The 144179-nt window shown below is 44.7% G+C and overlaps 2 protein-coding genes across 7 annotated transcripts; one reads left to right on the plus strand and one right to left on the minus strand.

Annotated features, from left to right (window-relative positions):
• Positions 1 to 7428: 7428 nt before the first annotated feature.
• On the plus strand, positions 7429 to 29301 carry KIF7 (kinesin family member 7). Of its 5 annotated transcripts, none has more exons than XM_007990356.3 (19): positions 7429 to 7750; positions 9849 to 10200; positions 13186 to 13386; positions 13759 to 14152; positions 14352 to 14871; positions 15409 to 15525; positions 16083 to 16310; positions 17121 to 17254; positions 17698 to 17813; positions 17983 to 18135; positions 20744 to 20946; positions 23315 to 23512; positions 23925 to 24050; positions 24195 to 24371; positions 25492 to 25707; positions 26719 to 26925; positions 27636 to 27834; positions 28115 to 28261; positions 28477 to 29301. In XM_007990356.3, the coding sequence occupies exons 2-19, from the start codon at positions 9873 to 9875 to the stop codon at positions 28842 to 28844; spliced, it is 4032 nt and encodes a 1343-aa protein (XP_007988547.3). In that variant the 5' UTR covers positions 7429 to 7750; positions 9849 to 9872; the 3' UTR covers positions 28845 to 29301. The 5 variants fall into 5 exon arrangements, with proteins under 5 accessions (XP_007988547.3, XP_007988549.3, XP_007988551.3 ...); XM_007990358.3 differs by having other exon boundaries at positions 17986 to 18135; XM_007990360.3 differs by having other exon boundaries at positions 17124 to 17254.
• Positions 29248 to 83540, minus strand: TICRR (TOPBP1 interacting checkpoint and replication regulator). Of its 2 annotated transcripts, none has more exons than XM_037987699.2 (22): positions 82750 to 83540; positions 76039 to 76318; positions 74460 to 74698; positions 73040 to 73274; positions 66502 to 66631; positions 64104 to 64243; positions 63057 to 63275; positions 58267 to 58418; positions 57016 to 57116; positions 56311 to 56404; positions 56134 to 56213; positions 55726 to 55965; positions 54824 to 54920; positions 50871 to 50928; positions 48737 to 48883; positions 41184 to 41274; positions 39327 to 39385; positions 37374 to 37508; positions 35707 to 35864; positions 31446 to 33609; positions 31171 to 31296; positions 29248 to 30275 (listed from the first exon to the last, which is right to left on the minus strand). In XM_037987699.2, the coding sequence occupies exons 1-22, from the start codon at positions 83401 to 83403 to the stop codon at positions 30145 to 30147; spliced, it is 5730 nt and encodes a 1909-aa protein (XP_037843627.2). In that variant the 5' UTR covers positions 83404 to 83540; the 3' UTR covers positions 29248 to 30144. The 2 variants fall into 2 exon arrangements, with proteins under 2 accessions (XP_037843627.2, XP_037843626.2); XM_037987698.2 differs by having other exon boundaries at positions 74460 to 74701; positions 82750 to 83539.
• Positions 83541 to 144179: the final 60639 nt, after the last annotated feature.

Here is a 144179-nt window from a genome sequence, read left to right on the forward strand (position 1 = left end):
ACTGTATCGCTCTGTCGTCCAGGCTGGAGTGCAGTGGCAGGATTTCAGCTCACTGCAACCTCCGCGCCCCCAGGCTCAAGTGATTGTCTTGCCTCAGCCTCCTGAATAGCTAAGATTACAGGCATGTGCCACCATGCCCAGTTAATTCTCATATTTTTAGTAGAGACAGGGTTTCACCATGTTGTCCAGGCTGGTCTCAAATTCCTGACCTCAAGTGATCTGCCCACCTCGGCCTCCCAAAGTGCTGGGATTACAGGTGTGAACCACCATGCCCAGCCTTCCTCCCAATAACGATCTGGGATCTTAATAGCCAAGGGACTTCTGGGCATGGAGAGAGAGATACCACTATGACTTGTGCTTCAAAGCTCATTGTCTTAAGCATAACTTTCCTAACCATTTAAATACTTCACACTTAATCAAAATTTATAAAATGCATACATCAAATTATTTTAAATATTTAAATGTTGATTAGGTGGCTCATGCCTGTAATTCCCAGCACTTTGGGAGGCCGAGGCTGGCAGATCATGAGGTCAGGAGTTCGAGACCAGCCTGGCCAACAAGGTGAAACCCTGTCTCTATTAAAAATACAAAAATTAGCCGGGTGTGGTGGTACGCACCTGTAATAATTGTAATAATTGCCAGCTACTCAGAAGGCTGAGGCAGGAGAATCTCTTGAAACTGGAAGGCAGAGGTTGCAGTGAGCCGAGACCACGCCATTGCACTGCAGCCTGGGCAACAAGAGCAAAACTCCATCTCGAAAAAGAAAAAAAATGTTGATTACAAGCTAAAAAGTCAAATTCTTCTAAGCTTTTCTGTAAACTGAGTCAATGGAAACTTCTGCATACCTTGTTAGTATGTCATTAGAGCTAGTGGGGTCATCCAGAGGTTCCTCTGTGCGCAGAGAGGGGACCAAGCCTGCGTGGTCAGCTCCCCATCCAGGATGTACTATTGGACCCTTCTACTCACTGCTCTACATCCAGAACACAAGCACTACCTTTAAAACATCCTGCGTGACATCCACAATCCCTCCCCATCCCCAGCCCCAACCTGCTATAACCACAGTCCTGAATTTTGTTGTTTCGCATTCCCTTGCTTTTCTTTATAGATTTACTTCCTATATATACACTCCAATACAATATGATTGAGTTTTGCATGCCTTGAGCTTTATTTAAGTGTGATTATGTGTATTCTTGAGATTTGCTTCTTTTCACTCAAAATTATGTTTCTGAGCTTCATTCATTTTCACTAGAGATTTTAATTCTAAAACTCTATATTTAATGAGTATATATAAATATGCCCTAATTTATTCAGTCATTTGTATTAGAATGGATTCAGTTTTAAAAGACAGAAGGCTCCCAATAACAACGTGTACTAGTCAGCCTTTGCCGTGATACTGTTGCATAACAAACTGTCCTAAAACTGTGGCTTACAACAACATGCATTTATTTTTATGTTCATAGGTCAACTATGGTTTGGCTCATCACAGTGACACTCCCAATGGCTCTGCAGATCAGCTGAACTTGGCTCCAGGCTGTGCATGGGTTCAGTTCTGCACCAGGGGTGCTATTTCAGGGCTCTAGGATAAGGGGTCAGTGGCAGTGGCTATCTGGGGCATACTCTTCTCACAACAGATCACTGGAGCACAGAACCAAGTCTCATCTCAAGTCCTCTCCTTGTATCATATCTACTTACATTCCATTGGCCAAAGCAAGTCATACAGCCAAGTCCGCATCAACGGGACAGGGAAGTAGACTTCTCCCCTAGTGGAAGGGGAAGGGAGCAAATATTTGCTGAACAATAGTACAGTCTAGCACACAGTGATTTAAACAAGCGAGGAGTTTATTTCTGTCTCCTGTGAAAGCCCAGAGCTGAGTAGTCCAGACTGGAATGACACTCAGCAGTGCCAGGGATTGAGGTTCTTTCTATCTTAAGGACAGAACCTTACTATTCTGTCATGAATGATTTCTTTCCCTAAAGTCACCTCATGAATCAAGATAGCTGCTCCAGCTCCAGCCATCAACTCCATATTCCAGCCACAGAAAAGAGCAAGGAGAAAGGAGAATGGCATGCCTCCACACCAGAAATTACACACTACTGCTTATAACCCAATGGACAGAACTTAGTCACATGACCACTCCTGGTTTAAAAGGGGGATGGGAAATATAGTTTTCATTTGGAGTGGCTATGCATCTAATTAAAAATCAGAAGTCCTAAATGGAGGGGAAGTAGATCCCAGGGATGGGGGTAACTTGTAATCTCTGCCACATCACTCTCGTGTCAATAGACATTTGGCTTGTTTCTGTTTTTTTTTTTTTTGAGACTGTTTCATTTTTGTCCCACAGGCTGAAGTGCAATGGTACGATCCTGGCTGACTTCAACCTCCACCTCCCATGTTCAAGCGATTTTCCTGCCACAGCCTCCCAAGTAGCTGTGACTACAGGCGCCAGCCACCACGCCAGGCTAAATTTTTGTATTTTCAGTAGAGATGGAGTTTCAGCATGTTGGCCAGGCTAGTCTCGAACTCCTGACCACAAGTGGTCCGCCCACCTCGGTCCCCCAAAGCACTGGGATTACAGGCATGAGCTACCATGCCCGACCTGTTTCTGTATTTTTACTGTTACATACTTTGTGACAATGAACATTCTTATAAGAGTTTCTTAGGGAATACGACTAAGAGGGGAATTCCTAAATGATAAAGTATGTGTATCATTAACTAGATACTGACAAATTGCCATTCAAAGTGTTTGCTCTGATTTACATTCTCACCAGAAGTATAAGAGTCCTCTTACTCAGCATCCTCATCAGCACTTGATATTGTCTAATTTAATCACTTTTCCTAAATCTGAAGGGAGGAAAATGGAATCTTGTCATGGACTTAATTCCCTGATTAGCAATGATATTGAACTTTGTTTATGATGTTTATTTAATATTTGCATTTCCTCTTTTGTGAAGTATTTGCCGTTTCTTTTTCTCTTTTCTTTCTTTCCTTCCTTCCTCCCTCCCTCCCTCCCTCCCTCCATCCTTCCTTCCCTCCCTCCCTCCCTTTCTTTTCTTTTCTCTTTTTTTCTTTTCTTTTGTCTTCTCTTCTCTTCTTTCTTTCTCTCTTTCTTTCTTTTTCTTTCTTTCTTTCTTTTGACAGGGTCTTGCTCTGCCACCCATGCTAGAATGAGTGGTTTAATCAAAGCTCACTGCAGCCTTGAACTCTTGGGCTCAAGCGATCCTCCTTCCTCAGCCTCCAAAAGTGCTGGTATTACAGGTGTGAGTCATCATGCCAGACCTAGTTTTTCTCAATGATTTTTAGAAGTTCTTTATATTTTCTGAATACTAATTCTTATCAAGGATAAATATCACAAATATCTTCTTTCAGCTTGTTGCTTGCATTTTCATTCTCTTTCTGGTTTCTTTGTTCATCCTTTCAATGAACAAAAGTTCTTAATTTTGATTTGGTCACAGTTACCACCTTTTCCCTTTGTGGTTTGCAATTTTGAGTTGTGATTTTTGTTTGTTTCTAACCTTTCCTATGATGCTGAGAGTTATGTTTTAAAAGCTCTTCCCGCCGGGCGCGGTGGCTCACGCCTGTAATCCCAGCACTTTGGGAGGCCGAGGCGGGCGGATCACGAGGTCAGGAGATCGAGACCATCCTGGCTAACACGGTGAAACCCCGTCTCTACTGAAAATGCAAAAAATTAGCCGGGCGAGGTGGCGGGCGCCTGTAGTCCCGGCTACCCGGGAGGCTGAGGCAGGAGAATGGCATGAACCCGGGAGGCGGAGCTTGCAGTGAGCCGAGATCGCGCCACTGCACTCCAGCCTGGGCGACTGAGCCAGACTCCGTCTCAAAAAAAAAAAAAAAAAAAAAAAAAAAAAAAAAAAAAAAAAAAAAAAAAAAAAAAAAAAGCTCTTCCCTACCATGAAGTTATGACGATGCTTCCCTAATATTTGCCATGATGATTTTCTTCTAATGCTTTTATAGTTTTGCATTTACATTTCATTAATTATTATTTTTTTTGAGACAGGGTCTCACTCTGTCGCCCAGACTGGAGTGCAGTGGCGCTATCACGACTCACTGCATCCTTGACCTCTCAGGCTCAAGTAATCTTATCACCTCAGCCTCCAGGGTGGCTGGGACTACAGGTGCATACCACCATGCCCACCTAATTTTTGCATTTTTTTTGTAGAGATGGGGTTTCGCTGTGTTGCCCAGGCTGGTCTGCCACCCTTCAGCTCAAGTTATCTGTCTGCCTTAGCCTCCCAAAGTGCTGGGATTACAGGCATGTACCACTGCGCCTGGCCCAGCCCTACATTTAATTAATTTTTATAAGTATGGTTTAAGTAGGAATCCAATTTTTTCTTCCACGTGGATAACTGTCTTACACATTTCCTAATTGAATTTTCAGTTGTGCTTTCTCTCTCTCTCTCTTTGAAGATGGGGTCTCTGTCATCCAGGCTGGAGTGTTGTGGTGTAATCACAGCTTACTGTAGCCTTGACCTCCCAGGCTTAAGCAATCCTCCCTTCTCAGCCTCCAGAGTAGTTGGGACCACAGGTGCACACCACCATGCCTGGCTAATTTTTTTTTTATTTGTAGAGACAAGGTCTCGCTATGTTGCCCAGGCTGGTGTTGAATTCCTGGGCTCAAGCTATCCTCCCGCTTCAGCCTCCCAAAGTGCTGGGATTACAGGCATGAGCCACCATACTCAGCCTTGAGTTTCTCTCTAAATGAATTGTATACTGCAGGAAGTTTAAGAGTTCTCTCGAGGCCGGGCGTGGTGGCTCATGCCTGTAATTCCAGCACTTTGGGAGGCTGAGGCGGGTGGATCACGAGGTCAGGAGATCAAGACCATCCTGGCTAACACAGTGAAACCCCATCTCTACTAAAAATACAAAAAATTAGCCGGGCATGGTGGTGGGCGCCTGTAGTCCCAGCTACTTGGGCGGTTGAGGTAGAAGAATGGCATGAACCTGGGAGGTGGAGCTTACAGTGAGCCAAGATCCCGCCGCTGCACTCCAGCCTGGGCGACAGAGTGAGACTCTGTCTAAAAAAAAAATTAAAAAATAAAATAAAATAAAAAAGAGTGCTCTCGAATGTCAGCTGAAAACTTCTGATTTACTGATGTCTGATGAACAATGGACCAGGTTCGGCTTGATGGATTGAATAGCTTTCCCCCACTGATCTGCACTCTCTACTTTGTCACAGATCTGGTTTCCAAATTTGTTCTATTTGTTATTCCTGTAGCATGAACACATTGTCTGAATTACAATAGTTTCAAATATGTTTTCACATCTTCTCGGGCAAGTCCACCCATACTGCCCTTGTGCAAGTGTCTTTTGCAACTTCCGGCACTTTGCTTTTCCATGTAAGTAGTAAAATCAGCTTGTCAAATTCCACAAAAGGAATTTTTACAGACTCAATTTGTTTCAAGTAACTATAATTATTCTTTGCTCTTCTGAAGCTCATGATGTCACAAGTTGGCCGGTAAGAACCCCTTTAAGTTGGGGCTTTTGTCATTTCAGGCCTACAACATACATTTTAAAAGCATCTGAATTTTTTGACCACAAAATAATTATTCCAGTTCTTACCCTAATACATGGCATCAACTACTTTTAATGGAAAATAGTGATAAAGGTCACAATTTTGACACTAGGGTACACAAACCAGATTGTCGCATATGAGTACTACTGGTACACAGAAAAACACTGCACATCCACCAGAAAGAGCAAGAAAAAAGGTACATCTTTCTAATTCTTTAAAAATGTATTGTAATATAAAAGTTTTATTTTCTCTACAATTTAATTACTGTAATTGTAATTAGAATTGTACCTCTCTCTCTCTTTTTTTTTTTTTTTGAGACAGGGTCTCGCTGTCTCACGCAGGTTGGAGTGCAGTGGCACCATCTTGGCTCACTGCAACCTCTACCTCCCAGGCTTAAGCCAATGTATCTTCCTGCCTTAACCTCCGGAGTAGCTGGGACTATAGGCCCATGCCACCATGCCTGCCTAGTTTTTGCATTTTTTGTGGAAACAGCTTTGCCCTATTGCCCAGGCTGGTCTCAAACTCTTGGGCTGAAGGGATCTGCCTGCCTCAGCCTCCCAGAGTGATGGGTTTACAGGCGTGAGCCATCTTGCCTGGCCCAGAATTGTACCTCTTAAAACATGATGTTTCATTAATCATCATCACCTTTTATTACATTTTACACACATGAAGATCCAAGTTCAGTTTTCAGCTTCTTCACATTTTCAGGGTCTAAAATGATTCTCTTTGGGTATCACAGCGGCAGGCTGCTCTGTGTTGTTCTTGTTCAGGACCCCAACTGATTTAGAATATTTGGGACCAACGGTGTCATTCTACAGCATGTCAGAGAACACTGGGGTTTCATGTGCTCTTTCCAATTGCTTGAGGTTTTAGTTTCTCCTTAATTGAATTATCTATTGGAGGAAATGGCACAGCTCCTGGCATCTGACAGATAGATGCTTGGTACCTGAATCATGGTCCTTTGTGATACATGAATCAGCTGGCCAGTCTCTCCTCTATGAAGCTTCGAGGATGTGGTTGTGGAGATTGTGGATGACTTCCCTATATCCACGCTGTCTCACACGGGTATTGCAAGCCAATCACGGTAGTTCCATCCCCTTGACAGCGATTAGTTTGCCAGTGAACAGGCCTAAGCTGTGTGGTACATGGAATGGGAAGGAAATCAGCTCGGAGGGCTCTTGATCCAAAGGGCATGCCTCGCCACACACTGCTGTCTTCTTCCTCTGGACATTTTCTGTCTGAAGGTGATGCCAAAAAAAAAAAAAGTTAAAAAGGCCAGCTCCTTGGTAATGTTGCCACTGACTCAACCTGCCCAGGAGCCCTCATCCCTCTGGGTTTCACTGTTCCCCAAGATAACAAATGACCTTATCGTTCAAGCCACTTCAAATTGTGGTTTCTGTTACTGGAGGCTGAGGGTTTCCTAATATAGATTTATCTGAAGAGCCTGGCAATTTCTATAGCCTTTAATTATGTTGCCTGTCTATGCCAGGTAATCTTCTATATACATAATAAAATATCACTAGAAACGACACTGGAGTTTACTTTTTCTAATGGCATTTTAAGTGACAAATATGTTTTCAGATTTTAAAATTCACCCATTCACGGTGCTTCCAGTGCAAACAATGGATCAGAGGTGAAGACAACAACCATCTCTTTGAGGCTGCCGGCTGCCGTGGACACCGCCAGATCACCTCTCCTGCCCCTCCTGGTGCCAAATTTCCCTTGACAATGAGTGTAAGATGGAACTCAATTTTAGAAATACTAAAATGTGAGAAAACGACAGTCTCAGAACTGAGAAAACTTTTTGAAACGTGGGGAGATGGAGGTTTCTGCTGGCTTTGTGAGTGGCGTGCAGGGGGCGTGGTTTGGGACTGGGAGTGGAAAACAGAGACGGGGGACGAAGGTGACTCGGGGCTGAGGACAGGATGGTCTGGAGTTCAGTTTGGAGACACATTCTAGAAAATAAGTCGATGCCATCATGAGGATGCTTCACACTCTCCAGGCCTGGGCCCTCCGCATGGGCCCCGCCCGCCCTGTCTGCGGGCCGACTCCGCGACGCCACCCGGCTCGCGCCTCCGCCCCCGAGAGCCCCGGCGGGCGGAGTTGCGGGTGAGCGGAGGGCTGGTTTGGGGGGCGGGGGTCCCGATGACGGCATCGGAGCGCGCCGCAGTGGGGATCGAAGCCTGACTGCCTGGCCCGGGACGGCGCTCGCACCCAGGCAGGTGAGTGTGGGCCCGAGAGCGGGTTAGAGGCGAGGACCGGGTGGGTGGAGGGAGGCGCGCGCTCCCTCCTCGCGCAGGCCTAGGCCTGGTGGCCCTGGGATCCGGCACGCCTGGGAGACCTGAGCCGGCATGAGGAGCCCAGCACCCTGGCTCCCCAGCCTCCTGGAAGCTCTTCCTTGGACTGGCCGGCGCCCTCTTCCCGACATCTGGGGGCTGACGCCGGCATCCCGGGCCTGCAAGGGGGTGCGAGGGCCGAGGCCGCGTGAGTCGGGTCCCCATTTGTAATCACTTCTTCCAACTTTCCGGGAGCTCGGTCCCGCGCCCCGCCGCCTCCAGCCCCGGCTGCCCTACCCTAGCTCCGGATTGCGCCTGCGGGGATGTCAGAGCGCCTTCGGAGCGGTAGCGCTGTGCGGAGAGCAGGGGCGCGCGGTAGCCGGGACTGCACCGGGCTCGGAATGCTCACGCGGAGGAGGGGTGCGCGAAGGCCCCCACGGTGTTGCGAGGCAGAGTTTACCGCTGTGTGCCCAGGATCGGGCGCCCAATAGGGGCCGGGTGATTGAATTAATGAGAGGTTACTGTGCTGAGAGAGAGGTTAAAGGGTAAAGAATGAAGTGCCGGGGTGGCGGTGGGGGTGAAGAACGCTGTAGGAGGAGGGAGGGCGGGGAAAATTCCTTGGATGAAGATTATCCATCACTATTTATTGGGCAGCGTGGGACCTTGTGCTGGGCGCTGGTGATGAAGTGCAAAGTGGACCCAGAGGGTCCCCGCCTTCCAGCTCCTGGTCTGGGAGGTGGGGGAGAGAAGCGGGTAGTAACCTGCAGTTGCACTAGAGTGGTCATGGGCGGGTGGAACAGCACTGGGGGTTGTGTGCGTGTCGTGGTGGGGTCACAGAGAAGGGGAGCTTCCGTGGCTGCTTGAAGAAGAAGGTGCCTGCAGCCTTAGCTGGGAGGGATGAGGAGGCTTGGGTAACACCTAGCCGTTGCAGGCAGAGAGAGGCGGCAAGGAAAGGCCTGGGGTGTGGGAGGTGAGTAATCCAGGGAGGCAGGGCCTGATTTAAGCCTTGTCTTTTTTTTTTTTTTTTTTTTTTTCCCTTAATATTTTGAATCCCAAGGCAGTGGAGAGCCTTTTTTTTGGAGAGTTGAGGTTAGGCAGGGAGTGAAATAATTGCATTTGCATTTTGAGAGATGCCCCTGAGGTGCAGTGGCTGATGCCTGTAATCACCGCACTTTGGGAGGATCCCTTGAGCCCAGGAGTTCAAGACCAGCCTGGACAACATAGCTAGACTGTCTCTACAAAATAATAATAATAATAATAATAAAAATTAGCCAGGTACGTGTCTGTGGTCCCAGCTACTTTGAAGGCTGAGGTGGGAGGATCACTTGAACCTGGGAAGTCTTGGCTGCAGTAAGCAGTCATCATGCCACTGTACTCCAGTCTGGGTGAAAGAGAGAGACCCTGTCTCAAGAAGAAAAAGAAAGCTGTCCCTGGCTACCCTGCGGGAGGGGACAGGGAGACTGAGACCAGGGGAAGGCTGCTCAAAGTCATCCTGGCACAGTGTCAGTGGCCAGGACTAGGGCTTTGGCAACAGAATGGGAAGGAGCAGGTGAACCTGCGAGATATTTAGGAGATGTATTTGGCAGGATTTGGTGGTGAGAGCTTGGTCTTGAAGGATCTGTTGACTTTTTTGAAGAAGGCGGGGCAGGGGATGTGGGTGACTTGACAAAGACAGAGATTGTGGTAAACCCAGTGGGTGTTAGGGACAGGAGTTCCCTGGTGCGGTGTGGTGCCGTGTGTGTGCGTTATTCTAGGAGATTGGGCCATAGGGAAGAACGCAGCTGAAACACTGGAGTGCAGGAGTTAGGGCCTCATTTCGCCAGTGCTGGGAGCCATGACGTGTTACTTAGGGGGATTATATACGTCATGACCCTTGCAATTTTTGAGCACCAGGTTGGACACGGGGATGTTCTGAACTTTGACCACCCTCCCCCCAATCCCTCCAAGGTCAGGAGCTGCAGGGTCTGGCTCAAGTCCCCTGCAGGGTGAGTCTAGCTCCTGGAGTACAAGTGCTGATGGCCAGGGCTTCTTTCTCTCTCCACAGGGCCGAGAGCAGTCCTCCCTCAGCATGGGGCTGGAGGCCCAGAGGCTGCCAGGGCCTGAGGAGGCCCCAGTGCGGGTTGCCCTGCGAGTTCGACCACTGCTGCCCAAGGAACTGCTGCACGGGCATCAGAGCTGCCTGCAGGTGGAGCCAGGGCTTGGCCGCATCACCCTGGGCCGTGACCGACACTTTGGCTTCCACGTGGTGCTGGCCGAGGATGCCGGGCAGGAGGCCGTGTACCAGGCCTGTGTTCAGCCCCTCCTTGAGGCCTTCTTCGAGGGCTTCAATGCCACCGTCTTTGCCTATGGTCAGACGGGCTCAGGGAAGACATACACCATGGGGGAGGCCAGTGTGGGTGAGTGACCCTGCTCGGGGCCTTTGCCCACTTTAAGGAGCCTTAGTTCCTTCCTGGATTTCTGCCCCTGTCCTCTTGCTGCCTGTCCCTGTGAAAGGTGGGGATGCTGGGGGAGGAAGAGTTGATTTCCTAGACAGAGATCTGTGGCCCAGGCTGGGACCAGCCATGTGTGTGGGGTAGGCAGGGCAGGAAGGAAGAGTCATTGGAGGTGAGTGGCCTTCTCACCTCCATAGAGATGGCGCCATGCTGCCTGGCTCTGGGGACCTCAGCAGAGGAAGGGTACAGGAAGGTGGCATGTCTCTGGAGGTTGTCAGGCTGGCTAGGGAAGGTCAGGAATCTGTGTTCTAGCTGGAGCAGTTGGGAACGGGGGCCGTGTGTCCTGGAAGAGGCATGCTTTGGATGCTGCACAGCAGGGCTGCAAGGTGCTTCAGCCAGGCTCTGGAGCAGTTTCGAGAAAGATCCTTTGGGCCAACTGAAGGAAGTGTCCCGTTTTAAGTAACACAAGCTGCTTTCTCTCAGGTTACTGCCTTGCTCTGCTCCCTTCACTATAACAGAATACCATAGACTGGGTGGCTCCTCAACAGAAATGTATTCCTCACAGTTCTGGAGGCTGGAAAGTTTAAGATGAAGGCACCAGCAGATTGAAGGGCCGTCTTCCTCACAGACAGCCACCTTCTTTCTCTAAACTCACATGGTAGAACACAGAAGGGGTCACTCTCAGCTCTCTTTTACAAGGGAACTAATCCCATTTATGAGGGCTCTCCCCACCCACTTCCCAAAGGCCCCACCTCCATCATATTGGGGGTGAGGATTTCTACATGAGAATTTTGGGGAGCATAAACAAATCCAGACCATAGCAGTTACAGAAACATACTTTGTCGTAAAAAAAATTAGGAAAATACAGCAAAACACATGCACGAAATAAAAGGTACTTGATAATTGCCTTTCAGAAATCCCCTGCCCTGTTAGCATTCCAGTTTGTCTGGGAAAATTATTTTACTTTTCAAAAATGGGATTATATTATACACATTCTTTTGTGTCCTGTTTGATTTTCTTAACAATGTATCATTGGCCAGGCGTGGTGGCTCGCACCTGTAATCCCAGCACTTTGGGAGGTAGAGGCGGGTGGATCACCGGAGGTCAGGAGTTTGAGACCAGCCTAGCCAACATGGCAAAACCCCGTCTCTACTAAAAATACAAAAACTGAGCAGGGCATGGTGGCTCATGCCTGTAATCCTAGCACTTTGGGAGGCTGAAGCGGGTGGATCATGAGGTCAGGAGATCGAGACCATCCTGGCCAACATGGTGAAACCCCGTCTCTACTAAAATACAAAAAATTAGCTGGGCGTGGTGGTGCATGCCTATAGTCCCAGCTACTCAGGAGGCTGAGGCAGGAGAATCGCTTGAACCTGGGAGGCGGAGGTTGCAGTGAGCCGAGATCTCGCCACTGCACTCCAGCCTGGTGACAGAGCAAGACTCCGTCGCAAAAACAAAAAAACAAAAAACAAAACTGGCCAGGCATGGTGGTGGGGGTCTGTAATCCCAGCTACTCAGGAGGCTGAGGCAGGAGAATTGCTTGAACCCAGGAGATAGAACTTGCAGTGAGCCAAGTTTGCTTCACTGCATTCCAGCCTGGGCGACAGAGCGAGACTCCATTTCAAAAACGCAACAACAAAAAAATAATGTATCATGAACATTTCTCTGTATTATTAAATATTCTTCAATCTAAATTTTTAGGCCAGGCACACAGGCTCACACTTGTAATCCCAGCACTTTGGGAGGCTGAGGTGGGAGGATTGCTTGGGCACAGGAGTTGGGAGACCAGCCTGGGCAACACAGCAAGACCCTGTTTCTTTTTTTTTTTTTTTTTTTTTTTTTTTTTGAGATGGAGTCTGGCTCTGTCACCCAGGCTGGAGTGCAGTGGCCGGATCTCTGCTCACCGCAAGCTCCGCCTCCCGGGTTTACGCCATTCTCCTGCCTCAGCCTCCCGAGTAGCTGGGACTACAGGTGCCGCCACCTCGCCCGGCTAGTTTTTTGTACTTTTTAGTAGAGACGGGGTTTCACCGTATTAGCCAGGATGGTCTCGATCTCCTGACCTCGTGATCCGCCCGTCTCGGCCTCCCAAAGTGCTGGGATTACAGGCTTGAGCCACCGCGCCCGGCTCTGTTTCTTAAAAAAAAAAAAAAATCCAACTTTTTAATGGGCTACCTGGCATTCCATTGTGAATATAAAATAGTTGGTTGGGTACGGTGGCTCATGCCTGTAATCCCAGCACTTTGGGAGGCCGAGGCCAGCAGATCACAAGGTCAGGAGTTCGAGACCAGCCTGGCCAACATGGTGAAACACTGTCTCTACTAAAAATATAAAAATTAGCTGGGCATGGTGGCAGATGCCTGTAATCCCAGCTACTCAGGAGACTAAGGCAGGAGAATCTCTTGAAACCGGAAGGTGGAGGTTGCAGTAAGCTGAGATCACGCCACTGCACTCCAACTTGGGCAACAAGAGCAAAACTCTGTCTCAAAAAAAAAAGATGATTTGGCCAGATCTCCTGTTTGATCTTCAAATGGACACTTAGGATGTTTGCATTTTTTGAAGTCATGAGGAAGAGTGCTGTTCTGAACTTCCTCTGATTATTTCCTTGGGATAAATTTAGGAGGCCCTTTAGATAACGGCATGGATTAGGAGTAATCAAGGCAAGGTTATTTGATAATCTGTTGAGGATGCAGTGAAGGGGATGCTTACATCATGAAAGGGGTTGATTGAATCAGGAGAGGTTGCTTCCAACTCTTAAATTTTATATTTCTGCCTGACCACACTGGAGCATGGCCTAGCTCAGGCCACCTGTCCCATCCTGGCCTTGGCCACTGTCTTCTCCATCCGAGAGCACCATCCTCCAGCTCTGGCAGGGGCCTATGAGCTTGCGGGCCTGGGGGACTTGGGCCATGTCCGGCTGAAGTGGCAGGAGGCCCTGCGGTGTCTCCCCAGCCTCCCTCCTCGAGGATGAGCAGGGCATTGTCCCGAGGGCCATGGCCGAGGCCTTCAAGCTCATCGATGAGAATGACCTGCTTGACTGTCTGGTGCATGTGTCCTATCTGGAAGTGTACAAGGAGGAGTTCCGGGACCTGCTCGAGGTGGGCACTGCCAGCCGTGACATCCAGCTCCGGGAAGATGAGCATGGGAATGTTGGTGAGGAACTCCTGGGTCCTGCACTGATGGAGAGGGGTTTAGGGAGGCTTCACCTGCTTGGAGTGGGGTGCTTACCTGTCTGGGAATGGCAACTCCTCATGGAAAACCCAAGCCCTGGGAGGTTTTGCTCTAGCTTCCTGTCTCCAATGAGTTCAGTACTGCTTCTATACCCAGAGTGAGAGGCACTGAGGTGGGCCAGTGGGAAGCCAGAGCCCCTCAAGCCCGAACTAGGAAGGGCAGTACCCTGTGGGCGTGGGGAGGGAGTGGTGGGTCAGGAAGGGCAAGTTTGGGGCTAGTTCTGCTCTGCCTGCCCTCCTGGCTGGTCAGTCTGGCGGCCCCTGCCCTGGGGCTCACGGCCTTCTGTGCCCGCAGTGCTGTGCGGGGTGAAGGAGGTGGACGTGGAGGGCCTGGACGAGGTGCTGAGCCTCCTGGAGATGGGCAACGCGGCGCGGCACACGGGAGCCACGCACCTCAACCGCCTGTCTAGCCGCTCACACACTGTCTTCACTGTGACCCTGGAGCAGCGTGGGCGCATCCCCAGCCGCCTGCCCCGCCCCGCCCAGGGCCAGCTGCTCGTCTCCAAGTTCCACTTCGTGGACCTGGCGGGCTCAGAGAGGGTGCTCAAGACGGGCAGCACCGGCGAGCGGCTCAAGGAGAGCATCCAGATCAACAGCAGCCTCCTGGCGCTGGGCAACGTCATCAGCGCCCTGGGGGACCCTCAGCGCCGGGGCAGCCACATCCCCTACCGGGACTCCAAGATCACCCGGTGAGCTGCCCCCTGGCTCCTGTGTGGCCTGGGGGCCGGGGAGGCGGGGAGTGTCACGCCACTGGGGGTGGAAGCCCAGGTATTCCCAGGTCTCCTCCCACGGGGAGCCGTGCCAGGAGCCAGCCGGTCCTGGGTCTGGCCCGCGGGCCCTGGGCCTGGCGTGTCAGGGCCTCTGAGAGCCTCCCCCTCGCGCCCTCAGAATCCTCAAAGACTCGCTGGGTGGGAATGCCAAGACGGTGATGATCGCTTGCGTCAGCCCTTCCTCCTCCGACTTCGACGAGACCCTCAACACCCTCAACTACGCCAGCCGCGCCCAGAACATCCGCAACCGCGCCACGGTCAACTGGCGGCCCGAGGCCGAGCGGCCACCTGAAGAGGCGGTGAGCGGCGCGCGGGGGCCGCCACGGCACCGCTCCGAAACCCGCATCATCCACCGCGGCCGGCGCGCCCCGGGCCCAGCCACCGCCTCCGCTGGGGCCGCCATGCGCCTGGACGCCGAGTGCGCGCGCTACCGAGCCTGCACCGACGCCGCCTACAACCTCCTGCGTGAGCTGCAGGCCGAGCCCGGGCTGCCCGGCGCCACCGCCCGCAAGGTGCGCGACTGGCTGTGCGTGGTCGAGGGTGAGCGCAGCGCCCTGAGCTCTGCCTCCGGGCCCGACAGCGGCATCGAGAGCGCCTCCGTCGAGGGCCAGGCGGCGCAGGGGGCCGGCGGGCGAAAGGTGACCAAGGGACAGGTTGTGGTTGTGGGCAGGGGGGAGTGGTGGAGAGGAAGGAAGAGGGTCTTCAGACAGCAGCTGTGCTCCTGCCTCCTGCCCGTTGGCAGGGCACATTAGGGATTCGGTCACTTCTGCTGATTACCGTGTTCACTTCCTTAACTTTACAGTGCCTCAGGTCTCCAGCTGTAAAATAGGGACAACCGTAGGACTTCCTCTGTCTCTTAGTGGGGATGTTGTAAGGGCTGAGGGTGTCACATGTGGCTAGCATGCTGGTGAAGACGCAGTAAATTGTTCCTAATAATAGTGGTGATATTATTAATACAAATACGATGGATAATTACAAGAGATGACCCAAATGGCTTGCAGAGGGCACCCAGGCCAGCTGGCGTCTGGGGTGCCCTCCCCACCAGTGGGTCTGGAGTTCCCACTGCAGGCAGGGCTTGGAAGAGTAGGTTGGAAGCAGGGCTAGATAAGAAGAGGCCGGGTGTCCAGCTCGCCCTGTCAATCCCCGCCTCTGAAGCCCCTCTCCTTGCCCTATAGGAGGATGAGGGGGCGCAGCAGCTGCTGACCCTGCAGAACCAGGTGGCGCGGCTGGAGGAGGAGAACCGAGACTTTCTGGCTGCGCTGGAGGACGCCATGGAGCAGTACAAACTGCAGGTGCGGCGCCCGCTTCACAGTGCAGGGAAGGCTCCCCAGAGGAGGGTGGAGGGAAGGCAGAGCTGAGTTTCTCAGGATGGGAGGGAGTTAGGGTGGGATACTGCGGGGTAGGGGTGTAGAGTTAGGAGGTGCACATGAGCGAAAGTGTGGAGGTGAGCATCACAACAGCGCAGGTGGGTGTGCAGGACTGCCAGGCAGGGCAACTTTGCTGGGTAGTGTGAGCTTGCACGAAAGAGGGGACTGCAGGGGCAACAGCGGGGGACCTTGGAACCTGGCGTAACCAGGTCAGCATTGCTCCTCGCGCCCTCTGGTGGCGGCGGTTGGAGGTGGCGGTCTGGCAGGATAGGAGTGTGATGGGACCTGAGGGGTGAGTTTGAGTCTGAACTCCTACAGAGTTGTTGGGGTCGGGGGAGGAGGAAAGGAAGGAGAGGAGTATTTGACCCTCCTCAGTTTTAGCCCAGAGGTGGTAGAGTGGCCTCAGACCTGTTCCTCAGTTTCCTACACTCCTGCCTGTTGGGGCATTCATGCCCCCTCGGCACCTGGACTATGTCTTGCAGAGCGACCGGCTGCGTGAGCAGCAAGAGGAGATGGTGGAACTGCGGCTGCGGTTAGAGCTAGTGCGGCCTGGCTGGGGGTGCCCGGGGCTCCTGAATGGCCTGCCTCCCAGGTCCTTTGTGCCTCGACCTCATACAGCCCCCCTGGGGGGTGCCCACGACCATGTGCTGGGCATGGTGCCCCCTGCATGCTTCCCTGGAGATGAAGTTGGCTCTGAGCAGAGGGGAGAGGTGAGAAGAGGGCGAGGCTGGGTGTCAGTGGGCCCAGCTGGACTGGTCAAGCTCGGGGCAGAGGAAGGGGGCACTGGGGCATGTGTCCACCACTCATGTTTTCATGGGACTGGCTGTGAGATGTGAGAGGCTGCTTTCAGATGTCCCCAGAGGAAGAGCCAAGATTTGAATGACTCTGGGCCTCTCAGAAGGGTCCAGTGGCATCGGGCATCCCTGGGGTAGCTGAAGGTCACTTGGAATGAGGAGGGGTGACAGAGGGGGTTCTGGCTTCCGGCACCAGGTGGAAACCTTGCACACTTCTGCAGACAGAGAGCTCATCACCTTTCAGACCACTTGCTCTGTCTTTGGATGGCTCTCTTTGCAAGTTCACTTTTCCACGTGGCGAGCCTTATTTGGACAAAGGTTACTCCTGCTCTGCCTGAAAGTTCTGGGTCTTCTGGGGCTTTTAGGCCTGGATCATCTCAGCTCTCAAAGCTGGGGGTTGGCAGAAGTCTCGTGTTCACCCATCACTCTGGCAGGGAATTGTTGGTGAGATAGGACTTGGGTGCAGATGACCTGTACACAAGGTAGAAAGGGCAGATTGTCACCTGAGGAGTACCAGGTATCATGGGAGCCAAAGCAGGCGGGAGGGGAGGGGAGGGAGGAAGCTTTCACCCCAACTTGAGATTCAGAAGGCTGTCAGAGGGGTCATTTGGGCTGGATCATGAAGGTAAGGCAGGGCTTGAGGAGGCAGAGATGTGAGGAGGGCAGGCAAGGCGGGGTATACCGCAGGGACGATGACTTGGAATGGGAAATGGCTCACTCCCCTAGCAGGTGACAAATGGCAGGGAGGCTGGAGTTGAGTTGCTGACTGAGGTGAACAGGCTGGGAAGTGGCTCTTCAGCTGCTTCGGAGGAGGAAGAGGAGGAGGAGGAGCTGCCCAGGCGGACCTTACACCTACGCAGGTGAGTGGGACCCATTGCCCCCACCTGACAAGGGGCTGATCAGGGCCCAGGGCTAGGCAGGCTGGGGGTCCCACCATCTCCTCTCCTGACAGCAGTGGGAAAGCCTCTGGGTCCTAGGGTGCCCTCATGTTGCCCTGGCCAGCCCTTGGGGGAGAGCTGTGGGCTCTGAGCCTAAAGGTCTCACCGGAGTGAGTGTGATACAGGGTGGGCCCAGGCCTCCTGACTTCAGCCTCCAGGATGGCCTTCTGTGCCCCCCAGCTGCCCTGTACCTCCTAAAACTCTGCCCCTAGACTCCTGATTCTGCCAGACTCACATCCTGGGTTTATATCGACCCTGGGAGATGCTTCCATCCTGGTGGCCTCTCTTCCTCCCTCCAGGCCTGGGGGTGGCTAGGCTGGGGCAGGGGTTGGGGAGGAGCACGGCCTTCTTCTTCTGTCCTCCAGAAATGGGATCAGCAACTGCAGCCAGAGGGCGGGGGCCCGCCCAGGGACTCTGCCAGAGAGGAAGGGCCCAGAGCTTTGCCTTGAAGAGTTGGATGCAGCCATCCCAGGGTCCAGAGGTAAGCTGGGTGGGGTGCACAGAGGGCCTCCTCCCCATTGCCCCTCCACAGTCCTGGGCCAGCCACCTTGGGACAGTCCACCCACCCTCCCTGGCAGCCCCTGCCCTCCACTCCTCTGTCTCCCCCACTGTCAGTTGGGGCAGCGACCTTGACAGGCTGCCTGTTGCAGCAGTTGGTGGGAGCAAGGCCCGGGTTCAGGCCTGCCAGGTCCCCTCTGCCACGGCCTCAGAGTGGCGGCTGGCCCAGGCCCAGCAGAAGATCCGGGAGCTGGCTATCAACATCCGCATGAAGGAGGAGCTCATTGGCGAGCTGGTCCGCACAGGTGAGGGGTGGGCCTCAGGTGGGCCTCCCACCCGAGGGGGACTTCTCATCGTTACTTCTGCACTGTTCTAGAGGGATTTCAACAATGAGGTGGTTAGGAGCGGGGGCCGGATGGCCTAGGTTTGATACTCAGCCCAGCCTCTTCCAGCTGTGTGACCCTGAACAAGTAGCATAACCCCTCCGTGCCTCAGTTTTTTTATCTCTAAAATGGGGATAGTCATTGTACCTATTGAATAGGGGTGTTGTGAGGGTGAAGGGAGTTAATTCAGGTGAAGTGCTTAGAATAGCTCTTAGTAAGCAGTACTTCTTTTTTTCTTTTTCTTTTTCTTTTCTTGTTTTGAGACAGAGTTTCGCTCTGGTCGCCCAGGCTGGAGTGCAATGGTGTGATCCCAGCTCACTGCAACCTCTGCCTCCCAGGTTCAAGCCATTCTCCTGCCTCAGCCTCCCGAGTAGCTGGGATTACAGGCGCCCACCGCCACGCCCAGCTAATTTTTAAATTTTTAACTTATTTTTAGTTGAGATGGGGTTTTACCATGGTGGCCAGGCTGGTCTCGAACTCCTGACCTCCCAAAGTGCTGGGATTACAGGCATGAGCCACTACACCCAGCACTTCTTCTTTATCAAGTGGCTGCAATGTTTCAGCCATTGTGCTGGGCAAAGTATCTCTCAGTCCTGGGGAGCACACAGTGAGTGTCATGGAGGACTGAGTGTCTCCAAATTGTGTTATGTCTATTACTGGTGATATGAGTGAAGGAGGGGACAGGGGGTAATTTTAGGCGGTGGCCAGTTGAGCGTTTTTATTTTAATAGTTAATGAATTTGTTACCAAATTCATCATAAATATTTTCAACCAGACATGAGACGAGTACTGTGGGTCCCATATACCCATCCTCCAGATTTAGTAGTTACTAAGATTTTTCCACATTTGTTTTACCTCTCCCTTTTTTCTTTGCTGAATATTTTGAAGGACATGCCAGACTTCATGTCCTTTCTTCCCTATACCTCCCAGTGTGCTGCTTTAAAAATATGAACTTTTTTTTTTTAACCTAACTGTAATACCATCAGCACACCTAATGAAACTAATGTCCCCCCTTTTTTTTTTTTCTGAGACGGAGTCTCACTCTGTCGCCAAGCTGGAGTGCAGTGGCATGTCTTGGCTCACTTGCAACCTCTGCCTCCCGAGTTCAAGTGATTCTCCTGCCTCAGCCTCCCGAGTAGCTGGGACTACAGGTGTGCGCCAACACAACCAGCTAATTTTTGTATTTTTAGTAGAGATGGGGTTTCATCATGTTGGCCAGGATGGTCTCGATCTCTTGACCTCGTGATCCGCCCACCTCAGCCTCCCAAAGTGCTGGGATTACAGGCATGAACCACCGCGCCTGGCACTAATGTCCTCTTAATGACCAGAACATAAGCACATTCTCTCCATTATCAGCAGTGTCTGTTTATAGCTGGATTGCTTGAATCAGGCTCCAAACTTGTTCCACATACACATCATACAGTCATCACTTGGTGTCTATGTGGGACTGGTTCCAGGACCCCGTGAATGCCAAAATCTGTGGATGCTCAAAAAGGGTTTAGTAAATAATATGGTATAGTATTTACAGTAACTGACCCACATCTTCCTTTAAATCACTTTAAAGGAAGTGATTTAAATCATCTCTAGATTTTGTATAATACCTAATACAATGTAAAAGCTGTGTAAATAGTTGTTATACTGTATTGTTTAGGGAATGATGACAAGAAAAATCTATACATGGTCAGTACAGATGCAGCCATTTATTTAGAAAAATATAATTTCCAACCATGGTTGGTTGAACCCATGGATGTGGAACCCACAGATGCAGAGGGCCAACTATATTTGTTTCTGAGGTCTCTGACGTCTCCCTTCTCTCAGTCATCCTGTGAAATGTCCCAAATCCCACGTTTGGGGTTTGTCTGTTCGCTTTTTTTGTGCTGTAATTTAGCTCATTCTTTTGTCCTCCAGATTTCCTGGAAATGAAAGTTAGTTCTAGAGGCTCAATTATATACAGGTTCAGGTTATATATTTATTTTAGAATGCATTTGGTAAAAATAAAACTAATTAATGTGTAATTTCCTTGGGTCGCTGCAGTGGATGAGGCTCATTTAAAAGGTGAGTTGAGGCTGGGCGCGGTGGCTCACGCCTGTAATCCCAGGACTTTGGGAGGCCAAGGCGGGTGGATCACCTGCGGTCAGGAGTTCGAGACCAGCCTGGCCAACGTGGTGAAACCCCATCTCTACTAAGAATACAAAATTAGTCAGGTGTGGTGGCGTGTGCCTGTAATCCCACCTACTTGGGAGACTGAGGCAGCAGAATCACTTGAATCCAGGAGGTGGAGGTTACAGTGAGCCGAGATTACACCGTTGCACTCCAGCCTGGGCAAAAAGAGCAAAACTCTGTCTCAATAAATAAATAAATCAGAGTTGATTTGAAGAAAAATATTAAGTAAGCCGTGGTACTGGTGGTACAAAGGCTTGGTGAAACCCACGCAGATGTCCAAGGGCTGGGAAACCTCCCAGGGGGACAAACAGCTTGCCCTCTTGGTGGAGCAGGGCTGCCTGTGCTGACACAGTCCTGCTTTCTTCCAGGAAAGGCAGCTCAGGCCCTGAACCGCCAGCACAGCCAGCGTATCCGGGAGCTGGAGCAGGAGGCAGAGCGGGTGCGGGCTGAGCTGAGCGAAGGCCAGAGGCAGCTGCAGGAGCTCGAGGGCAAGGAGCCCCAGGATGCTGGCGAGCGGTCTCGGCTCCAGGAGTTCCGCAGGAGGGTCGCTGCAGCCCAGAGCCAGGTGCAGGTCAGTCTCAGGGCCTCAGGGTGGGGTGCTGGGGTGACTCCTGCCTCCTAGGCTGCGATCCTTGGGACCAGGACATGTGGGCTCCGAGGTCCAAGTTCACTGTGGAACCTTGTGCTCCAGCCCTGGCCCCCCAGGGTGAGTCTGGTATTGTGTAGAAGCCGGAGGTCCACCCGGCTTTACACATAGTAGAGGCAGGGGGGCAGGTCCTGCCTGAAGACTCCCTGGGAGACCAACCAGAGGGTGAAAGGTGGACATCTAAAGAAACCTACCCTGTAGCATGCAGTTCTGTGTCCCCCAGTCCCCCTTCCAGCTCTCCATTCGCTTACCCCTCCATCCCATACTGCCTTGTCTGTCTACCCGTTGGTCCATGTGTCCGTCAAACCCATGCATCGGTTTAGTCTTTCTCTGAGACAGAGTCTCACTCTGTTGTCCAGGCTGGAATACAGGGCCACCATCCTGGCTCACGGCAACCTCCGCCTCCTGGGTTCAAGTGATTCTCCTGTCTCAGCCTCCTGAGTAGCTGGGATTACAGGCATATGACACCGTGCCCAGCTGATGTTGTATTTTTAGTAGAGACGGGGTTTCACCATGTTAGCCAGACTGGTCTTGAACTCCTGACGTCAGGTGATCTGCCCACCTGGGCCTCCCAAAGTGCTGGGATTATAGGTATGAGCCACCGAGTCTAGCTGATTTAGCCTTTTATCAGTGGATCGACCACCTGTCCATTTATCCGCAGGTATATTTCCATCCCCTTTTGTTAATTCATGCATTCTCTGTCTGTTTTAGTTTGCTACAGCTGCCATAGCAAAATTCTATAGACTAGGGGGATTTAGACAACAGAAGTTTACTTTCTCCCAGCTCTGGAGGCTGTCAGTCCGAGGTCAAGGTGTCCACAGGTCTGGTTTCCCCTGAGGCCTCACTCCTTGGCGTGCAGACGGCCACCTCCTGGCTGTGTCTTTACATGGCCTTTCCCCTGTCTGCTTGCAGCCCTGGTATCTCTTCCTCTTCTCATGAGGACCCTGGTCATATTGGATTAGGGCCCACTCTAATTAATCCACTCTAATTAATTAGTCTAATGTCCTCATTTAAACTAATCGCCTCTCTAAAGACCTTCTTTCCAAACATAGTCATTTTCTGAGGTGCTGGGGGTTAGGGCTTTCATATAGGAATTTTGGGGAAACACAATGCAGCCCATAATGGTCTCCATCCTATTTTTTTTATTTTTTATTTTTTGAGACCAAGTCTCACTCTGTTGCCCAGGCTGGGAGTACAGTGGTGCAATCTCAGCTTACTGCAACCTCCGCCTCCTGGATTCAAGTGATCTTTGTGCCTCAGACTCCTGAGTAGCTGAGACTACAGGCGGGTGCCACCACACCTGGCTAATTTTTGTATTTTCTTTTTTTTAGTAGAGACAGTGTTTCGCCATGTTGGCCAGGCTCGTCTTGAACTCCTGACCTCAGGTGATCCACTTGTCTTGGCCTCCCAAAAGTTCTGGGATTACAGGCATGAGCCACTGTGCCTGGTCTATCCTATTTTTTTACCTTCATATGATCTTGCCCACCTAGCCATCTGTCCCTCCCACCCTTCCATCCATCCATCCTTGCAGGTGCCCACCCATCATTCATTCCTTATTTTCTCAGTTCAAATGTCCAAGAGACAGTATCATGGAGTGGTTGAGAGCGTGGGCTTTGAATCCCAGTTATACCACTTCCTAGCTATGTGTCCTTGGTCAAGTTTCCTAACTTCTCTGCCTCAGTTTTCTAATCTGTAAAATAGGGATAATTATAATTACACTTTTTGTAGGCTCGTTAGGATCATTTAACATACACAGAGCTCTTAGTATGGTGCCTGGTGCATGGTGAATGTCATAGTATTTACCATTATTAGTATTCTGTTATTATTATTATTTTTTGAGGCAGAGTCTCGCTGTGTCGCCCAGGCTGGAGTGCAGTGGCACGATCTCAGCTCACTGCAACCTCTGCCTCCTGGGTTCAAGTGATTCTCCTGTCTGAGCCTCCTGAGTAGCTGGGATTAGAGGCTCCCACCACCACGCCCAGCTAATTTTTGTATTTTTAGTAGAGATAGGGTTTCACTATGTTGGCCAGGTTGGTCTCAAACTCCTGACCTTAAGTAATCCACCCGCCTCAGCCTCCCAAAGTGCTGGGATACAGACATGAGCCACCACACCCGGCCTTTGTTGTTATTATTGGTCTATCACCCACCTATCCGTTTGCCCTCTATCTGTCCCTCTGTCCATTTATGAGTCCTTTGGTCCTGCCTGCCCTTGTTGAGTGCCCAGCTCAACAAGCACTATGGCAGGCTTGCAGTAGCCCTGTGCATGGCCCAGTGAAGACTGTGTGGGTCCCAGGTGCTGAAGGAGAAGAAGCAGGCTACGGAGCGGCTGGTGTCACTGTCGGCCCAGAGTGAGAAGCGACTGCAGGAGCTCGAGCGGAACGTGCAGCTCATGCGGCAGCAGCAGGGACAACTGCAGAGGCGGCTTCGCGAGGAGACAGAGCAGAAGCGGCGCCTGGAGGCAGAGATGAGCAAGCGGCAGCACCGCGTCAAGGTCAGGCTCACGGCAGGGCAGGGACCCTCTGTCCAGGCCAGTAGGCTGAGCTGGTGGCCCAGCCAGGGGAGCCCAGGTAGGGTTTGCCACCCACAGCTACGTGACCTTAGAAAGCAGGTCACTTAGCCTGAGTCTGTTTTTTCATCTGAAAATGCGGAGTGTTACAGGAAACTCAAGGCCAGGGTGAGACTTCAGTGAGATGAGGTATATGAAGTGACTGGCACAGGCTTATTTCTAAGTGTTTGTGTCTATTTGCCAGTCTCCAGGGAGACTTGTGTGGGATGGGTCTGGGGGACGCTCCACAGGGCCGTCTTGGGAGTGGGCAGGCCTCCTGGGGGCTTTGGGATCGGTGGCAGGCTCTGGTAAGATGCTGGCACCATAAACAGCCCTGCCCACTGAGCTCCTCACCCAGGAGCTGGAGCTGAAGCATGAGCAGCAGCAGAAGATCCTGAAGATTAAGACGGAAGAGATCGCGGCCTTTCAGAGGAAGAGGCGCAGTGGCAGCAACGGCTCTGTGGTCAGCCTGGAGCAGCAGCAGGTGGGGCCAGGCTTCGTCCGCACCCAGGGCTCCCCTGGGGGCTGGCTGGTGGGTGCACCTTTCTCCCCAGTGAACCTTGAGTGGCAGCTGACAAAGCCAGAGGTGGGCCCTGAGTTCCCTCCCTCCCTCGCTACTTTTCCTTAGAAGATTGAGGAGCAGAAGAAATGGCTGGACCAGGAGATGGAGAAGGTGCTACAGCAGCGGCGGGCACTGGAGGAGCTTGGGGAGGAGCTCCACAAGCGGGAGGCCATCCTGGCCAAGAAGGAGGCCCTGATGCAGGAGAAGACAGGGCTGGAAAGCAAGCGCCTGAGGTCCAGCCAGGTGAGGCCCTGCCAGTAGAGATCCTGCCAGGTGAGGTCCAGTGAAGTGAGGTCCAGCCAGGACAGATCTTGCCAGGTGAGTTCCTGCCAAGTAAGTTTCTGCCAGGTGAGGTCTAGCAAAGTGAGGTCCCTCCAAGTGATAAACCTGCCAGGTGAAGTCCTGCCAGGTGATGTCCCTGCCAGGTGAGGTCTAGACAGGCGAGGTTCTTCTAGGTGGTATCTCTGCCAGGTAAGTTCCAGACAGAGAAAGCTCTGTCCTGCTGGGTTGTCCTGTGCCTCCCCATGAGCCGTAGGGCTTCAGGATATTTATGACATGGTTACAGATGTATGCGTAGAAGAACCTCTTTTAAGTGTCCCTCCCCCAGTTCATTTCACTCATTAACCCCCTACTCAGGGCCTGTGCAGGAAGAATGAGGAGGTACAGGTATTGGAAGGTGGTAGAACCAAGTAGAAAGAGACTTCTTCGCCTGGCATCATTACTCCATCTAGAACAGGAAGGTCAGCTTCTGAACCACAGCATCCTCTTCTGTCAGATGGGATCATAACGTCACCATGACGGCTGCAGGGGGATGGCAGTCACTGATGCAGGGCCTGTTCCAGTACAGGGGCTTGGGCCAGACGCCCGGTGTCCCAGGCCTGCAGAGGCCAGGAGCCTTGCTCCTGCCAGCACGCATCTCTCTGATGTCCAGGAGGATCCAGGGTGCTACTGGATGATCCATAACTTCCCTCGGCCAGGAGAGCCCTCACTTCCTCCTGCATCTGGCTCCCAGAAAAGCCTTTGGGGCTTGGCCAATTCCTATCACTGTCCAGTCCGGTCATCTCAGTGACAGGTCATTCCTCCCACCCTTACCCATTGCCCCTTCTTGCCAGGAGGGCCACGTCCCTCTGGTCCTTATCCTCCTCTCACCATCTCTGAGTGCCCCTCTGGGAATGCTCTGGTCCCGTTAGCCCCACCTCCTGGAGCTTCTGTGAACTAAGTCTGGTCTCCCTGCTGAGCAGAACATTTGGAGTGTTGGTTTCTTGAGGGAAGGACCCAGCTCCTCCTTAGCATCTGGCCCTTTCTGTCACCCTGTGAGGACAGTGCCTGTTCCTTCTCTAATCCCTGGCAATTCTGCCCCCAGGCCCTCAATGAGGATATCGTGCGAGTGTCCAGCCGGCTGGAGCACCTGGAGAAGGAACTGTCCGAGAAGAGCGGGCAGCTGCGGCAGGGCAGCGCACAGAGCCAGCAGCAGATCCGCAGGGAGATCGACAGCCTGCGCCAGGAGAAGGACTCGCTGCTTAAGCAGCGCCTGGAGATCGACAGCAAGCTGAGGCAGGGGAGCCTGCTGTCCCCCGAGGTACCCTGCGGCCCCCTGGCTCAGCCCCTCAGCCTCTGCCTCTGGCTACCATCATCTGCCTGTCTGCTCTCCTCAGTCCCTGCTCCAGCCCTCTGCGGGTGCTGGGCCTTGCTGTGAGCGGACCCAAGTTTGCACTGTTAGGTGGAGGTGGGGGCTGGGGAGGGCTGGCCTGGCCCTTCTGCCCCTGCTTTGGCCTCATTGGCTGGAACACAGGGGCCAGGCCGTGATGATCCCTCAGCTCCCTTCTGGCTGGAGCCCCGACTCTTGTGCTGCATTCGAGTACCTGCCCGCACGTCTTGGCTTTGTGTGTGGATAGAGTGTCAGGAGCATACTCAGTGTACCTCATGCCCACACATCTGTGTTCCCTGAGCAGAGAGAAGGCCTATGTGACTACAGTCATGTGCTGTGTGACATTTTGGTGAATAACAGACAGCTAATACACTGGTGCTCCCAGAAAATTATAATACTGCATTTTTACTGTGCATTTTCTATGTTTAGATACACAAATACTCACCACGGTTAACAACTGCCTACAGTATTCAGTACAGTCACATGCTCTCTAGGCTTGTGGCCTAGGTGTGTGGTGGGCTATACCATCTAGGTTTGTGTGAGTACATTCTGATGTTTGCATGATGTCGAAAACACCTAATGATGCATTTCTTAGAATGTATCCCCATCTGTAGAAGCTTACCCAGCAGACACCGTGGTGCCTCCATGGCTGTCCCAACCATGCCTTTTGTTTGGTTAGGGTGCTCTGAGCTTCCTGAATGTAGATCATTCACAGGGGCTTGCAGTTGAGCAGGCTGCCTCTGAGCAGTGGCCCCAGCTGACCCTGGGGTCAGGGCTGTGACAGTGAGCAGGGGGCACCTCTCGATGCGCTGACTCTGCCCTTGGGACGAGGGGACCCTTAAGGCCCAGTTGTGGCTACGTGTTGGCTGTTGCGTGTCTGCCCAGGACTTCAGCGTTCAGGCAGTGGGTGCTGTTCCTCCATGCATGCCCCTGTCCCTGCAGGAGGAGCGGACGCTGTTCCAGTTGGATGAGGCCATCGAGGCCCTGGATGCCGCCATTGAGTATAAGAATGAGGCCATCACATGCCGCCAGCGGGTGCTTCGGGCCTCAGCCTCGTTGCTGTCCCAGTGCGAGATGAACCTCATGGCCAAGCTCAGCTACCTCTCATCCTCAGAGACCAGAGCCCTCCTCTGCAAGTATTTTGACAAGGTGGGCCACCAGCCTATGGCCCCCACCTCCTCCTCCTGCGGCACGGTGGGGAGCTGTCTCATGGCAGCTGCTCCAGCGGATATCCTGTTTCCTCCCAGACTGGGGGACAGAATCAGGACCAACTCATCTCCAGGGCCGCCTGACTTTAAAGCCTATTTTACTTGTGAAACAGACCCAGTTTCCTACCCTGCCACTTCTGCTTTGATTGGCTCACCTCAGGGTAGTCCATGGCCACAATAGTGGCTCTCAGTAGGGGATGTTTTTGCCCTTTGGTGACATTTGGCCATGGCTGGAGATACTTTTGGTTGTCATAGTGGTGGGGGTGGAGGCCAGGGATGTTACTGAACATCCTGTAACACACAGGACAGGCCCCCACAACCAAGAATTATCTGGTCCCAGATGTCCATAGTGCTGAGGTTGGTCTAGATGAAATCCCACAGCTTGAGGCTCTGCCAGCTCCGTGGTGTGTGGTTAGGAAAGGGTTGGTGGCAAGAGACAGCAGATAAGGTGAGAGCCAGCTCTGATCGTTGGAAGATAACTAGAGCACTGTTGAGAAGGTGTCTGAGGCTAAGTCTTGGTTCAGCAGGGAAGACCCTGGTGATTTCTTAGTGCTGTGGTGGCAAGTGTGCCAACACTGTGTCTGTGGTTGAGGATTAGCCAGATGAAGAGGGGTCATGGTGAGGGCTGAGCCTGGCTGGGTCTTGGGACAGGTGGTGACGCTCCGAGAGGAGCAGCACCAGCAGCAGATTGCCTTCTCGGAACTGGAGATGCAGCTGGAGGAGCAGCAGAGGCTGGTGTACTGGCTGGAGGTGGCCCTGGAGCGGCAGCGCCTGGAGATGGACCGCCAGCTGACCCTGCAGCAGAAGGAGCACGAGCAGAACATGCAGCTGCTCCTGCAGCAGAGTCGAGGTGAGCAGCCCCAGCCTACCGCTCACAGCCCCGGCCCAAGGCTCACAACCCCGCCCCCTCCATCCCCACCTCTCCCCCTGGCCCCCGTCCTCCTGCGCCCCCCCCCGCCCCCTCCTCCCCTTCCCCTCGCCTCGTCTCCCCCCAGCCTCTGGGGCTCACAGCCACCCCCACAGCCCTGGTGGCCAGGCCCCCACCCCACGCACAGCCCCCGCCCCCACAGCCCTGGCCGCCTACCCACCTGCAGGCCCTCAGCACCCTCTCCTCCGCCCTTCCACTCTAGACCACCTCAGTGAAGGGTTAGCAGACAGCAGGAGGCAGTATGAGGCCCGGATTCAAGCTCTGGAGAAGGATCTGGGCCGCTACATGTGGATAAACCAGGAACTGAAACAGAAACTCGGCGGTGTGAACACTGTAGGCCACAGCAGGGGTAACTCCTCGTCGCCATCACTGAGCCCTGCCCCACCGCACTCTGAAGTCAGGCCTGTCCCCTTTCTTTGGGGAAAGCTTAGAGACCACTCTCCCTTGAGCCTTTATTGGCTCAATTCACAGGTTGCTTATTGTGCTGGGGCACTTGGGAGCTAGGGCTTCGGGAAGGTGCTGCCACCTCTGTTTCTGATGAGGACATGTTATTCTCCATGACAGGCGGGGAGAAGAGGAGCCTGTGCTCGGAGGGCAGACAGGCTCCTGGAAATGAAGATGAGCTCCACCCGGCACCCGAGCTTCTCTGGCTGTACCCCCTCACTGAGGGGGCCCCCCGCACCCGGGAGGAGACGCGGGACTTGGTCCACGCTCCCTTACCCTTGACCTGGAAACGCTCGAGCCTGTGTGGCGAGGAGCAGGGATCCCCCGAGGAACTGAGGCAGCGGGAGGGGGCCGAGCCCCTGGTGGGGCGGGTGCTTCCTGTGGGTGAGGCAGGCCTGCCCTGGAACTTTGGGCCTTTGTCCAAGCCTCGGCGGGAACTGCGACGAGCCAGCCCGGGGATGATTGATGTCCGGAAAAACCCCCTGTAAGCCCTCGGGGCAGACCCTGCCTTGGAGGGAGACCTGATCCTGCTGAAAGGGGCAGCTGCCTGTTTTGCTTCTGTGAAGGACAGTCCTTACTGCGCACCCTAAATCCAGGCCCTCATCTCGACACTCATTGGGATCAACAAATTTGGGTCATGGCCCAAAAGAACTGGACCCTCATTATAAAAAATATGCAAATTCCCACCACTTACTTCCTTAAAGCTGTGGTACCCAATTGCTGCCTGCCTTGTGTCTTGCTCGAGTCTCAGGACAATTCTGGTTTCAGGCGTAAATGGATGTGCTTGTAGTTCTGTGGTTTGGCCAAGAATCATCATGAAAGGGTTGGTGGCAACCAGGTTGTGGTTTAAATGGTCTTATGTATATAGGGGAAACTGGGAGACGTAGCACATTTTTAGGATCTTAAAAAAACATTTAATAAAATCTCTGAAGGGAGAAATGGGAAGTTTTCACTTAGAGTTTGATTTACAAGACAATAGAAGGAATCAGATTTGGGAACACAATAGGCTTGAATGCTTTCTGGAGATAGAGTTCAGAGTCAGCCGGACCCCTGGCCAGGACCCGGCAGCAGGCTGGTCCAGCGGGTCTGTGGGGCACTCTCGGTGGAAATGGCGAGCCAGGTGATGGTCTCCCCAGGAGTGGGCAATGGGCGAGGCCTGTGCCATGAACTGGCTGACTCTTGGACAGTCCTTGAAATGTGGCTGCTCCAGAAGCCACTCGAGCTGGACCAAGGTCACAGTTAACCTCAGGCCCAACATTAAACATAAACGTACTGAGTGCTCAATCACTAGAGATGATTTTATTGTTACACAGGGAAGGCAAAAAACAGCTTCTGCTACCCAATACACTCTTCAGTTTCACATATATGGCTTCACAGTTTACAATGCGCTGCCTGTGTTGCAGCAGCTCGGCCTTATAGCAGCTCAAGGGACCCCAGGGAGGGCTCCTTTCTCCATTTGCATAAATGAGGCAGAGTGGCCCCCTGACTTGCCAAGGCCATGATTGGGGTGGAGCTGGAATGAGATTCCTTGTCTGGCTTCCTGACTCCCAGGCTGCCTGAGTTATAGCACCAACTACATTGCCATCCACCTCCTGCAACTTCCCCAACAAGGGGCAGGGCCAGGAGATGGATTGGATCCATGAGGGGAATTAGAAAACCCTAAGGCATTCTAATGGCAATCTGAACACTGACCATGGCAAAAGAGGCTTGGGACCAGGCCTCCAACTTCTTTATACCCATAGGGTCCTGGCTGACTCCTTCATCTTTTGGGCTCAGTAGTGTTTGTGGCTATAAGTCCTCCAGCCAGGTTCCCAAGAGCTTCTTCCGTGTGTAAGTTCTGCTGATGGGGCGCCTCCTGAAGAATGCGCGACTGAAAGGAGAGTCTTCTACAGTGGAGGGAAGTACATCCACATCCTCATCTAGAAGAAGGTAGAAAGGCTTAGCAGGCAGGAGTCACTGAGGACCGAATCAAAAAAATGGGCTTAAATTGCAGAGGGTTCACACAAAAACAGACTTTAAGAAAATCAGCACTGCTTGGAGGTTCACTCGTCCTGCAGAAATGGTACCTACACTTTTTAGAAGGCTCCTGCCTTTAATAGCTATGCACTGTGCTGGCAGCAAGAAGCAGCTCTGAAAATGCAAAGTACCTGTGGTTTGAATTCCCTCAGGTTAATATTCTGTACATTCTTTCTAGGTCTCAGATCTCTGGGGTTATGCTGTTTTGCATGATTTATACCATGGTCTTGAGGGAACTGAACCACGGAAGGTCCCCTCCTCCTGCACTCCCCCTTTGATTCTAGCAGCAGAAAGCAACATTGCTAACCAGGGCAGTTAACAGGCCAAATCCTGTTCTTTTGGGAATAGGATTTGGAAGGGGAAGGGGAATCCTAGAGTCTGAAGGCTGATTATAACTACAGTCAGTACTGTGTCCCACCGAATGTACAGAACATGGGGATAAACCCGCTGTGGGGAACTAGCTCTAAACAGGCCTATCACTCATGCTGCTCAGAACACCTTCCCGTTCAGATTCTTAGACTACAGATGAGCAGTATGTTGCGGCAAGCCCACAACTATCACCATCTTCAAGAGGACCAAGGAATTTTAGTAGGATTTTGAGGGGGCTTCTGTTCACATGCACACAAGTTCTAATGTGGAGTTTCTCTGGAAAGGGCACACATGACACTGTAGGCACGAAGTCACCTATCCCACACTTTGCACTCTCCAGAGCTCCTCTAGAATCAAGCTGCCTGGCAACCCTGATGAATTCAGAGAGTCTCCCACAAGAAAGGGTCCTAGACTTTCAATAAATATTACCTCTGGAGTCTTTGCTCTGAGAAGAAGGTGTTTTCCCCTGGAACAGCAGTGGAGACTGAGTCAGAGCTTGAAGGGCACTGGCAGAGAGGCAGCTCTGTACGGCACAGCTGGGAGGTGGGGTGGAGCCTAAAGAGAACCCACATGGTAAGAGCAGCATCCCCAGACCCCCAACCCAGAAGACCAGGCCTCCCAAGAAGCAACTCCCAAGTGCCTCCTTGTCAAGCACTCTGACCAAAAGAAACCACGAGGTAAGTGGGTTTCAAAAACAAACTCACCGGAAACAAACACCTCATCGTCTCCGGTGGAGGGGAGCTGCCATGCACTCCAACTTGGAGACCTCTCTTTACTCTTATTAACTTCTGAATCTTCTCTCAGGTCACAGATCCTTTTGGCTCCACAGTCAGCTTCTTCCTTGGCCAACAGGACTCTCTTCCTGGAACTCAACCCAAACTGTCCCCAGGAGGAGGCTTCCTCAGCCTTAGGCATGCCGTTCCTGGGAGGTGACTGGTCTGGGAGCTGGCACACTCCCTCGAGCTCAAAATCCTCCAAGATGGGCGTCTTGTGGATGCTGAGTTCGAGGCCGTGGTCCTTGCCCTCTGACTCCAGCAGTGACAGGCTCCCAGGAAGGTCTGCACTGACCTCACCCCTCCCAGAAGAGGAGCTGGCGCCACAGCCCACCGCCCTCTTCCTCCTGGGCCAGTCTTTAATTATGTCTGGAGTTGTCTTCCCACTGTGCTTGGGGGATGGTGTCCAAGGAACCCCATCTGTCTGAAATGGAGAGGGGGTACTAGAAGGGCCGTGGGTGGGGGTGCAGGCCTGGCAGATGTAGGTTTGTCCCCCACTCTTGCCAGGCGTGCTGTGGGAGAGGCGAGGGCAGGGGGGTGACACATAGGTGGGTTCAGGTTTGCTTAAGGACCTGCTGGCCCTGGGCATGATGAGGGCAGGGAGGAAGCTCTCCTCTCCCAGAGAGCTCTCCTCCTTGCTGAGGGGCTCAGCCTCCAACGAAGAGCTGGGGTCTATCTTTTTAATTCGAAGTTTGGGAAGACCAGAAGCTTGCATCTCCAGCTCAACCTCATAGGTCTGTGGGCTGGCAGAGTCTGTGGAATGCCAAGCTGATGCCGACAGGTTGTCTAGTTGTGCTGAAGCCTGGCACTGTCTCCCGTCTGTGGTACAGTGCATGTCACAGGAAGGCATCAGAGGAGAGCCGGGCCCACAGGAAGGAGGAGATGGGGGAATCCCAGGGTGAGACAGAGAAGACTTCTCTTCAGCATCTGCTGTCCTTAGCCCCTCACCCTCTTCCACTGATGAGACATTACTTTTCAAGTTACCAATGCCACGGTGTTTGGCTTCACTGAGGAGAGTGAGATGCTCTGTGTCACTTGTAATGAGCAAAGGAGAGGATGCATGCCAGTCACTCCTGAGACCAGGGCCTGGGTAGCTCTGTCTTTCAGGAGGAGACTGAGAGAGGCTCAGTCCCTTCTGGTCATCTCTAGAGTCTGTGGGGGCAGCTGGACTGTCAGTTGTGCCAACCCCAGGAGTAGCGGAGGCATCAGGCTGACACTCCAGGATGCTCCTTCTGGGATCAGAGGTCTTTCTACACCGTTTCCCAACTTTAGAAGGAGGCGGAGGAGGGACAGTGTCCAATGTAGCTCTCTGTGAGAGTTTAGGGGGAGTTGAGGGAACAGGGCAGGAGAGAGCTGCAGTTACACTGGGTGACATCTGGGGCTCTTTCCAATCCAGTTCTCCTGGTGAAGGAGACTCTATTTTAGATTTCCTAAATGGACTCTTCTTGGAAACATCACATAAAGGAGAGGTAAATAGTTTCTTTAGCATAACAGGTGGGGAAGAAGTCACAGTTGAATTCCCTAGTCTTTTTGGGGTTTTGATAGCTTTATCCTGTAGTTTCTGGGCTGGTTCCTCTGCCTGAGCAGCTCTGAGGACATGGGGCTGTTGGTGTGTTTGATTCTGAGGCATGCCCATGACGGCTGCTGCTCTCGGAGGTGTTCTGAGAGGGTCTCTGATGGGAGTCAGACACTCTCTCCTGGGCTGGGCAGTCGATGAAGTTGGTGGGGCTGGACAGGAGGGGCTTTCTGGACTGGAACTCATCGAATGTGGCCAAGTAGAATTTGGCAAAAACCCAGGCGGCTGAGTACCTTGCCTCTTAGGAGTTCTTGGTGTCTTCGTTTCAAGAGAGGTACCTTCTCCTGCCTGGGTGCGTCGTTTTTGAGGAGTAATTTTTGAATCCAATGGTGAGTCATGGCCAGGTGAGGAGGAGTCTTTTAAGTACTCCTTAAAAGCTGCCTGCTTTGTAGGGGTCATTTTTGCAGGGGATTTCTGCAGCCTTTCTGGAGTATACAGTGGAGTTTGTGGTGTATGAGAGAACCTTCTTGGTGTAGTTTTAGAAAAGCTCAGAGATTTCTGGTGACTCTTCTTGGGAGTCTGAAAAGAGAAATGCTTATTTCAGTCCTTGAATATATTATAACTCATGATCTCTGAAGTGTTTTAGTAATCTCTAAGACCAAACGGGAGATTTGTAGTCAGCCAAAGGAATGGTCTAAAGATGGAAATCTCAAACAGTGACCCGTTTCCCCCTCCAAAACATGACTCAGATTTTACTTGCCCACTTTTTCTAGGACCAAACACTATCCAAGTTTAGTTTGTCCTAAGAATGATTTTAATAATCTACATATTGCTAAACCATGCTTTTTGCCTCTAATGGAATCATTCTACCACTGCAGCTACTCTCTAGCTCTTCCTTCTTTTCAGATGAGGCAGCTATTTCTGATCTTTGCCTAAAGCAGCCTCTAGAAGCCACCTCATCTGATACTCACCCTCATTCAACATGTGCTTACTGATCACCTGCTATGTGCCAGGCACTGTGTGTTGGGGGCATGGAATACACAGATATATAAGGTGCAGCAGCAAAGATAATGTCTCAGAAAAGACACTCCCCAGTAAAAAATTTCCCTGCCTTCTTGCAAAAATATGTAGTAAAAAGCTCCAACAGGTAAGGAGATCAATGCTTATCTTTCCTACAACCTTTCTTCATCCTGTCAGGAGACTCCCAATCTAGTTGGCATTTCCTGTTCAGTGGGGCATACACAGGTGAAAATACAGTGTGGCTGGCGCAGTGACAGGGACATGCAAGGGGCATCATAGAGCACAAAGAAGGGCTGCCTAACCTAGCCTGGATCAGATGTTCAAGCATGTGTGTCAGCAGGGGAAGGCAAACACAGGAGAAGTGGGTGGGGTGGTGGGGGCCTTTAGGCAATACCAGTGAAGAAAACAATACCCGCGAAGGCCTGGAAGTGAAAAGCAGCGGCTGTGTGGGCTGGCACCCAGCCTGATGTTGCTGGGAAGGTGGAGCGGGGAGGGGTGAGGCCAGAGGGAACAGACCACGGAAGACCCTGTCTGCCTGGCGGAGGAGACTGATCTTGGTTGTGTAGATCTGTGGTTTTCAAACCCTTCTCCAGAGCTCTATGTCTTTCCCAACCTCCAAGCAATTTATTGAGTTTCCAAACAAAGGTGATTATTTTTGAACCTAAGAGTTCCATTTAGGAAAACTTAAAACCTTGCTTTAGCGGACGGGGAGTCTATAGAGCTTTAAGCAAAGTGAACATTTTAAGCAAACTGAGAGGAAAGTTTCAGAAAGATCACTCTGACCTTTGGGTGGAGGATTTCCCTTTGAGAGGGAAAAGCCTGTTGAAGTGTTCCAGGAAGACCTGAATTAGGGTAGGAATTGCAGGCAGGGAGAAGAGGGGGTGGGTACAAGAGTCAGTTTGTAGGCTGGGCGTGGTGGCTCACGCCTGTAATCCCAGCACTTTGGGAGGCCGAGGTGGATGGATCACTTGAGGTCAGGAGTTCAAGACCAGCCTGGCCAACATGGTGAAACCCCATCTCTACTAAAAGTACAAAAATTAGCTGGGCATTGTGGTGGGCGCCTGTAATCCCAGCTACTTAGGAGGCTAAGGCAGGAAAATCACTTGAACTGGGAGGCAGAGGTTGCAGTGAGCCGAGATCATGCCATTGCATTCCAGCCCGTGCAAAAGAGACTCTATCTCAAAAAAAAAAAAAAAAAAAAAAAAAAAAAAAAAAAAAAAAAAAAAAGTAAGTTTGTAAATAAAATGGGCAGGACTCGACTGATTGGCTATGCCTGGGGAGAGGGAAAAGGATGACTCCAGGTTTCTAATGTTGGTGACTGGATGGAGTGGGCAATCAAATGGAAAAGATGAGTGTCACACACTCCAGAAAGATATCTGTGTAGTATATAATATAAATAGTAGACGAAGCCAAGAGAACAAATGAGATGCTCTCTATCTCCTCCTCCACCGTCCCCACCGTGGCTTCAGTCAAACCTGCTGCTTGAAGTTCCCACATATCTAATAATCATTCATGTGGCTCCACCCAATCACCTCCAATCTCTAGCATTATCTAGAGATCACCCGCTTTCTTTTCCCTAATGGATTCTGAATTCCTTGGCCATGTCTCTGTGTTTCAGGAGATTATATTATTTCAAACATTACAGAAACATTATACCTGGTAAGCTGCAGGTACCTCCGAATCCAAAGTATTTCTTGAACGCTTTTTCATTCGAGCTGAACCCTTTTCTGAGGGGCTGATCATCTCAGACATTGCCCCAAAAAGAAGACTCTTGGGAGACCGAATACTTTGGACTGGAGAATTTTCTCTTTGGTCTGCAAGTCAAAAACAGCAACATTTAATTCTTTCTCAATTCCTGTTCTTCCAATACTATTAAAACAGCCAGCTAGACGCGGTGGCTCATGCCTGTAATCCCAGCACTTTGGGAGGCTGAGGCAGGTGGATGGCCTGAGGTCTGGAGTTCGAGACCAGCCTGGCCAACATAGCAAAACCCATGTCTACTAAAAATACAAAAAATTAGCCAGGCATGGTGGCAGGGGCCTGTAATCCCAGCTACTCAGGAGGCTGAGGCAGGAGAACTGCTTGAACCCAGGAGGTGGAGGTTGCAGTGAGACGAGATTGCGCCATTGCACTCCAGCCTAGGCAACAAGAGTGAAACTCCATCTCAAAAACAAACAAGGCCAGGTGCGGTGGCTCACGCCTGTAATCCCAGCACTTTGGGAGGCTAAGGCAGGCAGATCACTAGGTCAGGAGATTGAGACCATCCTGGATAACACACTGAAACCCTGTCTCTACTAAAAATATAAAAAAATTAGCTGAGAGTGGTGATGGGCACCTGTAGTCCCAGCTACTCAGGAGGCTGAGGCAGGTGAATGGCATGAACCTGGGAGGCAGAGTTTGAAGTGAGCCAAGATCGCGCCACTGCACTTCAGCCTGGGCGACAGAGTGAGACTCCATCTCAACAAACAAACAAACAAACAAACAAAACAGAAGAAAAACCCAGTCAGTTCATAAAAGAAAGATGGCAACAATTTTTGAGAGCAACTCAGGGGAAAATCCCACCTAATTATGTCAGCAACTGCAATAACTGCTGCCTTTTTGAATTTTAGTAAGACTACATATTAACCCCAGTTCCTATGTTAGAAAATGTAGACAACTGAAATAATTTAATATGTAAATATAAAAATACATATCTTGTTGGCCGAGGCAAATGGATAACTTAACCCCAGCAGTTCAAGACCAGCCTGGGCAACATGGTAAAACCCAGTCTTTACTAAAAACACAAAAAATTAGCTGGGCGTGGTGGTGCACAGCTGTAGTCCCAGCTCCCTGGGAGGCTAAGGTGGGAGGATCACCTGAGCCTGGGCGGCTGAGGCTACAGTGAGCTGTGTTCGTGCCACTGCACTCCAGCCTGGGTGACAGAGTGAGACCTTGTCTCAAAAAAAGATAAAATAAGAAACACAAATCTATTAGCAAGCTAACCATGGATAGAAGAATGAAGAACATAAATAGAGATACCACCTTTCACTTAAGATACTGATGTGTAGGATCTGTCCATATGGGAAATTATGGGTAGGTTCCTTTTGAATAAACGAACTACCTCTAACGATAGCATGGATGACCAGCTATAGGAGTCCAAGGGATGACTGATTACAAAGGTCGTGGACTGTTCACCTAGTCATCACCCTGAACCTCAACTAGACATACCTATTCTACTTCTCCAATGTCAAGAAAGAAAATGCCAAATTTCACGCTTCTTTTCCCAAAAACACTTCCCACCAAGTTAGCACGGACTTGTGAAGGCAGAGGGGCCTGTATGTTACCTGACTTATCTTGCTGGAAAGAGTGGACTCTTTGCACACTTCGAGACTTCGGCTGAGATACAGAATAGAAGGAGGCAGAATGTGTCCTGCTAAATGACAACTGCTTGATTCGAGGACTTCGTCTCAAACTTATTTCTGTAAAATCAGAACTACAGTAAGTAACCAAAGAGAACTATAAGCTTGACATTTTCTCATGTTGTCCAAAAACGGGCAAAATTTATATAGTACCACATATAAGATGGAAATTCAACAAGCTATTAGCTTTAAGAGACTTGTGAAGTGTCTCTTAAAAAACTAAGAGGGGTTTGATACACGGTCCCAACAAGGTATTAAAAAAACCCTGACCCACTAGACTATCACCTTCAGAAGTCTTATTTACTTCCACCTTAAGAATGGTGTAGCCACCCTGACCAACATGGTGAAACCCTGTCTCTACCAAAAATACACAAATTAGCCAGGTATGGTGGTGGGCACCTGTAACCCCAGCTACTTGGGAGGCTGTGGCAGGAGAATCACTTGAACCTGGGAGGTGGAGGTTGCAGTGAGCAGAGATCATGCCACTGCACTCCAGCCTGGGCAACAGAGCCAGAGTCCATCTCATCGAAAAAAAAAAAAAGAATGGTGTAGGGTGAAAACAAGTATTTATATTAGGTTTCATATGTATATGTTACATGCATTTGTATAGAAATAATAGCAGTAAGAGTATATGCTAAAATGTTAGAGTATTTCTGAGTTGTGGAATTACCAAGTGATTTAAAATTTTTGGCTTCTCTGTATTTCCTGATTTTTCCACAATAAATGTGAATTACTTGAGCAACTTAGAAGTTAGTTTTTTTTTAAAACCCCTCCTTCATCAGGTATATTTTTATTATTTTATTTTTTAGAGACATAGTCTTGCTCTGTTGCTAGGCTGGAATGCAGAGGCACGATCATAGCTCACTGCAGCCTTGAACTCCTGGGCTCAAGAGATCCTCTCACCTCAGTCTCCCAAGAAGCTGGGACCACAGGAGTATGCCAACACGCCCAGCTGATTTTTAAAATTTTTTTTATAGAGACAGCATCTCGCTGTGTTGCCTAAGATGGTCTCAAACTCCTGGCCAGTGATTCTCCCCACTTGGCTTCCCAAAGTGCTGGGATTACAGGCACGAACCACCACACCTGCTGCTCACCCTCATTCAACATGTGCTTACTGATCACCTGCTATGTGCCAGGCACTGTGTGTTGGGGGCATAGAATACACAGATATATAAGGTGCAGCAGCAAAGATAATGCCTCAGAAAAGACACTCCCCAGTAAAGAATTTCCCTGTCTTCTTGCAAAAATATGTAGTGAAAAGCTCCAAAAAAGCTATATATACTTTTAAGTATATATAGTCACCAGGCACAGTGGCTCAAGCCCGAAATCCCAGCACTTTGGGAGGCCGAGGCGGGCAGATCACGAGGTCAGGAGATGGAGACCATGGTGAAACCCCATATCTACTAAAAATACAAAAAATTAGCCGGGTGCAGTGGCGGGGGCCTGTAGTCCCAGCTACTCTGGAGGTTGAGGCAGGAGAATGGCATGAACCTGGGAGGCGAATCTTGCAGCAAGCCGAGATCGCGCCACTGCACTCCAGCCTGGGCGACAGAGCGAGACTCCGTCTCAAAAAAATAATAATAATAAAAAAAATAAATTAAATAAAATAAGTCATAGTACTTTGTATAACACAGTTTAGCCCTCATTCTGAATTTCATATCTATTGTGTAAAAAAAATATTTCTTTTCCAGGAATTCTCTCACTACCTTCTATGTAAAAGAACATTCACTTATAAATATTTACTGAGCTGCATTGTGGACTCAGAGCCATCACAATTTCTGTAAAATATCTTAGGATATGCCAAGTAACAATACATGCAAAAAGGTTTTCATAGAAGCTGGGTAGATTGCATTAAAAACAAAAAGAGATAACACTTACCATCTCCTTTTTCAGGGGACTCTTCAACAACACCAATATCAGGACCAGGATCAGAGGACCTCAAGGAACCACATGCACAAGGATTATTCCCTACCACTTGTAATTAACACTTATTAAGGAGAGAGGCAGCTTCTCACTTAACAAGATCACAAAGATCAAGGGGTCTGATAACACCAGTGCTGGAAACACCAGTGCTCTCATACGTGATTATTGCCAAGCAGGAGGCTGGCCACAGTGTCTCACGCCTGTAATCCCAGCACCTTGGGAGGCTCAGATGGGCAGATCACTTGAGGTCAGGAGTTCGAGACCAGCCTGGCCAACATGGTGAAACCCCATCTCTACATACAAAAATTAGCTGGGCGTGGTGGCGTGCACCTGTAGTCCCAGCTACTTGGGAGGCTGAGGCAGAAGAATCACTTGAACGGGCAGATCACTTGAGGTCAGGAGTTTGAGACTAGACTGGCCAACATGGTGAAACCCCATCTTTACATACAAAAATTAGCTGGGCATGGTGGTGTGCACCTGTAGTCCTAGCTACTTGGGAGGCTGAGGCAGAAGAATCACTTGAACCTGGGAGGCAGAGGTTGCAGTGAGCCAGAATCGTGCCACTGCACTCCAGCCTGGTGACAGAGCAAGACTCAGTCTCAAAAAAGAAAAAAAAAGAAAATCAGCTGGGTGCGGTGGCTCACACTTGTAGTTCCAGCTACTCTGGAGGCTGAGGTAGGTGAATCGCTTGAACCCGGGAGGCAGAGGTTGCAGTGAGCTGGGATTGTGCCACTGCACTCCAGCCTGAGTGACAGAGCGAGACTCTGACTCAAAAAAAGAGTGAGATGGTAGAATGTGGCTTTGTTTTGCTTTTGTTTTTTTTTTTGGAAAGCAATTTTACAACATCAGAACTATAAACCCCATTAATGTATTAAAAACTTATACTAAACTATCAGACTATCACAGTAATGAGCACCAACATTCAAGTTTCTGTTTAAGAGCCTTAATTTCTGCCAATGTGTCAAGGACTTTATAAAAAATTTAATTAAAAATATATATGCCTCTGACCCACCAATTTCACTTTTTGCAATTTAACCTATAAACTTCACAAGTGTGTAAAATCCATATACAAATAACGTCAAGATGGGTTCCTGACAAAATGAAGTAGGTGTGCTTCTATTATCCTTGAAATCAAGCTAAAAACCCATGACATTATCTATACAATGAGCAGAAGACAATTCTGAAAGGCAGAGAGAAGGCAGCCTGGCTGGGGACTTTGGGACTGAGGAGGGCAGTGAACTCCCTGGGTTTTTCTGTTTGCTGCCTACACCCCTAGACTGGGTGCCAGAGAAGCTGACAACTCAGGTATACCAGGAGCAGGCTACAGATGCCCCAAGGAAGGAGAGCTCTCAAGCCAAAGAACTAGGAAAGGGTCAGCCAAGCAAGACAGAAAACTTTGAGACAGTAATTGCCCTACTCCAACCAATCGCTGCAGAAAAAACTGCAGCCCCACCTACACCTCTGTCAGCAAAGGCCGATTTGGGATCCCAGACTTCCACCTTCCCCATGTTCACAGAGGAATGGATTTAAAAACCGTGGAGTATCTATTCCATGAAATACTTCTCAGCAATAAAACAGGATGAACTATTGCATGCAGCAACATGGATAAATCTCAGAATAATTGAGGCCAGACAAGTGTACATTTTATATGGTTCTCCTGCTCCCATGGAGAGCTTATAGACTGCTCTTTGGTTTTAAGCAGCATAGTTAAGATTTAAATCATGAAGGTCAAGAGAAGCCAAGTAGTGGCCCACAAGGTCGTTTTGAGGTGGTGTGGGTGTATGAAGAAGCCTGGATGGGGATGTCACTCACCTGCCCTTGATTTGTCTATGCAACAGCCTTTTGGAGATCTGCTTATGCACTGGAGTCTCGGCCACACTCTTAGTCAGCAGTTTGTGATAACCTAAAATGTAAAAACAGCTTAAATCATAAATTTCATTTAACCTCATCAAGAAGCAGCAGTAAGGCCAAGGGAGCAGTTTGAACTTCTGTATAGCTTATTACCTAGCTGGAGAGGATCTTAATGGTCTTTGGGCTAAGTTCTGTGGTTACAGGACTCAACACGATAGAAGTTTGTCAGCACTATTAGAGATTAAAATATGACATAAGGGCTGGGCGTGGTGGCTCACGCCTGTAATCCCAGCACTTTGGGAGGCCGAGGCAGGTGGATCATGAGGTCAGGAGATCGAGATCATCATGGCTAACATGGTGAAACCCCATCTCTACTAAAAATACAAAAATATTAGCCGGACATGGTGGCGGGCACCTGTAGTCCCAGCTGCTGGGGAGGCTGAGGCAGGAGAATGGCGTGAACCCAGGAGGTGGAACTTGCGGTGAGCCAAGATCACGCCACTGCACTCCAGCCTGGGTGATAGAGCCAGACTCCATCTCCAAAAAAAAAGACATAAGAATCTAAATATAGGTTGGGCACAATGGCTCATGCCTGTAACCTCAGCACTTTGGGAGGCTAACAAGGGCGGATCACTTGAGGTCAGGAGTTCAAGACCAGCCTGGCCAACATGGTGAAAGCCTGTCTCTACTAAACATACAAAAATTAACTGGGCGAGGTGGCACGTGCCTATAAGCCCAGTTACTTGGGAGGTTGAGGCAGGAGAATCACTTGAATCCAGGAGGCAGAGGTTGTAGTGTGCCAAGATCATGCCACTGCACTCCAGCCTGGGCAACAGAGGGAGACTCCATCTCAAAAAAAAAAAAGGACAATATAAATATAAAATTTTATCTCATAAGCAATACTGAAAAAATGAAAACTGCTCACTTGTTAAGACTAACACCTAATTGGTGGTTCTAGTATTTATGATTAAATGAAATATGTGAAAATGCTGATATGCCAAATAAATGTTAATTATTAAGATAAACCTAGGTGGCACAACATTTCTCAGTAGAGTAGGCAGCCAAGCTACTTACGAGAGGACTGATTTTAAAGTGAGCTTAAAATGACTTGTAAAGAAGAGTGATGCCAGTAAGAATGGTGAGGTAAGGACCTCTGAACACTCTCCTCCACAAAGGAACAGAGATCACTGGGAAAAATGGTCAAAAATCAACTTTTCCAGAACTCTGAACATTAACTAAAGGTTTGCAACAATCTAGGGTGTATTTGTTCAAGAAAAATGGTTGAATCTCAGGAAGCTTTAACTTGCCTTAGTCCCCACCCCTTCCCCCTAGCCCTAGGGTAGCTTTAAAAATCAACTGCCCATAATCACAGTGAAAACCAACAGCCCAGCAGCCTCTGGACAGGGCAGAATGGGGCTGGAGCTCCTCCAAAACTCCATTCTCAGATAACTGTCATCCATTAACCTGTCAGGCAGTTCCCTGTAGAATCCTACTCAAATCGAGGCTTGTCTTGATTTGACCTGAATCAGAACAGGTCAACCACCTTTTTCCCTGACAGCATTTACTGAAAACAATCAGCAGCAACTGTTAAATGTCACAGCTGCCTGGGGTGGTGGTAACATTTGGTGCAATAACAAGCTGGCCAAAAGTTTAACTGGGAAAATTGGGGAATGAGACATCACAGGGGACTTTGCAAACCTCTGACGACATTCTTAGGCATCCAAAAGTCCACACACATGTGTAGCACTGTTGCCAAGGATACACTTGAGAAGCCTGTAAGCTGCCACCTATGGCTAACCTTGAGGCTCTGGCAAAACAGAAAGTGAAGTGGAATTCTAAACTGCCTGGCTGAGTGTTGAAGGCATGACCCAACACACAAAGAACCCCTCAGCAGGGGCTGTGAAACTTGTGGGTTCCAGGCATTTAAGGAAATCTCTGTCCAATCATTAGCTGACCACTAAGACAACTGAGCAGAGGCTTTAGTGGCCACACATGACAAAGAATACAAAATTTAAACAAATAGTTCAGAAAAGTCACTAAGCAAAAACAACAACAAATCCTGGCAGGGGTGGGGTGGGTCTGATTCTTAGAGGTGCCTCATTATATTGTTTAAAATATCCATGCTGGGTGCAGTGGCTCATGCCTGTAATCCCAGAACTTTGAGAGGCGAAGGCAGGCGGATTGCTTGAGTTCAGGAGTTCAAGACAAGCCTGGCCAACGTGGTGAAACCTACATCTTTACAAAAAAATACAAAAATTAGCCAAGAGTGGTGGTGTATGCCTTAGTCCAGCTAGCTACTTGGAAGGCCGAGGGGGGTGGGAGGATTGCTTAAGCCAGGAAGCCAGGGAGGTTGAGGCTACAGTGAGCTGAGATCATACCGCTGCACTCCAGCCTGAGTGACAGAGCAAGACTCCATCTCAAAAAATAAATAAAATAAAATAAAATAATATAAAATAAATCCAGTTGTCAACAAAATTATGAGTCATGCAAAGAAACAAAACACAAAAGTATGGCCCATTCACAGGGGGAAAAAAAATCAGCAATAGAATCTGTCCCTGAGAAAAGTCCAGACATTGAACTTATTAGAACAAGACTTTAAATCAGCTGTTTTAAATATGTTCAAATAACTAAAGAAAATCATATCTAAAGATCTAAAACATGAGTCCAATGACTTGCCAAATAGAATATCAACAGACGGAAATCGTTAAAAAAAAAAAAAAAAAAAAAAAAAAAAGCAAATAGAAATTCTAGAGTTAAAAAGTATAACAAAAATGAAAAGTAGATTTGAGGTGGCAGAAGAAAGAGTCAACAAATTTGAAGACAGGTTAATTGAGATAATCCAGTCTAAGGAAAATAAAGACAAAAGAATGAAGAAAAATGAACAGAGCTTCAGACACTTGTGACATCATCAAGCACAACAACACACACATACCGGAAGTCCAGAAGGAAAGGATACAAAGGAAGAGGTAGAAAGAATATCTGAATAAATATTCGCTAAAAATGACCCAAATCTGATGAAAGACACTACACATTTAAGAAACTCAATATAAGTAGAATAAAGTGAAAGAGACCCAAACCCAGACAAATCATAATCAAACTATCAAAAGTGAAAAAGAGAAGATCTTGAAAGGAGTCAGAGAGCAGCTAGCTATTCATTGTGTATAGATCCTTGATGAGATTAGCAGCTGCTTTCTCATCAGAAACAAAGGACAAAAGGCAGTGTAATGACATACTCAAAGTACTGAGAGAAAAAAAGACTGTCAACCAGGAATTCTATACCCAATAAAAATATTCTTCAAAAATGAAGAAGAAATCAGCACATTCTCAGATTGAAACAAAATAAAACAGAATTTGTCATTAGCAGACCTACCCTATAAAGAATACTAAAAGGAGTCCTATGGGCTGAAAGGAAAGGGCACTAGGGTAACTCAAATCCACATAAAGAGTTAAACAGCACTGGTAAAGGTAACTATACAAGAAAAACATTATAAAAGTGTTTTTTATTTGTAACTGTTCCCACCTGTTATTTAAAAGACAGAGTAATGATTATAAATCAGTGTGGATGGGCATACAATGTATAGATGTAATTTGCATGACAATATAGAACTAAGAAGGGATAGTCAGAACTACACAATAGCAAAGTTTTTATAAACTATCAAAGTTAAATTGGTATCAATGAGAACTAGGCTGTTATAAGTTAATATCATAATTGTAATTTCCAGGGGGAGTGAGGTTGATGGAGAAGAAAGCTCTAGGGGTCAGTCCCTCAACCAAAATAACTAGTAAACTAGAAAAAAAGATCAGAATTCACTATTTTGGAACCTGTGAACTTGATTGAATACTTGTTAATAACCTGGGAAGTGCTTGATGATGGGAGAGGCTGCTGATCTTTAGGAAGGGAATGATGTGCATGTGCGTGAACTAGCTACCATTTCCCTTTTCTCAGCCCTGCTGTAGCTATTGGGATAGCAGCCCACATTCCAGGAGCAGCTGGTTGGTGCTAGGGCAGACAGTGAGGACCTGGTCCTCCAAAAATTGGGGGTTACATGCTTTGGTCAATCAGGCAGATTCCTGTAGGAGCAGTGCACACACTGCCTTGGTTTTAGCTGTCTTAGGCTACAGTGGGTTTCTCCCAATTATCAGAAGATTAAGGGACAGACACACCTTCCCCCCACTCCTTGTTTGAATCAGACCTTTAAGGAAATCCTTCTTAGGTCATTGGCTGACCACAGAGATAAAAGACAGAAACTTCAGTGACCACACATAACAAGGTATACATACTTTACACAAATAGTTCGGAAAAGGCACAAATGAATAGCTGAAGTCCTTAATAAGCAAAGAATAGGAATCCCTGAGGGGTGACAGAATCTGACCTCCACGCAGTTACCACATTATAATATCCCTAATAACTAGTCCTCAACAAAAAATTACAAAGTATACAAAGAAGCAGGAAAGTATGGCCTATTTACCAGAAAAGAGAATTTGGCAGAAACCGTCACTAAGGAAGCCAAGACATTGGAATTACTAATCAAGGATGTTAAATCAACCTCTCTAAATACACACAATGAGCTCACTTAAACCATATATTAAGAAACTAATGGAAATCAGGAAAATAATGTATGAACAAAATGAGAATATCAATAAAGCAATAGAAATGATAAAAAAGAATCCAGTAGAAATTCTGGAGCTGAAATGAAAAAATTAACTAGATGGGTCAACCACAGATTTGAGCTGGCAGAAGAATCAGTGAACTTGAAGATAAGGTAATTGAAATTATCCAGCCTAAGCAGAAAGAAAAAACAATTAAAAAAAAAAGAACAAAGTCTGAGGGACCTGTAGGACACTGTCAAGTGTACCAACACATACATCATGTGAGTCCAATGAGGAAATGAGACCAAAAGCAGCAGAAAATTTTTTGAAGAAATAATGGTTAAAAGCTTCCAAAATCTGATGAAAGACATGAACATATACATCCAAGAAGTTCCATGAACTCCAAGCAGAATAAACTCAAAGAGATTCACACTGAGACACATTGTAGTTGAAGTGTTGAAACCCAAGGACAAAGAGAGAATCTGGAAAGCAGCAATAGAGAAGCAGCTTAATAAGATTAATAGTTGATTTCTCATCAGAAATTTGGGAGACCAGAAGGCAGTGGATGTCACATTTGAAGTTCTGGAGGGGGGAAAAAAAAACTGTCAACCAAAAATTCTACGTCCTTCAGGAATAAAGTCGAAAGTAAGACATTTCCAAACAGATAAAAGCTGAGGGAGTTCATAATCAGTAGACTCACCCTATAAGAAAAACTAAAATGAAAGGTACTAGACAATAACTCAAAGCCACAAGAAGAAATAAAAAGCAATGGTAAAGGTAACTACATAAATACAAAAGCCAACATTATGGTAATTTTGTTTTTTTTTTAAATCCTACATAATTTAAGTCTGTATTAACAGGTACACAATGTATAAAGATGCAGTCTACAACAATATAAAGAAGGAGAGACAGAAATATATAGTAGCAGAGTATATATTATTGAAAAGAGGTTGGCTTTATTCATAAAGCCAGGTTCATTTAAGCTTAAGATGCTAATTGTGATCTCCAAGGTAACCACTGAGAAAACAACTTAAAAATATACAGAAAAAGAAAGAAGGGAATTAAACTAGTACACTACAAAAAATCAGCTAAATACAAAAAACAGGAATTGAGGAATTGAGAAACAAAAAGGCATAAAACATAGAAAATGGCAGTTGTTCCTTATTAGTAATTACATTCATAGAAGTGGATTAAGCACTGCAATTGAAAAGCAGAGATAGGCGGAATGGATTAAAAAAACATGATCCAACTCTATGAGGTCTATAAGATATTTAATTTAGATACAAAGACACTAAGGTTGAAAGTAAAAGGACAATGAAAGATATCCTATGCAAAAGAGCTGGTGAGTGGGGAGCTGTATTATTGTCAGACAAAACAGACTGTAAGCTAAGAAAGGTTACAAAAGACAAAGTACATTACCTACTGGTAAGAAGTTTAATTGATCAAGAAGACATAATAATTATTAACATATATACCTAAGAACAGAGTCTCAAAATACAAGAAGCAGAAATTGACAGAACTGAAGGGAGAAATAAACAATTCAACAGTAATAGCTGGAGACTTTAATATGCCACTTTGAATAATGAATAAACAATAAAATAGAAGCTCAACAAGGAAACAGAAGACTTGAATAATACCATAAATCAACTAGACCAAACACACATCTACAGAATCTTTCATATTCTTCTCAAGCACACATTAAACATTCTCTAGAGTAGACCAAATGTTAAGCCATAAAATAAGTCTCAAGTTTCAAAAGACTGAAATCATACAAAGTATGTTTTACAATAGAATGAAACTAGAATAGAGAAGAGAATTTAGGAAATATATGTACGTGGAAATGAATGCACTCCGAAATAACCAATGGATCAAAGAAGAAATCACAAGGGAAATTTGAAAATATCTTGAGATGATGAAAACAAAAACAAATCATATCAAAATTTATAGGATATGCCTAAAGCAGTGCTTTATTAAAAAAGATCTCAAATCAATAGCTTAAACTTCACCTTAAAAAAGTAGAAAAATAGCAAACAAAAACCAAAGCCAATAGAGGGGGAAAAAAAATGAAACTGAAATTAGAAAACCAACAGAGGCTAGATGTGGTAGCTCACACCTGTCTCAGCACTTTGGGAGGCTGAGGTGGGCAGATCACTTGAGGTCAGGAGTTGGAGACCAGCCTGCTCAACATGGTGAAACCCCGTCTCTACTAAAAATACAATAAAAATACAAAAATTAGCCAGGCGTGGTGGCACATGCCTATAATCCCAGCTACTGGAGAGGCTGAGGCAGGAGAAGCGCTTGAACCTGGGAGGCAGAGGTTGCAGTAAGGCGAGATCACGCCACTGCACTCCAGCCCAGGAGACAGAGTGAGAGAGATTCTGTCTCAAAAAAAAAGACAAAGAAAACCAATAGAGAAGAATCAATAAACCAAAGTAAATTCTTTGAAAAGATTAACAAAATTGACTGGGTGTGGTGGCTCATGCCTATAATCCCAGCAACTGTGGGAGGCCGAGGAGGGCAGATCATTTGAGCTTGGAGTTTGAGACTAGCCTGGGCAACATGATGAGACTCCATCTCTACAAAAAAATACAAAAAATTAGCTGGGTGTGGTGGTGTACACCTGTAGTCCCAGCTACTTAGGAGCTGAGGTGGGAGAATCACTTGAGCCTGGGAGGTGGAGGCTGCAGTGAGCCGAGATTGTGCCACTGCACTCCAACCTGGGTGATAGAGGAAGACCCTGTCTCCAAAAAAAAAAAAAAAAAAAAAAAAAAAAGATTAACAAAATTGACAAACCTTTAGCTAGACTGAAAGAAAAAAGAGGGAAGAAGACTCAAATTACTAAATCAGGAAAGAAAGACAGTACATTACTACCAATCTTACAGAATAACCTTTTCCTTTTTCCTAGCTATTCTGAAATGTGGTACCTTTGTTCTTCTTGAAGTTGTCAAGTTTATCCTCTAGACCTTCCACAGCTGACACAGAATGGCTTCTAGGCAATCCCCGCTTTAGTGATCTCTTTGAAGGGGAACGCAATTCCTGGTTGAAAAGATTTCTTCGTACTTTGGTCACTTCTGAAAGCATAAAAAAAAAAAGAAAAAGAAAAAGCCAAAGATTATCATCAATTAATGCCATATCTGAGAAAAGAAAGATAACCAAAACAGAGAAGCTTCTTAAGGAAACTACTCTACAGATTGCTATTGTCACATATGCTAATAAGGTTTCCTTAAATAGTATATTCCCATAATGCATTAAAAATATCTACTTTTGCAAATTTAAAAAAATTTTATATGTTATTTTGCATGAGGTAGGGGGAACAATGTCATTCTTTTGCATGTGGATATCCAGTTGTCTCAGCATCATTTGTGCAAAAGACTATTCATTCTCCATCAAATTGTCTTGGTACCCTGAATATCAGTTGACCATAATAAATGCTAGTGCTAATTTCTTTTTTAAAGGCTAAGTAGAATTCAGCAGTGAAACCTTCTACTCCTGGGCATTTCTTTGTGAGTAGTTTTTTGATAACTAATTCAAACCTTTTACGTGTTATAGATCTACTCTGATTTTCTATTTCTTCTTAAGTCTGTTTTTAGTAGTTTGTATCTTTCTAGGAGTTTGTCCATTTCATCTAGGTTATCCAAAGTGTTGGTATACAGTGGTTTGTGGTATTCCATTACGAATTCAGTTTAAATCTAACTTCAGGAACACAAGGAAGGCCCACACCACTTAGTAAGTTAGAAACTTTACTCATTGTAAAATGGGCATAATTCTTAAGAGGATGGCTAACAGAGGTCATGATCCTTTTAATATATCCCATGTTATGATTATTTTTCTCATTTTGGACCTTTTTGCTGCTGTGTATTCAGCTCAGCATTGAGCAGAGAACTGTTCTTTTCAGTTCTACAGATTTCTTCTTCTTTGGACTACTTTACTAAGCTGCTGGGACATTTTAAATTTTATTCTTGACTCCAAAGCATGAAAGTTCTGATCATCTAGACTCAAAGTTAGAAAAAATAGCCGAAAAGTCAAGAAGTACTTGGCAAATCTAGCCAGACGACACCTTAATCTTAAGATAGCCTAGTGGAAGTGGTTCAAAAATTCACCAAGGGTGAATTCTTCAAAGATTAATCATTTAAACCCAAATCCAAATAGTCTAGCATCCACAAACTGGGAGCAACCCTTGAGTTTACCCATCAATGACATAAAGGTTCATATTAAGGTTATTAAGGACATCAATAACACACACCAAAGTTTTAAAAATTGTTTCCCTATCTCCATTATAAGAGTTCCTGTTACCTAACTTAGGCTGTTGGTGAAATTGATTTATGACCTGAAAGCCAAATTTGGTTTGTTATTCTCTATTTTCCCAATGTTTTGAAAAGTTTAGTATCTATAGAAAATTTCAAATAATAATAAAATTAAACATATGCCCATCAATAAAGTTCACCAACTGACAATATTTGTTTTCTCCTTCCTTCTCTCTATATGTACATTATTCCCCTAAACACTGGAGAGTAAGTTGCAAACATTGCAACTGTTCACTTCCTAAAGGTCAGCATGTATCTCCTAAAAACAAGGATGTTCTCTTCCATAACCCCAATGACATTATTACACTCAAAATATCTTTTAACATTGATAAAATATTATCTAGCATACATCGCTTCTTCAAATTTCTCTAGTTGTCTCAGTAATATCCTTTCTAGTATTTTTTCCCCTAAATTTAAGAGCCAAGCAGGGATCATGGAATGCATTTAGCTGTCATGCTTAAACTCCATTCATCTAAAACAGTTTCACTGCCTCTTTTCTTTTTCCTTTCTTCCGGCTTTCATGATGATTTTTTTTTTTTTTTTTTTTTTAAAGATTTCAGACCAGTTATTTTGCAAAATACAGTATTTTGAGACTATTCCTAGGGGACTATGTCCATGGTATTTGGACATACTTTATTAGCCAAAAATCATACAAAGCCTTAATTTACACTTGTAAGCAGCTGCTTAAATACATACAATAAAAATAAAATTGTCATTCTAGTGAATAAATATATACACTGAGAAAACAGTATACCTTGCACTGTATCTTTCACTGGCTGGGAAGGCTGCTGGGGAGGAGGGTGAGAGTTCTCCTGAAAATGAGAAAATCCAGAAAGAAAATTTAAATAGGCATTCATTGAAATAAAAGAATAAAGATTTCACATGAACCCTTTGACTCTTGCAATTCATTTATAGGAATCCATAATAGAAATAATAAAATGTACCACAGAAATGTTCCAAAAACACTGCTGCACTATATAGTAATAATACAAAATAAAAAACACTATACATGCCCACAAAGAATGAAACAGTTAAATAAATTACATACCCATCCAACGCGGACATTACAAGAATAAGGAAGGAAGACCTCTCTATATATGGTTGAGCATCCCTAATCTGAAAATCCAATATGCTCCAAAATCCAAAACTTCCTGAGTGCCAACACGACACTCAAAGGAAACACTCATTGGAGCATTTTGGACTTCTGGATGTGGGATGCTAACCAGTAAGTACATGTAATGCAATTGTTCCAAAATCCAAAAATATCTGAGATTGGAAACATTTCTGCTCCTAAGCATTTTGGGTAAGAGATACTCAACCTGTACTAACATAGAGATCTGTGATAGGGAAGAAAACGGAAAATATTAAGTATTCTAAGTTATCATTTATATATATGTCTATGATGGATCTGCAGAAATCTTTGGTGTTATTGGTACATATAGAAAAGGGCCTGGAAATATACACAACAAACAACAAACTATCATCAGTGATTACTTCTGATGAATGGATGGAGAAGGAACACCCTAACTTTTAACTTCATATGTTTTAACTTTTTAATGATAATCATGTATACCTTTTTACCTAAGAAGGGAAAAGCCATATACATTAATTAGAGGGTGGCTATACTCTCAGAAACATTTCTTTATCAGACTGCTATTTACTTGCTATTACAGTAGAAGATTCAAGAGTCTAAACCCCAGATGTATCAAAATAAGGAAATTGGTTTTTTTTTTTTAAAGATTTTTTGTTTTTTCAATTCATCGTAATAATTGAAGAAGCCACCACATATGGGCAGAAACTTAAAAAATAGTCTCAGTGATATAACCAAGGTCTTGCTGATAAGAAATGAGATGTGATCATTCTTATTTATATTAATTAATAACTCTTTTAAAGAGACAAACTGTAATTGTAAAAACATGTCATACATCTGGCCGGGCACAGTGGCTCATGCCTGTAATCCCAGCACTTTGGGAGGTTGAGGTGGGTGGATCACGAGGTCAGGAGATGGAGACCATCCTGGCTAACACGGTGAAACCTCATCTCTACTAAAAAATACAAAAAATTAGCCGGGCATGGTGGCGCACGCCTGTAGTCCCAGCTACTTGGGAGGCTGAGGCAGGAGAATGGCATAAACCTGGGAGGTGGAGCTTGCAGTGAGCTGAGATTGTGCCACTGCACTCTAGCCTGGGCGACAGAGAGAGATTGTCTCAAAAAAAAAAAAAAAAAACCAACAAAAAAACAGTCATACATCCAATTTCCTATCCAGGGGTTAGTAAACTACAGTGTATAGACCAAATCTGGACCACCTCTTATTTTTGAAAATAAAGTTTTTACTGAAACACAGTCATGCTCGTTTCTTTCCATAATGCCTGTGGCTGCTTTCCCACTACAGCAGGAGAACTGAATAGATGTTGCAGAGACGTATGGCCTGCAAAGGCTAAAATATCTACTATCTGGCCCTTTACAGAGAAAGTTTGTCAACCCTTGTTAATCCATGTAATTGAATGAAAAACTAGGAGAGTATGTCCTGGAGGTATTAGGGCAGGATCAAATTTCTTTTTTTAAAATCATTGTGCTCTTCTGGAGTTAAGATGCATAAAAGAAATTAATATACATTAATGTAATTAATACTACATATCTACACTTGAGTTGTAAGTTCACTGCTTCCCGAGTTAACTATATTGATCGTTCGGAGAACTGAGATTTATTCTTTTAAAAATGTAATATCTGGCCCTTTCAGTTCAACAACTGTCACTTATCTATGGTACCAACTTTGACATAAAAAAAGTTACTAATCACAATCAAATCCTCACCTCAAATTTTTTTTTTTTTTGACAGAGTCTCTCTCTGTAACCCAGGCTGGAGTGCAGTGGCTTGATCATAGCTCACTGCAGCTTCAAACTCCCAGGCTCAAGCGATCCTCCAACCTCAGCCTCCCAAGTGGCTGGGACTACAGGAGTGCACCACCAGACCTAATTTTTTAATTTTTTGTGGAGGCAAGGTCTCACTATGTTGCCTAGGCTGGTCTCCAACTCCTGGGCTCAAGTGATTCCTCCTGCGTTGGCCTCCCAAAGTTCTGGGATTATAGGCACGAACCACTGTGCCCAGTCGTAATTCTGATCTTAGAGAAGAAAACTATCTTGTGCAATCTAAAACAAAAGTTTCGAAGTGTGCTAGAAAGATCTGCAAATCATTATGAAATCTAGTGAGAATAAAGGCCTGGCAACTTTTGGCCATTCAGTTTTGAATTTTCCAATCTTCAATGAGGATTGTGAGATATGTAAGATTTGCCTTTTATTCACAGTTAAAGTATAAGAAAATGAACACCATTAACCCGTTAAAAGAAATCCCACCTCCAATTCCAAAGGATAGCTACAAATATCTAGAAACACAACAAACCACTATTATAATAATTAATGCTTCTAAAGATAGTTCTCATTAAATTTTAACTCTTCTCAGATAGTTCGTGCAGTTGAAAAGTTTCATTGTATTTTTAGTCTCCCTTTTTTCCTTAGCAAGACATTAATTCTACTCAGTAAACAAATTCCAGCTAGGTTTATTTTTTTTTCAACCAATAAAAACCTCAAGTCATACAACTGCCATGAAAAAAAAAACAACAATAGTACCCCGTTATCTGTGATTTCACTTTCCACGGTTTGTTTCCCATAGTCAACCATGGCCCCAAAATGGGTGAATATAGTACAATTAAGATATTTTGAGAGGGAGACCACATTCATATAACTTTTATTATATTATATTGCTATAATTATTCTATTTTATTATTGTTGTTGTTAATCTCTTACTGTGCCTAATTTGTAAATTGAACTTATGCATGCATAGGTAAAAACAGTACTGTATATAGGGTTCAGTACTACCTGTGGTTTTAGGCATCCAGTGGGGGTCTTGGAACATATCTTCTGCAGATAAGGGGGGACTACTCTACCTCCCGGCTCCATGACCGTCATCATCTTTTTTTTCAAAAAACTTATTATTCATTCATTCATTCATTCACTTAAAAGACATGAAGTCTTGCTCTGTCACCCAGGCTGCAGTGCAGTGGCACGATCATAGCTCATTGCAGCCTTGACCTCCTGGGCTCAAGTGATCTCCCCGCCTTAGACTCCTGAATAGCTGGGCCTATAGGCATGTGCCACCATGCCTGGCTAATTTTTTTATTTTATTTTTTGTAGAGACAAGGTCTCGCTATGTTGTCCAGGCTGGTCTCAAATTCTTGGTGTCAAAGTATCCTCCCTCCTCTGACTCCGAAAGTGCTGGGATTATAGGTGTGAGCCTCTGTGCCTGGCCTAAATTTGTTATTGAAGTAAAACACAACATATGGAAAAGCACCTTCTGGTATGCAACCGAAGTCCTATTACGATTGTATATTCTCTTCCAGCGACCGCTTTGCTTATTTTAGTTATTGTTTTATGAGTTTTCTTATCTACATTAAAGATTTTGAATTAATTCATTCCTAACTTTTACTCACCGTTTTTCCTCACATTACCTCTAACTATCACACTCTTCAGTAAAACTGTTAATCTCTTAACAAGTTTATATTTTCCTATTCCTTGGATTATAGTTTTATACACATTCATAAAAATATTTAATACTACTTCTGTATCCTCCAATGTTCATTTTCCTAAAAGTAGGGACACTGCCTTTTTATTCTTATTTACTGTGTCATCTCAAACTGGAAGGATTACTTACCTTTTTCGTAGCTCTCTTTGACACTTTAGGAATTTCAATTTGTCGAAGATTCTGTGAAACCTCAGCAATGCTTTTATGTCTTATTAATGCATTTTTCCTTTTAAAAATAGAAATAGTCAATACATCTAGATAAAGGTTATATATAGTTAAATTCAAATGGAACTATAGTCTAAGTGAAATAAAATATGGTTTAAATAAAAGCCAGTTATCTTAAGGTTGTTCTGGATTTATAATAAAACAAGTCACCCCAGAATTTTCAAAAGTAACATATTCAACTAGTTATGAACAATGAAAAGCATCAAGGAAAATTTAAAAAGCTGAAACTCTAAGCTTATTTCATAAAAGGCCTAGTTCCTGGAGACCTCCTGTGGACAGTAAAGAAGGCTTTGTGAAATACGAAATAAACACTATACAGTCACGCAATGTTTCCTTCAATGACGAGCCGCATATATGACAAAGGTCCCCTAGGTTATAGTGGAGCCTATACAGAAACCTAATATATGACACTTGATATTGGCATTACAGATCAAGTAGGGGAAATGACTGCTCTTCAGTAACAATGCTGGAACATTAGCTTTTCCATACGAAAAAACATATACTATCTAGGTTTTGGTAGGCACACTCTGATGTTAGTACAACAAAAATTGCCTAACAACACATTTATCAGGATGTATCCCTGTTGTTAAGCAAAACATGACTATATATTTCCTAGATAATATAAAGATTGTCAGATGCTCCTATTAGGAGCTCTAATAGATAGCTTCTATATAGTTGGTCAGACATAAGGGCAGCTATTAGTTCAACAAATTATATGGACAAATATGACTGGACAGTGGTTTAAACACATCTTTTATCAGAACTGTAACAGTGCAAATAATTCCTTTGATTCTTTGAGCTCTTACCTTCTTTTCTTGGCTGATCTGGTACGAAGTTCCTCCAGTTCATCAGATTCAGGGCTGCCTGACACTGATCTATGAGCACTTGACAAAAAAGGCACAGAAAGAAGTGGTGATTTGTTCTCTTGTGTCATGGAGTCATCACTGAAAAAATCTGTAGGAAGGACACCAGCCAGCTTCTGAGGAATCACAAACCCTAGGCTGTTGTAAAGATTTCCAAGTGTCTTTGGGATAGAGTCAATATACCTGTGGAATAGAGATTGAATATGGAACAGAGTTACCATCTTACCCTCTCTATTCCCTCCCTCACCCAGCCTAAGAAGTAGTCCTTACAACTCCAAAATTCAGAGACAACACCATATGTAGGTATTGACAAAACAATTTTAAAGTTAAGTTAGTAATCATCAAACTTACAATCTCAAAATTTCTTCCAGAAACTCAGCTAGGTACGCTGAATCCTCAGTTAAACATACCATGCGCAGCAAATCTGTCACCTGAAGGAGATTTTAGAACATTACTAGATAGATGCCCTCTGCAGGGAAGCTCAAAGCATCTAGGGCTTATTTTAATGGCACGAAGCTATATACTTGCCTCCTCCACTACTTGTTCCATATCATCTGTACTTTCATTTATTGAAGGGCATTGCAGACACATCTCCAAACGAAGAAATACCTGAAGCTGGCACCTTGACAGAAAAAAAAACTTGGTCATATCTACTTTGGATGTCACTAAACGAAAAGCTCCTTCCTTAAGCATAGATCTATTTATGTAAGAAACAACAATCAAAAAGGAGAAAAGCCAGTGCCTTTTCTAAAAACTGATATAGTTATTAGATAAATAGGTGATTCAAGCTGCATATTATAACATCAAAAAGAATTGGCTACAAAAGCATCTTCATGCAATTGGTAATCTTTTTTTTTTCTTTTTTTCTGCAACAGGGTCTTGCTCTGTTGCCCAGGCTAGAGTGCAGTACTGGGATCATAGCTCACAGTAGTCTTGAATTCCTGGGCTCAAACAATCCTCCAGCTTTAGCCTCCCAAGTAGCTAGGGCTACAGGTATACACCACCATGCTCACCTAATTAAAAAAATTTTTTTGGTAGAGACATGGTCTCACTATATCACCCAGGATGGCCTCAAATTCCTGGCTTCAAGCAATCCTCCTGCCTTGGCTTCCCAAGGTGCTAGGATTACAGGCATGAGCCACTGTGTCACAAACAATCTATTTTAAACTGATACAAGCTAATCTCACAGCTTTGTTTTGGAGAGATGATTTTTAAAAAACGGTAGTTACTTACTCTCTAACTTTGTCTTCTTTATTCAGTTTTTTTCCTAGATTCTGTCGAAGACTTTTGCTAGTTTTTAAGAGATTACTTTTTACTTGATTCAGGCAGTTCATCTAAAAATACAAAATTATTACATAGGAGAATAATGTTACTTGTCATTATTTCTAATTTCTTTCACAGTTGACTAAAGCCCTAAGAAGGGAAATACATTCTCTTATAAACTTCTCTATTCTTTCATTTGAATGAAAAAGTGACATGAATCTTCTTCTATCTTTAAAAAGAACATGGTAAAAAAGTTCTTTTGAGAGCTAGTGGGCATGGATAAAACAAGCCTGCCCTAAATAAAGTGTCTTAAAAGAAATGTTCCACAAAGCAGTGATTAAGAAACCTAAGTATTATAAACAAATCCTCCTGTTTGCTTTAGAGGAGCTCTGTGATGGCCACTGAGCATGAATAAAACAACATGGTCTAAAAACAGTGGTTTGTAACACTCCCAGTGCCAAAGAATTATCCAGGGGGCTTTTTAAAAGTACCAACCCCAGAGATCTGTTTCAGCTCGTCTGGAGAGAGCAAGGCATCTATATCTATCTATATCTATATATTTTATTTATTTATTTATTTTATTATTATTATTTTTTTGATGGAGTCTCACCCTGTCACCTAGTCTGGAGTGCAATGGCACGATCTTGCCTCACTGCAACCTCCACCTCCCAGGTTAAAACGATTCTCCTGCCTTAGCCTTCCAAGTAGCTGGGATTACAGGTGCCTACCACCACATCCAGCTAATTTTTGTATTTTTAGTAGAGACGGGGTTTCACCATGTTGGCCAGGCTGGTGTCAAACTCCCAACCTCGTGATCTGCCCACCCTGGCCTCCCAAAGTTCTGAGATTATAGGTGTGAGCCACTGCGGCCAGTCGGCACATACATATTTTTTAAATGTTGTAGGTGATTCTAAAGTATAGCCAGGGTTAAAAACCACTGGCTTAATCATGCAGCTAACATATAGCTCACATGAGGAAAGGCTTTTCATTAGGAAAGAATTATATGTAATTATCCCCGCTCACCCCATCTCTTTGATTTTTGCCTTACCAGTTCACCATATCTACCTTCTGAGATCTGGAATTGTACTTACTCCCTTACTCATCTTACCATTTTTGAATCACATAGGGCATAACAGACATTTTCCAACACATTAACCAAATCCACCAACAACCAACCAACCACTACATCTATGACAAACAACAATATTCGGATTCTCTTACTTCTAATTCCTTGGTGCCTTTTGATTTTAGGAACATTTTAATGGTTGAGATCATGTTTCGAGCACATGCATTCAACATGATTTCTCCTGTGGCCACAGTCTTTTGGTAATTTTCACATATATATGATAGTAGCTCTTCCTCGGTTTTAAAATCTGTGAAAAAAAATAAAATAAAATGGATTAATCACATCTTGCTCAAGTCCTTGTATTATTTAGGCCAGTAGTTGTCCACTGGGGAAAATATTTCCTTGCAGGGAACATTTGGCTATGTCTGGATTGTCAAGACTGATGGCGGTGGGGGCGAGGGTGGCTGCTGGCATCTAGTATGTAGAAGCCAGGGATGCTGTTAAACATCCTACAATGCATAGGACAGCCCCACAACAAAGAATTATCTGCTCTAAAATGTCAATAGTCCAGACATTGAGAAAGTACAAAGACAAGTGATTAACTTAATTTTATTTTATTTGAGACAAGGTCTCACTCTGTCACCCAGGCTGGAGTGCAATGACACAATCTCGGCTCACCACCACTTCCGCCTCCCAGGCAGGCTCAAGTGATCTTCCCACCTCAGCCTCTAGAGTAGCTGGGACCACAAGCATGTGCCATCACATCTAGCTAATTTTCTGTATTTTTGGTAAAGACAGGGTTTCATCATGTTGCCCAGGCTGGTCTTGAACTCCTGAACTCAAGCCATCTGCCCGCCTTGGCCTCCCAAAGTGCTGGGATTACAGGCATCAGCTACCATGCCCAGCCAAGTGATTAATTTTTAAGGCTCTGTATACCAAGTGTAAGTGCTAAAAATTTAAAGGTAGGAGGCCAGGCGTGGTGGCTCATGCCTGTAATCCCAGCAGTTTGGGAGGCCGAGGCAGGCGAATCACCTGAGGTCAGGAGTTCAAGACTTGTCTGGTCAACATGGTGAAACCCCTTCTCTACTAAAAAATACCAAAAATTACCCAGGTGTAGTGGCATGCGCCTGTAATCCCAGCTACTCAGGAGGCTGAGACAGGAGAATTGCTTGAACCCGGGAGGCAGAGGTTGCAGTGAGCCGAGATCGCACCATTGCACTCCAGCCTGGGCAACAAGAATGAAACTCCGTCTCAAAACAAACAAATAAACAAAAAATTTAAAGGTAGGAAGAAATAAAACTGTCTTTGGTGATATGACATGATTAGAAAATCTGAAAGAACAAACAATAAAACTCCTGGAACTAACAAGTGATCATAGCAAATTTGCAGGATACAAGATTAATACATAAAAGTCCATTGCTTTCCCGTATACCAGCAATATACAAGCAGAATTTAAAATTAAAAACACATTACCATTTAAATTAGCACCCCCCTAAATATGAAATACCCAGGTATTAAATCTAACAAAATTTGTATAAGGTCTATATAGGGAAAACCACAAAATTCTGTGAACAAAATCAAAGAACTAAATAAGTGGAGAGATATTCCATATTCACAGCAAGAAAGACTCAATACTGTCAAGATTTCAGATTCCCAATTTGATTTATAGATTCTATGCAATCCCTATCAAATTAGTTATTTTCTGCATATTGACAAACTGATTCTAAAGCTTATATGAAGAGGTAAAAGATCCAGAATAACTAACTCAATATTGAAGGAGAAAAACAAAGTTTGAGGACTGATAGTACCAAACTTCAGGACTTACTATAAAGCTACAGTAATCAAGACAGTTTGTGTGGTATTAGCAAAAGAATAGAGAGATCAATGTAACAGGAGAGCCTGGAAATAGACCTACATAAATATAGTAAACTGATTTTTTTTTTTTTTTTTTTTTTTGAGACGGAGTCTTGCTCTGTATCCCGGGCTGGACTGCAGTGGCCGGATCTCAGCTCACTGCAAGCTCCGCCTCCCGGGTTTACGCCATTCTCCTGCCTCAGCCTCCCGAGTAGCTGGGACTACAGGCGCCCGCCACCTCGCCCGGCTAGTTTTTTGTATTTTTAGTAGAGACGGGGGTTTCACCGTGTTAGCCAGGATGGTCTCGATCTCCTGACCTCGTGATCCGCCCGTCTCGGCCTCCCAAAGTGCTGGGATTACAGGCTTGAGCCACCGCGCCCGGCCGTAAACTGATTTTTTTTATTTTTTTTTTTGAGACAGAGTCTTGTTCCGTCACCCAGGCTGGAGTGCAGGGGCGCAATCTCAGCTCACTGCAACCTCTGTCTCCTGGGATCAAGCAACTCTCATGCCTCAGTAACCCCAAGTAGCTGGGACTATAGGCGCCTGCCACCATGCCTGGCTAATTTTTGTATTTTTAGTAGAGACAGGGTTTCACCATGTTGGCCAGGCTAATCTCGAACTCCTGACCTTAGGTGATCTGACCCCCTTGGCCTCCCAAAGTGCTGGGATTACAAGCGTGAGTCACTGCACCTGGCCTCAACAGATCTTTGACAAAGGAGCAAAGACAATATAATAGTGGAAGACTAATACAATCATCTTAGTAATAGATAAAAGCGGCAGAAAAAATGTACGGATGTGTATAAAACCAGATATTCAACAATTAGAGAATACACATTATTTTCAAGTGCACATAGAATATTAACAAAACTTGACCAAACATTAGGTCAGTTTCAGCAAATATTAAAGAATCAATCTTACAGACCACATTGAGCACAGTCCAAAAATATTCAAAGCTAATTATAAAACACTCCCTTATATTATGGATGTCAGAAAATACTTATAAATAAGTATCAATGAAAATAGCAAATAGCAAATATATAATGCAGTTAGTTAGTTATACTTAAAGAGAAAATATACAGACTTTAGACTTAAGTGATTATTTTGTAAAGCAGATAAATTAAAAACAATTAACTAGCTAAGGGTCCAACACATTAAGTACTATGAGAGAGTAAACCCCAAAAATAAAGGCAGAAAGGTAATCAAAAAAGAACAGAAATGAATAGACAATGCAACAGCAGCAATCAACAGAAACAAAAGATGGTTCTTTGAAAAGTCAAATAATGCCGGACACGGTGGCTCACACTTATAATCCCAGCACTTTAGGAGGCCGAGGCAGGCTGATCACCTGTTAGGAGTTCGAGACCAGCCTGACCAATATGATAAAACCCCATCTCTACTAAAAATACAAAAATTAGCTGGATGTAGTGGCATGCTCCTGTAATCTCAGCTACTAGGGAGGCTGAGACAGGAGAATCGCTTGAACCTGGGAGGAAGAGGTTGCAGTGAGCCAAGATCGTGCCATCGCACTCCAGCCTGGGCAAAAAGAGCAAAACTCTGTCTCAAAAAACAAAAAAAAGAAAAGCGAAATAAAACAAAATTCTATAGCAAGATTGAGCAATTAAAGAGAGAGAGACAGAAGGCATAAATATTAGACATAAAATAGCAGGAATTCAAAATACTATTAAAAGGTCTAATTTGTTTCCATAAAGGTATCTAGTTGTTCCAGCATCATTTATTGAAAAGATTATCTCTTTCTCACGGAAGTACTGGGGCATCTTTGTCAAAAATCACTTGCGCACTATTGTGCAGGTCTATTTCTGGACAAAATCTAGTCCAGAAATTATGTTCCCGCCACACTGTCTTCAGTACTGTTGTTTCTGCCTTCCCTTGCATGTATCAACCACATTTCACACACTTTTACTAGCCCACTAAAGGTGTTCTGCCTTATTCAAACTGATTATCATCTATGGCTCTCACATTCCACAGGAAAAAAAAAAAAAATCTTTAAAGGAGCATAAAACTTACACTCCAGAATTTTCTTTCTTTTATTTTTCTTTTGAGACAGTCTTGCTCTGTCTCTCAGGCTGGAGTGCAGTGGTGCAATCTCGGCTCACCACAACCTCCGCCTCCCAGGTTCAAGCGATTCACTTGCCTCAGCCTTCCAAGTAGCTGGGACTACAGGTGCGCACCACCACGCCTGGCTAATTTTTATATTTCCAGTAGAGACAGAGTTTCATCAAATTGGGCAGGCTGGTTTCGAACTCCTGACCTTGTGATCTGCCCGCCTCGGCCTCCCAAAGTGCTGGGATTACAGGCATGAGCCATTGTGCCCGGCCCATTCCAGAATTTTCAAAAGAACTCAGAGATGACATCGAAACACAGCACAATTCAATTTATTATTTTTTTAAAAAAGGAAAGAAAAAAATAGGAAAATAGAAGCTGCTGGCTTAAATTATTCCCACCTTTGAAAGATGTCAATAACCTAGCCCTAGATTACTCATAAACCCTTTCTCTTCTCCCTTTATTCACAAATGTAAAACTTCTTTAACCATTTGTCCTATGCCCAAGCCATGGGCCTTCTTCTTTGTGACTTTGCTTATGCTAATTCTCCACCTGGAATGCTCTTTTATCTTTCTGTCTTCTAACTCTGCCCATTCTTGGAAGTCTAGCTTGGACTCCAGTGGTTCCTAGAAGCCTTCACAGCTTATCCAGCCCTTATCTTCCCTGTCTGAACTTCTAGTCTAGACTTTACTTCCCAAATGGGCTTGTATTTTCTGTTTTAGACTTTTGGCTCTCTTATTAGTTCTATTAGTTCATTTTATATATATATACACACAGACACACATATATATATACACACACACACACATATATACACACATATATATGTATATTTGTTTATTAGTTCATTTGTTTTATCTTTGTAGCTAGATCATAAATCTAAGAATAGGACATTATCTTATTATTTATTGTATTCACCATAACACCTTTTTGGGCATGTAGCAGATAGTCAATAAACTAAGGGTATGATTAAAATTTATTTTTAAAAAAGAGGAGTATAAAAGAGTAAATTATAGACTAAGAGGAATACCTTTAGGTTTAGAACTTCTTAGTGTTCTTCCTCTATCTTCCAATTTATCTACTGTTCTCCCACTGGGTATCTTTTGGGTTCCTTTCTCCCCAGTCACATCCGGACTGCCATCTGGATGTAACTTCTGGGCCTTCACATTCAGCCTTGCAACATTCAACATCTTTAAGGAACGGCACATGGTATTCATCTTCTGTCTCACTGGAGTACGAGGGACACCTCCTACCAAAATATCAGAGGAGGGAAAGTAAATTGCCTTCCACTTCTGTGGAATCAAGAACTACTTTAATTCAGATTACTGTGAAAGAATATCAAAATGAAGCATATCCCTCCAGAATGATTAGAATTAGGAAATACTTGCATCTCTTTCTGCCCACACACAGGGTAGAAAGAGAACCTTTCTTTTAACCAAAGTTTAGGAACTAAACATCTCTATGTGATTGGATTGGAACTAAACATCTCAATGGATGGTTTTCCCATAAGGCAAATGCCAAACAGACTTATTTTGTTGTTACCCAATGGCCACCAAAAATGGTGATGAAACTTTTCTGAATGACAATTTAGCAATCTACATAAAGAGCCAGTTTTCATACCCTGACACAGTAACTGGTTCCTGGAAACTTCTGCTAAGGTAATTACTTAAAAAACAAATTATATGCGTAATGTATACTACGGTATTATTTATAATGATGAAAACTGAAAGCAATCTAAATGTTCAACCTGAGAATTTTGTAAATTTAGTTAATGAGGTGGAATAATATCTAAAAAGGCAAGATAGCAAAAGAAAAAATACTTATAAGCAGAACACAAAGTTGTATTTGAATTTCTATCATAATTAAAAATGAAGATGGTTTATTCGTTAGACAGATAAGACTGGGTGATTTTTTTAAAAATCACTATTGAACTAATGTAATTATTTTAAAATTTAATTATAAAAATTTGCCCGTCTTTATTTAGTTACCATTTCAACCTCATTTCAGGAAATGCCAATCTTTTAAAATGTAGTCTCAGAAAACAATGCCTTAAGAAACAGCCCTTCTAGGTGCATACGTTTCTTTTTGCTGTCTTCTTGATGAGTTATGGTGGATTCTTCACGAGATTTTCTCTGGTAGAGCTCGGCAAGGCAATGTGTTAATTCACCTTCAGTTTTGGAAGACTCTTCCTTATTAGCTGAGGCAGCCTGTAACGACCTGTAAAGTCAAGATGTCTAGAATAAAACCAAAATTCTAATTTTGCAAAATGCTTTAGAAATAAACAACACTGAAATACCCACTGTCCTCTAAAAAGCTAACCAAGATGTCCCCACAAGATGCCTTCAAAAATATATTTTCTTAGGAGAGAAAATGTCTCTCCTCTCATTTTTGATTTGAACGAATGCAGGAACCAAAGCTGTCTTGTTCACAAAACCATTAACTATTACATATAATACTGACTTTTATTAATCGGATTCTTCATGAATTAGGGTACAAGTCTAATTATGGCAACTATTTCACTTCAGGTTTCCATAGTTATTTTTTACTCAGTTTCCATATATCAAAGTAAAAAATGATGTTAATACATTGTAGTAAGTATTGCAATGACTTCGAATAATTCTTTCACATTGTAATAAACTAATTTGGGATTGATGAGAAGAGGAGGAAGTAGGGCAGGCAGGAGGGGTGATTAGTTATTAAATGCTTTTCCACCTAGAGCTAAATATGTCATTAACGAAATTATGAAAATGGCACAACATTCAAAATGTGTTATTTGTATTTTAATACCTTCCATTATCTGATATATCTGATTAAAAAGTGGAAGAAAGTTACGGTGACATTAGCTGAACAGATATTACAGGGTGGAATACGTGCTGGGTCTATCGGTTTCATCCATACAGCCAGTATGAAGCAGGTTAATCCTCCCTAAGTGTGCTGGTGCTCTGTCGCCCATCTTGGAGTGCAGTGGCACGATCTTGGCTCGCTGCAACCTCCACCTCCTAGATTCAAGCGAATCTTGTGCCTCAGCCTCCCAAGTAGCTGGGATTACAGACATGTGAACCATGCCGGGCTAATTTTTTTGTATTTTTAGTAGAGACGGGGTTTCACCGTGTTGGTCAGGCTGGTCTTGAACCCCAGGCCTCAAATGTCCGCTGGCCTTGGCTTCCCAAAGTACTGGGGTCGCAGGTGTGAGCCACCATGTCGGGCCTGGATTTTTCATAAAGACAATCATACTATCTTCAAACATTTCAATATTTACACCTTATAACAATACTTAGAGATAATTACAAAAAAAAAATGGGCCTCATTTGTACATTAAAAACTACGAAACACTGAGGGAGATTAAAGAGAGACCTAAATAAATGGATAGCTGCACCATGTTCATGGATCAGATGACTCAACATTGTTAAGATGTCAGTTCTTTCTAAATTTATCTACGATTCAACGTACTCCTAGAGTTTCAACAGACTTGTGTGTGCGTGGAAACTGACAAGCTGGTTCTGAAGTTTATATGAAAATGCGAAGTATCTAAAATAACCAAAATAAAATTCTAAAAAAACAAAACCAAAGTTTAGAGGACTTATACTACCTGATTTAGTGACTAGTGCTATAAAGTTACAGTATATGGTATTGCTGTAAAGCAATATTGAAGATAGTGTGGTATTAACATAGTTTCTGGACTGTATTCTGTCTAGAAATCAATCTGCACAAAGGTGGCCAGTTGATTTTTGATAAGGTGCCATGGTAATTAGTGGGAAAAGACAGTCTTTTAGCAAATGGTGTTGGAACAATTGAATGGATATCTGTGTGGAGAAAATAAACGTCAACCATACCTCTTAATAATAGGTTGAATTTCTGCCGTATCGTTTACATTTCTAATATTGTTTGTCTTTTAATTGCTTGATCTTGCTATAGATTATTTTATTTGGCTTTTCAAATAACCATCTTTTGTTTCTCTTGATCACTTACATTTATTTGTTTTCTATTTAATTTATTTCTGTTCTTATCTTCATTGCTTTCCTTCTTTTGTAGGGTGGAGGTTACTCTCTTGTTTACTTCTCATGTTGGATTCTTAGTAATTGGTTACTAACTTTTTTCTTTACAAAAATAGTCTGCAAATACTTCTTTAAGTATAAATTCAGCTGCATTATTCAAATTTGCTGTTTTCTATTTGCGTTGATACTTAGTTATAAATATTTTCTCACTTTCATAATATAAGGGAGTGTTTATATTTAACTAGACGAATTACTGTGGTAAATTTTAAAGAATTTTTAGCATGTATATGTTTATATATTGTTAACATATTATCTAACATACTCTCACAATATATACTAAGTATGAGAGTATTTTATTTTTGTAATTAGTATTTAATATTATTAGACTGTACTCAGAGAATGTGGCCTGTTAAGAAAAAAATGCAGATAACTGAACATTGATTTTAATAATTAATACTCAGAGATATAAAAAAGTTTTACCCAAATGACTCCATCAAATTGGAACTAGCACCACGGATGTTACAGAAAGGAAACCACTTTTCCACAACAGCTGGACTCCAGGGAGTGGTGTGGCCAAGTTCCTGCTGGGCCCACTCTGGAACAGGAGACGCTATTGGAGCAAAGGAACAGAGGCAGGAGAGGAAACCGCATAAGAACCAAAGAGAATTCTAAGCACTTGCTCTTCCCCTGGACTGACTGCATCCTTCCAAAGGACATACAAAGTGCATTTGTTCTCTGGCTAACATTTGTTCTCCGGCACCACAAACTGCTACAGGCCTATGTGGTAAATAAAAAATGCTACTGAAAAACGTACAGATACAATTTAAAATCTTTTGTTATTACTGGCTATAAATCCTCTCATCTTATTTCTGAAATGTTCCTCTAACCAGGTTAAAAATATATATTGTTCTTCTATTTATTTATTTATTTTTTTGAAACAGAGTTTCACTCTTCTTGCCCAGGTTGGAGTGCAATGGCATGATCTCGGCTCATGAGCCGCAACCTCCGCCTCCCGGGTTCAGGCAATTCTCCTGCCTTAGCCTCCTGCGTAGCTGGGATTACAGACATGTGCCACCACACCCAGCTAATTTTGTATTTTTAGTAAAGACAGGGTTTCTCCATGTTGGCCAGGTTGGTCTCGAACTCCTGACCTCAGGTGATCCGCCTGCCTTGGCCTCCCAAAGTGCTGGAATTATAGGCCTGAGCCACCGCGCCTAGTCCTGTTCTTAAAAATGGCTTTGTACGGTTGCGCACAGTGGCTCACGCCTGTAATCCCAGCACTTTGGGAGGCTGAGGTGGGTGGATCACGTGAGGTCAGGCGTTTGAGACCAGCCTGGCCAACATGGCAAAGTCCCGTCTCTACTAAAAGTGCAAAAATTAGCTGGGCGTGGTGGCAGGTGCCTGTATTCCCAGCTATTCAGTAGGCTGAGGCAGGAGAAGCTTGAACCCGGGAGGCGGAGGTTGCGGTGAGCCAAGATCATGCCACTGCACTCCAGCCTGGGCAAAGAGCGAGACTCAGTCTCAAAAAAAAAAAAAAAAATGGCTTTGTACAATAATAAATATACAGTAACAAAACTGCAGAATATCACAATTCTGTTGCACTGAGTAGGTAAATTGGAAATAGGAAGATATGGCTCTGCGTTGGGGAGTGCAAGGGTAGAAGGTTCTCTTAAAATAAGCCTGATGGAGGAGGTGGTTGGGGGAACAGTAACAGAAATTTCAGTGAACTCTGTAATTCTGAGAGGTCCATCTAAGACCCCAGACAAATGAAATGTTAGACATTAATGAAGTCTTGGGGAAAAAAACCCAAATACTTAAAATGTATTCAAACTTATTGAGACAACCAAGTTTGAGGCCTTCTTTCAGTGAGAGAATTCAGAGATAAATACAATGCCTACTTCGAAAGGAGCTCCCAGTATAGGAAGAGTAGGTCCACTCTTGTGAAGTCATGGAGATATGTATAAATGTTAGCATATGCTAACTCTGTCTAGATGGGCAAGGAAGGTCTCATGGAGAATGCAGTATTTGGGCTAGGTTCTAATGCAGGAATAGGATCTCACCCAGATGGAGCATGGTGGGGAGACTGGACAACAAGCTGGCACACTGATTTATAACCTGGAAGAAACTGTGGGCCATGCTACAGCAGAGTACTTGTAAAATAGTGCAGTTCTTCCTTTACCAAATTCCAAAATACAGTTTTCTGAGCTGCTTCCAAGACTATATACATAGTTAAGATACAGTCTGTTCTACAATACAAAACTTTCTACAAATAGCCTACACACAATTGATAAGTAAGGTAGTGACATTAGTACAAAATATTATGTTGCTTTGGTTATGTGATCATTCCTAATGTGCTATTATTTTATACCACCAAGTAGCAGCAGCTGAATTCAAAGTGCACAAACACAACTAAATACAAACAGCCAGAGGAGCACAGTGCTGTACACTACACCCTTTCTTTCTTTTTTTTTTTTTTTTTGAGATGGAGTCTCACTGTCGCCCAGGCTGGAGTGCAGTGAGCAATCTCGGCTCACTGCAAGCTCCGCCTCCTGGGTTCACGCCATTCTCCTGCCTCAGCCTCCAGGGTAGCAGGGACTACAGGCGCCCACCACCACGCCCGGCTAATTTTTTGTATTTTTAGTAGAGATGGGCTTTCACCATGTTAGCCAGGATGGTCTCAATCTCCTGACCTCGTGATCCGCCCACCTTAGCCTCCCAAAGTGCTGGGATTACAGGCATGAACCACCGTGCCCAGCCGACTACGCCCTTTCAACTCGTGTTCTTCTCCTTGGCTGTTTGGCCACATGCACTTTCCTGGAAGTGCTTATGATGTAGTTCCCTATCGTTGTCATTGGCCCCTGTCTCCATAATACCACAGCCTCAACCCTTCCATCATGCCATCTTCACCTTTCTTTTAAGGGATAAGGTATATTTATTATGGAGTTTACTTATTATGAATTTAATGTGTCTTTTAATCAAACTATAATTTTTATTAGGATTGCACTTTTTTTGTTGTTTTTAATTGAGACAAGGTCTTGCTATGTTGCCCGGCTGGTCTTGGACTCCTGGGCTCAAGCAATCTTCTTGCTTCAGCCTCCTGAGGTCTTGGACTCCTAGGCTCAAGCAATCTTCCTGCTTCAGCCTCCTGAGGAGCTGGGATTACAGGCACGTGTCCCCCCACCCAGGATTGCCTTAGTTTTTATCACTGCCAAAGATTTTGAGAAGTCTGTCCCAACTGTAGTTCTCCCAAAGCTATTATTTTTAGTGTAAGATTTTGTAGAATTTTTTAAACAAGCAAAAGAAACTTCACATCACATGACAGCATAAATGCCTATAATTGCATCTGCTGTTATATTACAAAATTCAGACAAGGGCAGTAAAGGTCTATGAGAATAAATATGACATGATAGTTTCTTCTCAAGTCATTGTATGCTGGATTAGGGGAGAAAGGCCAGAAATACCTGCCTCAGGCCTCCAAGTCTCAAGCCTCCTTCTGCATGGAGAGAGAGTGCCCCTCACAGAGTTACCTGCACCTCTTCCAGCAAATGCCAAGCAGGAGCCCAACACTAAAAACAAGGCCACCCTCCACTGGCCTCCCAGGCAGGACTTTGGAGGGAGCCCTAGGCCCTCGGAGTTAGATGCCCTCCTTGTAGTCTCCACGCCTACATGGGCAGGAGTGTGGGTGGGCCAAACACCCACCCTTCTTACCCCCCAAACTCACAGGTTCAGCACCATTAGTTGCATTGAAACCACCAGGAATTAATCTCATGATCCCCTTGATAGCTGCTTTTTCCCATCATGCAAAGCCCTAGACCCCTAGGTCACTCCAGTCTGCCCACTGGAATCTCCTCACTGCTCCTTCCGTCTCCCATCCTGTCACCTCGGCCCAGCCCTTCCACACATAAAATCCTCCCACCCTGCCCTCTGGAACTCACTGACCCTCATCAGCAAAATCCCCTATATCCTCAATTCCATCTTCTCCTGCCCTGAACACACTGCTTCCCCTGCAGCGCTGGAGAGAGCTGACTGCTCCCCCGCCAAGCTCTTCTTCGACTTGGCCCTGAGGTGGGCTGGTATCCTCTTTGCCTCTTCCAGATCATTTTCCCTCTACCTGCTGAAAATAATGACAAAAACCCAGCTTTGAGTCTCACATCAAAGCCTATACTCTCATAGTCATCTAACAAGCCTGGATCATTCCCCCTTACTCCTCAAATACTGTTAGCTCCCGACTCACCACCATCAGTCTCTCCAGTACTATTTAGTCTTAACTCTGGATTATTTCAATACACACATTTGATGCTACCAACACTCTGGCCTTTGTCCCCTTGAATTCCTCGCTTCTGGTACCCCGGTGCATTGCCCTCCTTCAGTCACTCTCTCCTCCTGGTCACCACTGTCTATGATCTCAAGCACCCGACTCTGACCACTTCCATCTATTTTTTAACTCTCTCCTTTGAGCACATTGGCTCCAGAAATCCTGAGACCCCTACAACCCACTGATCTGATCGCCTGTCCTTGTTGTCCTCACTTTCCTCCTTACCCTGCCTTGTTCCATGGACAAATCCTAAATCCCTTCCTGTTCACACCTTTGAATCCCTGACCCCTCTCTAGCTTTACCGCCCTCATTTGGGAAAATCCCAACCCTGGTTAATCCAGCTCCCTGCCTACTCTGCAGCTGTGCCAGCTGGTGAATGTGGTTGGAGGAAGGCAAGCCCATAGAGGGATCTCACTTTACCTTCACGACCATCCCAGCAACCTTCCACCTTCCTGCTATCTTCACCCTCTCACCAGCCACTTCCTCCTCCCCTCTCTCCTCAGCCTCCAGCATCTCCTTAAGTCTTCATTTTCAGCTGATGATGTCACTTCCTAACTCACTAAAAAACCTGAAGCAATCAGAAGAGAACCCCATACACTCACACCAACATCACTCACCTCGGCACCCCAGCCCTTATATTTTTGCCTTCCCCCAGTTGTCACAGATGAACTGTGCTTGTTCCCAAGACCAACCCCTCCACTTGCGCTTCCTCAAAGCCCTCTAACCAACAATTCTGTCAATCCCCTGCATTAATTTTTACCATATTATCTCATCAGCATGCAAGCAGGCTATTATTATTTCTAAAAATCAAAACCAAAAACCTTGACCCTTCTTCTCTCTGTAGCCACTGTTTTCATTACTCTAATATCTTTTAGATCAAAACTACTCCAAAAAATTGTCTGCATTTACTGTTTTCCTCTTTTCACAGTCTCTCCTGAACCTACTCCCACTCACATTTCTACCCTCACAATTCCACCAAAACTGATACCACAACCATCACGTTGTGATGGTATCACGAGCATCCACACTGCTCAGTTGAATGTCAGCTCCCAGCCTTCATCTTCCTTGGCCTATCAGTAGTAAATAACCCAGTCAAGCACTTCCTCTCTTCACTTGGCTTCCAGGGTACCACAATCTGGGTGTTCTTTACCTCAGTGACTGTCCCCCTTTTGTCTCCTTTACTGGTTTCTCTCTCCTCATCCCCCAGACTGCTTAACATTGGGATGCAGGGGTTAGTCCTTAGTCCCCTTCTCTTTCCCATCTATGCCCACCCCCATGGTGATCTTAACCCATCTCATGGCTTTAAACATCACTGATGACTCCCATCATCTCTAGTCCAAACAAATCTCCCAAACACAAACATGCATAGTTGATGCCTACTCAGTACCATGTGTGGATGTCTAATGAACAACTCAGACTTACCATGCCCAAAACAAACCCTCCAGTCCTCACCACCCCAGCCCCTGGTTCTCCCACAGCCTTCCCCATCTCAGAAGGAAACTGCTTTCTACCAGTAACTTAGGCCAAAAGTCTCTGGAATCATTTTCATTTTCTCTATAGCTCACTCTACACATTTAATCTAACAGCAAATTTTGCTGGCTTTACCTTCAAAATATATCCAAGAGCTACAACTACTTCCAACTACCTGCATTTCCCACCATCTCTTGCCTGGATTATTGCAATATTTCTGACTGGTTCTATCCTTGCCTCAATATGGCAGCCAGAATAATGCTGTGAAAACATAAGTCAGATCGTGTCACTGCAGAAAATCCCCAAAGGCTTCCTCTCTCACTCATAGTAGAAACCAAAGTCTTTTCAGTACCTGTAAAGCCCTGCTGCTGGCTCTCTGACCTCACCCCCTCCTACTCTCTCCTTGCTCCTTTCACCACAGCCACAGGCTTCCCTGCAACTCCTCTAACACCCTTCTGAGCCTTGGCACTTGCTATTGCCTCTACCAGCAACTCCTTGCCATCACTTCCTTCATGCCGTTGCTCAAATATTATTTTTTCAGCAAGGCCTTCCCTGACCACCCTACTTAAAACTGCAACTCTCCCTACCCTAACACACCCCATTCCTTTGTTCCTGCTTTACTACTATAACTTTTGTCTCTTTAGAATAAACTGTAATTTTCCTGACTTACTGTTTTGTCTCCCCTGACTAGATGGTCAGCTCCATGGGAAGATATCTTTGTCCATATTATTCTCTAATATAGTCCCAGTACCTCAAACAGTGCCTGACATACAGCAGGTACTCAAATCTGTTGAATAAATGAATGAATTAAAGAAATACAAAGTTGACATTTAAATCTACCTAGCATAAATAAAGTTTGTAATACTAATATGATACAAACCTTATTTATGCTAGGTAGATTTAGTAGTAACAATGCATTTAGTTGCAATGCCAGTAGTAACAATGCAATGCAGGGTAGATAGAATCACAACAGTTTTATATGCAGTATTTATTAAATATATTAAAAACCATGACTTCGATTTCAGACTGGTTTCATGGAACCTGCAGCCTCCTCAGAAGTACTTATGGAATTTTATAAACAATAATGATTTAAACTGCCTGAAGTATTGTAGCTTTCTTTTATCTGTGTTATAACATATTGGGGTTCTACTAACTGCACAGTGAAAAAGTCCCGATGCTGGAAAAGACTGCAAACCACCCTAGACTATGTTAGTTACTGGTTTAGGAGCTTACCAGCAGAAGCAGTATCTGCAAGTGAATCATGAGTCTGATTCAATATACCATCCACAACATCTGAGAAAAGGGAAGCTGTGTCCCGGGGGCTGTCAGTCACAGCTGTTTGGAGAACACGTCGTTGAAATTCAGCCTCCTTGGTGCGGAACACAGTGAGGATTGTAGCATTGGCAGAGAGCGGGGAAATAACTCCAGTGATGGGGGGCCAGCCTTCACCAGGGTCCACATCAGCAACCTATGTGAGAAGTTCTAATTAGTTGAGAATATTATTGTCAATATGCCTAAAGAAGAATGTAGTGTACTAAAAGACAGAATAACCATTTTCCCAATGATTATTAATGTGAAAACTATGAAAAAAAAAAGAGATAGATTTGATAATTATTAGAGGTAGAAGGGAATTTATTAATCACAGAGTCCTAATATTTCTACTTAGAAATAAGTAAAACCTGACATTACCAGGAATATTTACTAGATATTTACTATGTGCTCACTGAATCCTCACAATCGTCCTGAGGTAAAATAATTATTATCCCCATTTTATAAAGGAGGGATTGAGGCTGAGGCAGAAGTAACCTGTTAAAGCCACCTACTTGGTAAGAGAAGATGCCAAGCATATGTGACTTTGAAACCCATGTACTTAACCATGAGGCAGAAATACCACTTGAGAGATTTATCCAGACATACAGTAGGCAGCAGAGCTGAGACCTAATCCAGATCACCGACTCCCAAACCCAGTGCTCTTTTTCTCAGAGCACACAACTCTTAGAACAGCATCTGTCCAAAGACTACTCTATTTTTCTCCAGAATATTTTACAATGGGAACCAGAAAAGAGACCCCTCCTGAGAGTATGAAGGCAAAAGACAAAGTAAGGTAAGGAATTCGCTGGTAGTTTAAAAATAATAATCACCGTTAAATCAAATCTGGATATGTATATGTTCCTTTTCAGAAGACATTTCTACATTTGTGTAACTACTGTCCAACTACCGAGTTACACAGACAATTATATTGCATTGTATATAGTTACACAACTACTATACTATTATACCTAATTTTACTGTGTAGCAGCTTTTTCTTAAATACTTACATAAAAGTAGTAAATATATAACAGAATACTTAAAAAATAATGAGAAATCACTCATCACATTACTACCCTAACATAAGCACTCCATCTGGCCAACTGCCTTCTTCCCTATGTGAATATAATTTAACTTAATTGGATTCTTGATACATGCAATTTTATAAGTTATTTCTTCTCTAATGAGCATTGCTGTCATGATACTATAATGTCGACAATATTATTTGCAAAAGCATAATCAGTTTTACTAAGACTATATTGTGTAAGGCATTTATAAACACACTTATTTCACTTTACCAGTATGTTGTTAGACAAGAATAACTTCCCGTGTGGAGGATACCTACCAGGTGTAACTCTTCAGCAGTCAGCCTGCTTACCAGCTGCTGAAATAACAGCCTTTGAGTTGCTGTGCTCTCCTCTGGACTTTGTAGCATCCAGCTGTCGGTGCCCAAAGTGCTGCTCGTTGGGAGAGACCACTGGGCCACAGAGCCTTTTAGAAAAATTCTGACTGGTTTCTGAAAATGTCTCTGATGCATGGCCAAGGGCTCTAGGGTGACTGTCCATGTTTCCTGAATCTCTTTGTCTGCTAGAAATAAAGATTAATTAGACCAGAATGCCAAATTAAAAGAAAAAAAGATTAAAATTCAAATATAAGGAATACATACTAAAAAGAGATTTATTAACAATAAGAAGAAAATCAAGTTGCCAGTTGAGATACTGTCACTTAGTTGAACACTTCAACCCTTATTCTACTGCCACGCCATCACAGCAAGTTCATTTAGCTCTATAGAAAAAGCTATAAACAAATGGAATTACAAAGGCAATATGTAATGGCAGAACTTCTCAGAAATTATGACTTAGAAATAAGTATTGAAGGCCAGGCATGGTGGCTCATGCCTGTAATCTCAGTACTTTGGGAGGCCAAGGTCAAAGGATCACTTGAGGTCAATGAGTTAAAGACCAGCCTGGGCAACATGGCAAAACCCCATCTCTACAAAAAATACAAAAATGAGCAAGGTGTGGTGGCTCATGCCTGTAGTCCCAGCTACTTGGGAGGCTGAGGTGGGAAGATCCCTTGAACCCAGGAGGTCAAGGCTGCAGTGAGCCGCAATCTGAGCTATGATCGTACCACTGCACTCCAGCCTGGGTGATAGAGCAAGACCTTGTCTTAAAAAAAAAAAAAAAAAGAAAAAAGAAAAAGAAAAGAAATAAGTATTCAAGCAATGTTTACTACTTATGAGAAAGAAGATACCACTTCTTAAATCCATAAAGTACAGTGCATCATATCTTAGAAGGAGGTTAAATTCTAAAGACTGTGTAATGAAATTACATAAACAAAACTACTCTTGAAAATTCCTTAAACTGCACATAATGTACCACACAGTTTTATGTATATATCTCTATGCAGTATTATTTCTGTGACTATACAGTGTATTCAGAAATGAGATTTACCATATAGCAAATCATAAGGTGAAACAAATTTAATGAAGATTCCAACATGTTTGCTTTTCCTGGTAACAGGCATCATTCTGGGTTTCTGTAGACTAATTTATTTCTTCTTTTAGTTGACCATTGTTTCTCTAGGGTCTTCAATTTATCAATCTCCTCTATGAGGCAATGAAATATTATACCCATGTGCTTGGGCACCTGAATAATATTACCCTGCTTTGGGAATAGCTGGTAAACTTTTAAATCAATCATTCACTTGTTTTTTTTGTACGCAGGCTGGCAGTTGTACTGAATTAGAGTTCAAATCTTTCCTACAGTATCTCTGATTTTGCCTTGATGTCTTTTAATTCTTTCATGATAAGCATTCATTGAGTGCCTGGGCTGTGAGAAATGCCAAAGAAGTTAAAAAGCTTCTTTGAAGAAATTAATGTAACTGAGATTTACCAAAAAAACCTTAAAATATTATTTGCTTACCTTCAACAGGGAGAAATAACATTCCTTCCATCCGTGGAAACAAGGCCTCATACTCAGGAGAATTATAGAGCAAACGGTTTAAAGTGGCATCAGTTGGCAGCATTGAAATCCACGGAGAGAGATGAGGTTCACTTGACAGCTTTATTTCACTCCTGAGCAGCATTTCCCCAGCTTTAGCAAAATCCCAGCTGAAAGATTCAGATGGCAAGACAGTGCCACCTCCATGGTGGAGCAATTCACAAACAGTCCAGTATCCAAGGTGGTCTGGGGATTCCCACATCTCAAATAAAATGACAAACAACCTTAGGTTACTACACATTAGGCATTCATAAATAAAAGTAAAGGAAATCAGGAGAAAGTAAAGCTGAAACTAATATTAAAGGGTCGAATTACACAACCAATGTATTTGCTGAGCTAAACAGAAATAATGGTCAGCATCAAGCTACTGTGCAGCCCCAGAACAAATTACTACCTACTATGCCTTTAAGAAAGCATTCATTTAGTAAAAATAGTACCTCATTTACATTTTTTGTCAAGGAACAGAAAGAAGTGACACAAATCACTGGGTATAGATTATAAAATGTTAGAAGGAACATAGAACCATTATACTTTAATAAAAATAACTTTTTTTTTTTTTTTGAGTCAGAGTCTTGATCTGTCACCCAGGCTGGAGTGCAGTGGCATGATCTCGGCTCACTGGAACCTCCACCTCTCAGGTTCATGGGATTCTCTTGTCTCAGCCTCCCAAGTATCTGGGATTACAGAAATGTGCCACCGTGCTCGCCTAATTGTTGTATTTTTAGTAGAGACGGGGTTTCACCATGTTGGTCAGGCTGGTCTTGAACTCCTGACCTCAAGTGATCTGCCTGCCTCAGCCTCCCATAGTTCTAGGACTACAGGCGTGAGCCACTGTGCCCAGCCTATTAATAAAAATAATTATGTCCTATACAGCACAACACAATAATGGCCAGGTGTCATGGGAGTGAGGCAGGAGCACCTCCTCTAGATGGTGGCCATTGCTCTGACTTGCCCACCCACAGGCCTGTGCGAGGCCAAACAGGCCTCGTCGTGTCTTTTGCCCTAACCCTTACCATAGCCTGTAAAGTCTGTGCTCTGCTTCTAATCGTTCCTCCATTGTGCTCTAAGTATTCTTCCAAATCACTTCTCTAATCATGCTACTTCTCTGAAATTCTGAAAGGCTTCCCACTGCCTCTAGAATAAAGTAACTCTTCAGCATAATCACAAAGCCCTTCACAATCCAACCCTAAACCAGCTTTTGGTACACATTATCTTCTACCCCTCATCCATTCCCACTCCTTCTAGACATATTGAACCATTTGCTATTTCCTGAACATGCCATATTTTAAGGCTTCCCTGTTTTTGCTGATTTATATTTCCTGTGCCTCCCCTTCCTTCTTCACCAACTGAATGGTTATTACACTTCTGTATCTGGCTCAAATCCTGCTTTCTTTGTAAAAGCCCTGCTTCACTCCTTCACACACAGCTGACTCTTCAGTCAACCTTCTTTCAACAAACTTTTATTGAGCAACCTCTATGTGCCATGTCTAGGATCTTGAAGTGAGGGGTGGGGTGAATAAAATAGTACCAACATAAAATATTTAACATGGCGTCACAGTATAACAACAATATTCAGTTACTATGAATATGAAGGAGGAGCACACCCCTTAGAATATGCTCATCATGCCAGTTAACAATTATAAACTATAAACTGCTATGTGAATGTGAGGAATTAGAACTAGAAGGGTCTTGAAAGTCAACTAGGTCATTCCCAAACTTCCCATTATAGTCAAGTTCAAAGACAAGCAGGGTAGCGTCCATGGTCACAGCAAGGCAATGATGGACCAGTCCAAGAACCCAGGATTGTTCTGAATAGACTGCTTTCATTTCTTTTTATTTTTTGAGACAGGGTCTTGCTCTGTTGCCCAGGCTGGAGTGCAGTGGCATAAACATGGCTCACTGTAGCCTTAACTTTCTGGACTCAAGCAATCCTCTTGCCCCAGCCTCCTGAGTAAGTAGCTGGGAGTACAGGCATGTGCCACCACATCTGGCTAACTTATGTATTTTTTGTAGAGATGGGGTCTCACCATGTTGCCCAGGTTGGTCTCAAACTCCTGGGTACAAGAGATCCTCCTGTCTCAGCCTTCCAAAGCTGGGGTTACCGGTATGAACCACTAGGCCTGGCCTAGACTGCTTTTAAAATTTGGATCATGACCATCTGATGGACTTTGATAGATTCTCTGATGGATTAATTGAGTGGTTTATGATCAGCATTAAACACACACAAAAAAAGATCCCAGGTAACGAAGATAAACAATGTACTGGAGCACATTACCTTCTAATCTATCTAAACTTTGGTTTCAGTTATGCGTATCAATCTGGAAAATGCTGTATTAGATTAACCAATTAATTAGTATGTGCTGTTACCATCCATGTATCTATATCTGTGTTCACTGCTATGGAGAGAATGGTAACCTAGTTCAGATGCCATAGATCCTGATTAGGATTTTCTGCCAAAGGGACGCAAAAATTTTGTTGAAATTGTTTCAGCCAGAAGACCAGCCAGGAAAACAAACAAAAAAACCCTGCTAATGAAATGAAAGGTTAAGATGTAACTTTATGGCTGGTGGTGGTGGCCAACGCCTGTAATCCCAGCACCCCTCACTTTGATCCACAAGGCAGGTGGATCACCTGAGGTCAGGAGTTCAAGACCAGCCTAGTCAACAGGGTGAAAATCCATCTCTACTAAAAATACAAAAATTAGCTGGGTGTGGTGGTCGGTGCCTATAATCCCAGCTATTGGGGAGGCTGAGGCAGGAGAATAGCTTGAACCTGGGAGGCGGAGGTTACAATGAGCCCAGATCGCACCACTGCACTCCAGCCTAGGTGACAAGAGCGAAACTCTGTCTTGGGGGGCGGGGGTGGGGGGAGAAGATGTAACTGTAATAAGTGTTGAAAAGGAAAATTAAGTTTCTATGAAAGGTAATGTGTGCATGCCTTAGTCTGTTTAATGTTGCTTATAACAGAATAGCTGAAACTAGGTAATTTGTAAAGAAAAGGAATTTATTTCTTACAGTTATGGAGGCTGAGAAGTCCAAGGCCAGGGCGCTGCACTTCGCAAAGGCCTTCCTGCTGGTGGGGACTCTGCAGAATCCCAAGGCAGCACAGGGCAAAGCATGGCGAGGGAGCTGAGCAAGTGAGCTCAACACTTTCTTCCTCTTTTTATAAAGCCACCAGTCCCACTCCCATGACACCCATTACTCCATGAGTTTTGGAGGGGAGAGATATTCAAACCATAGCAAAACATGTGATTAAAAAAAAATAACAGCCTGTACTCCCAGCACTTTGGGAGTCCGAGGTGGGGTGGATCACCTGAGGTCAGGAGCTCGAGACCAGCCTGACCAAGATGGTGAAACCCTGTCTCTACTAAAAATACAAAAATTAGCCGGACGTGGTGGCACGTGCCTGTAATCCCAGCTACTCGGGAGGCTGAGGCAGGAGAATCACTTGAACCCGGGAGGCAGAGGTTGCAGTGAGCCCACATTGCGCCACTGTACTCCAACCTGGACAACAGAGCAAGACTGTCTCAAACAAAACAAAACAAAAACAAAAATACGAACAGTATACTACAGAGTATGGTCACATTTTTCATTCGTATGTACATTATAGGATAAGTGACAGACATGTCCTAGTGGTAGTTTCAAATTTGGGGATCTATAAATGTGCACTAGACTATAAGCTCCAAGAGAGCAGGGACTACATCTATTTGATTCCTTAGCATACCTGGCAGGTATGGAACAAATATGTGTTGAATAAATCTAAGGCGTAAAGTTGAAAATGTGTCAGAGGTCTCTTATCCTCTATTCTATCCTATATCTTAGAAAATATGATATCCTGTTTTATGCGCTTGGATCCCTCCGCCTCCAATGTAAGTGCAAGTTCTGTTTCTCCCAGTTATACTTCCCACACTGTGCGCTCCCCAAGGCAGGACCTGGATTTTCTCTTCTTCTCTTTTGCCCACTCCTGGACGGAGCACTCCCCAAGGACACAGCCTAAACCTTCCTTTTGCCCAGCATGGCTGGGCAGGTTTTTGAATAGGAAATGCTAGATCTTCAGCAGAAGAAAATTCCAGAAAAGCTTAAGAGTATCTGATGGGCATTTTCTTAGGGGAAACAGCAGATGTAAGAAGGGAAGCCTCAGAGAAGACCCATCCCCTCAGTCGACGGTATGTCAGACCTGGAAGGGATCTTTAAAAATATCCAGTCAACCCACTTATTTCAATGCTATTCAAAAAAAAAAAAAAAAGAGAGAGAGATTAAAGAGAAAAAAAGCGAGACAAAGAATCTCCAAGACCCATCAAGCCCCATCTAACTTATTTCTAGCCAATATTTAACAAAATACAATTCCAGAAGAAAGTTTTTGATGTGATATGAATTGTTTCAAACTGAGCAATGTGTTGTATACTGTGTCTAAGGCTTGACTGGCTGCCTTAAATTTTAATATTTCTAAGATTCCATTTTCCCCATAAATGTTTACCATCTCCTTAAACACTTCTTGTCCTTTCCTTTTCTTGACAAACCACTGCTGCCTTATTTTGCATTTGCCATGCCTTTTTCGGGCTTTGTATGTGAAGGCACTTTGAAAATGTTAACACATCATATCATTATTTAAATGCTTGCTCATTTTCCATCTGTAATCTTGCAATTTAACTCACTCCTGGGTTAGTGACATGTATTTCCATTAAGCAGAATGGCATCTTTCACCTGGTTAAACCACATTCCAAAGACTTCCCATTAATTAATTAGAACAAAATCCACATTTTTGACCTTGGCCCTACAGGTCGGCCTCTCCTGCTTTCTGACTTCCTCTCACACTGCTCCCCTTGCCTACTAGGTCTCAGCACTCCTTGTCTTTTTGTTTCTGAAACAAACTAAGTTCATTTCCAGCTGAAATCCTTACACCTGCTCATCTCTTCACCTGGAATGTTCTTTACCTACCTTTGAGTTCCTCCTCCTTCACCATTCAATTATCTGCTCAAAAAGGCTTTCCCTGCTGGGCGCAGTGGCTCACGCCTGTAATCCCAGCATTTGGGAGGCTGAGGTTGGCGGATTGCCTGAGCACAGGAGTTTAAGACCAGGGTGGGCAGCATGGTGAAACCCCGTCTCTACTGAAAATACAAAAAAGTTAGCCAGGCGTGGTGGCACCCGCTTGTAATCCCAGCTACTTGGGAGGCTGAGGCAGGAGAATTGCTTGAACCCAGAAGATAGAGGTTGCAGTGAGCCGAGATCGTGCCACTGCAACTCCAGTCTGGGTGACAAAGCAAGACTCTGTCTCCAAAAAAAAAAAAAAAAAAAAAAAAGCCTTCCCTGACTATCACCCTATATACAATAACCACCTCCTTCTCTCCCATCCTCTCACCCCATTTTATTTTCTCCAGAGCATGATTTGAAATTGTCACTTGCTTATCTGTTTAATCTGTTCCCTGCTTTGGCTAATATGTCCCCAGCAGCTCAAACAGTGTGGTAGGCACTCAATGTTACTGGCTTCTCAATGTACATTTGTTGACTAAATGAAGTGCAATGAGGAGAAGGATGAAGGCAAAAATATATACTTATCCTAGCACTTAACAGGAGCAGGGGGCCTCACCGCTTCAACAAAAATCCAAATTAGCCATGTAAGACTTTAAGTTTGCAAGTATTTACTCATTTAGTCAGCAAATACTGACTGAACACCTACAATGTTTAATACACATCTGGGTGGCTGGGCATGGTGGCTCACACCTATAATCCTGGCACTTCAGGAGGCCAAGGCAGGCGGATTGCCTGAGGCCAGGAGTTCAAGACCAGCCTGGGCAGCATGAAACCTGGTCTCTACTAAAAATACAAAAAAATTACTTGGGCATGGTGGCGTGGGCCTGTAGTCTCAGCTACTTGGGAGGCTGAGGCACGAGAATCGCTTGAACCCGGGAGGTGGAGGTTGCAGTGAGGCGAGATTGTGACACTGCATTCCAGCCTGGGCGACATAGATTATCTCAAAAAAAAAAAAAACAACACACACACACACACATATATACACACACATATATACATGCATATGTATACACACATATATACACACACACATATATACACACTCACACATCTGGGTATTGTGTTAAAACCTGCCGCCTGCCTCTGAAGTATTTTTAGACTAGATGGAGAGTGAGAGATGTGCACAATCAAAACATATGGAGAAAGGGTTAAGTGCCACACAAAAATGTGTACAGCAATTCAGACGCTGGACTGAGCAGTTGTCACTGGGGGAAGCGTTAAAGGATAAGTGAAGTTAGGACTGGCCTGGAAGAGTGAGAACTGGCATTCCAGGCAGATTGAAGAACACACATAACACAAAACAAGCGGTCCAGACCTGTTGATTTTCTAGACTGGACTTTAATATGCTAGAGTAGATGTAGTGTGTAGGAAAATCAAGTCTGGGAAGGCAGGTAGGGCCCAAATAGTGAGGGGTCTTAAACAGTAGGTAATGAGGAACTACCCATTTTGTTGTGAAAACTGTCCCTATTTATTTATTTCCTTCCGAAGGGAGCCATAGTCATGTTAGTCTCATTCCGGGTCTGTGGCTGCTCTAAGGACGCTGCCAAGTTCTGGTTAGCGAGGAACGCACCGCGCACGCTGAGACGACTGTAACCTTCCTTACCTTAGACCATTCGGTGGTATCCACCCAGTAGAAGGTGATTTTTCGGGCGACCAGAACTTCCTGGACTCTCTTGGGCAACAACTTCTCCATCACCTGCTTAGGGGTGGGCGGCAGGCGCTGGGCCTGGGCCTCGCACCCAGACACGAACTGCAGCAGCTCCCTCTGCGAGTGCGGACAGGGGGCCAGGAGGAAGACGGCGTTCACCAAGCCCCCGAGCGCGGCCTCGGCCTCCTTGGCCTCGCTCTCCACGTCCAGCAGTCTCCTCCCGCTGCTCCGCAGGATCGGCTTCGTGGGCGACGTGATCTCGGGCCGGTCCCACTGGTAGTCTAGCAGCGTCTCCATCAGGGCGCCGTGCGTGTGGCTGGCCCTGGGCGCCGGGCCCGGCAGGTGGGCGCGATCCTCGAGCCTGGCCTCCAGCTCCTCCTCAAAGTCCTCCCACGAGCGAGCCCCCAGCTCGCGGAAGTCAGACACTCGGGACGGCCGGCTCCGCGCCCCCTGCGAGTCAAAGAACTTGAAGGCCCAGTGGACCCTGGCCAGGCCGAATCGGCAACTCAGGTAGGTGAGGAGGCGCAGGGCGGCCCGCCGGACCCGGCTGTGGCGAGCGGCGCCGCCCGCGGTGTCGAGCAGCAGCATTACTTTGTGACAGCATGCCATATTGGCCGTGCCGCCGCCCCGGGGCCCCGGTCCGGGCCCGTGCCCCCGTACCTTAGTCCCTTCCTTCAGGGAGCCAGCGCCATTCACTGCTTTCCTTTGGGACCCTGGTCGAAAGGCTCCCGCGCTCTTCAGGAGCTGCTGCTATTGGCGGAGCTAGTTTCCAAGGTTAGCTCCTATTGGCTGCTTGCCTTACGTAAGTTACGGGAGCAACTTCCATTTTTGGCGGTGATTGGAGGGGCAGAGGAGAAAACTTCAGTCTGATTGGTGAAGGGAGTGATGGTGGGCGGGTCTCTGTGTTTCGAGAGAAGCTTAGCATTCATTGGCCTGGGCCTTCGTTTTAAATTTTAAAGAGGTGGCGCCTCGGGGGCGTGTCAAGAAGTTTCCCTATTGGAAAGAGGCCCGCGTTTGTGCGCACTCGTGAGTGCGGACTGCGGCGCCACTTTTCCCAAGACCGAGGAAAACTTAGTGCGGGGAGGGAATTTGGGATAGTTTCAATCGAACTGGTTGAAATCTCTGTGGACCGCCTATGAAGTAGAATCCGACGACTACGTCTTTAATTTTCTGTAATTTAAAAAATTTTATTAAAAATTAAAGGTTCGGCCGGGCGCGGTGGCTCACGCTTGTAATCCCAACACTTTGGGAGGCAGAGGCGGGCGGATCACGACATCAGGAGATCGAGACCATGGTGAAACCCCGCCTCTACTAAAAATACAAAAAATTAGCCGGGCGCGGTGGTGGGCGCCTGTAGTCCCAGCTACTCAGGAGGCTGAGGCAGGAGAATGGCGTGAACCCGGGAGGCGGAGCTTGCAGTGAGCCGAGGTCGAGATCGCGCCACTGCACTCCAGCCTGGGCTACAGAGTGAGACTCTGTCTCAAAAAAAATTAAAGGTTCACTCCCTTTGCGCCAGTGACTTCTAGGAGTTTATCTGCAGAAGGTAATCGGAGAGCCAGGTAAAAGACGTCTGTATATCTTAGAGTTTATTTAACATCAGAAAAAAATGGAAACAGTTTGGGAATGGTTAAATAAGGTGTGGTACAGGCGCAAGGGGAACATCATGCAGCTCCTTTTTTTTTTTTTTTATTCTTTTTTGAGACGGAGTCTTTCTCCATCGCCCAGGCTGTAGTGCAGTGGCACAATCTCAGCTCACTGCAACCTCCACCTCCCGGGTTCAAGCTATCTTCCTGCCTCAGCCTCCTGACCTCCTGAGTGGCTAGGACAACAGGTGCACGCCACCAGGCCAGACTAATTTTTGTATTTTTAGTAGAGACGGAGTTTCACCATGTTGGCCAGGATGGTCTCGATCTCCTGACCTGGTGATCCACCCGCCTTGGCCTCCCAAAGTGCTGGGATTACAGGCGTGAGTCACCACGCCCGGCCTGGTGCAGCTTCTTAAAATAGTGTTTTATTATGTAATGTTAGGTTTAAAAAGTGGACCTCAAACAGCACCTGCAGTGAATTCCCTAACTTTTCTATCTACATATATATAGATAGAAATTATATGTAGATTTGCATTATAGATAGAAATTATATATAGCTATATAGATAGAATATATAGAATTATATATAGATAGGCCGGGCACGGTGGTTCACTCCTGTAATCCCAGCACTTTGGGAGGCTGAGGCGGGCGGATCACCAGGTCAGGAGATCGAGACCATCCTGGCTAATATAGTGAAACCTTGTCTCTACTAAAAAAAAAAAAAAAATACAAAAAAAAAGTATATGTAGATAGATAATCATATAGATAGAAGTTATATATAGATAGAAATGCATTTATATGCATATTTTTAAACTGTTAATATAATATTGTGTACCACAAGTTGTCTGTGATTGTCTCTCCATGTGATTTTTTTTTTAAACTTTTTTACACTTCCTTTGGCTGGCCAACAGTCAGGCTGATTTCAGAGACGTGATATGTGCCTCTAGGATCAATGGAATATGGTATTTGGAAAGAAGAAGAGACCAAGAATGAAGGTCAGTTACCTGAATATGTGTTTAAGGAGACTGATCCAATACTCCACACCACTGAATTCTGCTTGTTGAGCAATTCTGTTTCCACTTGGAAACACAACAACTTCCTTTATGTGCTTCGGCTACAACTTCCTTTATGTGCCTTGGCTTCTCCAGTCAAAGTCCTCAACAATTACTGCCTCATGTACAACAATTTTCTCTTTTGTTTGAGTTTTCTAGGGCTGCCTGCCGTAACAAAGGATCAAACCCAAAAATTGTCTCACAGTTCTGAATGCTTGATGTCCAAAATCAAAGTGTTGGCATGCACTTGCTCCCCTCCAGCCCCCATGGCTCTAGGGCAGAATCCTTCCTTGACTCTTCTAGCTTCTGATGTTTGCTGGCAATTCTTGATGTTCTTCCTGTGTCTCCTCCCATCATGTTCCCTCTGTGCATGTTGGTCTCGGTGTCCAAACTTCCCTTTTATAAGGACACCAGTCATGTTGGATTAGGGCCCACCCTAACGACTTTATTTTAACTTGCTTACTTCTACAAGACCCTATTTTCAAATAAGATCACATGCTGGGGGATGTTGGGGGAGAGGACCTCAATATATCTTTTTGGGAGGACACAGTTGCAATGAGCCAAGATTGCACCATTATACTCCAGCCTGGGCAACAGGGTGAAACTCTGTCTCAAAAATAAAAAAGAAGAAGAAGAAGAAAAGAACAAGTGGCTTTACAAGATTCCTGCTAAGAAGTCATATATTGGAAGTCGTATTATTAATATTAACAATACAATCACAAGCAAATCACATGAAAATGGTGGATCTGACATTCTTGTTTTCCTAGTATAAGATCTTTGTTAGCCACACTTTAAGATTAAAAAAGAGAATTTGATCAAATCTTACACTTGTGTCCAAGTGAAATGTGGAATTAATAAAAAGGCTATTTGAAATGTGTATTTTTATTATAATTAATCACAAACCTTACCTAAGTGTATATTGTGCCTTGAGATGTTAGGTAAAATGATAGTATGAAGCTATCACAATTAGCAAGACATTTAAAAACTGTCTATTTTCTCTTAGGTCACCCTTTATAAATTTCTCTTTTATGTTTTATAATACATCTTAATAGGTATCTACATATAATTTGCCAGTTAATAAATATACATATATTAGGGGTGCAGGGTCAGCTTCTATTTCTACATATTTCAAATTACATAAAGTATAATTCTATCTTCATCAGGGAAAATGCCAAATAAATATGGAAACCACTGGTCTGCTTATGATGGTGGCTTTGGTACAGGTGATGGATATGTGAACCATGGTTGAATTCTGGATATATAATATTTTGAATGTAGAAGTGACATAACTTGCAAACAGATTGCAGAACAGAATAACGACTTCTAGGCTTTGGGCTGAAAATGGAATGAAGGGTGGAGAAGACTCAGTGAGGAAGTGATGGGAAGGAGGGTGCAGAATATCAAAGGTTCTAGTTAACCCATGTTAGTCTGAAGATGCCTAATGGACCTCCAAGCAGAGATGCCAGGTGTGTGTGCAGTTAGATATATGAGCCTGGGCCAGGCACAGTGGCTCATGCCTCTAATCCCAACACTTTGGGAGACTGAGGCCAGTGGATCACTTGAGGCCAGGAGTTCAAGACCAGCCTGGCCAACATGGTGAAACCCTGTCTTTACTAAAAATACAAAAATTAGCCAGGCATGGTGGCTCATGCCTGTAATCCCAGCTGCTTGGGTGGCTGAGGCACGAGAATCACTTGAACCTGGGCAGCAGAGGTTGCAGTGAGCCAAGACTGCACCACTGCACTCAGCCTGGGTGACAGAGAAAGACTCCATCTAAACAACAACAACAACAACAAAAAGATAATGAACCTGGAGCTCTGGGGAGAAATTGAGGCACAGAGGTAATTTGAAAGGGATGAGTACTCAGCTGTCATTGAAAGCCCCAAGCCTGGATGAGAGGTTGGCAAGAGGAGTGGCCACTTGGGTAGGAGGATGCTATGGTCAGAATGTTTGTGGTCCCCTAGAATTCATATGTTGAAACTTAATTACCAAGGTAATAGTATTAGGAGGTGGGGCCCCTGGGAGGTAATTAGGTCTGAAGGGCAGAGCCCTCATGAATGGGATTAGTGCCCTTACAATAGGCGCAAGGTTCGGTGGCTCATGCCTATCATCCTAGCACTTTGGGAGGCCAAGGTGGGAGGATTGCTTGAGCCTAGGACTTGGAGGCCAGCCTAGACAACAAAGCAAGACCCTGTTTATGCAAAAATTTAAAAAAAAAAAACTGGCTAGGAGTGGTGGCACATGCCTGTGGTTCCAGCTAGTTTGGAGGCTGAGATAAGAGGCTCACTTGAGTACAGGAAGTCGGGGCAGTGAGTCATGATTGCACCACCTCATTCCAGCCTGGGCAACAGAGCAAGATCCTGCCTCAAAAAAAAAAAAAAAAAATAGACTTAAGGGAGCTCGTTTGCTCCACCCACTATGTAAGGACACAGCTAGAAACCTCTATGAACTGGAAAGTGGTTCCTCTCCAGGCACCAAGTCTGCTGGTACCTTAATCCTGGACTTCCAGCTTCCAGATTGTGAGGAAAAAAAAAAAATATTGTTGTTGATAAGCCACTCAGTTTATGGTATCTTGTTATAGCAGCCCCAAAGGACTAAAATACTAAAATCAGGAGAATTAGGTGAATGTTAATCCAGTGAAAAATGGGTTTCCAGAACGAGGGGGTGGAATACTATGCAGCCATAAAAAGCACAAAATCATGTCGTTTATAACAACATGGATGCAGCTGGAGGCCATTATCTTAAGCCAATTAATGCAGGAACAGAAACCCAAATACCACAGGCTCTCACTTATAAGTGGAGCTAAACACTGGATACTCATGGACATAAAGATGGCAATACCAGACAGTGGGGACTACTAAAGAGGGGAAGGAATGAGGGGAGTAAAGGTTGAAAAACTATTAGGTACTATGCTCACTATCTGGGTGATGGGATCAATTGTACCCCAAATATAAGCATCACATAATATACCCAGGTAACAAACCTGCACATGTACCCCGTGAATCTAAAATAAAAGTTGAAATTATAAATAAGTAATAGAGATATAGAAAAAATTAAAAATGAAACTGGGAGAAAAAGAATGAGAGAGTTGTTTACATTTTTAAAAGTTATCTTTTAGAAATGCTGAAATATTTTACCAACAAAATGATGTAGTATCTAGGATTTCCCTCCAAACAATAGGGAGGGGAAGATGCAGAGGTAAGTCTGGGCAGGACTTCCCTAGCGTGGGTTGGAGGTGGTTGGGCTGAGTGGTGTGTATGTGAGGCTCATTGTTTCATGCTCTCTCCTCCCGTTTTTTTTTTTGTTTTGTTTTGTTTTGTTTTTGAGACGGAGTCTTTCTCGGGCACTAGGCTGGAGTGCAGTGGCGTGATCTTGGTTCACCACTACCTCTGCCTCCCGGATTTCTGCCTCAGATTCTCCTGCCTCAGCTTCCCGAGTAGCTGGGATTATGGGCGCGCACCACCATCCCTGGCTAATTTTTTGTATTTTTAGTAGAGAAGGGGTTTCACCGTGTTAACAAAGATTGTCTTGATCTCCTGACCTCGTGATCTGCCTGCCTTGGGCTCCCAAAGTGCTGGGATTACAGGTGTGAGCCACCACACACTGCTTTTTTCTTTTTCTTTTTCTTTTTCTTTTTTTTTTTGAGACGGAGTTTTGCTCTTGTCGCCCAGGCTGGAGTGCAATGGCGAGATCTCGGCTCACTGCAACCCCTGTCTCCTGGGTTCAAGCAATTCTCCTGCCTCAGCCTTCTGGGTATGTAGCTGGGATTACAGGCGCTGCCACCAGGCCCAGCTAACTTTTGTATTTTTAGTGGAGATGGGGGTTTCACCATGTTGGCCAGGCTGGTCTCGAACTCCTGACCTCAGGTGATCCACCCACCTCGGCCTCCCAAACTGCTGGGATTACAGGCAGAGCCACTGCGCTCAGCGTCATGCTCTCTCCTTCCCTACACGTTCAATATTCTCCATGATTAAAGGAGGAAGCAGCGGAGGAACACAGGGCATGATTCCCTCTGCCACAGGCTGCTGTGAGGTGGGATATAATGAAGGTTGAGAATGGACTGTTGGGTTGGGCAAGGTGACAGACACTAGATTGCTTTGACAAGAGGAGTTCTGCTGGAATGGCGGGCATCCAGGAATCAGGACACTGGCAGAGGGGGTGTGAGGAGAGGAAGGCAATGAGGACAGGCCACTCTCTTGAGCAGAGCTTTTTTTTTTTTTTTTAAATATAAAAAGGAGAGCTGAGAAATGAGGTGGTAGCTAGGGGACATGAGGAGTTTAGGAAAGGGTTTTTGACGTTTTGTTAACATCAGAACATTGCAGGAGACGTTGCAGTGTGTTTGTACTTGGTTGGGAATGACAGAGATTAAATGAAAAGCTGCTGATAGAAAAACAGCATTGGGGAGAAAGAGGACTGTGGCAGTGCAGTAGCTGGGTCCAGGGTGGGCTCTGTGACAGTTTTAGGGTTCTGTTACAAAAGAGAGAAGGGGAGAATGTATATTGAGGAATAACTAGCAGCCTTAGACACACTAGGATTTGGGCAGGAACAGGGGTGAAAAGATGAGGGTGAGTGGCTTGAGGATGGAAGCCAGGGAGAGGTGGTATTGATGAGAAATTATTAGGAATTCTTTTAGCTGCAAGGGCAGGAAATTGGACCAGAGTGGCTGAAGTAGATTGGAGATAGGTGGCTGCTGGTGTGGGGTCATTTGTTCAGTCATGTCAGGGCCAGTGACTGTGCTGTCCTCCTCCCATTTACACGTGCTCATTAACCCAGGGAGGCTGCATACACCCTGCAAGGCAATGCTTTCACAGAAACCACCCCTCCTTTTGGATTTTGACTTCCATCCCATTTGACTGAAATGGGACACATGGCTACTCCTAGCTGCAAGGGAGGCTGGGACATTGTGGGAGATTGTCATGCTGGGAGTTGAGGTGTTGGATAGATCATTTGCACAGATCCCAAGGTGCTAGGAAGGTATGAAGAATGATGATGGGACAGTGGCAGAGAGACACCATTAGCCGTGACCAGAATACTCTGTGAATGAGGAAGAGATCTGAAGAGGACTGTAACAAAGAGGCAGGGTATGGCCCAATGTCAATTGATTCAAAAAGGCTGGGGGTTTATGGAGGACCAGAAGGGAGGACAGCTACCCCTATCGCAGGCCAACTGGAATGAGGAGCAAGAGAGGGAAAATAGCCCTCATTTGAGGAGGCCATAGGGGAAGTGTTGCCTGCAGGCATCAGCCAGTTTTCCTACAGGGCAAGAAGGTGAAGGGAATACTCAGAGTGAAGGCGAGGGTACGTGGGGTTTGTGTAAGGGTGCACTGCAAATTCCAGAAGACACCCTAGGGAGGCTGAGGAAGGGTGGGAGATGGGCTCAGCTTATGGATATGCAGAGCTGTAAGGGGTTAAAAATCTACATGAGAAGGATGACCTGAGCTTGAGGGTGTCCCAATCTGATAGTTTTAACTTTCTCTGAGGAAGGAGGCAAGACTGAGTGAGCAGGGAGTTGGAGGAGTGGGAGTTGGGGGAAAGAGGAGAAGGTTAAAAGTAGCTTCTGCAGAGAGTGGAAGGTGAGTTGGCCAGGCAGCCATGAGAAAGGCCCTGGCTGTGTTGAGGCGCCTGGCTGTAGCTTCTCTCTCGCTCTTCCTGAATTCCCCAGGCGGAATTACCACACCCTTTTCTGCATTCCTATGGCATTTTTCTAATGGAAAAATTTAAGAACAGTCTAACAGCATGGACTTTCTACCCCTGAAAAGCATATTTGTAAAAAAGCAAAACTGAACCTGGGTATGGCTCTCACATCTTCGGTTTACATAGTGATTGGATTGAAATTGTTTTCAGTTGACTAAACTGCTCCAGGAAAAAAAAAAAAAAAAAAAAGGTGTGGCGGGGTGGTGTGTGTTTTGTCCCAGACAACTAATAAACTCAAGATATTTTAATTAAGATGAAAAAAAGAAAGAATAGCCAGAATGAGTTGAGGAGAGGTTTAATTACGCTTGGAGCTAAATGCAATCAAATAGATTTTTAAATGGTCTCTCTGTGTGTGTATATGTGTGTGTGTGTGTACACTGGAAAACTCAGAAAGCTACAAAGCTTGAACTGAGAAAAAGCATCTTTGTTTGCATAAAAATAATGACCTTGGACCACCAGAATCCCACGTAGGGTGTAATAGATGGTAAGATCCCCAGAAAGCCATAACCCCTAATGGCCCTACAAATGAAGTCAGACAAGATAAGGAAAAACCGAGGATCTGGCATGGATAACTATGATCAGAGAGCAGAAACTGGCCTCTTCAGGGGTAAAAAGTACCCTCAGATCAAGGGAGCTCAAAATATCTCCCTGCCAGGATCTTGGTATGCTGTGGCCCAGCGAGTGTAGTGTTCTTCCTCTTCTTCCACCCCATAAATGATAGTGTTTGTTGCACATGTTCAGTCCTTGTTCCAACAAGAGATTGATATGGGTTGTGAGATTGATATGTGTTAGATTGATATGGGTTGGCTGATAACATGGATTGGTTGTTTTTCTTTTTAACTTTTGAATTTTAATTACAGATCAATTTCTCTCTCTCCCTCTCTTTTTTTGTTATGGATATCTATGGTCCATCACCATTGGTTGAAAAGATTATCCATCCTTCCTTCCATGAATTGCTTTTTTACTTTTATTAAAAAATCAGACCAAGCGTGGTGGCTCACGCCTGTAATCCCAGCACTTTGGGAGGCTGAGGTGGGCAGATGACCTGAGGTCAGAAGTTTGAGACCAGCCTGGCCAACTTGGTGAAACCCCATCTCTACTAAAAATACAAAAATTAGCCAGGTGTGGTGGCACATGCCTGTAGTCCTAGCTACTCAGGAGGCTGAAGCAGGAGAATCACTTGAACCTAGGAGGTGGAGGTTGCAATGAGCCGAGACTGTGCCACTGCACTCCAGCCGGGGCAACAGAGCGAGACTCCATCTCAAAAAAAAAAAAAAAAAAAAAAAAAAATAGACCGGGCACGGTGGCTTACACCTGCAATCCCAGAACTTTGGGAGGCAAAGGTGGGTGGATCACCTGAGGTCAGGAGTTCAAGACCAGCCTGGCCAACATGGAGAAACCCCGTCTCTACTAAAACTACAAAAATTAGCCAGGTGTGGTTGGGCACCTGTAATCCCAGCTACTCAGAAGACTGAGGCAGGAAAATTGTTTGAACCCGGGAGGTGGAGATTGCAGTGAGCCGAGATCGCGCCACTGCACTCCAGCCTGGGCAACAAGAGCGAGCCTTCATCTCAGATAATAATAATAATAATAATAATAATAAAATAAAAATAAAAATAAAAATAAATAAGTAAATAAAATGGTTAAAATGTTCCTATGTGTAAAAAAAGTAAAAATATGTATATATAATATAATAAAAAGAAATACAATGATTAAAATGGTCAGTTTTATATTATCTGTATTTATTATAATAAAAAATCTTCAAGCTAGAAAAAAATCAATTGAGAATATTTGTATGGCCTATTTCTAGGTTTTTAATGCTAGTTCACTGACCTATATGTCTGTTTCTCTGCCAGTACCACACAGTCTTGATTACTGTAGCTGTGTAATAAATCTTAAAAGCAGGTAGCACAATTCCTAGCACTTTATTACTTTGTTGTTCAAAATTGTTTCAGCTATCCTAGTTCCTTTGTCTTTCTATATAAATTTTAGAATAAGCTTATCTATATCTAGAAATAATCTTGCTGGAAGTGCATGAAAGTTACAACTCAATCTGGGGAGAATTGACATCTTTACTATGATCCTCCCAGTATGAGAACATGTGTATCTCTTCATTTAGTTAGGTCTTCTTGGATATTTTTTCAGTGTTTTGTAGTTTTCAACATACAAGTTATGTACATGTTTTGCTAGATTTGTATCTAAAATACTTTTTTTTTTTTTTTTGAGACAGTCTCACTCTGTCGCCCAGGCTGGAGTGCAGTGGTGCAATCTTGGCTCACTGCAACCTCCGCCTCCCAGGTTCAAGTGATTCTCCTGCCTCAGCCTCCTTAGTAGCTGGGACTACAGGTGCACACTGCCACGCCTGGCTAATTTTTTGTATTTTTTAGTAGAGACTGGGTTTCACTATGTCAGCTAGGATGGTCTCGATCTTCTGACCCCGTGATCCTCCTGCCTCAGCCTCCCAAAGTGCTGGGATTACAAAATATTTCTTTTTTAAAACAATTGTATATGGTATTTTTTATATATATATATACACACACACACACACACACATAAAAGAGGAAAATATATATATATACACACATGTATATGTATATATATTTTTTCCTCCTTTATTTTATTTTATTTTATTTTATTTTATTTTATTTTATTTTATTTTTGAGACAGGTTCTGGCTCTGTTGCCTAGGCTGGAGTGTAGTGGTGCGATCTCAGCTCTCTGCAACATCTACCTCCTGGGCTCAGGCGATTCTTGTGCTTCAGCCTCCTGAATAGCTGAAATTACAGGCTTGTGCCACCACGCTCAGCTACTTTTTTTGCATTTTTTGTAGAGATGGGATTTCATTATGTTGCCCAGGTTGGTCTCAAATTTCTGAGCTCAAGTGATCTGCCCATCTCAGCCTCCCAAAGTGCTGAGATGTAATCCCAAAGGATTACAGGTGTGAGCCACCACGCCTAGCACCTGATTTTTCCTCCTTTCTAATGTATGAGTTTAGGGCCATGCATTTTCTTCTTAGCGCTGCTTTAGTTGTGTCTCACAAATTTTCACACATTCTATTTTCATTTTCATGCAGTTCCATTTAAAAAATTTCCCTTGAGACTTCCTCTTTTGACCCTAGGATTGTTTAGAAGTGTATTTAGTTTTCAAGTGTTTGGAGATTTTCCTGTTATCTTTCTGTTAATGATTTCTGGTTTTATTCCATTGTATTTGGTGAATATATACTGCATGATTTGAGTTTTTTTTTTAAATTTATTGAGGTTCATTTTATGGCCCAGGATATGGTGTATCTTGGTATAATGTTCCATGGGCACTTGAAAATAATATGTATTCTGCTGCTGTGAGGTGGAGTGTTCGTCTATAAATGTCAATTAGATCCTCTAGGTTAGTGGTGTTTTTGAGTTCTATATTTTGATTTTGAGGTTTTTCTGTTTTGTTTTGTTTTGTTTTGTTTTGAGATGGGGTCTTGCTCTGTTGCCCAGGCTGGAGTGCAATGGCGCAGTCTCGGCTCACTGCAACCTCCACCTCCCAGGTTCAAGCAATTCTCCTACCTCAGCCTCCCGATAGGGTTTCACCATGTTGGCCAGGCTGGTCTCCAAATCCTGACCTCAAATGATCCGCCTGCCTCCCAAAGTGCTGGGCTTTCAGGCGTGAGCCACCGCTCTCGGCCTGTATTTTGATTTTCTATATAGCTGTTTTATCAGTTGTTGAGAGAGATGTCGAAGTCTCCAACTATAATTGTGGATTTGTCTGTTTCTCCTTTCAGCTCTATCAGTTTTGCTTCATATATTTTTAGAGCTCTGTTGTTTGGTGCATACAAATTTAGAATTGTTGTGTATCTTTGTATTCTTGTAGACTGACCCTTTATCATTCTGCAGTATCCATTTCTAGACCTGGTGATTTGCTTTGAAGTGCTTTATTTGATATTAACATAGCTATACTTTGTTAATTTAGAATTAAGATGCTTGCATCGTTTTTCATCTTTTTACTGTCAACCTACATACATTATTATATCTGAGGAGAGTTTCTTGTAAATGACATATTGTGTCATATATTTTTAAAAAATCTTTTCTCCCAATCTGCCTTTTGATATATTTAATCTATTTACATTTAAGGTAATTATTGTATATTAGAACTTAAGTCTGCCATTTTATTGTTTGTTTTTCTGATTTTTTTCTCTTTTTTTTACCCCTTGCTTACCTCCAGGTTACTTGAACTTTAAAAAAAAAATCCATTTTGATTTATCAATTGTTTTTAAATGTATTTCTTTTGTATAGTTTTCTTTTAGTATTTTATCTAAGTATTCATTATGTACATATACCTTATCATGGTCTCCTGGTGAAGTATAGTAAAGTACAGAAAGCGTGCCTCCTTTTGGCCAGGTGTGGTGGCTCACGTCTGTAATCCTAGCACTTTGGGAGGCTGAGGCAGGTGGAGCACTTGAGGTCAGGAGTTGGAAACCAGCTTGGCCAACATGATGAAACCCCCATCTTTACTAAAAATATGAAAATTAGCCGGGTGTGGTGGTGCATGCCTGTAGTCTCAGCTACTCAGGAGTCTGAGACAGGACAATCACTTGAGCCCAGGAGGCGGAGGTTGCAGTGAGCTGAGAATGCACCACTGTACTTCAGCCTGGGCAACAGAGCAAGACTCTGTCTCAAAAAAAAAAGAGAGAAAGAAAGCAAACTTCCCTCCTTTTAAGTCACTTTGTCCTCTCCCACTTATAATTGTCTTAAATATTTACTTTACAAATATTGATAACCACATTAGGCAATATTACAATTTTTGCTTCAACCATCAAACATAATTTAGAATACTCAAGAAGAGAATGAAAGCTTATTGTATTGACCATATTTTTACTCTCCCCATTGTTCTTTCTTCTTTCCTGATGTTCTGAGATTCCTTCTTTCATTATTTCCTTTCTGTTGTACAGTCTTCTTTTAACCATTCTTTTTCTTTTTCTTTTCTTTTCTTTTTTGAGATGGAGTTTCGTTCTTGTTGCCCAGGCTAGAGAGCAATGGCACGATCTGGGCTCACCATAACCTCTGCCTCCCGCGTTCAAGTGATTCTCCTGCTTCAGCCTCCCAGACAGCTGGGATTACAGGTGTGTGCCACCATGCCAAGCTTTTTTTTGTATTTTTAGTAGAGACAGGGTTTCATCATGTTGGTCAGGCTATTTTTGAACTCCTGACCTCAAGTGATCCACCTGCCTCTGCCTCCCAAAGTGCTGGGATTACAGGCGTGAGGCACCACACCCAGCCCTTGTAACCTTTCTTTTAGGAAGTAGGTATCTGGGGTGATGAACTCTCTTAGTTTTCCTTCACTTGAGAATGCCTTAATTTTTCCTTTATTCCTGAAGGATATTTTCACTGGATGTAGAATTCTTGACATAAAACTTCTAGACACAAAACAGTTCTCAAAACAATATTTGAAAATACTGTGCCATTTCTGCCTGGCCCCATGGGGCCTCCACTGACACCACGAGTAGGGGAACCTCCTTACACAGAGAGGTGGACGGACTTCCAGCTTCCCACTTTGCCTTCTCTGATCATCTCCAGGCAGGGAGAAAGAGGGGTGCCTCATTCTTACTTGGTGGTGGTTAAAGTCCTGGCTCTCCACCAGGCCTCCTCTGCCACTGCCCCATCAGGGAGGGAGAGGGCATCCTAACCTTCAGATGGATGTGGAAGTCCAGGTTCCCCAAGTGGCCTCCACTGACTTTGCAGGGGCTGGGCCTCATTGCCACTGGATGGAGATAAAAGCCTCAGCTTTCCACTTAGCCTTCTCTGAGACCACCCTGGCAGAAAAAGGGGCTGCCTCATTACAGCTGTGCGAGGGTGGAAGTCCAGGCTCCCACTCAGCTTTTCCACCATATGTTTACTCTGTGGAGTTTGGCTGCACTAGAGTGATTATTGTCTAAAAGTTTCTGTCTTGCTAGGCTGCTCCTTTCCTGGTCGCTTGACTCGAGAGCAGCCCTTCTTGGGGCTTCTTTTGTCTGTGTCCATTGTTGTATTAAGTTGTCAGCTTCTCCAGGATCCAGTTAAGATATAATTAAGACAAAATTAAAACCTAAAGTCTGGGTGCCATGGCTCACACCAGAATCTCAGCACTTTGGGAGGCTGAGGTGGGAGGAGCATTTGAGCCCAGAAGTTCGAGACCAGCCTAGGCAACAGAGTGAGACCTTGTCACTACAAAAAATATGGGTGCTGTGGCTCATGCCTGTAATCTCAGCCCTTTGGGAGGCCGAGGCAGGTGGATCACCTGAGGTCAGGAGTTCGAGACCAGCTTGGCCAACATGGTGAAACCCCGTATCTCCAAAAAAAAAAAAAATACAAAAATTAGCTAGGCATGGTGGCAGGCACCTGTAATCTCAGCCACTCAGGAGGCTGAGGCAGGAGAATTGCTTGAACCAAGAGGCAGAGGTTGCAATGAGCCGAGATCATGTGCCATTGCACTCTAGCCTGGGCAACAAGAGTGAAACTCCATCTCAATGAATAAATAAATACATAAATAAATAAATACTAAAATATATTAGCTGGTTGTGGCGGTACATGCCTGTGGTCCCAGCTCCTGGGGACGCTGAGGTGGGAGAATTGCTTGAGTCTAGAAAGTTGAGGCTGCAGTGAGCCATGATTACATCACTGCACTCCAGCCTGGGCAAAAGAATGAGACCCTGCCTCAAGAAAAGAAAAGAAAAGGAAAACTCAGAGAACTCACTGCCGTGTCCTTCCCTGGGTCGCAAGTTCCCCAGCCAGTCTCCTTTCCCCTCAACCTTTCAGAGTCTTCTTATGTTTATTATATATGATATTCAAGAATTTTTAGCTTTACATAATGGGAACAATAGGAATCCATTTTGTGTGGAACCAGAAGTTGTGGGAATCATTGTTCTTATTAAAACTTATCTCCTTTGGGCAAAAAAAAGAAAAAAAGAAAAAACCTTACCACATTGGGTTATATTCAAGCAATCTCTTTAAGAGTTTGCCTCATTTTCTAAACTGTGAATTTTTAGAAGGAAAGAACTGTGTTTTATTTGTCTTTGTATCCCTAGTTCTTATCAGAGTAGAGACTCAATACATTATTTTTTAAATTGAGTTGTAGTATGTTATTAAGTATTTATTATTTACCCAAAGCAAGTTAGGAATTTGTGCAGATACAGACAAGTTACCACTAGAGGGCAGCAGCAACAACCCTTTACAAAATGCTCTGAAACTGCATGCCACTCCGGAATTAAACCTTTTCCTAGAACTGCCTATCCTTAGTTTTCACAAGCAAAGCAGAAGCCTGGGAACTGATTGTAGTTGAGCCTCCCGGGGAGACAAAGGACCCTGGGTCCTTTGTCCAGGCTGCACCTGGAACACTGGGGCCCCATTCTTTTGGAGAAAGATGCTTCTCCCTCTTCCCTGTAAAGGGAAGAGAATTCACATATTTCCAGTGTCTGGTGGGACAGTCATGATATGCTGGGTTCTCCTCACAGTGGTTCTGCAAGGCAGGCATTATTTCTTCCTTTTTTTTTTTTTTTTTTTGAGATGAAGTTCCACTCTTGTTGCCCAGGCTGGAATGCAATGGCGTGATCTCGGCTCACCACAACCTCCGCCTCCCGGGTTCAAGCGATTCTCCTGCCTCAGCCTCCCAAGTAGCTGGGATTACAGGCATGCGCCACCATGCCCAGCTAATTTTGTATTTTTAGTAGAGACGGGATTTCTCCATGTTGGCCAGGCTGGTCTCAAACTCTCGACCTCAGGCAATCCGCCCGCCTCAGCCTCCCAAAGTGCTGGGATTACAGGTGTGAGCCACCGCGCCCGGCCCACTTCCTCCCTTTTACACATGAGGAACTGAGGCTCAGAGGACCTCTCATAGCCAATAAGAAGGAGTGCTGAAGGTATGACCCAGGCCTGACTGATCCCAGTCTCTTTCCACTAGTCTACACTGCTTCCCCCAGGAGATGCAGGGACAGCCTCGTCCCTGATACAATAGACAGGAGAAGGGAGCTCCTTGGGCAATGGAGGGCCCAGCGTTGTGGCGGTAGAGAGCCCGGCTAGGGGACATGGGCAGGGGAAGCTGCATCCCAGCCCTCCCTGCCCCACACCCTGCAGCCTCCGAGTCCTGAGCCCTGGGGCAGGTCTCCTGGGTACATTGATTTTCTTCTATAGCATCCATTCTGCCCAGGGGCTCAGGACTCCAGTGGTATCTGGTGGTCTCTGGGGGAAGTCATCCATTTGTGGCAGTATTTCTGGGCATGAAGAGACAGGAGTGGCCCTGAGCCATCTTTCTTTAATGTGGTGATGATCTACTCTGTGTATAAGAGCTGTGTGATCTGGGGCCAGTGCAAAGTGAAAATGCAGGACCCCTTGTTTAAAAATTAAGAATTTCAAGATGGCAACATCAGAGCAGGAAACGAAGCACAGGTGCCTGCGAAGCATGCGAGCTTATGCCATGATTCATGTCACATGTCCATGAAGCCAGCCCTGTCTGGGGCAGTATTAGAAATAGTGACATGATAACGACGTCCATCTTTTAGGCACGTACTTTGCGCTATAGTCTGTCACTTTAAATATTTTATTTCTTTTAACCTTTCTAGGGCTGTTTTCCCCCCTGTGTGTTTTTATCCCTACAGTGAGAAGGTTGGACTAGACCAGTCATTCTTAACTCTAGTTACACATTAGAAGTACCTAGGGACATTAAAAAAATACCCAAAGCTGGCCCCATCCCCAGAAATTCTAATTAAACTGGACTGGGGGAGGGGTCTGGGCATGTGAGTAAACGGCTCCGTTGTTCTAAGACTCTCGTTTCTATTTGAGGGTGATGATGACAAAAATATCCTTCTCCTCCTTTATAAAAGCAACCAAGGGATCTGGACCACTCTTGCTGCAGCTGGGCAGGGAGCCTTGAAGAACATGTGTCCTTGGCGGGTCTAGCTAAGGGGCAGGTCTCCTGGGGACGTTGATTTTCCTCTACAGCATCCATTCTGCTCAGGGTCTCAGGACTCCAGTGGTACCTAGTGGTCTGTGGGGGAAGCCTTCCATTTGTGGCAGTATTTCTGGGCATGAAGAGACAGGAGCGGCTTTCCTTCTGCTTCTGGGATCTTCCAGCTTGCCTAGCTTCCTTTGTAAAGCCAGAGCAATTTGTGAAAAGCTGTTATAGAGAAGAAAGTAACAGGAAAATAAAGTTGACCACACACTTTCTGAGTCCCTGGCATTGTGCTGAGGAGCGTTTGTATGTGATCCTCCAAAAAATCTTCTGGATGAGTACTTTTTTAAGTCCCCGCTTTCATAGCTCAGAAAGGATACGTTGCTAGGCATCACACAGCTGATGAAGTGGTCCCTCTACTGACTACAGGGCAGGGGCCAGGGCTGTGGTTCAGAGATGCTGTGGAGGGTGGACTGGGGTACAGAAGTGGTCAGAGAGGTGCCCTGTTATCTATCTGACCCCTGCTAGCCTGAGGCCTATGCTCTTCCTCAAGCTCCACCCCCCTCCTACCCCGTAGTACTCCCTGGCCAAACAGTGTCTACAGGCCAGTGTAACCCTAGACCTCTGTGGGGCCGGCCCTCCTTTTTCTAGCCAGGGGAACTGAGCCGTGGCTGCAGCCAGCGAGGTGTGGCCCAGGCCTGTCTTATCAGGACTGCACTGAGCCCAGAAACCCCTCACCTGTGAGAATGATCTGGAACACTGGGTCCATTCACCGATCCAGAAACCCAAGGACAAAAGGCAGGTCCCCTGGGGAGGCCGCCCAGTCTCCTCACGGGAGCCCATCAAGAGATGGGGCTAACACAGACTCAGGCTGAAACTCTGTATAAAATCAAACACCTTCTCTGAATCCTAGTTATGCTACAAAGAACCAGAGTGTGGTAGCCAGGGTGGGAGCAGGCCACACCCTCATGGCCATCAGCCTCCGGCTCCACCCAATGAGGGGTAGCCTCACTTTTGAGGAAGGAGCTCAAATTCTCCTCACTACAAACACAACACTCAGAGGGGCTTGTAGAGGTTCAGGGGAGCTTTGAGGACCCAGGTGGAGAAATAAGAAGGAATGGAGACCTCAATTTCAGTTTTGGGGAGTGAGCAGGATTGTAACCTTCCTAATAGAGCCTTGTCCAGAGCAGAGGGGAGGGCTGCAGCTGAGGCCCCACCCCTCAAGGAAGCCACACTGTCCCCTTCAGGACTGTGGACCTGCAGTTTACAACCCTAAGCTGGGCTAAACCAGTGAGACCTGGACCAGCTAATGAGCATAAGCAAAGATTTCTATCACACTGTGAATTCTAGGGCTGCCAAGTGGTTTGAGAATAAAGGGCTGGAGGATCCATTTTGAATTCATTCTTCAAAAGTGTAGTGTCAAATGAAAAGTGTTTTGTGAGATGAAACTATGATATGGGATGGATGGTGGTGATGATCGCACAACATTGGGAGTATACTTCACATACAAGAATGTTTATGGCAACCTTATTCATAATAGCCCCGAACTGGAAACAGCCCAGATGTGCATCAATAATAGGAAAATGGGAAACAGTGCTAGAGTCACACAATGAAATATTACTCAGAATAAAAAAAGATCAAACTACCGATACATGTGGTAACATAGGTGATTCTCAAAATCATTACGTTTAGTGAAGGGAGCCTTACACAAAAGAATATATTCGGTATAATTCAATTTATACAAAGTTCCAGAACAGGCAAATCTAACCTATGGTGGAAAAGAATTACAAGAGTGGCTTTGTCTGGCAGGTGGGGCAGGGATTGACCAGGAAGAGGCAAGAGGTAATGGTCATGGGGTTTGGTACTGTTCTATATCTTGGTAGGGATTGGGCTGCACCGGTTTATTCATTTGTCAAACTTTGGAAAAGTTGCACTTAAGATGCTGCATTTTTTTGCTTATGAATTTCACCTCAAAAAATTAAACACGGTTGAGTGAGGTGGCTCACGCCTGTAATCCCAGCACGTTGGGAGGCTGAGGTGGGCGGATCATGAGGTCAGGAGTTTGAGACCAGTTTGGCCAATGGTGAAACCCTGTCTCTACTGAGAATACAAAAATTAGCCAGGTGTGGTGGCGTGCACTGTAATCCCAGCTGCTCAAGGGACTGAGGCAGGAGAACCTCTTGAACCCGAGAGGTGGAGGTTGCAGTGAGCTGAGATCACGCCATTGCACTGTAGCCTGAGTGACAGAGCAAGACTCCATTAAAAAAAAAAAAATTAAACAAATACTGAATTCTAGTTAATGAAAGGCATGCTGAAGTAATCAGGGGAAAGGGTGTTGATGTCTGCAATAGACTTTGGGATCCATAAAAAAATAAAGTGGATTGATGGATGGATAGAGATGAGATGTAGCAAACAGTAAAAATTAATAGTACAATCTAGGTGATGGGTGTAGGAATTTTGACTGTAAAATCATTATGTTTAAAATTTTCTATTTAAAAATGTTGAGAAAAGATATATTGCTATATCATGGAGTAGCACGTAAAGTTTATGTGACTTTTCCATGCTAGAACAGGAGTGTTTCAGCAGACCCTTGAATAAGTTTGGCCTAAAGCACCTCCTGTTCCCCACACTTATCTACCATTACTGATTTTTTTTTTCCTTCCTTTCTCTTGGGAATCAAATGAGCTAGCAAACTGTGCCTGATGTGTGGTCTCTCTCTCTCTGTGGCCAGAAATTCTACCTGTTTGCTACTTTAACAGACTCAAGAGGGCTGCCCACTGCGCTTGTCTGAAAGATGTAAACAAGTTATGGTTGGTTATTTGGATGTCACTAAAGCCCATAGTTTCTGCCCAGGGAGAAGTAATAAAATAGGTCAGGTCACCTCTCCCCTTTAAAGCAGCTGCCTTAATGTGTGCAACATGGCTGAAGGTTGGCACACAAAATTCTGTGTCCACATCCTAAGATTGAGATGAAATACGTAGAGATCTAGACTCCTCAGAGTTTTGTTTTGTTTTGTTTTTTGGGTTTTTTTGTTTTTTTGTTTTGTTTTGTTCTGTTTTAGAAACAGGGTATTGCTATATTGCCCAGGCTAGTCTCAAACTCCTGGGCACAAGCAATTGTCCTGCCTCAGCCTCTGAAGTAGATGGGACTATAGGTGCACACCACCACAGCCCGCTAGACTATTCAGACATTTGAAAGACACTATTGTATCCATAGAAGCTGAAAAAACAGGGTGGTTAATATGTGAATATCTTGAGTATTGTCTTAGGCAGAGGATAAAGGGAACAAAAGGAAACCCCTGTGACTGGAGTCTGCCCCTTGGTGGACTAACTCTTCTGACTCATCGTTTCATACCATAAAGAGTGGAAATACTGCCTTCCTGAATTGAATGCAACAAGGTTTTCAGACAATGAACTTCAAAGAAACACTGTGTTCCTTGTGGACTGCTTGGGGCATGCCCTTCGACCCCTGAGAGTTATCCTCACTTTCTCTTGTTCCTAGGGCCACTGTATTAGTGTCCCTGAACTGCCTTAACAAAGTCCCCAAGACTAAGTGGCCTAAAACAGCAGCAATTTATCCTCTCACAAGTCTAGAGGCTAGACGTGAAATCAGTGTTGGCAGAACCATGCTCCCCTGATGGCACAGGAGGGACCCTCTCCCTGCCTCTTCTAGATTTTGGTGCTGGCCCTCCTAGTGTTTCTTGGCCTGTAGATGCATTGCTGCAGCCCCCGGCCAGCTTCTCCCTGTGTGTGTTCACATCCTCTTCCCTCTGCATGTCTTCTGTCTCTGTCAAATTCCCACCCTTTTTTTTTTTTTTTTTTTTTTTTTTTTTTTTGAGACGGAGTTTCACTCTTGTTGCCCAGGCTGGAGTGCAGTGGCGCGATCTCGGCTCACTGCAACCTCTGCCTCCCAGATTCAAGCGATTCTCCTGTCTCAGCCCCCCGAGTAGCTGGGATTATGGTGCATGCCACCATGCCTGGCTAATTTTTTTATTTTTAGTAGAGACGAGGTTTCATCATATTAGTCAGGCTGGTCTTGGACTCCTGACCTCAGGTGATCTGTCCGCCTCGGCCTCCCAAAGTGCTGGGATTACAGGTGTGAGCCACCGTGCCCAGCCTCTCACGTTTTTTTTTCTTCAACTTTTATTTTAAGTTCTGGGGTACATGTGCAGGATGTGCAGATTTGCTATATAGGTAAACGTGTGCCATGGTGGTTTGCTGCACAGATCAACCCATCACCTAGGTATGAAGAGAGCATCCATTAGCTATTTGTCCTGATGCTGTCGTTCCCCCTACCCCTACCGACAGGCCTGAGTGTGTTGTTCCCCACAACCCATGTGTCCATGTGTTCTCATCATTCAGCTCTCACTTAGAATTATGAATATGTGGTGTTTGGTTTTCTGTTTCTGTATTAGTTTGCTGAGGATAACAGCTCCCAGCTCCATCCATGTCCCTGCAAAAGATATGATCTCATTCCTTTTCATGGCTGCGTAGTATTCCATGGTGTATACATACCACATTTTCTTTATCCAGCCTATCATTGATGGTCATCTGGGTTGATTCCATGTCTTTGCTTTTGTGAATAGTACTGCAATGAACATATGCGTGCACACATATTTGTTTATCAAATTCCTTTATCAAATTCCTCTTTTTTAAGGATACAGTCATATTGGAGTAGAACCTACCCTGATGACCTCATTTTAATTTGATTACTTCGATAGTGGTCATCTCTACAGGTAGAGACTATTTCCAAATAAGGTCTCATTCATGAGTACTGGGGGGTTAGGACTTGAGCGTCTCAGGGGACACCATTCAACCATAACAGGAACTTTGGGGAAAAAAAGATTTGAGGAACATTGCATTAATTATCTCATGTAATTGTTAGAATAATATTATGAGGTACATTGTGGTTATTTTTAACATCTGAGGAGACTAAGGTGGAGACAGGCATTGGATGACTTGGTCACTGTCACCACAGTGCACACTTATTGTCATAATGCGTAGCATTCATCCTTTTCTTTTAGTGACAGCACCCTCATTTCTGTAAAGGTAGAAATTGCTTCCCCTCAAGTCCCTCTGCCCCTAAGATCCTTCATCTCTAGCTTGTACACATAAGCCATATTTAGACAGGATCCTTTGAGAAGGGCTGCAAATGGACATAAAAGTAAAATAATAAATTTTATACAGAAATGAGGGTATCTTGATCATCATTTTGTTAGAGGCCCTCTTTATTCAGAAATAGCATCAAGATGAATATATTCAGAATGCAAATATTTCTGATTTGCATTCAGAAGCCTAGCACAGTGTCTCATGCCTGTAATTCCAGCACCTTGGGAGGCTGAGGCAGGAGGATCACTTGGGCTCAGGAACTTGAGACCAGAAATCTAGGTTGCTTGCTTCTAATATTGTCCAGTGAAATATTGTATGCTCAAATTAATTGTTCAAGTGGGGAAAAAAGGCATTTTACAGTCTACTGGATTATTTTCAAAATAGAAATATTTTTAAAATCAGAAAATAAGAAATCAAATAAATGCTATTATTTAAAATTTCAGATCACACAGTTACAAATAAAATATCATCCATAATTCTACTGCTATTCACATTTTGATGTATATATCTGTGTATGTAGCTATTCTTTTAAAATAGGAGCATAGTATGTTTATTATTTCATAATTTGACTTTTTAAACTTAAAATTGTATTATTAGTAACTTTACATGCCAATGAGCAACTCCACATTATCCTACTTAAACAACAAGATGAATTGCTTGGAGAAAAATTCCCCAGGTATAAAACTCAAACCTCAGCAAGGCGTGGTGGCTCACACCTGTAATCCCAGCACTTTGGGAGGCTGAGGTGGGTGAATCACTTGAGGCCAGGAGTTTGAGACCATCCTGGCCAACATGGTGAGACCCCGCCTGTACTAAAAATACAAAAATTAACTGTGCGTAGTGGTGCAGGCCTGTAGTCCCAGCTGCTCGGGAGGCTGAGGCAGGAGAATTGCTTGTGAGCGGAGGTTGCAGTGAGCCGAGATCGCACCATTGCACTCCAGCCTGGGAAGCAAGGGTGAAACTCCATCTCAACAACAAAAAACAAAAAAACAAAAAAACCAAAAAAGCACAATCCTCCTGTCCGTGCATCAGGACCCTGTGGCAGTATCTCAGGGCTGCCTCCACCTCTGCCTCTGGCCTCAGCTTGGTCCCTTTCATCCTCCCTTACCCACCTTCCTGCCCCTCTGCAATCACTCCAACATCAGCCAAGAATCTTAACTAGACTTTCCATACACTTATGAAAACACCCAACTTTATGTAAATAAACATCAACAGTGGCTTTACCAATTCCGAGTTTTTTTTTGTTTTTTTTTTTTTTTTTCGCATAGCAAGAGGTTCGAAGGAAGGCAATCCAGTGTGGGAGTAGAATTTCCACGATGTCCTGAATGTTTCAGGCCACTGTCTTTCCATTCCAGGGTCCTTGCCATTTGGCTTTACCCTCTGTGTGGTCACTAAGTGACTACTTCACCTCCAGCTTCATGTCTGTGCTCCACAGAGGAAGAAGGCAAAAGTAAGGAGGAAAGAGAAGGAGGAAGTGGTGGCACCTGTATTAAGAAACCAAAAAGCTGACCGGGTATAGTAGCTCACGCCTGTAACCCCAGCCTTTGGGAGGCCGAGGCGGAAGGATCACTTGAGGTCAGGAGTTTGAGATCAGCCTGGGCAACAAAGTGATATCCCCTCTCTACAAAAAATAAAGAAATAGCCAGGTGTTATGGCATGCGGTCTCAGCTACATGGGACCCTGTGGCAGGAGGATCCCTTGAGCCCGAGAGGTCAAGGCTACAGTGAGCTGTGTTTGTGCCACAGCACTCCAGCCTAAGTGAAAGAGAGAGACCTTGCCTCAAAAATAAATAAATAAATAAATAAATAAATAAAGCAAGCAAAAACTGTCCCAGAAATTTCTAGATCATTTCTACTTAGCAGAACTGTGTCACATGGCCACCCACAGCTGCAAAGAAGTCTAGAAAGTTGAGTATTTTGTTTGGGTACATTGTCATCTTACAAAGAAATCAGGCTTCTGTTAGTAAGGAAACAAGAGAGAATGGATATTTTTGTTTGTTTGTTTGTTTGTTTGTTTAGAGAAAGTGTCTCATTCTGTTGCCTAGGCTAAAGCGCAGTGGCATAATCAGAGCTCACTTTAACCTCAAACTCCTGGTCTCAAGTGACCCTCCTGTCTTAGCCTCCCAAGCTCTCAAGTAGCCGGGACAACAGGTGTGCATCACCAAGTCTGACTAATTTTTTGTATTTTTTTGTACAGATGGAGTCTTGCTGTGTTGCCCAGGCTGGTCTTGAACTCCTGGCCTGAAGCAATCCTCCCATCTTGGCTCCCCAAAGTGCCAGGATTACAGGTGTGAGCCACCGCACCCAGTCTCATTTAATCTTCACAACCTTTCAGAGGTGAGAAACTGAAGTTCAGAGAGGTCACATAACTTGTTCAAGGTCACTCGATAGTAAGTGGTAGATTTGTTTGTTGTTGTTGTTTTGTTTGTTTGTTTCTGTTTTTGTTTTTGTTTTTGTTTTTTGAGACGGAGTTTCACTCTCGTTGCCCAGGCTGGAGTGCAATGGCACGATCTTGGCTCACCAAAACCTTCGCCTCCCGGGTTCAAGCAATTCTCCTGCCTCAGCCTCCCAGTAACTGGGATTATAGGCATGTGCCATCATGCCCAGCTAATTTTGTATTTTTAGTAGAGATAGGGTTTCTCCACGTTGATCAGGCTGGTCTTGAACTCCCGACCTAAGGTGATCCGCCTGCCTCGGCCTCCCAAAGTGCTGGGATTACAGGCGTGAGCCACTGCACCCAGCCTAAGTGGCAGATTTTAAGTCAACATTGTGTAACAAATTACTCATGCTACACCTTAAAATTATCTCAAACTCATCCATGGGGAAGATACTTTGGTTGAGAACCATGACTCTGGGAGTTTATCATCTAGTAGGGACAACAGACACAGACACAACTGATCATAACACAAAGCAGACAGAGGTGAGCACTTTAATGAAGGAACAAGGAATGTCCAGCAATGCCTCAAGGACAGGTGAGGTTTGAGCAGAGCTTTGAAGGATAGACAGGACTTGGGATTTTTGTAGGTAGCATTGTGGGAGGGTGTTCCAAACAGAAAGAGCAGTGTGGACAGAAGCAAGGAGGTGGGAAGCTGAGTTGAGCATAGGCATTCACATGGGGCAGAGTGGGAGATAAGAGTGGGAAGCCGTGCTGTGGGTGGGCTGTGGTTCTGTAACTACCTAGCTCAGGAGTCTGGGCTTTATCTTTATTCCCTGCAAGCTAGGAGACCAGAGAATATTTTGAATGAGGAGTGACCTGAAATAATTGCATTTCAGTTTTCACTGGGGAGGAAAATTTGTGAAAGGAGAAGAAAAAGGGAAAGGCAAAGGATCCCAAAGACGTAGCCTTCGGAGGACAAATTTGTCAGCATTCCCCAAGTGCTGGCAGCCGAAGGAGACTCAAGCCTAGAAGCCCCACGCTCTCCCCAGCAGACACCTGTGCAGAGGCCGACTTTGGTTTGGAGCTGGTGGAGGCGTGGAAAGGGAAGCCTTTTATCCAAGCCTCTGGGGAAGTAGAGGGGAACAGAGCTGGGGTGGTGTCCCTAGAGCCAGGGCTGAAAACCAAGCATCAGGCCAAGGGGACCCTCCCAGGTAATTGCCTGTATCACCCTGTCCCTGGCCCATTGGCTTTTACTGCCAAGTTGGGTGACTGTGCATTTAACCCGAGAATGGCCTGGGTCCAGCCTGAGCTGCTCTTGCCATACTGGCAGGGGTTGAGGTGGGGACAGGGTTGGTTGGGAAAGATTTCAAGTCAAACATGAAGATAATCTGATTCATTCAGCTAAGGGCCAGTTGGGATGGGCAATTAGTGCACTTAGTGTGAGAACTGAGTGGTGTAGGAAGTGTGGTCAGCAGTGTTGGTTTTTAGCACAGACACATCCATTTGAAGACGACAGAGAATACTGCACAAGTCAGAGTTGCTGAGTAGGTGGCATTGTCCCCACAGGCACCTACAGGCCTAGCGTCCTCTCATCTGAGCGTCTGTGACCTCATGGGTGTGGTCCTGGGGCAGCCCAGTTCTTTTTTTCCTTACCTGTTATGTTTATTCATTGAGTGTCCTTGTGTGTTTATCCTGATTACATTCATACACACACACACACACACATACATATATATATATATAAAACCATCCACATTTACCTGTATTTCTTACTAAAAGCTAATACTTGCTTATCACAGAAAATTTAGAAAATATGGATAAGCAAATTAAATAAATTAAAATCATCACCCAGAGTTAACCTCTATGAAGCCTGTTTTGTAGTTCCTGACAATGTTTATTTCCCAGTGGGTATGTGCCCAATTTTAAAAATAGATTATAGGCTGGGTATGGCGGCTCACATCTGTAATCCCAGCACTTTGGGAGGCCTAAGCAGGATTGCTTGAGCCCAGGAGTTTGAGACCAGCCTAGGCAACATAGTGAGACCCTGTCTCTACTAAAATTTTAAACATTTAGCCAGGCGTGGTGGTATGTGCCTGTAATCCCAGCTACTTGGGAGGCTGGGGCAGGAGGATTGTTGAGCCCAGGAGTTTGAGGTTGCATTGAGCTGTGATTGAACCACCACACTCTAGCCTGGACGAAAGAGTGAGACCTTGTCTCAAAAAAGAAAAAGAAAAAGAAAAAAGAAAAACACCATCTTGCAATCCCTAATCCTAATGAAATAATTGATTCAGGCAAGGAGTATCAATGGATGTTAAAACCATTAGGTAAAAAGTTTCTGGGGGGAAAATGACTGGATTAAGGAAGAAAATACAATTATACTGGAGGGAATTGTGTCCACCATGTTAGCATTACTGCTAGTGGGATGACATCCTGTACTTTCCAAGGTGATGAATTAGGCAGTCCACATCACCTGGGATATATTCTTCCCAAAATATTAACCTGAGATCAATCCAGACTTTAAATCTAACTTCCAGTTTGTAGGAAATGCAAGGGATATGGAACATGTTAAGTGACACCACAATGAAAGAGTCAGATATACAGACAGGACAATTCAACTAGACACCAGCGTGGGTTCTTCAAATCAATGTTAAAACACACACACACACACACACACACACACACCCTACAAAACAAAACCAGTGGGGATTCCTTGAGATTAAAGACACATAAGTTATGTGATAACCAAATCCAATTCTTGGTCCACAGTTGGATTCTACTTTGAATAAACCATCTAAAGAAGTCATTTTTAGGGTAGCAAAAGAAATTTGTGTAAGAACAAGGTATTAGATGATAATAAGAAATGTGTTGATTTTTTAAGTGTTATGGTAACTTTGAAAAGATGCCTACTGAAGTATTTAAGGACAAAAACATTTTAATAGCTCCTTTGATGTTGTCACTTTAAAAACTTAAGCAGAAAAAAATAGATGAAAAAATATGGCAAAATGTTAAAACTGTTAAATTTGAATAATGAGTATATTTGGATGATGGGTGTTCATTATAGTATTCACTCTACTTTTCTATGTTTGAAGTTTTTCATATTAAAACATTTTTAAAAAGAATAATATTTGCTCAATGGTAAATTTGCTCAAACATTAAAAAAATCTGGTGGGCAGATCACGAGGTCAGGAGATTGAGACCATCCTGGCTAACACAGTGAAACCTGTCTCTACTAAAAAATACAAAAAGCTAGCCGGGCAAAGTGGCAGGCGCCTGTAGTCCCAGCTACTCGGGAGGCTGAGGCAGGAGAATGGCATGAACCCGGGAGGTGGAGCTTGCAGTGAGCTGAGATGTGGCCACTGCACTCCAGCCTGGGCGACAGAGTGAGACTTCGTCTCAAAAAAAAAAAAAAAAAAAAAAAAAAATCTGGAGATGACATATTGAGAATTCCTGGCCAGATGCTTGGCTTCTCCAGAAAAATCAGAGTACCTGGCTGTTGGGCCCATATTTTCAAATGGAAACATCTGGCCCTGAGCAGTGACTGCTCCTTCAGGTCCCCTCTGGTCCCCAGCAGTTCTCCTCTGCCCACTTCACTCACTTTGCCTAAAAAGGCCTAATAAAACATAAAAGCAACAATGAAGCCATTGCTTCCAGGATACATGAAGAAGGAAGGCCCCTGGTAAGAAGGAGGGACCAGCTTTATGCTGATGACTCCTGCAGCTGAATGAGAACTTGAGGGGATGCAGGTGGGTTCTGTCCCAGGCAGCAGGTTAGTACCCTGAGGCCTTTCTCAGGGTAGTGTGGTTTGCTCTGTGGTGTGTCTCAGTCATGTGATTTTAGGTAGCTGATATATGTGAACATTTATCATTATTCTTGGCTGCCCATGCACACTCTTCTTCTTTTAGGGAGTCCTTCACATTTTGAGTCTGTGCCTCCCAGGAGTAGGAACCAGAAACTTACTTTCCCAGCTTCCTTTGCAGCTAGGGCACAGACATGTGACCTGCTCTCCACCAATCAGATGCAACCTTGGAGCCTAGGATTTGGGAAGTGAGAGTCGTTTTGACTGGGTGGTGGCAGAAGTACTCAGACTCTGAAGGCAGCTGTGGCAGGGTTGCATGGTGGCATGTGGAGCCCTGCATCCACCACATGAGGGGCAGCATGGCCCACGGGTAGCAGAGTTGTTTCCTCATAGTGGCTCTGCCTTGTCACAGCTGTCAAGCCTGACCTCTGCCTTCACAGAGATTCCTTGAGAGGCACAAAAAAGCCTTTTGTGCTTAACTTGCCAGAGTAGGTTCTGTTGTTTGCAGCCAAAAACTCTGAGTGATTTGCCACTTAATCTCTCTAGGCCTCTTACTGTGAAGAATGAAGGAGATAACATAGCCTGGAAGCCAGCTCTCTACTTCCCCCAAACCTGGTCATTTTGAGAGTCAGCCCCCACTGAGATGTGGAGCCCCAGGGTGCTGGGAAGGCATCAGCAAGGAAGGTGCTGAAAGAGGAAGCTGTTGTCATCTTAGTGAAATCTCCAAAAAGAGCCTTGTCTTGGCTGGGTGCAACGGCTCACGCCTGTAATCCCAGCACTTTGGGTGGCCGAGGCAGGTGGATTACTTGAGGTCAGGAGTTCAAGACTAGTCTGGCCAACACCGTGAAACCCGTCTCTACTAAAAAAAAAATACAAAAATTAGCCGAGCGTGGTGGTGCATACCTGTAGTCTCAGCTACTTGGGAGGCCGAGGCGCAAGAATTGCTTGAACCCGCGAGCCGGAGGTGGCAGTGAGCCGAGATTGCGTCACTGCACTTCAGCCTGGGTGACAAAGCGATATTCTGTCTCAAAAGGAAAAAAAGAGCCTTGTCTTGTCTACCTTGACGTTAAGCATTTGATTCATGTTTCTTGACAAGGAAGAGTTAGTCTTGCTAATCAGATAGGGCAAATGAGAACTGAACTTCTTCCAAGCCAGACTATGAGATGTTCCCTTTGGGTCCTTTTGAAACTCAAGAATCTCCTGTGATGAATACGTCTTTCACAATGCTCCCAGAGCTTAATGGATTAATATCACCTTGGTCTTGGGACTCTATGTTCCTTTGATTCCCAAGACTCCCAGAGAAAAAAGAAAGAAGAAAGCCACGCCACAAATTCTGGTATTGAGAAAGAGTACACGGGAATTATCAAATCAATTAGCCACATGATATATAGCAGCCATGTCTAAACAACGTTCTCTCTCATTTAAAAAATAAATTGTTAATAAAAAAATTCCGCCTTGGCTTCCCAAAGTGCTGGGATTACTAGTGTGAGCCACAGCACCTGGTCTAAACGATGCTCTCTGACTCATCTGTACTGGTACCAATCAGGATGAAACATCCACCTCAGAGCCCCCTTTCATCAGCCCAGGGGCTACTCACAGCACGCAGTGAGTGAGTGGAAAGAGGAAGACTTCCACTGTCCTTACTCAGTTGCATTTTCAGCTCACCCACCCCAATCTCCTTCTTAACTACCTGAGTCTGCCCACCTTCCTGCCTTCGTCTGGGATTTGAACATGGAACTTAATCCCCCAGGCTCATGTGGAGACAACCCAGCAACCCAGCCATCCAAAACTCAGGAGGAGTCACTGGGGTCACTTGGACTACAGATTAATAATAATTTAGTACTAATAATGACAGTCAACGTATAGTGATTACTGTATGCCAAGCACTGTTCTAAGAACTACACATATATTAACATTTTATTTTTATAATAACTCCATGAGGTAAGTACCATTATCTCCATTTAAATGAGGTAGAGAAGTTAAGTGACTTGCCCAAATTCACACCATCTCATTCCCATGCTCCTAATTGCCTAATTGCTCATAAGGGTAAGAGGCAAAATGGAAAGTGAGTTTGTAGAATTGTATTCCCAGGTGAGCTTTTCACTCTGAGAAGGTCTTGGTGGATGAGGACTTTTCTCTGGACTTCCTGTGAACACGAGACAAGTCTTTTCTCAGTATTCTCAAGGGTTTGCAATGGCCCTCTGGGTGTTCGGTTACCTAGACAAGCAGCCACAGACACTCAAGGAACCTGACATCTTAGTGAGATGGCTTGGCTCTCCTGTGACCAGGTATACAGTTCACTTAACCTCTTTGTGACTCAGTTTCTTTTTCTTTTTCATTTATTTATTTATTTTTGAGATGGAGTCTCACTCTCTGGTCCAGACTGGAGTGCAGTGGTGTGATCTCAGCTCACTGCAAACTCCGCCTCACAGATTCAAGCAATTCTCTGCCTCAGCCTCCCAAGTAGCTGGGATTACAGGCGCCCACCACCATGCCTGGCTAATTTTTGTATTTTTATTAGAGACAGGGTTTACCATCTTGGGCAGGCTGGTCTTGAACTCCTGACCTCATGATCCACCCTCCTTGGCTCCCAAAGTGCTGGGATTATAGGAGTGAGCCACAGCGGCTGGCTGAGACTCAATTTCTTTATGTGTTAATCAAGAATGAAAATACTACTCAGCTCATGGAGTTGCTGTGAGGATTAAATGAGATTATGCGTCGAGAGTGCTTACGCAGAATAAATGAGTATTCATTGTAATTATTAGCTGTATTGTGTCTTCCCCATTGTCCATTATCCACACACCAGAGTTATATTCTATGTAATAAATACAGGGAAGATGGAGAGCCTCCAAGCCACGTAACTCTGCTAATCCTGTGAGGGGACCGTCAAACCTCTGAAGATCAAGGTGAACCAGAGGTCACCAGACAGTGCTAACCTTGAACTAATACCTGCAGGATGTTAGCCACCTGTTGGGTGTCACAAAAGTCATGAAAAAGTAGAAGACGACAAAACAAACCAGGGAGGGAGGCTTGTGACAGCCCTACCTTAACCATAAAGAAGGCACTAAAGGATAAGAAAATAGAGAAGACACTATCCCCATTCAGGGAGAACCAAAGGGGAGAGAACAAAACAGGCTAGGTTTAAATCATCCTTCAGCTGCAGACGTCAGCACTGAAGCCGGTGCCCTGCATTGCTCACCCCTAATCCTCTGCAGAGTTTAATTTTAACACCTTCTTTACAATTATGTTTTCCTTCTTTCTTAAGAAAGTTATGAGTGTAATTATATAATATTTCATGTATATAAAATATATTAAAAACTGAACAGTTTTAAAGAAAAATAATAGAATGAGTACCTATACACTCACCATCCAGCTTTAAAAATGAAGTTACCAGTGCCCTAGAAGCCACTGTGTGTCCCCCTTACGTGATTCCACACCCCTCCCTCCCCACCATTCTTTTTTTGTTTTGTTTTGTTTTGTTTGAGATGGAATCTCTCTCTGTTGCCCAGGCTGGAGTGCAGTGGCGCAATCTCGGCTCACTGCAAGCTCCGCCTGCTGGGTTCACGCCATTCTCTTGCCTCACCCTCCTGAGTAGCTGGGGCTACAGGTGCCTGCCACTATGCCCAGCTAATTTTTTTGAATTTTTAATAGAGACGGGCTTTCACCGCATTAGCCAGGACGGTCTTGATCTCCTGACCTCGTGATCTGCCCGCCTCAACCTCCCAGAGTGCTGGGATTACAGGCGTGAGCCACCGTGCCTGGCCTGTTTTGTTTTTTGAGACAGTCTGGCTCAGTCACCCATGCTGGAGTGTAGTGGCACGATCTTGGCTCACTGCAACCTCTGCCTCCCAGGTTCAAGTGATTCTACTGCCTCAGCCTCTCGAGTAGCTGGAACTACAGGCGTGCCACTGCGCCTGGCTAATTTTTGTATTTTTAGTAGAGACAGGATTTCACCTACTATGTTGGCCAGGCTGGTCTCGAACTCCTGACCTCAGGTGATTTACCTGCCTCAGCCGCCCAAAGTGCTGGGATTACAGGTGTGAGCCACTGCGCCCAGCCCCTCATCACTCTTCTGAATTCTGGGTCACTCATTTCCCTGATTTTCTCTATCTGTGAACCACTATACATGCCTCCCTAAACGCTATGCTGTTAGCTGTGACTGCCTCTCACCTTTACCTCCTTTCTTGTTTTCTTTTGATTTTTAAAAACTTTTTATTTCATTCCCCCAACCCTCCTACTTGTTTGGAATTTATATGGTTTATGTCTAGTCTTTTAGTGGTTACCCTAGCTCTTTATTTTTTTTTATTGTGGTAAAATATATATAACACAAAAGTTACAATTTTAACCATTTTTTAGGAGTTTAATTCAGTGTTGTTAAATACATTCACATTGTTGTGCAATTGTCACCACTATCCATCTCCAGAACTTTTCCATCATCCCAAACTGAAACTCAGTACCCATTAAGAAGTAACTCTCCTTCCCCAATTCCTGGTAACTACTATTCTACCTTCTGTCCCTAGCTTTTTCTTTAACATGCATACCTAAAATAATGAAGCCAAAAGTCAATCAATATCTGTACATTCCTCCCAAATAATATAGGAACCTTAGAATGCTTTAATGCCAATCACACTTCCCTGACTTATATGGTATTCTCCCACAGCATTTGAGCTGTTTCCCATGTCACACACACACAGATTTAATAGTATTTAATATTTTTGTAAGGACAATATAAACTTAATCTTATTCACATATTTGCCAACATCTTTGCTCACCATTTCTTTTTCTCCTTCCTTCCTTCCTTCCTTCCTTCCTCCTTTCCGTTTCCCCTTTCATTTCCTTTCCTTCTTTCTCTCTCCCTCTTTCTTCCTTTCCTTCCTTCCTTTCCTTCTCTTTCTTTCTCTTCCTTTCCCCTCCCTCCCTCCCTCCCTCCCTCCCTCCCTCCCTCCCTCCCTCCCTCCCTTCCTTCCTTCCTTCCTTCCTTCCTTCCTTCCTTCCTTCCTTCCTTCCTTCCTTCCTTCCTTTCTTCCTTCCTTCCTTCCTTCTTTCCTTTCTGTCTTTTTCTTTCTTCTCTCACTCTGTCACCCAGGCTGGAGTGCATTGTACAAACATGACTTACTGTAGCCTCCACTCCCAAGGGTTCAGGCAACCCTCCCACCTCAGCCTCCCGAGTACCTGGGACTATAGGTGTGCAACACTATGCTCAGCTAAGTTTTAAAAATTTTTTGTAGAGACTGGGTCTCGCCATGTTGCCTAGGCTGGTCTTGAACTCTTGGGCTCAAGTCCCTGCCTTGGCCTCCCAAAATGTTGGGACTCAAGCGTGAGCCACTTTCCCAGTCCCATTTCTTTTTCTATCTCAGTTCTTCCATCTGGGATAACTGAAGTACATTATTTAAATTTTCTTTAATAATAATTTTTTTTTTTTTTTTTTGTAGCACACTCTGTTTGTGTTGGTCTGAAAATGATTTTATTTCACCATTCTTGAAAGACATGGAATCTTGACAGCTGTTTTCTCTTAGGACAGCAAAGATGTTATTCTACTCTCTTCTGGTTTCAGTTGTCGCTGTTGAGAAATTAGCCATCAGTCTAATTGCTATTTATTTGTAGGTGACCTGTGTTTCTCTCCAGTTGCTTTTTGGATTCTATCTCTCTGACTCTTGTGTTTGTGTTAGTTTTGCTGTGAGGTACCTGAGTTTGGATTTATTTTTGTTTATCCTGCCTAGGATTCACTGGACTTCCTGAATTTGAGATTAGTATCTTTCAACAATTCTAGAACATTCTAAGCCATCATCTCTGCATATTACCTTTTTTCCTATTTCATTACTTATTTCCCATTGAAACTATGATTTTATATAGTTGAGACTTTTCACTGTATCTCTTAATATTTTTTATCCTCTTTTTAGTATTTTTCATCTCACTGTCTTTCTGGGCTGTATTTGTTGTATTTTCTTCAGCTCCGTATTTTCAATTCACTAATTCTTTCTTCTACTATATCTAATCTTAAATTTGAAACAGGTTGGCAAATTATATCTTATGAGCCAAATCTGGCACGTAGCTTGTTTTTAGTTTTTTTTGTTTGTTTGTTTTGAGACATGGTCTTTATCAACCAGGCGGGAGTGCAGTGGCACAATCACAGCTCATTGCAGCCCTGACCCCCTGTGCTCAAGATATCCTCCCACCTCTCAGCCTTCTGAGTATCTGGGACTACAGGCATGTGCCACCATGCTCAGCTAATTTTTGTGCTTTTTGTAGAGGTGGAGTTTCACCATGTTGGCCCAGAATGGTCTCAAACTCCTGGGCTCAAGTCATCTACCTGTTTTGACCTCCCAAAGTGCTTGGCTTACAGGTGTGAGCCACCATACCTGGCCTGTTTTTATATGGTCTTTGAGCTAAGAATGTTTTTTAAATTTGTAAAGCATTGTAAAGAAAACCAAATAATATGTGACAGAAATCTATATCACCCATGAAGCCTAAAATATTTCTTACCTGGTCATTTGCACACACACACACAAAAAGCAAAAGAAAAAAAGCTGACTAATTTAAATTATTCCCTATTGAAAAATCTTTTTTCTTTTCTTTTTCTTTCTTTCTTTCTTCTTCTTTTTTTTTTTTTTTTTTTTTGAGACAGACTCTCACTCTGTCACCCAGGCTGGAGTGCAGTGACATGATCTCGGTTCATTACAACTTCTGCCTCTTGGGTTCAAGCAATTCTCCTGCCTCAGTCTGCCAAGTAGCTGGGATTACAGGCCCTCACCACCATGCGTGGCTCATTTTTATTTTTTTATTTTTTTATTTTTTATTTTTATTTTTTGAGACGGAGTCTCGCTCTGTCGCCCAGGCTGGAGTGCAGTGGCCGGATCTCAGCTGGCTGCAAGCTCCACCTCCCGGGTCTACGCCATTCTCCTGCCTCAGCCTCCGGAGCAGCTGGGACTACAGGCGCCCGCCACCTCGCCCGGCTAGTTTTTTTGTATTTTTTTTTTTTTTTGGTAGAGACGGGGTTTCACCGTGTTAGCCAGGCTGGTCTCGATCTCCTGACCTCATGATCCGCCCGTCTCGGCCTCCCAAAGTGCTGGGATTACAGGCTTGAGCCACCGCGCCCGGCCTACGTGGCTCATTTTTATATTTTTAGTAGAGATGGGGTTTCACCATGTTGGCCAAGCTGGTCTCGAACTCCTGACCTCAGGTGATTTGCCACCTCAGCCTCCCAAAGTGCTGGGATTACAGGCATGAGCCACTGTGCCCGGCCCAAAAATCTTTTTTCAATTATAGAAAATTTCAAACATACAATATATAGAAAAGGATCGTGACCTACATTCTTGTAACCTAAATTCAAGCAAATTAATGTTTTGCCATATTTGTTATAATATTTATATATATATTTTTGCTGAACTATATTAAAATAAATACTAGACTATTAAGTACTTCAGTATGTATCTCTTTTAAGAAAGAACATTCTCCTAAATAACCCAATATTATTATCACACTTAATTAAATTAACAATAATTCTTAAATACTGTCTAATGTCCAGTCCATTCAAATGTATCCAGTCATCTCCAAAATAGCTTTCTTTGTTTGGGTTTTTCTTTTTTTGTTGTTGCTTTTTTTGTTTTGTTTTTTTGAGACAGGGCCTCACTCTGTCACCCAGGCTAGAGTGCAGTGGTGTAATCTTGTCTCACTGCAACCTCCACCTCCTGCATTCAAGTGATTCTCCTGCCTCAGCCTCCCGAGTAGCTGGGATTACAGGCGGACACCACCATGGGCAGCTAATTTTTGTATTTTTGTAGAGAAAGCATTTTACCATGTTGGTCAGACTGGTCTTGAACTCCTGATCTCAAGTGATCTGCCTACCTCGGCCTCCCAAAGTGCTGGGATTACAGGCATGAGCCACTGTGCCTGGCCTTCCAAAATAACTTTGATGGCTAGATTTTCAAACAAGGATCCAGCCAAGGACCACACACTGTATTTTGTTGTTTTATCCTTAAGTTTCTTTTAATTTAGGATCATCCCTCCTCTTTCCCCAGTCCCCCCTTTTTTGGACATTGGCTTTTTGATTAAACCAGGAAAGTGTATTATGTCTACTTTCTGGATTTGTCTACTTCCTCATGGTCATCCAAGGTATTTTTTACTTAACTATTTTGGTTAGGTATAAAAATTGATTTGGTTATTTTTCAAATCTGCTTGATATTTCTTTATAGGGGTCTACAGAGTGATGGAGATACTAATAATGGTTATTGTGCATCTGTTCCCAACTTCATGTTCAGTGACATCATGTTGGCAGCTTGAAATCAGCCATGGTGGAAATATTTACAGCATGGAAATCAGCAAATACTATAAACCATGGCATGGTTTATTGTTTTACTGATTGTCTAGACTTAAGAAAGTGATGGAAAAATGTTAGTAATTCAAATTAAAATTAAAGTTCTGTTGTGTCTATAGTCATTACATTTGATAGCACAGCAAATCAAGGAAATAGTTATCCAGTATATGAAAATTATTATCTGATTCAGCAAATAAGCAAATCACATTATTGATGAATGAATGAAGTTCTAACATATTGACATGGTTTGGCTCTGTGTCTCCACCCAAATCTCATCTTGTAGATCGCATAATTCCCACATGTTGGGATCTCATAATTCCCACATCTCATGAGATCCAGTGGTTTCAGAAATGAGAGTTTCCCTGCACAAGCTCTCTCTTTGCCTGCCACCATCCATGTAAGATGTGACTTGTTCCCCTTTGCCCTCCACCATGATTGTGAGGCCTCCCTAGCCATATGGAACTGTAAGTCCATTAAACCTCTTTTTCTTCCCAGTCTCAGGTATGTCTTTATCAGCAGCATGAAAATGGACTAATGCAGTAAATTGATACCAATAGAGTACTGCTCTGTTGGTACCAATAAGGTACTGCTGTAGATACCTGAAAATGTGAAAGTGACTTTGGAACTGGGTAACAGACAGAGGTTGGAATAGTTTGGAGGGCTCAGGAGAAGACAGGGAAATGTGGGAAATTTTGGAACTTCCTAGATACTTGTTGAATGACTTTGACAAAAATGCTAATAGTGATATGAACAACAAGGTCCAGGCTGAGGTGGTCTCAGATGGAGATGAGGAGCTTGTTGGGAACTGGAGCAAAGGTGACTCTTGTTATGCTTTAGCAAAGAGACTTGTGGCATTTTGTCCCTGCCCTAGAGATTTGTGGAACTTTGAACTTGAGAGAGATGATTTAGGGTATCTGGTGGAAGAAATTTCTAAGCATCAAAGCATTCAAGAGGTGACTTGGGTGCCGTTAAAGGCATTCAGTTTTATAAGTGAAGCAGAGCATAAAAGTTCAGAAAATTTGCATCCTGATAATACAAAAGAAAAGGAAGTCCCATTTTCTGAGAAGAAATTCAAGCTGGTTGCAGAAATTTGTGTAAGTAATGGGGAGTCGAATGTTAATCCCTAAGACAATGGGGAAAATGTCACCAGGTCATGTCAGAGGTCTTCATAGCAGCTCCTCCCATCACAAGCCCAGACGCCCAGGAGGAAAAATGGTTCTGTGGGCTGGGCCCAGGGTCCCCATGCTGTGTGCAGTATAGGGACTTGGTACTCTGCATCCCAGCCATTCCAGCTCTGACTAAAAGGGGCCAAGGTATAGCTCAGGCTATGGCTTCAGAGGGTGCAAGTCCTAAGCCTTGGCACCTTCCATGTGGTGTTGAGCCTGTGGGTGCACAGAAGTCAAGAACTGAGGTTTGGGAACCTCTGCCTAGATTTCAGAGGATGTATCAGAATGCCTGGATGTCCAGGCAAAAGTTTGCTGCAGGGTGGAGCTTTCATGGAGAACCTCTGCTAGGACAGTGCAGAAGGGAAATGTGGGGTTGAAGCTGCCACACAGAGTCCCTACTGGGGAACCACCTAGTGGAGCTGTAAGAAGAGGGCCATTGTCCTCCAGACCCCAGAATGGTAGATCCACTGACAGCTTGCACTGTGTGCCTGGAAAAGCCACAGACACTCAATGCCAGCCCATCAAAGCAGCCAGGAGGTAGGCTGTACCCTGCAAAGTCACAGGGGTGTAGCTGCCCAGGACCATGAGAACTCACTTCTACCTCTTGCATCACTGTGACCTAGATGTGAGACATGGAGTCAAAGGAGATCATTTTGGAGCTTTGACTGCCCAGCTGGATTTTGGACTTATATGGGGCCTGTAGTCCCTTTGTTTTGACCAATTTCTCCCATCTGGAACAGCAGTATTTACCCAATGCCTGTACCCCATTTGTATCTATATCTAGGAATTAACTTAACTTGCCTTTGATTTTACAGGTTCATAGGTGGAAGGGACTGGCCATGTCTCAGATGGGACTTTGGACTGTGGACTTTTGAGTTAATGCTGAAATGAGTTAAGACTTTGGGGGACTGTTGGGAAGGCACGATTGATTTTGAAATGTGAAGACATGAGATTTGGGAGGGGCTGGGGGCAGAATGATATGGTTTGGCTGTGTCCCCACCAAAATCTCATCTTATACCTCCCACAATTCCCACGTGTTGGGACATAGTTGAATCGTGGGGGTGGGTCTTTCCCATACTGTTCTTGTGATAGTGAATAAGTCTCACAAGATCGGATGGTTTTAAAACTGGGAGTTTCTCTGAACAAGCTGTCTTTGCCTGGTGCCATCCATGTAAGATGTGACTTGCTCCTCCTTGCCTTCCACCATGATTGTGAGGCCTCCCCAGCCGTGTGGAATAGTAGGTCCATTAAACCTCTTTTTCTTCGCGGTCTTGTGTCAGTCTTTATCAGCAGCATGAAAACAGACTAATACACATATGTCGTTGTCATTTCATTTTATCCTTCTCCTTATCATAAGTGTCAACCAACATTCCGGTTAGAGCTATGGTGAATTACAACAATAGGTTGGCTATGGATATGAAAAAATGTTCAACATCAGCAGTCACCAGAGAAATGCAAATTAAAACCACAATGGGATATCATCTTACACCAGTCAGAAAGGCTATTACTAAAGAGACCAAAAAAAAAAAAAAAAAAACCAGATGTTGAGATTGTAAAGAAAAGGGAACTCTTACATTGTTGGTGAGAATGCATACTAGTACAACCTCTATGGAAAACAGTATGAAGATTTCTCAAATAGCTAAAAATAGAACTACATTTAATCCAACAATCCCACTACTGGGCTTCTACTCAAAGGAAAAGAAATTAAAAAGATACCTGCACTTATATGTTTATCCCAGCACTATTTATGATAGCAAAGATATGGAATCTATCTAAGTGTCCATTAATGAATGATTGGATAAAGTGTGGTAAGCATACACAATGGAATGCTATTCAGCCATGAAAAAGAGTGAAATCATTTGCAGCAACATGGATGGAACTGGAGGCCATTATCTTAAGTGAAACAACTCAGACACAGGCAAATATCACATGTTCTCACTTATAAGTGGGAGCTAAATAATGTGTACATATGGACGTAGACTGTGGAGTGATATACAATGGAGACTCAGAATGATGAGGGGTTTGAAGGGGGTAAATGATGAGAGATTACTTAATGGGTATAATGGCCATTAGTTGGGTGATAGATCCACAAAAAACCCAGACTTTACCACTACGCAATCAATGTATGTAACAAAATTGTACTTGTACTCCATAAACTTATAAAAATAATTAATAAAGAATTATTTATTAATAATTGTATCTACAGATACAAGAGTTTGGCAAAAACAGCAAAAGTATATTATAAGAATCAGTTGTCTATATGGAATTTACAAAGTGTATTATATATTTTATCGTTATTATTTATAAATTATGTGCTATACATCCTTTATATCTGTAAAGTTTATGTGTGTATATATGCATGCTTTTTTTGCCACATCGTGGGGTGGACCCTAAGACTTATCTCCTGACCTCCCGTTTGGGGCAGCCATCGGAGTAGCAAGTTAAAAGTCTCCAGGATCCTGCCGAAACCCTCAGAGTACTAGCCAGTTTCAAGGTTCTTTAATCCTTAGTTTTGGGGTCTGTGGATTACATATGTTTGTGTCAGTTCAGAAGGATACACCTAAGAGGATGTATCTCAGTTCACTGAGGATACACCTAAAATATATTTTATTTATTTATTTATATTTATTTATTTTTTTGAGATGGAGTCTCGCTCTGTCGCCCAGGCTAGAGTGCAGTGGTGTGATCTTGGCTCACTGCCAGCCCCATCTCCTGGGTTCAGGCCATTCTCCTGCCTCAGCTTCCCGAGTAGCTGGGACTACAGGCACCCACCACCATACCCAGCTAATTTTTTTGTATTTTTTTTTAGTAGAGACGAAGTTTCACCGTGTTAGCCACGATGGTCTCAATCTCCTGACCTCGTGATCTGCCCGCCTCAGCCTCCTAAAGTGCTGAAATTACAGGCATGAGCCACCGCGCCCGGCCCTTGTTTAATATTTTATTCAGCATTTAGGTTTTTCTTTAGGAGGATCATTCAGATTCACGGTTTCCATTGATTCCCGGCTACACAGGGTTGGCTAACCTTTAGGATTTGCTTATTAATTATACCTGTTCACTCCACAAGGACACAGACTCAGTCATCTAAGTACGTGCAGCAAATGAGCAGACTATAACTGATTGTTACGCCACTTCCTGTCTCCTCATGAAACATGCTTGGACTTAGGGTGTGACGCTTTGGGTGGCTCCATTGTTCTGAGTTGCTTTGTTGTGCTTTCATTTTGTGAATGGGTACAGGTAGCTTTGGCTTGGGTGTGATTTATTAGTAGTAGTAGTAGTATTTTGGTTCTTCTGCAGTCCTGCTAAGGTTGAGTAGAGCAGCATTCCACAAAAAGGGGGGGTGGGATTCATTTTAATGGGCATCTTTGGCTGATTGATAAGCAGCTGGGCCCCTGTCTCAGTCTGCTCTGGCTGCCATCACAAAATACCACAAACTGGGTGGCTGAAAAAACAGAGTTATTTCTCCCAGTTCCGGAGGCTGGAAGTCCAAGATCAAATGTCAGCCAGCTCACCTCCTGGTGAGAGCTGTCTTTCTGGCTTACAGATGACTGCCTTCTCTCTGTGTCCTCACACAACAGACAGTGAGTGAGCAAGCTCTCTAGTGCCTCTTCTCTTAAGGACACTAATGCTGTGGGGTCAGGGCTTCACCCTTGTGGCCTCATTGAAACTTAATTACTTCTTTACTCCAAATACAGCCACATGGGGGATTAGAGCTTTAATATATGAATTTAGAGGGGACACAATCCAGTCTATAGCAGGCCCTCTGAAGAGGAGGCCCGGTATGAGTTCTAGAGTCAGACAGACCCAAGTTCAAAGCCCAGCTCTGCCATTCACTAACATTGTGAAATATCTTTCTGACCCTCAGTTTCCTATTCTGAAAAGTAAAAGCAAAAAGTTCAATTTCAGAGGGTGCCTGTAATGATTAAATTAGAAAATGTATAAAAAGTAGCCAGCACAGTGCCTGGCACACCACAGGGGCTCCACAAATAGTTGCCAAGATGATGTTACTTAAAGTGTAGTCCACGGACCAGCAACAGCAGCATCACGTGAGGTCCTGATAAAAATACAGAATGTCGGGCCCCATCCTGGACCTGCCAGATCAAGATCTGCATCTTAACACCATCCCCAGTGATTTGAATGCACGCTGAAGTTTGAAAAGCACTAAAGTAAATGCTATGAGTTGGCCCAGTTTGGCAATAAGGCATACTGGGATTGCTGTGACATAAATCAGGGAGCCATCACGATGAGCCAGGGCTAGCCAGCATTGTGATTTCATTTGACCCAGCTCAGCTCTGAGCAATGCTTGAATGGAGGAAGGGAAGGGAGCCAAAGCCTGGTAACCAAGACTCTTGAGAGCTGACTGCAGACAAAGTTTCCCAACCATCCAACTGCATCATCTCTAAGGGCAAAGCTGGGCGAGGCCCCAGCTGGTGCTGCTGCTATCTAGGGGCTCTGGTTGGTGGGCTGGGTCAGTGGTCAGCAGTGGATACAGAAGACTCTTCCTCAGCTAGTTTCTTTCCCGCCTTGTCTGAGCTACCAGTTGTTGAGAGAATCTGCCACTTCTCTCTCAACTCTGGGCCTTTGCACCTGATGCTGTCTTCAGTGCTTTTTTCTCCTGGCTCTTTCCTACTCATCTTTGAACGCCCAGCTTAAGGCCACTTCCTACAGGAAGCTGTCTCATAATAATACTAATTAAAAAGCTGTCTCATAATAATAATCCTTAGCTGCTCCTGTCCTTGCAGGTGTCTACCCAGGGCTCACGCTCACCACACTGCCCTATGGATGACTGTGCCCTTGTCTGCCTCCCTGCTAGTGAGAGGTGAAGCCAGCTGGACTTCCTGGGTCGAGAGCAGACTTGGAGAACTTTTCTGTCCAGCTAAAGGTTTGTAAACACACCAACCAGCACTCTGTGTCTAGCTAAATGTTTGTAAACGCACCAATCAGCACTCTGTAAAAACGCACCAATCAGCGCTCTATGTCTAGCTAAAGGTTTGTAAACGCACCAATCAGGGCTCTGTAAAAACGCACCAATCAGTGCTCTGTGTCTAGCTAAAGATTTGTAAACGCACCAATCAGCACTCTGTAAAAACACACCAATCAGCACTCTGTGTCTGGCTAAAGGTTTGTAAATGCACCAATGAGCACTCTGTAAAAATGGACCAATCAGCACTCTGTAAAATGGACCAATCAGTGCTCTGTAAAATGGACCAATCAATAGGATGTGTGCGGGGCCAAATAAGGAAATAAAAGTTGGCCACTGAGCAAGCAGCTGCAACTCGCTGGGGGCCCCTTGTATCCTGTGGAAGGTTGGTTCTTTTGCTCTTTGCAATAAATTTTGCTGCTGCTCACTGGGTCTGTACTACCTTTATGAACTGTAACACCCACCATGAAGGTCTGCAGTTTCACTCCTGAAGCCAGCAAGACCATGAACCCACCGGAAGGAACAAACAATTCTGGACGTGCCACCTTTAAGAGCGGTAACACTCACTGCGAAGGTCTGCAGCTTCACTCCTGAAGTCAGCGAGACCACGAACCCACCAGAAGGAAGAAACTTTGCACACATCTGAACATTTGAAGGAAAGAACTTCGGACACACCATCTTTAAAAACTGTTACACCCCGACGATCTGCAGCTTCATTCTTGAAGTCAGTGAGACCAAGAACCCACCAGAAGGAACCAATTATGGACACACTAGCTCCTTGAAAAAGTCTAAACAGCCTTGATATTTGGGAGGTGAGCTTAGGATCCAACAGTGCCTCTGCCACTTTCCATCTCCATGACTTTGAGCAAGTCTCTGAATTTCTCAGAGCTTCACTTTCCTTATCGGTAAAATGGAGACAGCTCTTTTGAGGCTTGAATAAGATTAAGGGAAACGCACTATGCAAAACTTTGAGGCCACGATTCAGGTGCGCAAGAAACATCACACTTCCTTATTTTCTTTAGTTCAGGTTAAGTCTGACTGCAGTAGGCTGGAGGGAAGTTTCACTGCCCCTGCAGGGCCTTCCTTCCCTCTCTTTGCTCACACAGTAATATTGGAAACTTTCATGATGTCCAGAGAATGAGAGAAAGGCCTGAGATCTGGAGTCCCACCCTGGACATCAGATTTGTGCACTGGAGTGTGCAGGATGATGTAACAGGTAAAAGGGAATTGGTCCTACCTCCACTACACACCAGCTATGTAGCAATGGGAAATTTGCTTGATCTGTCAGTTTTCTCTTCCTTAACATGGGGATGATGATAGTACCAACCCCACAGTGTAGTTCTGAGCACACAGCTGATCTATAGAAAGCTCTTAGCATAGAGTGAGTGCAAAGCATGTTGATTTAAGAAAGGTTAACTAGGCCAGGCGTGGTGGCTCACGCCTGTAATCTCAACACTTTAGGAGGCTGAGGCGGATGGATCACTTGAGGTTAAGCGTTCAAGACCAGCCTAGCCAACATGGTGAAACCCGTCTCTACTAAAAATACAAAAATTAGCTGGGCATGGTGGTGGGCGCCTGTAATCCCAGCTACTCAGGAGGCTGAGGCAGGAGAATCGCTTGAACCTGGAAGGCAGAGGTTGCAGTGAGCTGAGATTGCACCACTACACTCCAGCCTGGGTGACAGAGTGAGACTCCATCTCAAAAAAAAAAAAAGGAAAGGTTAACTGTTGCTGTTATTATTATGTATAATGGGAGTCAATGTAAATTGAAGTGATTGTTTATTATTGATTGTATAGTCAGCCATCTTGCTAAATTTTTATTTCTAATTGTTTACTGATTCTTTTGGTTTTCAATGTAATCGCATAATTTGCCACTATAGTTTTGTTTCCTCCTGTCTGAACCTTACTCCTTTAATTTCATTATCCTGTCTTATGACCTGACTTTGATCTCTGCAGCCGTGCTAAGTAGAAGGGGTGACAGTGGACGTTGTCCTCATCTGGATTTTAAAGGAGATGCTTCCTATATTCCCCACAAAGAATGACGTGTTCCTACTGCCCAGAGTTTCCCAAACTTTTTGGCACCGGGAACTGGTTTTGTGGAAGACAATTTTTCCATGGAGTGGGGTGGGGCGGTGGGTATGGTTTCTCATAAGGGACATGCAACCTAGATCCCTCACATGCACAGTTCACAACAGGATTGGACCTCCTGTAAGACTCGAATCCCACAGCTGATCTGACAGAAGGTGGAGCTCAGGTAGTGATGCTCGCCAACCTGGCACTCACCTGCAGCTGTGCAGCCTGGTTCCCAACAGGCCACAGATCAGTACAGGGTGGTGATGGGGGACCCCTGCCATAGCCTTTCAGTAAATTATGTAATCGATGTGTTTACCTTCTTTCATGCCCATTTGTGGATCTCTCTCCACTGGCCTTTAGACCCTTGTCAACAAGAGACTGCACCTGCCATGAATTGGACAAATTCCCCCAGGGTTGAACTTAGCAGAGACTGGCATTAGCCAAGGGTCTAGGCTGCCTGCTCCATTTTGAGGCTGCCCCTGAGTCCAGCCTTCCACCCCATCTCTCAGCCCTCAGCTCCCACCACTAGTCCTTTTGTCCCACGTCTGGTTGATTATGAGAGGTGTGTGGAAAAACTTCACCTTCCTGTTCACACCCAGGAGTGGATGAACAGATCCAGGGATTAGGTGTTTGTTGGCCTCTGTCTTGAATCCTGCCTCCTAACCTCAAGCCAAACAAGGCCACAAACCAAATCCAGCCCAGAGCATTGGCCCAGCCATCCATCCACCACCACAGGCCACATCTTTGCTAGTTGTGGGAAGTCCTTTCTCAGATTCTCGCTTAAGATTCCATTCAGGGAACCCCAATAAGCTGGGTGCGATGCAGTGACACTCTGGGGAGTCTGGCTTCCACACACTGCAGATAAACAGACCCCTCTCTCTCTCTTTCACCTTGGAGACCCTTTGCCTCTCCACACTCTTGCCTCGCTTCCTCCCTGTCTATCAAGCCCAGGCCTTGAAATCTCCCAGTTCTCCCTTTACACTCCACACCTTATTAATATCACTTTATCATTGGCAGGCATGAAGCAGAAGCTTCCTCTCCTAAGGGGTGGTGGAGGGAGGCAGCCCTCTTTGGTCAATAGCCAGCATCTGGCCACAGATGGCCCCACTTAGACCTGGCTGTGGGAGTGACCCCAGGTCTTCTCAGAACCTATGGTTTTATGCATGAGTCCTATTTTCTGGAACTGTCTGGCTCTCTCACAACTCCATGTATCTGTCTCTCCCTACTTAGCATATAGTGAGAAATACAAATGTTTGTACTTTGTAGATAGACAAATGTTTAATAAAGAACTCAAACTCCTACAAGGGTCCGCAGGGTTTGCAGTGGTCACTTGATTGTTCATTCTGCCCCAAGTTCCTTCGGTAGAACCAGAACCCACGTACTATGGTCTGAATCTCTGTGCCCCTTCAAAATTTGTGATGAAACCCTAACCGCCAATGTGATGGTATTTGGAGGTAGAGCCTTTGGGAGGTAATGAGGTCATGAGAACAGAGCCATTATGAATGGAACTGGTGCCCTTATGAAGGAGGTCCGAGAGAGCCCAGTCATCCCTTCCATCTGTGAGGACACAGCAAGAAGGTGCCATTTAGGAGAAGGTGAGCTCTCGCCAGACACTGAGTCCACCAGTGTTTTGATCTTGGACTTTCCTGCCTCCAGAACTGTGAGAAATTTCTATTAAGCCATCCGTTTTCATTATAGCAGCCCGAGCAAGCTAAGACCCCAGTGAGGGGTCTGGGGCCTGGAGGACCATTGGTAGAGTCAGGGCCTTGGGGACATGCTTTTGGAAGCCCTGCCTGACATTATATAGAACATATTAAAAGACCCCTAACATTTCACATTAAATACAAATTTGCCATAAAATAATTTGAAATTATCCGGGGACATTTCTATCTCTTCTTTTTGCTACCAAAGCATACTTTTAAATTTTGTTACAACATTTTTCATATGTACAGAAAGTAGACAAAGTATAATACAATACAAATCTGTAGGATTCACCACCTAGCTTAAGAAATAAAATGTTACCCAAAGGGTTGAAACATCCTGTGTGGCCTCTCTGATCCACTCTCCTTACAGCAGAGATAACTACCACCCTAAATTTGGAGGATATTGTTCCTATTCATTTCCTTAAACTTTATATATATTCCTTACAGATATATATATATATTCCTTACATATATTCCTTACAGAGATCTAAAGTATTCGCCTTTTTTTTCAATTCTATTACAATAATCTATTAAAATAATTTTTGTAATTTTGCATGTGAAGTTATTTGGTTATGAGTTACGTAAGTTATGATTGTTCTGATTTTTTAGTCATCATTACTTAAATTCTTGAAGAAGGAGAAAAATCTAGCTAATAAATTGATTTCAAGTGTTATGACGTATTTCAGATATAGTTTATAAAGCTGAAGTAATAGTATGTTTTGTGGACATTTAACAAAAGGGTCACTAATTTTGACTTTGCAGTTTTCCTTTCATATTTTGAGGCCAGTAATTTTTTTTCTCCAGTCTTATACATGTTTATGTGTGTATGAAAACCTCCTAGGACCTAGCACTTTAAGGACTTCACACTACTGCCTCTCCCAGTCTTGCCACAAGAGTCCTCGATGGGTACACAGCAGCAATGATACCAGAAGCCAAACTAAAGGTGGTGGTCTGGAGCACCTACTGAGCCAGGGCCCTGTCCTAAGCATTTTGGATCCGTTAATTCACTTACTCCTACAAGGTAGGTACTACTGCCAGCCCATTTTCCAGAAATAGACACAGCATGGTCATGGCCAGGTAGAAAGGGGTGGGGCTGGGATGTGAACCCAGGCAGTTTGGACACTTCACGATTCTGTGTGCCATTTTCTGAGCCCCAAATGTACATATATGTACGTGTATTTTCTCAGACTCCTCACAAAAACCAGGAATTATCCCCATTTTAAAGGGGAGGAGACTGACCCAGAGAAGCTCAAGGACTTGTTCCAGGTCACACAGCTGAAAGTGACGGATTCTGTGATTCCAAACACTGCCTGTGCCTTTAAGGACTCCACAGGACTGCCTCTCCCAAACTTGCCACAAGGCAGCCAGGGTGAGTTCCCCATACCAACTCACTACCGCCATCTCACCCCTCTTTCTATCACACAACCTTGCCGGGGAGGGGGGCGGGGGCAGTCCTGCATGTGTTAAGAGAGGGTGTAGACAGCACCAGGGGCCAGAGGACCTGACCTCACCGCAGTTTTCTGTCTCTGTTAGCCCAGGGCCACTGCAGTCAGGAGGGGGCTATTTGAAGACCCTTGGCCCAGGCCTGGCTTCTCCCCACTCCTCCCCACCATCCTTCTCTCTCTCTGGGTGGCTGTCCTGCCCAGGGCAGGTGGGAATCTGGCTGGTTGCTTCCCAGGTGAGATAGTCTCAGCTGGCTGCCTCTCCTCCCCCAGGATCGAGACTTATCAGTCATCAGAATCATTCCTGCCATCCAGACCCAGCTCAAGGTCATCCCCAGAAGGTTCCAGCACCTGCTTACTACACAGGCCCCCTTCTGGCTTGCCTAGAAATGGGGAGAGAGGGAGTGTCTGCTGTTTTTTTTTTTTTTTTTTTTTTACAAGCCAGATTCTTGCCTGGAGTCCTCTATATTCCAGTGCAGGGAACAGAGCCAGAGTAAAGTTAGAAGGTGAAAGGACAGCAGGCTTTAGACCAGAAGACCAGGGTTTGGTCCCAGGCTCTGTGCCTCCCTCCTATAACCTTGAACTAGTCACTTTCTCTTTCTGGGCCTCAGTTTCCCCAACTAGAAAGGGTGCTGTAGGGCTAGACACTCTCCAAAATCTTCGTCTTCTAGGAGTGTGTGACTAAATCTGTCCCCTGCACCAGAATATTGGGTTTGTGGCAGTATTGAGTTTATTATATTAATATATAATAAAAATTATATATCATATTATAAATTTTTCTTTAGTTAGAAATATGGGTAAACTCATCCCCTGCCATCTCAGGAAGAAAACTCACTGACTGTTCAGCCAAGAAGGAAAGAGGAGACTAAGATGGACCCAACATCTAGAGGAGAGAAGGAGGAAGCAGAGGCAGAAGCAGGAAGTGGGAAGCAGGAAGTGGGAAGGGAAGCCCAGCTTTCCGGTTCTGGCAGTGCAGAGCACTAGAACTGTAGATGGAGCTTTTGAAAATGGGATGCCTGAACCTTACTGCAGCCAATCAAATCGGAATTTTTGGGAGTAGAGCTGGGTACGGGTGTTTTTGGAAACACCCCAGATGAGTGTGATGTGCCATGAAGGTCAAGAACCACCATTTGAGAGCAGTGGTTCTCAAACTTTGGTGTGCCTCTGAACCCCCTAAAGAGCTTGGTAAATACAGGATGCCAAACCCCACCTGCAGAGTTTCCCACCCAGCCGGTCTGAATGGGACCTGTATTAATTTCCTGTGACTGTCGTAACAAATCACCACAAACTCTGTGGCTTAACCAACAGAAATCTGTTCTCTTACAGTTCTGGAGGTGTGAAATTAAAAATGAGTCTCACTGGGCTACCATCAAGGTGTTGGCTGTGTTCCTTCTAGAGGCTCAGGGAGAATCTGTTTCCTTGCTTGCCCCCTCTTCTAGAGGCCACCTGCACTCCTTGGCTTGTGGCCCCTTCCTCCATCTTCACAGCCAATAATTGCATCATTCCAACTTCTGCTTCCATTATCATATTTCCTCTGTCTCCAGCTCTCTTGCCTTTCTCTTTCACTTGTAAGGACCCTTGTGATTATATCAGACCCACCTAGATCATTCAGGATGACCTCTCCCTGTCAAGGTCCTTAACCTAAGCACATCTGCAAAGTCCTTTTTGCCATGTAAAGTAACATATTCACAGGTTCTAGGGACTGGAATGTGGACACCTTTGGTGGGGGTAGTGGGTGAGGGCATCATTCTGCCTCCCACAGGGCCTAAGAGTTTATATTTCTAGCAAGCTTCCAGGTGATGCTGATGCTGCGGGTCTGGGGACCATGCTTTGAGAACCTCCACTTTAGAGTCTATGGAAGATGAGATCCAACTGAGCTGCAGCTGCCCTGAAAGGTCATTCTCTAGAAGTAGAAATGGGGAAGGGGGATTTTAGCTAACATTAGCTGATCTGGTCTCTCTTTGGCTGCCTCTACCTCATGCCCAGGAAATGTAAAAACAACACAGAAACAAGACCTTCAGGGTAAGAGCAGTGTTTCCTTTGGATGCGACATGTTGGGAGAGTCACCTTAAGGTGGGAGCACACAGGCTTAGCCAATTTAAGTCACAGGCAGGATGGAGGATTATAAAATCTTCTTCTTCAAAAGCATGGGATGCTTCAAGTGGGACCCACATGGAGACAGAGTCCATGACTGGATGGTATTTTGAACCTCTGTAGACGGAGGGGCTCCAAAGGCTCGTCTCCCTGCAGACTTTGACTTCTTGGTACCTACCACCTGGAGTGTTCTCGTTCCCTCTCCCGTTACTATAACATTCTTTTTTTTTTTGAGACAGAATCTCGCTCTGTCGCCCAGGCTGGAGTGCAGTCGCGCGATCTTGGGTCACTGCAAGCTCCACCTCCCGGGTTCATGACATTCTCCTGCCTCAGCCTCCCGAGTAGCTGGGACTACAGGCGCCCGCCACCATGCCCGGCTAATTTTTTGTATTTTTAGTAGAAACAGGGTTTCACCATGTTAGCCAGGATGGTCTCAATCTCCTAACCTAGTGATCTGCCTGCCTCAGCCTCCCAAAGTGCTGGGATTACAGGTGTGAGCCACTGTGCCCAGCCCCCACTTTTTTTTTTTTTTTTTTTTTTGATACGGAGTCTCACTCTGTCACCCAGGCTGTAGTGCAGTGGTGCCCTCTCGGCTCACTGCAAACTCCGCCTCCCAGGTTCAAGTGATTCTCCCGCCTCAGCCTTCCAAGTAACTGGGACTACAGGCACGTGCCACCATGCCCGGCTAATTTTTGTATTTTTAGTATAGATGGGGTTTCACTATGTTGGCCAGGCTGGTCTTGAACTCCTGACCTCATGATCTGTCCATCTCAGCCTCCCAAAGTGCTGGGATTACAGGTGTGAGCCAGTGCGCCTGGCCTTTTCTATAACATTCTAACCTCTTCTTCCCTAACTTCCTCTTCCTTTCCCTTCTCTTCCCTTCCTATCAGGTCCTGCCCAACTCCCACTAGAAACACTTTCTTCTGGAGCATTGCATTAATTCTCCTTCCAGATTTTACTGGTCGTTCCTCTCCATTTCTCAACACTTTCTATGCCAACTGAGAATGATGCTCATTTAATTATTTTTTGTTGTTGTTTACTTATTTGCATCAGGTCTGGTTTCAGAAAGGACTTAAATGAGTCTAAGATGATCAGAGAACTCAAGCTCTATGTTGTGTTTGAGTTCGAATCTGCTGGAATCACTTTTTTTTATTATTTAACTTGCACAGCCAGTGAAGAGAAAAACTGCACCCAGGGGTCTGAGATTTTTCTAACAGAAGAACCTATAGTTCGTTTGTAACCTAAGTGAGCAAGTTTTAGTTCCTTCCACAAACATTTTCTATATTAAATGAATAATATACATTGTTTTCAGGGCTTCCCAGGTATGGGGACCCTGTACTCAACACTCAATAGCCACCTCCAGAAGAACTGTGGATTCATTTGCTCAGGAGACTTTTTGCTTCATCTTGGAAGAACTTAAATGAGACAGAGACTTGAAATTTAAATAAAAGTTTTTTCCCACTTTGTCTTGATCCTTTTTTTTTTTTTTTTTTTTTTTTTGAGACAGTCGAGTCTCACTCTGTCACCCAGGCTAGAGTACAGTGGTGCAATCTCAGCTCACTGTAACCACTGCCTCCCGGGTTCAAGCAATTCCCCTGCCTCAGCCTACCGAATAGCTGGGGCCACAAGTGCCTGCCACCATGCCCAGCTAATTTTTGTATTTTTAGTAGAGATGGGGTTTCACCATACTGGCCAGGCTGGTCTCAAACTCCTGACCTCAAGTGATCTGCCCACCTTGGCCTCCCAAAGTGCTAGGATCACAGGCCTGAGCCACCGCACCTGGCCTTGGTGTCGATTCTTTATGCTTTTGAGATCCTTGGAATGTATATGTTCTTCCATACCTCCCTTCTGTTTCCTTCACTGAAATTCAAAGTCGTTGCCATAACAGTACTCCCTGTAGTTTCTTTTCATTTTAACCAAGTCTAAATCGAAGTGATTTTTTTTTTTTTTTTTTTTTTTTGGTGAGACGGAGATTTATTCTTGTTGCAAAGGCTGGAGTGCAATGGCGCGATCTCAGCTCACCGCATCCTCCGCCTCCCAGGTTCAAGAGATTCTCCTGCCTCAGCCTCCCGAGTAGCTGGGATTACAGGCAAGTGTCACCATGCTCAGCTAATTTTGTATTTTTAGTAGAGACAGGGTTTCACCATATTGCCCAGGCTGATCTCGAACTCCTGACCTCAGGTGATCTGCCCACCTCGGCCTCCCAAAGTGCTGGGATTACAGGCGTGAGCCACTGCACCCAGCCTATTTTTTTAAAATTATAACTGCTATTTTCTTATAGGGATACACAAAATGAAGCAAGATTATATAAGTCAAATGAAATAAAAATGAATAGGGTACAACAAGGTTAAGGACATAAAATTGAACCAGTAATGAAGCTACTGTAAAAAGACACATCATGGAGTTGTGCATTTTTGCTGCAAGTGGGTACATATTTGGTGTGAGGTTTCCTGGCAGCCAAGACCAAAAGGGAAAACTAGTTAGTTGCATAGTTCACAACTGTCCATGTGGTAGAAAATTCATCTACTGCTTAGAAATCTACAGCTGAAAGACCAGAAAGACCCTGTGGAAAGTGGGAAGCCACATCCTCAAGAACATCTTTCCAATAGATTCAAAGATGAGTTTTACAAAACATTTCTTTTGGCAAAACACAGGAGAGTAAAACTGATTCTGTAGGGAATGTTGTGAGTCCTCCCAGGGATTCATTCCTCTCTTGTTCTGGCTTAAACCTGGGTTAATTTTAGAGTGTCTGGATCATCTGGTTGACCTTAAAGGAGAGTTAGATTCCCAGAAAATAGAAGGTTGGCCAGTTAGGAAGCATTCTGTTGCTTGATAATTGCAAGCAAGAGAAAGTCCAGCCCTATTGGCTGAAATAAATGTATTGCTGGTCTCGTGTGATTTAGAAGCTCAGTGGTAGTTTTAGCATCAGACAAGACTTTATTCAGAGCTTAAATGCTCTTGTCTTCCAAGTATGGGAGTATCCTGGACACCCCCCCCCCCCCACCAAATGCAACTAAAAAGTTAAAAGCCCAGCATAGCAGTGGGCCTGTGTAAGTCCTTCCTTCCTATAGTGACTTGTCAGATTAGTTATGATTAGTCAGATTTTGAAAACTATTCCTATATTTCTTCTTTATATTGACTGGGGAAGAGAAGGTGTTTTCCTCACCATTCTCAGTGAAAGTCCTGAGTTTCAATCTGATTGGATTAGATTAGGTCACACATTCATCCTTTAACCAATCACTGTAGACTGGAAAGCACTAATTAACCTAGGCTAGATTATATATCCTAGCATTGACCTCACTAGACCGAGGATGAGCAACTTGTCTAGGAACAGGGGGCAGAAGCAGTGGAGCAGAAACTCTTGGATTTTAGAATCAGACAGGTCCAGGTTAGTTCATTTTTTCATCAATTCAAAACACCGGGTGTAATGTACCAAATAAAACAGATCTAGTCCCACCCCTAACAGAGACATTAAAGCAGTGTATCAGTTATCTATTGCCATGTAACAAACCACTCCAAAACTTAGTGACCTAAACAATGACCATTTTATGTGCTCACCATTGTATGGGTCAGCAATTTGGGCTGGGCTCAGCTGGGTGATTCTTCTGGACTAATTTATGTGGCTGCAATTGGAGCTGGATGATCTAAATGGTCTCACTCCTAGGTCTGGCCATTGATGTTGGCGGTTGACTGAGCCAGGGGCCGCCAGCAGGCTAGCGGGGGCTCTTCACTCAGCAGCAGGGTTCCAAGAGGACAAGCCCAACACACATGTGCTTTTCAAGCCTGTGATTATCAGGGCTGTACTGCAACAATCTGCCGGAATCAGTAACGACCACATAAGAAAGCAATGACAAGTTATGATTACTGCTCTGAAGAGATTGAGCAGGATGGTATAGGAGAGTTACTATTCCAAGTGACCTCTGGGCCAGCAGCATTGGCATCACCTGGGAGTTGCGAGAAATCCAGCATCTCAGGCTCCACTGCAGGTCTCCTAAATCAGAATCTACAGTTTAACAAGATCCCCAGCTGTGTGTGTAAGGTAAAGTTTCAGAAGCTGATGACTACGGGGGGGTACCGAGGAGTGAAGGAGGGGGAAGAAACAGCACAACTAGTTTATGCCACTTGGTGTGCTTCTCACATCCTCATAGTTTCTGCTGTGACCTGGCTACCAAGCCAGCAGGGGCCTTCTTCCACTGTCCTGGGGCTCCATAGGAGGGCCCCACATTCACAGTCTCACGGTGAGGACAGCTTTGGTTCAGTGGGTATCATCCAGAGGCAAGCACCTAAAACGGGAGTGCCACTGGGCTTGGCAGGGAGCTTGCCCCTGATAGGTAGGAACAAATGGGGCCTCTGTTTATGCATACACAGTGCCAGGTGGGGACAGAGGCCAGTGTTGGAGCAGCCAGTTCTGAGCTCCCTAAAGACCCCTAAGAAAGCCAGACCCTCAGGGCTGCTTGGTTCATCAGTCCCTCACCTGGCATGGAGGGTGATGGTGAGTTGTTAGGTCCATAGCCATAAGGCTGTGAAGAAGCTTTCCTGGTGGGCAAGTAGGTGGCATTCTAGAATGCCATGCTAGAACGACTGTGTGTCCCATTTGCACAGGGCAATCCTGTTCACACCTGCCATCCTGTTGTAATTATTAATAATGCCCTTTCTCATTCTGGTTTGGATCATAAATTAAAAGGGTCACCCTAGTTAAAACCTGAGTTTAATCTCAGAATGCAGGAAGGTGCCTCTGAAAGAGCATTGGACCCTGAATCAGGAATAGGAACTCTTGTCTTTCCCTGTTTCTGGCAAGCTAGGGGACCTCAGGCATGGCCCTTTTTCTTTCTGGCTTCAGTTGCCTTATATGTCAGAATTGAGGGGTTGGATCAGACAATCCCTGCTAGCTGGGGAGTAAATGAATGTGAAAAGTTATCCTTGGGGGTTCTGCTCCATCAGCTCCATGTTGATGAGGACATTGTTCTCTCTCTAGTATCTTTGATTCTATGTCCTCTGGGGACCCCACATTCTACTAGATCCCCCGTTGGTCCGCAGGTTGCAGGAATCCTGGACTGGTGTTTCTGAGGCTTTGTCTCGGTGCTCTGTGCCAGTGGGGCCGCACTGCCTGTCTGCCTGCCTACTCCCCCATACCCTGCTCCACTGGGACCCTTCTTTAGCTGGTACTTCCTAGTTGTGTGACATTTGGTACAAATAACTTAATCACCTGTGACTGTTTCTCCATCTGCCATGGGAGATAGCGATGTCATTCTTGCAGGATCATAGATAGTGTACATAGCATCTGGCCCATAATAGGAACTCACCAAGGCATTTCTATGCCTCATATGTCTTAAAATTGACCACCTGGAGGGCTCAGTTCAAGTCTTCAATGAGTTGAGAACTAAAGGAAGTGATTTACAAGTGTGAAGACTCTAGAAGTTTCCTCTCTGTAACACTCTGCAACACTGTGAACATTTCTTTTTAAAAAAAAAAAAAAATTATTTACTTGTTTAAATAAATAAAAAATTAAATAATAAATAAATAATAAATAAATAAATAAATAAAAATTATTTATTTAGAGACAGGCTTTTGCTCTGTCACCCAAGGCAGAGTGCAGTAGTGTGATCACATCTTACTGCAGCCTCCAGCTCCTGGGCTCAAGCTATCCTCACGCGCCAGCTTCCCAAGTAGCTGGGACTACAGGCATGTGCCACCATGCTCAGTTAATTAAAAAATATATATTTTGTAGACAGAGAATCTCGCTATATTGTCCAGGCTGATCTCAAACTCCTGGCTTCAAGTGATCTTCCTGCCTTGGCCTCCCAAAGTGCTGGGAGTACGGGCATGAGTCCACATACCTGGTTGTAAGTGGAAGTTTCTACGAAAGTTGTCACTCCTCAGCTCTGCCTCACAGACTACATATTCCACCTGCCATTTGACTAATTGTGGGGAGGAAGGAGGGAAGCAAAACGGACATTTTATCCTTTAAAAGGATCCCATGGCTCCTGAGGGCTTTATCCTAAAAACACCATGTTGTGAAATCAAACACTCTTGCCTGACTCTTGCTTCTGCAGTCTTACTTTGGGACATTTTGCTCCAGCAGAAAGAGCACCACCTCTGCAATCTGACAGCCTTGTCCCCTCTGAACTCTACCGCTCTCTTTTTGACAAAGAAACATTGTCCCCAACTCACAGAATCATGAGGGTTATGCTAGGTGGGATTGTAAAGTATCTGTCCTGTGGTAGGACTCAATAAACTTAGCTTTCCCTGCCTTTTATCCTGTTCTCTTTCTGATTGCTGAGAATATGTACTTTTCTGTGGGGCAAGATAAGAAAGCAAGAGTTTTAATGTTCTAGTTTCTTTTTTTTTTTTTTGAGACGGAGTCAAACTCTGTCGCCCAGGCTGGAGTGCAGTGGTGTGATCTTGGCTCACTGCAAGCTCTGCCTCCCGGGTTCACACCATTCTCCTGCCTCAGCCTCCCAAGTACCTGGGACTACAGGTGCCCAGCTGGTTTTTTTGTGTGTTGTTGTTGTTGTTTGTATTTTCAGTAGAGATGGGGTTTCACCATGTTAGCCAGAATGGTCTCGATCTCCTGACCTCGTGATCCACCTGCCTTGGCCTCCCAAAGTGCTGGGATTACAGCCTGAGCCACCATGCCCAGCCTAATGTTGCAGTTTCTATTGCTGCATAACAAATGATCCCCAAACATACCTGCTTGAAGCAGTAGGCTTTTGCTCATGATTTTGTGGGCCAGAAATTTGGGAGGCTCCTCTGGGCAGGTCTTGCTGGGGATTTCTCATGTAGTTATGGTCAGATACTAGATGGTGCTGTCATTATCTGAAGGCTCAAATGGGCTGGGTGTCCAAGATGACTCACTCACCCCTGGCAAATGATGCTGACTGTTGGCAGAGGACACCATTTGGGACTGTCAACCAGACCACTTGCATGTGCCTCTTCGACATGACAGTCTTGGCTAGTTGGATTTGTTACATGGAGGCTGACTTTCCCCAGGAGCAAGCAACTCAAGGAGACCAAGCAAAAACTGCATGACTTTTTATGACCTAGTCTCAAAAGTTACATACCATTGTTGCAGGACTTTTCCTTAGTTCAGTTAAAGATGGGGTTCTTGTCCGTCTCGCAAGGCCAGAGTCCCTCCGTTAGAGTACTTCCCGTCCCCACCATTTGAATCCCAGGTTCTGCACAGGAAGAGGAGAGCCTGACTCCTCCCCACTGCAAAGGGCGTGAACTTCTGTGGCTCCACCCAGTGCCCAGGCTGGTTGGAGCTTTTTCTTGGGAGCCCTTCCTAACTGGCTGTCTCACCATCACTTCTGCCATACTTATTTGTGGAAACCAGATTCGAGAGGAGGGCACATACAGCTCACTTCTCCTTGGAAGGAATAGCAAAGTAACATTGTTGGCCAGCATGTGGATGGAAGACATTATTGAGGCCATGCTGTGAAATACAATTTGTCACATCTCCTAAAGTCATATGTAAATGGGAGCTTTTTAGCAGTCAGGATTCTTGCTCATAAACTACAAAAACTGGCTCTGGTTAGTTTAAGTGAAGATAACTTATTTGAAGACCTTTAGGACTTACAGAATTGATGGAGGTTGGAAGAACAAGATTGGAAAATGAGTCAGAACCAAGGAGCTCTGGAGGACTGGGTGGCAGGTGCCCCAACAAGGGAGAGAGCATAAGGGCTGTCCAGTCCAAATAGCCTGAGCCGCCACTGCTAGAATAAATATGACCTCCACGTACCCGGCTCTAATAAGCAACACTTAGGAAGAGCGAGTTGATTGGTTGAGTCACATCCTTGCCTCCTGATTGGACCAGCATAGACAGAGGGAGGAGCCATTTGGATCTCCTGCTTTCTTAGTGGGAAGCTAGGACGTCCTCCCGCAGAGATTGTGCTCAGTGTGAGATTCTGCAAAGGAGAGGTGGAATGCTTTAGGGGCTGAGTGGGGGAAGGGTGGGTAGATGTTGGATATTCCCAAATGGCAAACATCCCCCAGAGAGCCCACAGACTCAGACACCCCACCTGCTGTAGTTAGTGCCCGCATTAGTACAAGGGGTGGAGAGCTAAAGAGGAAGCTCAGAGGGAGCAGAATATCCTCAAAATATTAAAGGACTGGCACTTTGAGAAGCAATTTGATTTGTTCAACACAGGTAGTTGTAGGACAGATTTTTGGCTCAATACCAGGAAGAACTTAAATTTTTAAAAAAGTTATATGTTTAGTGCTTTGAGTATGTAATGCAGTCACTGAAAAAATATTAAAAGCAACGCTGTGAAAGTCCCCCTCCCACTACTGTTCCTTATCCACTTACCCCTTACTTAATTCTCCACCTTCACTTCTGATGCTAATCTTAATAGTGTCTTGTTTATGTTCCCATAGATTAGTTTTTGCTTTTGAGTTTTTAAATTTTACTTTTGGCCAAGTATGGTGGCTCATGCCTAAAAGTGAGACCCCATCGCTCCAAAAAAAAAAAAAAAAAAAAGCTGGGTGTGGTGGTGTACACCTGTAGTCCCAGCTACTCAGGAGGCAGAGATGGGAGAATTGCTTGAGCCCACGAGGTAGGCTGCAGTGATCGCACCACTGCCCTCCAGCCTGGGAGATAGAATGAGACCCTGTCTTAAAAAAACAAAAAAAAGAAAGAAAGATAAAATTTACTTTAAAAATTGTGTGAAGATATACATAACATAAAATTTACCGTTTTAACCATTTTTAAGTGTATTGTTCAGTGATATCAAATACTTTCACATTGTTGTGTGAACATCGTCACCATCCAGCTCCAGAACTTTTTTCTTTTATTTATTTATTGATTTTTAGTTTCTTTATTTATTGTTTTGAGACGGAGTTGTGCTCTGTCTACCAGGTTGAAGTGAGCCACCACACCTGGCAGCTTGTCCACTTTTACAAAAAAAAAAAAACATTCTGCTGGAATTTTTATTGGAATTGCATTGAATCTAAATCAGTGTGGGAAGAATTTATATCTTAGCAATATTTAATTTTCCAATCCGTGAACATGGTATGCCTCCTCTTTTTTTTTAAGGTTTTCTTTGTTTTTTGTTTGTTTTGTTTTGAGATGGAGTTTCGCTCCTGTTGCCCAAGCTGGAGTGCAGTGGTGCCGTCTTGGCTCACTGCAACCTCTGCCTCCCTGGTTCAAGCAATTTTCCTGCCTCAGCCTCCCAAGAAGCTGGGATTACAGGCACCAGTCACTACGGTCCTGGCTAATTTTTTGTATTTTTAGTAAAGACGGGGTTTCACCATGTTGGCTAGGCTGGTCTTGAACTCCTGACCTCAGGTGATCCATATACCTTGGACTTCCAAAGTGCTGGGATTACCGGTGTAAGCCACTGTGCCTGGCCTCTTTGATTTTTTTTTTTTATTAGTGCTTTATAGTTTTCAGCAGACAGGCCTTGCACATATTTTGTTAGATTTATACCTAAGTATTTCATGTTTTCTGGTACTACTGTAAATAATGCTTCAATTTTATTTTCGAATTCCAATTGTTTATTGCTAATATATAGAAATTTATTTGATTTTTTAATGTTGACCTTTCCCTTTTATTGTTAATCTTCATTATAGATTAACTTCCCTCTTACCTTTCTCACATAAAGACTTTATGGCTATCACATTGCCTTAAGATGGAATGTTAAATACACTCTTTTAAAGTGAGTGAGAAAATGAAAATCAGCTGTAGAGTAAGGAAAACAAACTGTAGAGAAAAGCAAACAGACTATAACTAACTAATTAATTTGTTGTAACTCTTATACCACTCTCATATAGAAAATGCTGTAATCCCATTAAATTTCTTTGTTTTCTACCTGTGTAAGCAAGAACTTAACTCTTAACTTTGGAGCACAGATCCCATTTCTCTGGATTCTTTGTCTCCTGGATGATCATTTCACCTTTTCACTTGAATAAACTTTAAACTGGATTCTGATCCTTTTAATTCTTTCAGGTTTACAGAGGGAAGATTCAAGCCTCAACAGGCCAGGTCAGTTGGACAAGGTGAACTTTAAGCCCTCTTCTAGCTTCATGAAAACAGATCTGAAATTTGCCTGATCTCAGGAATGGTAGTGAAAAGACCGTGTACCTGAATGATCTGGTGGCAGGTATGTCCTGTGCACTTAGTATTCTCTAAGTTCTGGGAGGGGCGGATTATCTCGAAGCAAATGCCAGGAAAAGGCAGGAGATTCCGGTATCCTGATATGCTTAGCAATATCATCTCATTCACCAGACAGGAAGCCCGTGTGCCTCTCCTCTAAGGCTAACTGCCAGGAGGGTAAGGTGTGGGTGGGTTTTATTCACTGCTCCATCCTCGGAGGCTAGCAAAGTGCCGGAAGAGGGAGAAATCTCTAGCGTTTATAGACAGACCAACACTTGTACCCTGAAAGGACACAGTACTACAAGGGATTGGTAGAGGTAATGATTACAGGCAACAGACTGTTCAAAACAATTATATTTAGACAAGTGTATTTTTGCAAAACAATGAAAACTCAGTGTTCCTTTCAAAATGAAAACTTTCCTTTTCCATACCTCACTATCAATTATTTCAGTCTCAGATATGCCCCGTTCTGTTTCTCCCACAGTATTTGACTTAATTAACAATACGGTCGATTATTTACAAGGAAGTTATTCCTAAAACTGTTGTTCACAATCACATCTGATTTTTTCACCTGACTTTTGTGGTATAGTTGTTTTTGTTTTTAATGATGTTACTGGGGTTAATTTTTTCCAAAAGTAGTTTCTAAGAGTGAAAAGCTGGGGGGAAATCATAAATGGCCAAAGAGGTTAAATAAATTGTTACCTTCATTAAGTAAAATACTTGCAGCCACTATAATGATGTGAAATTTTATTTACTGGTAAGAAAATTTCATAGGTATTACTGAGTGGGGAAAAAATCAGTTTATAAAACACTATGTAAAATGTGATTCCACCTTTTGTTTTAAAAAAAATTTTATATACTTAAATATGTTAATGTGAAAATATAAGAATACATAAATATAAGTATATAAATATGCTAGAACAATATACAACAAAATATTGACAATGATTATCTCTAGGATTTCAAATCATTTTTGTATTCTTTGTATTTGTTATAACAGGGTTTCTTTATTTTTTACTTTTATTTTTATTTGTTTTGAGATGGAGTCTCTCTCTGCTGCGCAGACTGGAGTGCA

The sequence above is a fragment of the Chlorocebus sabaeus genome, chromosome 29 (genome assembly GCF_047675955.1).
Source record: "Chlorocebus sabaeus isolate Y175 chromosome 29, mChlSab1.0.hap1, whole genome shotgun sequence".
Classification (NCBI taxonomy): Eukaryota; Metazoa; Chordata; class Mammalia; order Primates; family Cercopithecidae; genus Chlorocebus; species Chlorocebus sabaeus.

Bases quoted from the DNA above. Each gene is read 5' to 3' on its own strand.
- KIF7 (XM_007990356.3), top strand. From the start codon at position 9,873: ATGGGGCTGGAGGCCCAGAGGCTGCCAGGGCCTGAGGAGGCCCCAGTG. The intron at 17,255-17,697 runs GTGAGTGGGACC...TCTGTCCTCCAG, and splicing joins CGGACCTTACACCTACGCAG to AAATGGGATCAGCAACTGCA. The intron at 24,051-24,194 runs GTGGGGCCAGGC...ACTTTTCCTTAG, and splicing joins TCAGCCTGGAGCAGCAGCAG to AAGATTGAGGAGCAGAAGAA.
- TICRR (XM_037987698.2), bottom strand. From the start codon at position 83,403: ATGGCATGCTGTCACAAAGTAATGCTGCTGCTCGACACCGCGGGCGGC. The intron at 56,214-56,310 runs GCAAGTATATAG...AATCTCCTTCAG, and splicing joins TGGAACAAGTAGTGGAGGAG to GTGACAGATTTGCTGCGCAT. The intron at 39,386-41,183 runs GTGAGTGACATC...TGGTTCCTTGAG, and splicing joins CATAGACAAATCAAGGGCAG to GTCCTCTGATCCTGGTCCTG.